Source organism: Phacochoerus africanus, chromosome 12, assembly GCF_016906955.1.
Source record: "Phacochoerus africanus isolate WHEZ1 chromosome 12, ROS_Pafr_v1, whole genome shotgun sequence".
NCBI classification, from domain to species: Eukaryota; Metazoa; Chordata; class Mammalia; order Artiodactyla; family Suidae; genus Phacochoerus; species Phacochoerus africanus.
This window is the reverse complement of record NC_062555.1, coordinates 28,595,917-28,697,765: the sequence shown is the minus strand read 5'-3', so window position 1 is coordinate 28,697,765 and position 101,849 is coordinate 28,595,917. Positions and strand designations below refer to the sequence as shown.

The 101,849-nt window shown below is 48.2% G+C and overlaps 1 protein-coding gene across 1 annotated transcript; it reads left to right on the top strand.

Moving 5' to 3' along the window:
- Positions 1-17,705: 17,705 nt before the first annotated feature.
- On the top strand, positions 17,706-67,577 carry KIF14 (kinesin family member 14). Its single transcript, XM_047755311.1, has 29 exons — positions 17,706-18,899; positions 20,033-20,287; positions 20,975-21,062; positions 24,202-24,300; positions 25,798-25,850; positions 27,174-27,204; positions 28,186-28,293; positions 30,167-30,283; positions 30,615-30,730; positions 32,330-32,502; positions 33,666-33,813; positions 34,093-34,156; positions 34,835-35,019; positions 38,338-38,440; positions 39,440-39,600; positions 41,385-41,532; positions 42,197-42,349; positions 43,665-43,791; positions 46,089-46,182; positions 47,087-47,219; positions 50,640-50,740; positions 55,662-55,756; positions 57,642-57,866; positions 58,038-58,219; positions 60,849-61,007; positions 61,564-61,686; positions 64,642-64,716; positions 65,757-65,895; positions 66,248-67,577. The coding sequence occupies exons 1-29, from the start codon at positions 17,815-17,817 to the stop codon at positions 66,616-66,618; spliced, it is 4,911 nt and encodes a 1,636-aa protein (XP_047611267.1). The 5' UTR covers positions 17,706-17,814; the 3' UTR covers positions 66,619-67,577.
- The last annotated feature ends 34,272 nt before the right edge of the window (positions 67,578-101,849 follow it).

Below are 101,849 nucleotides of genomic sequence, written 5' to 3'. Positions count from 1 at the left end.
TTGCCACCGTCCAGGAATGGGCCAGGGGACTGGAGACTCAAAAAGTTTAGGGAAATGGGCAGAAACGAGGCTAATGAGATTCAGTCTCACAAAGCTGGGAAGCCAGCTGTTAAAGCAGAATCTAAAGCGGAGCCTTCAGGGGGGAGAACGGCTGAAAATAACAAGGAAAGGGCCCTGGGGCAAGGTAATCACAGCTTCCAGGTCCGGATGTCAACGGGACCTCCATCCAGAGCAGAGGAGACCCTCGGTCCTCGCGGTAAAGGAACTTCTCACGTTTTGTGGAGGAGCCAGGGTGCGATCTTGGGCTCGCAGCTGCTCAGAAACCGAGCCTTGTGTAACAGAGAGTGGGAGACTTGAGAGGAAAGGGTGGCCTGTGGCTCGGGGAGGTGCTGCTGTATTTTTAATAAGGCATTTTCACCCCCTTCCCCAGCTGGGTGCAAGGAGAGTCCTTACACTTTGTCTCTGGCGTCAGGTGTCTCCACCATTCTGACGTGGTCCTTCTCTCTGTTGTGTATTTTTGCAGCAAACCTTTTAAATTCCTTGTAGGAAAGATGGAAGGATTGGCGCTGAGAAAAAGGGAAATGGCCTCATTTTGAAACTGGCATTGATGGAGCAGTTGGGATATAATAGTCTCAAAGCACAGAGCTGCCTGAGCAGGGCCAGCAAGAGCCCAGGCAGCGGAGGAAAGAGGCCGTTTACACTGCAGAATGTCATGGTCCCGTGATTGACTAGATTTTTTTTTCTTTTCTTTTTTTTTCTTTTTTTTTGTCTTTTGCTTTTTAGGGCCACACCTGCAGCATATGGAGGTTCTCAGGCTAGGGATCCAATCGGAGCTAGAGCTGCCCGTCTACACCACAGCCATAGCCATGCCAGATCCGAGCCGCGTCTGTGATCTACACCACAGCTCATGGCAATGCCAGATCTTTAACCCACCGAGAGAGGCCAGGGATCAAACTCGCAACCTCGCGGTTCCTGGTTGGATTCCTTTCTGCTGTGCCATGATGGGAACTCCCTGACCAGATACATTTGAACCCACACCCTAAGATCTTCCTCTCTCATTCCTGTATGCAGTGAGAGAGAGAGAGAGACAGACTCCTGACACCTGCACTGCTCTTTCGGGTGGCTCCTGAGCACAGAAAATGTGGCTGGTCCTGTAAGTGTGAAATATACACTTGGGTGTCTGAGAAAAGAACATAAAAATCTCTTGTTAATATTTTTATTTTTTTTCTTTTCAGGACCACACCCGTGGCACATGGAGGTTCCCAGGCTAGGGGTTGAATCAGAGGTGCAGCTGCTGGACTACGTTACAGCCACAGCAATGCCAGATGCTTAACCCGTTGAATGGGGCAGGGATTGAACATGAATCCCCATGAATACTAGTTGGGTTCATTTCCCATGAGCCACAACAGGAACTTGCAATGTTTTAATTAATTTATTTATTCTCTGGCCACACTCGAGGCATTTGAACATTCCCGGGCCAGGGATTGAACTAGAGCCACAGCAGCAAACTGGGCCACAGCAATGACAATGCTGGATCCTTTTTTTTTTTTTTTTTTTTGTCTTTTTCTTTTTAGGGCTGCACCTGTAGCATATGGAAGTTCCCAGGCTAGGGGTCCAATCAGAGCTGTAGCTACCAGCCTACACCACAGCCACAGCAACACCAGATCTGAGCCTTGTCTGCGACCTACGCTGCAGCTTGGGGCAATGGGGGATCCTTAGCTCACTGAGCGAGGACAGGGATTGAGCCCATGTCCTCATGGATAGTAGTCAGGTTCATTACCATGGAGCCACAGTGGGAACTCCTGGATCCTTAATCCACTGAGCCACCAGAGAAATCTCATTAATATTTTTAGGTTGTCCACTAACAGATGACTAGGCAAAGACAATGTGGTACATGTATACAGTAGATTACTACTCAGCCATAAAAAAGAATGAAATTTTTGCCGTTTGCAGCAAGATGGATGGACTTGAAGGGCGTAATGCTAAGTGAAACAGGTCGAACAGAGATAAACAAATATTGAATGATATCAGCTACATGGGGAATCTAAAAAATACAACAAGTTGGTGACTATAACAAAAAAGAAGCAGACCCATGACATAGAGGACAACCTAGTGGTTCCCAGTGGAGAGAGGGAACTGGAGAGAGAACAAGATGGGGTAAGAGACTAAGAGATACAAACTCTATGTAGGCATTCCCATCATGGCTCAGTGGAAACAAATCTGACTAGTATCCATGAGGATGCAGGTTCGATCCGTGGCCTTGCTCAGTGGGTTAAGGATCCGGTGTTGCCGTGAGCTGTGGTGTAGGTTGCAGATGCAGCTCCGGTCCTGTGTTGCTGTGGCTGTGGTGTAGGCCAGTAGCTTTACTCTGATTCGACCCCTAGCCTGGGAATCTCCATATGCCATGGGTGTGGACCTAAACACACACACACACACACACACACACACCGCACTATTTTTAAAATAAATAAGCTGCAAGGATTATATGGTTATACAGCACAGAATATAGTCAGTATTTTATAATAACTATAAATGGAGTGTGATCTTTGAATCACTATGTTGTACCTCTGAAATTTATATAATATTGTAAATCAACTACACCTCAATTTTAAAAATGTTATGTTACTATGTATTGAAATGGTATTTCTGAGATGTGTTAGATACAGTACGTTGTTAAATCGAATTGCCCTTTTCTTTTACTTTTTTTCTTTTTTTCCATCTTTTTAGGGCTGCGCCCACGGCATATGGAGGTTCCCAGGCTAGGGGTTGAATCAGAGCTGTAGATGCCGGTCTACACCACAGCCACAGCAATGCAGGATCTGAGCCTCATCTGCGGCCTACACCACAGCTCACGGATCCTTAACCCACTGAGTGAGGCCAGGGATTGAACCCGCAACCTCATGGTTCCTAGTCAGATTCGTTTCCGCTGTGCGACGGTGGGAACTCCTTCTTTAACTTTTCCTAATGTGGTCATTGCAAGATTGAAAGTTCACATGGGTGATCTTACCTTGGACAGCCCTGCTTTAGACTTTCAAAGAGTGCAACAGGCATCTAGAGCTGTGGTTTGCATGCCCCTTGTTACATTTAGAAGAATGTAACAACTCAGGGTGGCTCACTCATCACCCAGACGTTGATTTTCCTGTTCTTTCCTTTGAAGATCATCTCCGATTGCTCTGGCGTCACCATTGTCAACTGGAGTGGGTGTTTGGGGCCACTGAGAGGCTATGGTGCAGAAATGTCACAAATAGTATTGAAGACATGCAGCGGGGAGGAATGCAAGACAAAGCGGAGAAGACTAATTCTTTGGGAATTATTTCACATGAATTAAATTAGTCCGGTGAAGTCCATACAAACCCCTATCACGGTCCTCACAGAACACAGAAAATGCCAGCCTTCTTCATCTCTGTGCTGGGGGCACTGAGGGACACTAACGCGACAAACACTAGACCCTCTGTTGAGCCCCAGACCACTAGATATGGAAAAAAAAAAAATGCGGAGCTCTTTCTATGGTGGATTTATTTTATTCCTGAGTGAGTCAGAGAACAGACTGTGGTCTAAACCAAAAGAAAAAAAAAATGAAGCTTTCTGCAAACGGGTAGAGAGGCCTGTGGACGGGTGTGGAATTATTCATGGAGCTGCAAGGCTGGCAAGCCTGCCCTTTCTCCCACTAAAAAGGCTGATACGATGGATAATTCTTGCAGGCCAGGTGGCCTCTTCTTTGGCAGCTGCCCTTTTAAAACGACAAATAAGAGAAGCAGTCCCTTGGCACAGTGTTGTCTTATGATGTTTTTTAAATGAGAAAACTGATTTATTCAAACACCAACTAAAAAGTGATTATAAAAACAACTGAAGTTGTATCAGTTTAGACAATTCTAGATAATCCTAGTATTACGATTTACGCATAAAAACTATGTGATTATAAACGACTTTGGGGCTAAGATGGACAGCTGAGGGAATTCCTGTCATGACTCAGTGGTAACAAACCCGACTAGTAGCCATGAGGACGCGGGTTCGATCCCTGGCCTCGCTCAGTGGGTCAAGGATCTGGCATTGCTGTGAGCTGGCCTCGCTCAGTGGGTTAAGGATTCAGCGTTGCCATGAGCTGTGGTGTAGGTCACAGATGCAGCTTGGATCTGGCGTTGCTGTGGCTGTGGTGTATGCCGGCAGCCGTAGCTCCAATTGGACCCCTATCCTGGGAAACTCCATATGCCGAGGGTGTGGCCCTAAAAAATTTTAAAAAAATTTAAAAATTTTAAAAAAGGATTATGGACTTAATGTAATTGTTTCTTTTAAAATTCCTGGCAGTCGGAGTTCCCGTCGTGGCGCAGCGGTTAACGAATCCGACTAGGAACCATGAGGTTGTGGGTTCGGTCCCTGCCCTTGCTCAGTGGGTTAACGATCCGGCGTTGCCGTGAGCTGTGGTGTAGGTTGCGGACGCGGCTCGGATCCCGCGTTGCTGTGGCTCTGGCGTAGGCCAGTGGCTACAGCTCCGATTCGACCCCTAGCCTGGGAACCTCCATATGCCGCGGGAGCGGCCCAAGAAATAGCAACAACAACAACAAAAAAAAAAAAAAAGAGGAGAAGAATTTCAAACTGTGGGGTAGATTTGAAGCAGCTGGAGGGCTTAAAAAAATAAATAAATAAAATAAAAAAAATAAAATTCCTGGCAGTGTTGCTAAATATATATATATATATATTTTTTTGTCTTTTTGCCTTTTCTGGGGCCACTCCCGCAGCATATGGAGGTTCCCAGGCTAGGGGTCTAATCAGAGCTATAACCATCAGCCTACACCAGAGCCACAGCAATGCCGGATCTGAGCCACGTCTGCAACCTACACCGCAGCTCACGGCAACACTGGATCCTTCACCCACTGAGCAAGGCCAGGGATCGAACCTGCAACCTCATGGTTCCTAGTCGGATTCGTTAACCACTGTGCCATGACAGGAATTCCAGCTAAATGTATTTTTGATTATGTCACTGAGAGACCATAAAGATTTCCTTGGTGGCATTGAAAATTACCAGCCTATGATAGTACATGCTTCCAAGACTCTTGGTCTGACATGCATTTGAATGTAGAGATGAAATACAAAATATGGCAAATTTGTTTTATTTATTTATTTATTTTTGTCTTTTTGCCGTTTCTTGGGCTGCTCCCATGGCATATGGAGGTTCCTAGGCTAGGGGTCGAATCGGAGCTGTAGCTGCCATCCTACACCAAGAGTCACAGCAACACGGGATCCGAGCCACGTCTGCAACCTACACCACAGCTCATGGCAACACCAGATTCTTAACCCACTGAGCAAGGCCAGGGATCAAACCCCCAACCTCATGGTTCCTTGTTGGATTCGTTAACCACTGAGCCACAATGGGAACTCCCCAAATACGGCAAATTTGAAACCACCTGCATGTTTGTTTGACTGTTATGCTTTTCACAGAGGTATGGAAATGTGGGGACCAGAACTATAAAAACAGTTGTTCAACACAGTGGTACTGACTTCTGATCTGCCTCTGTGACCTAACAGGCCAATAATACCAGGCAGGTTATCCATCTGAAAATTGTTTCCCTCGTCTGTAAAAAACCAGCAGTAATCACCATAGTACCTACCTTATGGGGTTATGGATATCAAATGAGCTAATGTAAGCATCCTGCTTAAGGAAGGGACTCAGGGAGTTCCTGCTGTGGCGAGGTGGGTGAAGAATCCAACTTCATGGAGTTCCCATCATGGCTCAGCAGAAGTGAATCTGACTAGGAACCATGAGGTTGCGGGTTCGATCCCTAGCCTTGCTCAGTGGGTTAAGGATCCAGCATTGCCGTGAGCTGTGGTGTAGGTCAAAGTTGTGGCTCAGATCTGGCATCCTTGTGGCTGTTGTGTAGGCTGGCAGCTGTAGCTCCAATTGGATCTCTAGCTTGGGAACCTCCATATGCCGAGGGTGCCGCCCTAAAAAGCCAAAAAAAAAAAAAGAATCTAACTTCAGCACCTCCGGTTGCTATGATGACTCTGGTTTGACCCGGGTGCAGTAGTTAAAGGATCTGGCATTGCAGCAGTTGTGGCTTGGGTTTGATCGCTGGCTGGGAACTTCCATATGCCACGGGTGCAGCCATAACAAGTGTGGGGATTGTTGGTTTATTGGATAATTTAATGCAGTAATTAAGTGCTATGCAGGGAACTGCACAGGGAGATCTGCCTATGTCGTTTCTCCCCCCCCCCCCGCCCCCCCGTTAAACTGTGACCGAGCCCAGCTCTTACTTACTTCTCCTCTTTTGCTTGGACTTTAAAATTCATTTTCACAGTCCTGTTGCTCTTTTTCAGTTATGGACCAGCAAATGCAGCCAAGTGCAAATACCTACAAAGCCAGAAAATGCATGCTTATTTTAAAAAATTAAAAATCATGAAGTTGTAATGTATTTTTATCCTAAAAGACCATTCTTTAGCAAGTGTTGGTTATTTTTCTTGAAATCTTAACATAATTGAAGGTTTCAAATGCGTTTGCTTTGCTTCTGAACATTTTCTACATGTTTTCTTTTGGTTTGTCTCCCTCTGGTGGATTAAAAAAGTACTTTGATTTTCAGAATATGGATTATTTGGAATAGGATTGGCTCACATTAAGAGTTTATCTGGGAGCTCCCACTGTGGCTCAGTGGGCTAAGGACCTGACGTAGTCTCTGTGAGGAGGCTGGTTTGATCCCTGGCCTTGATCAGTGGATGAAGCTTGCTGTTGCTGCAAGCTATGGCACAGGTTGCAGATGCAGCTCAGATCCAGTGTTGCCATGGCCGTGGCGTAGGCCCCAGCTGCAGCTCTGATTCGACTCCAGCAACTTCCATATGCTTCAGTTGCAGTGGTTAAAAAAACACAGAGTTTATCTGTTGTCAGCCTGGTTCATGTTGTGGAACTTCTAGATGGGAATCTCTGCAGAGGTTCCGAATCAAGGAGGGCAGAAGTAGGATAAGACCCTGCTCCCCGATGCTAAGAAGTTCAGGCCAAGACACAGAGGTTTATTCAGAGAGTGACAAGTGGTTCTGAAACCAACAACACTTATGACTTAAACCTAGCCCGAACCGAGCTTGGGTTCTCTGAGGCCAGAACTAAACAAGGGCTTAAATGAACTTTTTTTCTTTATTTTTTTAGGGCCCCACCTGAGGCATACGGAGGTTCCCAGGCTAGGGGTTGAATCACAGTCACAGCCCCTGGCCTACACCACAGCCACGGCAATGCAAGATCTGAGCCACGTCTGCGACCTACACCACTGCTCATGGCAATGCCAGATCCTTAACTCACTGAGCCAGGCCAGAGATCAAACCCACATCCTCATGGATCCTAGTCGGTTTTGTTACGGCCGAGCCACGACGGGAACGCCCTCAAATGAATTTTTAATGTACCCTTGGCATATGTAATTCTCTGGCCAGGGATCAATCTACATGGCGACTGAGCAATGCTGGATCCTTTAGCCCACTGTGCCAGGCTGGGGAGTGAACCCATAATTTGGCAGTGATTTGAGTCACTGCAGTTGGTGGTTTTTTGTTTTTTGTTTTCCCGTCTTTTGTCTTTTTAGGGCCACACCCCCAGTATACGCAGGTTCCCATGCCAAGGGTCTAATCAGAGCTGTTGCTGCCGGCCTACGCCATAGCCATGGCCACACCAGATCCAAGCCGCTTCTGTGACCCACACCACAGCTCACGGCAATGCTGGATCTTTAACCCACTGAGCGAGGCCAGGGATTGAACCCGCAACCTCATGGTTCCTAGTTGGATTCATTTCCGATGCACCAAGACAGGAACTCCGAAGTTGGTTTCTCAATCCATTGCACCACAGTGGAAACTCCTTTAATGAACATTTTAAATGAAAATTTGCCGCGGGTGGCAAATGAGGCCACAAAGAAAAAAATTTTCCAGTAGGGCTACCTTAGATGATGGAGCCACAGGTGGTTCTGATTTAGTTGCCATTTCTGGAGGCCTTATGCTCCATGTAATGTGTGTGCAATTTTCATGTACATTAACTGTTATGATTCTCATGTATATTTGAATTAACTATATACAGTCAAAACATATCAATTTAAGTTTATATATAGTAATGTTTCACATGCCTTATCTCATTTAATTTTTTCTAGCTGTTTTTTTTTTAGTTAAAAAATTTTTGGGGAGTTCCCGTCGTGGCGCAGTGGTTAATGAATCCGACTAGGAACCATGAGGTTGCAGGTTTGGTCCCGGCCTTGCTCAGTGGGTTAAGGATCGGGCATTGCCGTGAGCTGTGGTGTAGGTTGCAGACGCGGCTCGGATCCAGCGTTGCTGTGGCTCTGGCGTAGGCCGGTGGCTACAGCTCCGATTCAACCCCTAGCCTGGGAACCTCCATATGCTGCGGGATCGGCCCAAGAAATAGCAACAACAACAACAATAACAACAACAAAAGACAAAAAAAAAAAAAAAAGAATGCACCTGCAGTGACTCAGGTCACTGTGGAGGTTTGGGTTCGATTCCTAGCCTGGTGCAATGGGTTAAATGATCTTACTTTAACCCATGGTGTTGCTGCAGCGGCTTAGATTCAGTCCCTGGCCTGGAAGCTTCTATATTCTGCTAGTGCGGCTAAAAAAAAGGGAAAAAAAAAAGTCAAGGGTCAGAGTGATCTCTGAGAGACAGCACTGAGTGATGGCTTGATGCGACATCTTAATTCTCTGCTCAGGAATTGAACCTGGGCAGCCTGCATGAAAACCAGGAATCTTAGCCACTAGAGCAGCTAGAAACTAGAAGCAGAATTACCCTGATTCTTGGCCCCTGTTGAAAGCAAGAGTGTTTCAAGGAGGCAAAGACTGTAAAAACAGGTATAAAGTTTATTGTTAGAATCACACGACAGCATGTGGGAGAGCACACAGAGAGGCAGTTTATCTAAGTCAGAAGCAAAGAAGCAATGCACACCCTAAAGAGGAGTGTGGGTGCAGCCCTGCCCCCGAGAGAGAAGCGCCCCAGAGAGGGGATGTAAATCACAGTTCTTCTGGGTCTTTGTTTTCTTTTGGCCAATTACCTTGTTTTATTTTTATTTTATTTTATTTTATTTTTTTGTCTTACCATTTCTTGGGCCGCTCCCTCGGCATATGCAAGTTCCCAGGCCAAGGGTCCAAACGGAGCTGTAGCTGCCAGCCTACACCAGAGCCACAGCAATGCAAGATCCGAGCCGCGTCTGCAACCTACACCACAGCTCACGGCAACGCCGGATCGTTAAGCCACTGAGCAAGGGCCGAACCCGCAACCTCATGGTTCCTAGTCGGATTCGTTAACCACTGTGCCACGACAGAAACTCCCTTGTTTTATTTCTCACACCTGTGTGGGCACAAGCTCCTCCCCAAAATGCTTGCGCACATTTTGGCAAAGATGGATTCCAGGGCAAAGGATGCCGGGAGGGTGTCAGGACTTATTATGGCCTGGCGCCCCCTCCCTTTTGACACCCTCGGGGTCTTTCTGCGCATGTGTGATTGGGGAGGCCTTCTTGACCCCAGGAGTGCTTGACCTGGTCATCTTATCTTTCTACTCCAGCAGAGCTCGGCTCCTGCCCTCACCTTTCTCCTCGACATGCCAGAGAGAAGCCAGGCCCAGTATACTTGGCCTAACAAGTGCCAGCTCTTCTCAGCCCAGGGACCCATCGGCCTCCTACCTCAAGAGAAGTAAGGAAATATGAGTGGCAAACACGTCTTATGACTTTAGAGTCCCAAAGGCAGTATTCTTTTAATGAATCAGATCTGAAAATGGGGCTGAATTATGGGACTTTTGAAACAGCTTCTCTATCAGCAGTGTTCCCTCTGTCTGAGCTGGAGAACAGGGCTCTGACACCACCAGCGTTTTGTGGGTGTTGGTGGGGGCATGTGGCTTGTCACAGACTCAAAGCCCCAAGGCTTGGGATGAATGAAATGAGATTCCTTCAGGCTGCTCACCCTTGAAATTTGTGTGGTCAAATCTGCATTTCCTAGATGCCTTTTCCTTGTCGTCCATCAAAAATGTAGAAAAGGAGTTCCCTTTGTGGCACAGCAGAAACGAATCCAACTAGGAACCATGAGGTTGCGGGTTCGATCCCTGGTTCCCCTCAGTGGGTTGAGGATCCAGTGTTGCCGTGAACTGTGGTGTAGGTCGCAGATACGGCTCAGATCCCACATGGTTGTGGCTGTGACATAGGCTGACAGCTGCAGCTCCAATTAGACCCCTAGTCTGGGAACCTCCATATGCCATGGGTAAGGCCCTTAAAAAACCCTAAAAAAAAAAAAGGACAAAAGACAAAAAACAAAACAAAAAACTCAAAACATAGAAGAGCTCAAGTTCTTAAAAAAAAAATTAATCGAATTAAAGCAAAATGGAGATTAGCTGTGCTTCCCCTGGAAGACGGTTTTTCTTGCTCCTGCCTGATTTTTAATAGCATCCAGTGAGTCCAGTACAAAAGGTCTGCCTGTTTTCATCTTGTTATTTCTATGGATTTAATCATAATCCTCAGCTTTTACAAAGTAAGATGTGTCATTATCATAACAGAGAGCCTGCAACATGCCTATCGAGGTTCTTCAGCCCTGGCCATGAACAGGGCTTTGCAGCATTTTGGAGAGTGCTTTTAGGAGCTTACATTTATGGATTGAAATCCTGTGCCTGGCTCTATGCTAATCACTCTACAAGCACTATCTAAATTAATCCTCATGCAGCTCTTTAGGGCAGGGAGCATCATTTTTATTTTTCTTTCTTTTTTTTTTTGGCTGCGCTGTGGCATGTGGAAATGTCCAGGCCAGGGATTGAACCCCAGCCACAGCAATGATCTAAGCCGCAGTAGTCACAACACCGGAACTGGTGGGGTTGGGTGGTGGTAGCAGCTGCAATTCCCAGATGAGGTCCCCAGATGAGGAGGAGGCTTCCCCTGATGGTTGACTGTGGGCAGGATTTGAAGAGAGAAGGGCCAGCGTGGTGTGATGAATAGAAAGACCCAAATCCCTCTTGTGTAACCTGGAGGCGGCTTCCCCCTTGCCCTTAATTCTGCAGAGTATTATCCTGGTGCCTGGAATTAAACTGCGAGTTTCTAACAGGGAGAGAAGAGGGAGTGTGGCTAGAGTCTCTGGCCCGGGCACAGGAGAGACAAAGGGACACAGACTCACTCTGCTCCACTTGGGCTCAGAGTCTTGGGGAGGAGGGGTCTGGCCTTTAGACCACACGATGTCTGGTTCTAGATACTTCATATTGTACCTTTAATGGGCAGTTAATTATTGTAATAGAATTTATTATTTTTGCTCTCTTTTTTCCTTTTTTCTGTCTTTTTAGGGCTGCACCCGAGGCATATGGAGGTTCCCAGGCTAGGAGCTGAATTGGAGCTGTAGCTGTGGCCTAGGCCACAGCCACAACAGCGCAGGATCCGAGGCATATCTGTGACCTACACCACAGCTCACAGCAACCAGGGATACTTAACCCACTCTTCGAGGCCAGGGATCAAACTTGTGTCCTCATGGATGCTAGTCAGATTTGATTCCCCTGAGCCACAATGGGAACTCCATTTTTTTCTCTCATTTTGTACCATTTAAAGCATTCTGTCATGATTGGCCATTGAGAGTGTTTCTACTTTGGGGCTTGCATGGTTTTTTGGTTTCTACTGAAATATTTTTTTAAGAATAAATGTTTGTCAGAGTTCCTGTCATGGCGCAGCGGAAATGAATCTGACTAGCACCCATGAGGTTGCGGTTTTGATCCCTGGCCTCACTCAGTGGGTTAAGGATCTGGCGTTGCGTGAGCTGTGGTGTAGGTGGCAGACGCGGCTCGGATCCCGCATTGCTGTGGCTCTGGCATAGGCCGGTGGCTACATCTTCGATTCAACATCCATATGCCACAGGTGCAGCCCTAAAAACACCAAAAGACAAAAAAAAAAAAAAAAAAGAATAAATGTTTGTCTTGCAGTTAGTAGGTCAGAGAAGAAAAGCATATTGCTTTCTAGAAGGGTTCGATATTTACTCAACAAATATTTATTAAGCTTCTTTTTGTATTTAAAAAAAATACGGAAGTATAGTTGACTTACAATGCTGTGTTAATTTCTGCTGTTCAGCGAGGTGATTCAGTATTCAGCATCTTTTATATATCAGGCCTTGTATGAGGTTGGGGGGGCACTGTGAGTGGGTGCGGTGGTCCCTGCCCTCAAAAAGTTACCAAGTCATGTCACTAGAAATGTGTCCTTTTTTTTTTTTTGCTTTTTTTTGCTTTTTAGGGCTGTACCCACGGCATGTGGAGGTTCCCAGGCTAGGGGTTGAATCAGAGCTGCAAGCTGCAGGCCTACACCACAGCCACAGCAATGCTGGCTCCTTAACCCACTGATGGAGGCCAGGGATTGAATCTGCATCCTCAATGATCCTGGTTGTGTTCATTAAATGCTGAGCCACAAAGGGGACTCCTAGAAATGTATACTTTGAATTTTGATGCAAAATCACCAGCTCCAAAACTAAAAAACATTTTTTTAACTTGTACCTAATTTTTTTTTAACATTTGCATTTAATGGCTGGGTTTTACATTCTCCTTTTATCTATTTTGTGATATGCAAATTCTTTATTGTGAAAAATTCCTTTGCCAATTTTTATATTTTCTTTATTTTCTTATTCTATTTATAAACTTATTTTCCTTGTAACACTGAAAAAGATCTTTGTCTTCTGCTATATTTATTTTTCTAGTTTACTGCATTTTTGTGTTAATTTGAACCATGCAGACATTTAAATTTTTTTCTGTATTTTATTTTATTTATTTATTTTCTGCATTTTGTCGATTTTTTCCTTTGCCATATTTTTATTTGCTTCTAGACGTGATCATTTTCCCATAGATCTGATATTGTAATTGTTTTTCTGATGGTTTCTCTATAACTTAATATTAACAAATTTTAGAATTTTTTTGAGTGAGTGTCAGCATGAGGACTTTATCATCCATTCAACTTTCTATGAAGTTGGAGTCAACTCTGGTTTCTCTTTTTTCTCCCACTGAATCATTTTCATCATCTGCACTTTTTGCTCCTTAAAAAATATATAGTTGCTTCATAATCTCTGCTTAAATAGATCTCTCTCACTGATCTGGTAATTTTTCAGCATGTATTTTTGTATTATTTTTTCCTGTTTCAAACTCTTATTGCAATATTTACAGAAACTGAGTTATATCTCACGACATGGGCTTTGGAATTCTAGTTACATCACTTCTGCTTGTCTGATTTTCCACAAGTTTAACTCTAAACCTCGTTCCCTTATCTGTAAACTGGGGATCATATTAACCTTTGCCTCGTAAGCTATTCATGATTAAGTGAAGAATTCTATAGAAGACACTTAGAACACTTCCCATCGCCAGGCTTTGCACGGGAGAGCCTAGGAAAGTGTGAATGTGGTTAACTTGGGGGGAAACAGCCATTTCCGCACTAGGAAGTCCTGGTTGTGAGGCGGACAGACTGTGCTCATTTTACACCGAAGCTGGACAGCGTTGTTGTCACTGTCCTCGCTCACACCCACCCAAGCGCCCCGCCCTGGGAAGCGAGTCCCCAGCCCAGGTGGGTGCGGCCGTTGCCTAGGAGACCGAGCGGCGGGTGGGTGGGAGCTCGGATCCGCGCGTCCGGCGAGCGCGCTTCCGGGAGTACGTGCGTGCGCGACGCCCGGCAGCCAATCAGAGGGCGGGGCGCGTATTCAAACCTTGGTTGTGCGGCCGAGGGGTGTGCGGAACGAAGACTGACAGGTAGGGGCCGCGGGAAGGGGGGGGGCTCCCCCAGCACGGAGGAGGGAGGGGGTCTGCGAGGAGGGGGCTGCGGCGCTGGGGCCGGCGCGTCGGTGCCGAGAGGGGGCAAGCGGCTCGGGAGTATGGGCTGGGCTGGCCCGCGGCCCCAGTGGGGCCGGTCCCCGGGGAAGGACCGGGGTCCCGGAGTGGGGCGGGGCCGGGCCTGGCCCTCGGCGTCGCTGACCCTTTCCCGCCCGAGGTGACAGCTGAGAACCCATCCGGTCTCTTGGCCACCCCGGCCCCCGAACAAAGAACCGTCCAGATCCTTTAAGCGGCTGTAAGTGGCAACCGTTTTGTTTGTTTTTGTTTGCTTTTTAGGGCCGCACCTGTGTCATATGGAAGTTCCCAGGCTAGGGGTTGAATCCGAGCTGCAGCTGCCGGCCTACACCACAGCCACAGCAACGCCAGATCCTTAAATCACTGAGCGAGACCAGAGATAGACCCCGCGTCGTTGGCTCCCTTACCATTGAGCCACAACAGGAACGCCAGCCTGCCGGTTTTCAGCCTAGTGCAAGGTCTGGAATCTCTTCTTGCCTTTATGTTTGCTTCCGTATTAGGAAGAGTCAAAAGGTTGACGGGAGATGCTTAGAGTCTGGCGAATTTAGAGATAATGATTGTGTGTGATTTTAGAACTCTGTAAGGCTTAAAAATGAGCCTCTATTATTTTGTTCCTCCAGAGCCATCATCTCTGGTATGAACTTTAAAAATACAACAGTCAGCTTCTGTGTTAGCAGGAAGAGTTTATGTGGGACCAGCAGGGAGGGAGCTGCAGTTCAGGAAGACCTTGCTGTGCAGAAAGGACAGACCAGTCCCAGAACAAAGAAGAGGGCTTCCCTGTCTGGGCATCTCCAAGCTGTTGTGGGTTCTGTTGGGACCACCTACAAGTCCCAGGAATGTTTTGTTTCCCAAGGTATATAAAAGTTATGTTTATGTTATACTGTAGCCTATTAAGTGTGCAATAGCATTGTGTCTTAAAAAAAAAAAACAATGTATATACCTTCATTTAAAATACTTTATTGGTGGGCGTTCCCATCGTGGTGCAGTGGAAAAGAATCCAACTAGGAACCATGAGGTTGCGGGTGCGATCCCTGGCCTTGCTCAGTGGGTTAAGGATCTGGTGTTGCCGTGAGCTGTGGTGTAGGCTGCAGACACGGCTCGGATCCTGCATTGCTGCAACTGTGGCGTAGGCTGGCAGCTGTAGTTCCGATTCAGCCCCAGCCTGGGAAACTGGGAACCTCCATATGCCATGGGTGCGGCCCTAAAAAGCAAAAAATAAAATAAAATACTTTATTGGTAAAAATGCTCCCCATCATCTGAGCCTTCAGGGAGTGGTCATAGTAACATCAAAGATCTTTGAACAGAGATACCATAGCAAGTAGAGTCTAATGAAAAAGTTTGCAATAGTGGGAAGATTACCAAAACCTGACACAGATATGAAGTGGGCAAATGCTATTGGAAAAATGGCACTGACTTGCTGATGTAGTGTTGCTACAAGGCTTCCATTTTAAAAAAACCAGTGTCTGGGAGGGGCAGCAAAGAACCTGAGACAGGTCTGCCTGTGTGGAGGGAACTGAATGATGGTCCTTGGAGGTGAGAAACAGCTGGTGGTGATGGCCTCTTTAGTGGCTGAGCTATGAATTTTCTCATTGGCTGGGCTGTTGCTAGGCAAAGAGGAAATCTTTCTTCCTCTTTGCCCTGGGATGTGAAGGAGGTTCTTCCAGCAGAGTCTGTCAAAAAAAAAAAAAAAAAAAAAAAAAGGCAAGGGGTAAAACACAAGAGCTCCTGTTCAGATCCCCCCAACTCTATCTTAAATGAGGTCTCCCTTATTTACTTTCACGATGAAGTAGTTTGATCAGGCGTCATTTTACAAGTTAGGATCGGGCATGGATGTGTACAGGCTTGTTTCCGTCTGTATAACCAGTTAGATGCAGAGTTGACGAGAAGCCAGACCTCTTCGCTGTCACTGCTCTTCTCTTTTCTCTGAAACATTAATGCTGGGTACATACAGTTGACACGTGTTTCCATAAACACTTGTTTACTTTATGGTCTAACTGCTAGAGGGCAGGCTGTCTGCTTAACTAATCTTGCGTAATTTTTCTCGACACAAGCAATTAATGTACAGTTCTTATCATAGATATTGTCTCTGGTGCTTATTTGGGGATAATCTGGCTGGTGGCACCTTGCAACTTCATCTCCACAAGGCCTTCTTGCATGTAATGTGTGATCAGTGGGTGTAAAAATGCATCACTCCCGTCTTTAATTTCAGTGCTAGAGTGTCAGTCCCCACCCTGCTCCCCAAGCTGGGGGGATGCTTAAAAAAAAATCTTTGCTGACATGTACTCTTTTCTAACTTTCACCATCTCAACCATTTTTAAGTGAACGCTCTTAAATATGTTCCTTTTGTTGTGCAGTCATCACCACCATGGGTCCCCATAAGTCTTGTCATCTTGTAAATCTGAAACTCTCCACCCCTTAAACCATAGCCCTCCCTTCCCCCAGCCCCCGGCATCAAACATGAGACTTTCTGTCTTGTTGACTTTAATCACTCAAAGTGCTTGATAGAAGAGAAGTCATGTATTGTTTGTCTTTTTGTGACCAGCTTATTTCCATTTAGCAGAATGTCCTGGAGGTTCATCCATATCGCAGCGTATTGCAGAATTTCGTTCCGTTTTAAGGCTGAATAATATTCCATTGTATGAATATACGACATTTTGGTCAATGGACGCTTGGGTCGCTTCTCCATTTTAGCTCTTGTGAATAATGTTGCTATGAACCTGGGTATACAATTATTTCTTAGAGACCCTTTTTTTCAATTCTTCGGGGTATATACCCCGAAGTGGAATTGCTAGTTCTTGTGGTGATTTTATTTATAATTTTTGGAGGAACGTTGACACTGTTTCCATAACAGCTGTACCATTTTACATTTCCACCAGCAGTAGACAACGGTATGAAATTCTTCACATCCTTGTCAACACTTGTTTTCTGTTTTTTTGGCAGCAGCCATCCTAATGGGCCTGATGTGGGATCTTATAGTTTTGATTTGCTTTTCCCTAATGATTAGTAATGTTGAGCTTTTTTTTTTTTTTTGCTTTTTTTAGGGCCGCACCTGCAGTATATGGAAGTTCCCTGGCTAGGGGTCGAATCAGAGCTGTAGCTGCTGGTCAACACCACAGCCAGATCTGAGCCACATCTTCGACCTACATCACAGCTCATGGCAACACCAGATCCTTAATCCACTGAGCGAGGCCAGGGATCAAACCCGCATCCCCATGGATCCTAGTTGGGTTCATTAACCGCTGAGCAATGAAGGGAACTCCCTTGAGCAACTTTTTGTGGGTTTTTTGGTCATTCTTATATCTTCCTTGACATCTTATGTCACCTGGCACACTTGGCCTCTTTTTTTTTTTTTTTTTGTCTTTTTAGGGCCCCACCCATGGCATATGGAGGTCCCCAGGCTAGGGGTTGAATTGGAGCTGTAGCCGCCAGCCTCCACCACAGCCACAGCAACATGGAATCCAAGCTGCATCTGCGACCTACAGCACAGCTCACGGCAACGCTGGATCCTTCACCCACTTATCGGGGCTAGGATCGAACCCGTGTCCTCATGGTTGCTAGTCGGGTTCATAAACCACTGAGCCACAATGGGAATTCCACATTTCGACTCTTAAAAGGGTTATTTGTGCATTCTTTCTCAACTTAGGAAGTGAAAATAGGGGTCTGGTCTTTGAAACCCATAGTATCCATCAGAGGGCCTGGCACCTCATGGGCGCCCAGTACCTATTTGTTGAGTAACAGCTCTAAGCTCTTTGCGGTCAGAGACTTGTCTGAAGCTGCTTGGGAACAATGTCTGAGCCAGAGGTCAGCATCTATTCTAATATATTCCTCTGAGACGTGACCATCACTCATACCTTTAAGACCTGCTGTAGTCTGTGCAATTTAAATTTATTTTATTTTATTTTAGCGGATACTTTTGGGAGCTGATGCATAAGAAATGGCTGGAGATCAAATGAATGTCCAAAGGAGAGCTTAAGGTTTCTTCAGCCACATTCCTTTTCAAAATAAGTTGCTGCCGCAATGTCGGTTTACACGGCACATAATACCCGAAGCGACAGCACCCTCCTCGGTGCTCCTTCCTCCAGGAGTTCGTCCCTGCGCGTCCTCACCGCCGGCAGCAGGCAGAAGCTGCATTCCACATCGGATGTGTCCAACTGTGAAAATGACGATCCGCTGTCGAGATCTACAAGTAAGATCAGAGACATAAATCGCACTTACGTTATTTCTGCCTGTAAAAAGGCCGAAGATCCGCCCCTCTCCCCTGACCCTGAGGGTAAACTGACGCTTCAGAGGAGAGTCACGAGGTGCAAAGAACCCGCTCCACTTGGCAGTGAGCTGGGGGACAGAGCAGAGAAAACGGCAGAAACGAGCCTGGCATTGTTGCAACGCACTCAGACGGACTCTTCGGAAAAGTGGAAAACAGCACAGAGTGTGGGAGGTGAGACAGAGAAAAACTGTGCTCCGCCAGGAGCCGGTGCAGATATAAAGACGGTAAATAATGATCAGAGCTTTTTCGCGGTGCCGTCTGCGCCTTTACCTGTAAACCCGAATGGCATTGACGGGAAGGCTGATGAAAAATACAAAGAAACGCTTTCCACCCGCAGAGGGGCAGGTGGAAACAGAGCCCTGAAGTCCTTGACTGATAGGGCACCCGTTGGCCCTCGGAGTCAGATGGCAGTTGCTGGATCGGGGTGCTTGGCAGCAAAACCTCTTCCCAGCAAGGTGGACGTCAGAGCCTCGGGACCAGGAAACTTACATCCCAGAAGTACTGGCCCAAATTCTGGGAAACTCTCAGATAAGTTGGGAAGTTTGGAAAAAAGAGCACCTTCGAAGTGTAACACAGAGCCCAGGCTGGCGCCAAAGCGTGGCGTCCCTCAGCCCGAGAGCCCAGCCGCGTGGGTCCTGAAAAGCAGGGTGCCTAGGCTTCAGGTTCAACACACGCCCCAAAGCCCTCTTCTCGCAAGTAAAAGGGAGAGGTTACAAGAAAGAACGTTCCTTCTTGAAGGAGAAACCACACTTCAGAAAACCTTTGCAGAAACAGACCCCTTAAAAGTGGAGAACTGTCAGGTGACTGTGGCCATCCGAGTCCGGCCTTTCAGCAAGAGGTATGTCACATCTTTTCATCTGGTGGCAGGTGGCAGGTCTAGTTCCCCTTCACCTGGACGTCTTCAAACGGGCTGGTGATGTGTCTATAGAGAGAGAACGCCTGGGTTTAGTTGGGGTATGTTAATCATTTTTATTTGATTTTTTAAAATTTTTATTTTGTCTTTTTGCCTTTTCTAGGGCCGCTCCCTCGGCATATGGAGGTTCCCAGGCTAGGGGTCTCATCGGAGCTGTAGCCGCCGGCCTACGTCACCGCCACAGCAACGCCAGATCCCAGCCACATCTGCAACCTATACCACAGCTCACCACAACACCAGATCCTTAACCCACGGATCGAGGCCGGGGATCGAACTTGCAACCTCATGGTTCCTAGTCGGATTCGTTAACCATTGAGTCATGACGGGAACTCCATTTGATTATTTTCGTTTTCTTGTGTTTTTAATTTTTATTTTATATTGCAGTCTAGTTGACTTACAATGTTGTGTTCATCTCAGGTGTACAGCACAGTGATTCAGTTACACATATAGCCACTCGTTTTCTGAGTCTTTCCCATACAGTTTATCATGGAATATTGAATAGTGTCCCCCGTGCGCTATAGAGGTCTGTATTTCATATGGTAGGTTGATTAGTTTTGACGATTGGCTGTAAAATTAAAACATTGAAATCACCATATTTTGCAAATTTAGATATCTCTAGTTAAACTGCTTTCATTTTTATTTATTTTTTGGTGCCTGTGTGTTTTGTGTCTTTTTAGGGCTGCACCCACGGCATAGGGAAGTTCCCTGGCTAGGGGTTGAATCGAACCCCTACACCAGAGCCACAGCAGCAAGGCCAGATCCGAGCCGCGTCTGCGACCCACACCACAACTCATGGCAACGCTGGATCCTCAACCCACTGCGCGAGGCCAGGGATCAAACTCTCATCCTCAGGGACACCATGTCGGGTTCTTAGCCTCTGAGCCACAGCGGGAACTCCTACACACTCTTTTTACCATATTCTTTCCTGGTTTATCATGGGAGGCTGAGTGCGGTCGTCCGTGTTGTGCAGTAGGCTTTGTCGTCAGCCCCTCTGTGTACAGCAGCTTCTGTCCGCTAACCCCCCTCTGCTCCCCCTTTCTGTGTGCCACTTTTTCAAGAGAGAAGAGTGCCGAAGAGCCCCAGGTGGTCTTCACGAACGGAAAGGAAGTAGCTGTGGAGCATCCGGGCAAGAGACAAGTGCACATTTTCACTTACGATCTCTCCTTCTGGTCGGTTGATGAGCGCCACCCCAGCTTCGCCAGCCAGGCGGCCGTGTACCAGGCGCTGGCAGCCCCGCTGCTGGAACAGGCCTTTGGCGGCTTCAACACCTGTCTCTTCGCTTATGGCCAGACTGGCTCTGGCAAGTCGTACACGTACGTTTCATTCTAGATACCGTGGTCCAGAGATGCAAACACTCTCTGGGACAGGCAGCAGCGTCTGAGAGAAAGAGGATAGCTTTGAGCCACTCAGCCCTGGGCTCAAGTCTCATCTGCTTTATATGCTAGTTCTGCAGACATGGCCCAGGTACTTAAAGTCTGAGCTTCCACTTCTGCACGAGACACCACCTACCTTGTAAGGATCCTGGGCCTCGTACTGTAAATTATGTGTCAGCCCAAGCCCGAGAGTCTTGGCAGTGTTACTGTGAGAATTCCAAGTCAGTCATCTCATGGACAGTCAGCTCGCAGTACCTGTCCTGGAAGGAAATAGGCAGATGTTAACAGCAGCTAAGAGTTACTGCGTTCTTACTATGTTCCAGGCACCGTGCTGACAGCTCTGCCTGTCCCTTTTTACAACCACTCTCAGAATCAGATGGTCCTTATTCACTTGCATTTTATGGAAGAGGAGATTGAGGTTGACTGGGATTAAGTATCTTGTCTGAGGTCACAGAGCTAATACGTAGCAAAATCAAGATTTTTCACTCAGGCACCAGAGCCAGGTTCTTAGGTACTAAGATGGGGTTTGTTTCGCTTGCTCTCCATTCTCTCCCCAACTCACTTCTCCAAAAGGAATTTTTAAAAACCTGATTAATTTCATTTTCCCCCCTTCAATGTCTCTTTCAGGATGATGGGATTTAATGAAGAGGCAGGAATAATTCCAAGATTTTGTGAAGACCTTTTTGCTCAAGTAGCCAAAAAACAAACCCAAGAGGTATGTTCTCAGAGCATCTGTAGGCCTTCATATTTGACTAGAAAACAGTCAAATTGAGTTATAATCAGTCTCAGGCCTCTAAGAAAGTACTCAGCACAAGATGTTCTGATTTCTCGTCCCCGTTCCTGCAGACAGTCGTGTGCGGTGTGGGTTCCAGATTCAGAGTTGGTCCCTCCTAGTGGACAGTGATGGAGAGGTGTTCTCTGCCGCCCTCCCCAGCCTCTTCTGGTTTATCACTTTCGAGGATATGCGGGGCTCCCAGTGCTGTGGTTACACCCATCAGGTGTGTCTGTAGCCGGGCAGGTGCACAGACTTCCCCAGAGACAGCAGGTGGCATTGTTAGGACAGCAGGAGCAGACAGGAGTGGCCTGCAGATTCAACCCAGATTTGGCGTCCCAGTCACACCCGCCCTGGCTCTCACCGCCACACCCCTTCCCCCAAGTTCAGCTGTTTGCCTAGAGACCAGTTTCCCCCAAATGTGCTTCATCATGAGAGTCGTCATGAGTGTGTCAGGGGGCGGGTGTGTGCACTTGCTTGCTTCTGGAGATTCTGGTTCAGTTGGTTTGGAGGAGAGCCTGGGAGTTTATAATTTTCATCCTTTTCCTCTAGTGATTCTTATGATAAAGGAAATTGGGAAAACGCATGTGGGAGCATGGAGCTGAAAGACCTGGTGCCTGTAGTTAAGAGGGTGTGATGGAGAAACGGCCATCACCAGCCAAGTAGTCAGGGAGATGCTGAATCAAGAAAACCCTTCGAGAGGAGAGAGCAGCCTGGGGACGTGGAAGATGGGAGGGGTCCTGGGAGGAGGGAGGGCTGAGCTGGCTCCTGAAGGAAACAGAACAGTTAGTAGCTTGTTGGAGGGGGCGCAGCACGAGCAGGGACTTCAAGAAAGTAGGATCCTCTGGGAACCTGTGCCCTGGGGAATTGCCAAGCGATAGAACTAAAGCGGAGGGACTTTGGCTCCCGAGCTTGCAGGGATCCAGGAGGCTGGCGGGGATTTTCAGCAGGAAGGAATAGGGTCATGTTTGCTCTCCCTCAAGGGCAAGACCCTTGCCTTCTGTCTGCTTCCATCATCCTTCCGGTGTGGTCCACGCGTACACAGGGCAAGCAGGTGCTTACCCGATTGAACTGAACCTTACCTAGACGGTAATATGAAAGGCAGAGACTTCTGTTGTTGAAATTGAAAAATTTTCTTTTTTGAGATAAAATTCACACAACATCAGCCCTTTTAAAATAGAAAACACAGTGGAGTTTCCGTCGTGGCACAGTGGGTAACGAATCTGACTAGGAACCATGAGGTTGCGGGTTCGATCCTTGGACTTGCTCAGTGGGTTAAGGATCTGGCACTGCCGTGAGCTGTGGTGTAGGTTGCAGACACGGCTCGGATCCTGCGTTGCTGTGGCTCTGGCATAGGCCAGTGGCGACAGCTCCGATTCGACCCCTAGCCTGGGAACCTCCATATGCCGTAGGAGTGGCCCAAGAAATGCTAAAAAGACCAAAAAAAAAAAAAAAAAAGAAAAGAAAAGAAAGAAAACACAGTGGCATTTAGTGCATTCGTAACGTTGTGCCACTGCTGCCACCTCTGTCTGGGTCCAGAAGATTTTCATCACCCCCAGAGGAGACCCTGCGCCATCAAGTAGTGGTGACCTGTTCCCCTCCCCTCAACCTCCACTCCTGTCTCTGTGGCTTTACCTATTTGGGACGTTTCCCGCGAAGGGAGTATCACGCAACAGAAGCTCACCAGCTTTCTGGCACATGGCTGTCTACACTCCACTCCTTCCTATGGCTAACATTCTGTTGTGTGGCCACAGCAGTTTTGCTCAGGCGTTCATCAGGTGATGGACATGCAGGCTTTTTCCGTGTTTCGGCAATTATAAACAGTGCTACTCTGAACATTGTACCCCCCCCCCCCTTTTTTTTTTGTCTTGTCTTTTCTAGGGTCGTACCCATGGCATATGGAGGTTCCCAGGCTAGGGGTCTAATCGGAGCTGTAGTTGCCACCTACACCACAGCCATAGCAACAGCTAGATCCTTAACCCACTGAGTGAGGCCAGGGATCCGAGCCGCAACCTCGTGGTTCCTAGTCGGATTCATTTCTGCTGCGCCACCACAGGAACTCCGGTACACCTTTTATTTGAGTAATTTTTAAATTTATCTATTTCTTTATTTATTTTGGTTTCTAGGGCCACACCTGCAGCCTATGGAAGTTCCCAGGCTAGGGGCTGAATCAAAGCTGCAGCTGCTGGCCTCCACCACAGCGACAGCAACGCCAGATCCAAGCTGCGTCTGCGACCTACACCACAGCTCCTGCCAATGTCGGATCCTTAACCTACCAAGAAAGACCAGGGATCGAACCTGCATCCTCATGGTTCCTAGTCAGGTTTGTAACCTGCTGAGCCACAACAGGAACTCCCTTCTCTTTGAATTTATTTGTGACTTTCTTCTGGGTAGATGGGTAGATAGTAATTCTCTGCTCAGCCTTTTGAGAAACCGCCCACTCTTCCACCAGCAGCTGAAGGGCTCGGGTTCCTCCACCTCCCTCATCGGCATTTGTTGTTCTCCATTCCCTGATTGGAGCCAACCTAGGGGATGCAAAGTGGTTTTGAGGAGTTCCCATCGTGGCTCAGCGGTTAGCGAACCCGACTAACATCCAGGAGGATGCGAGTTCAATCCCTGGCCTTGCTCCGTGGGTTAAGGATCCAGTGTTGCTGTGAGCTGTGGTGTAGATCACAGACGCGGCTCAGATCCCACGTCGCTGTGGCTGTGGTGTAGGCTGGCGGCTACAGCTCCAACTGGACCCCTAGCCTGGGAACCTCCATATGCTGCGGGTGAGGCCTTAAAGAGACAAAAAAAGACAAAAAACAAACAAACAAACAAAAACAAAGTGGTTTTGACTTGCACGTCCTTCCTGACTAATGATGCCAGACTCCTTTTCCTACACCTGTGGGCCATTTGTATGTCTTCTTTGGAGGAATATCTATTCAGGCCTTTGCCCCTTTTTTAATTGATTGCAGTGTTTCTTTTGTTGAATTATAAGAGTTCTTTATATATTCTGAATACTTGACCCTTATCAGATATGATTTATCAAAAGTGCAAGGATGTTTGCAAGAAGTCAGTGCTATGTTTCTGTTCCCGATAGGTCAGCTATCACCTTGAAATGAGCTACTTTGAAGTATACAATGAAAAAATTCATGACCTTCTCGTTTGTAAAGGTGAAAATGGGCAGCGAAAGCCAACAGTAAGATTAAAGATTTTATTATTTGTTTGCAATTTCTGTTTTTATCAGTGTATATAATTAGTTCTCAAGATGCTCTATGGGTTAAATTTTTACAAAAATGCTCTTATGTGGTAGCACGTGCTTGGGGTCTACAGTCTGATTACATTGCTATTTAGTAAATAAGTTGAACATTATTGTTAGTGGACATTAAAAGTTAACATATTCCAAGATTTAGTTGGACCTTTATGTCAGATACCAAATTGCTAAAAAGTCTGTAAAGCCAAAAAAGCAGTAAAAGTCCTAAAAACTATGTTATTACTTATTATAGAATATGTAATTTGCTGGATTATTTAGCAAATGGATATCTTATAGTTAATATTTTCTGTGAAATAGAAAGTTTCACAAAGGCATAGACTTTTTTTTAAAAAGCTGCTAGTGGAATTTAAAATTTAATTTTGAGGAGTTCCTGTTGTGGTGCAGCAGAAACTAATCCGACTGGGAACCATGAAGTGGCGGGTTCGATCCCTGGCCTCGCTCAGTGGGTTAAGGATCTGGTGTTGCCCTGAGCTGTGGTGTAGGTCGCAGACGCAGCTCAGATCTGGCGTGGCTGTGGCTGTGGTATAGGCCAGCTGTAGCTCTGATTTGACCCCTAGCCCGGGAACCTCCACATGCCATGTGTGCAGCTCTAAAAAGCAAAAAATAAATAAATAAAATTTAATTTTGAAAAGGACTGTGGCGCGCTAGAAACTAAAATCTAAAGAGGTCACTTGTCTTGCTCAAGGTCATGCGGTTTGCTTTGGGCAACATCGAGAAATTTAAAACTTGGCATTTCCTGCTATGACTTCTTTGTGTTTTAAAATTTCTACTGACAGAGTTTAAAATGCGTAATGTAAAACTGAAAAATGTTACCTGTCTGAAATTTACTGAACCTATTTCAGAAAGCTAGTTGAAAGCATATCATTGGAGTTCCCGTCGTGGATAACGAATCTGACTGGGAACCATGAGGTTGCGGGTTTGATCCCTGGCCTCGCTCAGTGGGTTAGGGATGTTGCCGTGATCGGCTCGGATCCCGTGTTGCTGTGGCTCTGGTGTAGGCGAGCAGCAATAGCTCCTATTGGACCCCTAGCCTGGGAACCTCCATATGCCATGGGAGTGGCCCTAGAAAAGGCAAAAAGACAAAAAACAAAAACAAAAACAAAAACAAAAAAACGAAAAACAAAAAAAGAAAGCATGTCACTAATAGGCTGGGCAAGACTTAGGAATCAAAAAACCAATAAGATATTTGATGCTGTCTCGTGCTGTGGAGTCCTGTGCGAGGGCGAGCACTTTGTGGTCTTGAGGCCGCTTCTTAATGCCTTAGAGATGGGCTTTTTGGTGAGAACTCACTTTTGTATTTATTTCTGGGCAAAGTAGAAATGAATCTCTTTACCTCAGACTCAAAATATAGAAAAGATGACTAGAAATTCTGTTTCCCCTGAAACTCCTGTCTTGCTCTTACTGCGGCTCTTTGCCCCACAGCTAAGAGTGCGGGAGCACCCGGCCTCTGGGCCCTACGTCGAGGGCCTGTCCACGTGAGTGGGGCTTGGAGGGGGGGACCTCGGGCTCTCTGGGGGGGTCTCTGGGTGACTGGTCTTCCACCCTGGATGTTATCCTCCTCTTTCCAGACAGTGTAGGCTGCTGGTTTGTGTATTTGCCTCTCTTGCCGCACCTGTGATGGGTCTGCGTAGAGGCGTAATTACACTGAATGGGAGATATTTGGCTTTTCTCCCTTTCCTCTGCTTCCCTGTTAAGTCAAGGCGTCGCTCTGGAGCTGCCTTTTTAAAATGTATTACTCTAAGCTGAAGAGGGGAGCCGTGCCGAGGTCACTGTTTAGAGTTAGCAGTATGCCGAGAGTCATTTGTGTGGCTTTTAACACTCCAGGTGCTTTCTCAAAGGAGAAGGAGACGACCAGGTATGGATTCGGGCCCATTTAGTCACTCTGGGGTTGTGCTGAGACGCATCCATGCCAGCCTAACTACGCCTGTGTACCTCTGCCTGTGCCAACCACACCCCTATATACCTATACCTGATCTTATACCTATATGTGTACCTATAAGTGTGCCTTAGTCTAACATACCCGTCTATATAGGTACATATACCTCTGTATGTACCTGTGTGTGTACCTCGGCCTAACCATACCCATCAATACAGGTACCTACACCTATGCCTTTGCCTGATTATACCCACCCATACAGGCACCTGCACCTATTCATATACCTGTATATGTACCTATATGTGAGCCTCGGCCTAACCACCCCTGTCTATATGGGTACGTATACCTACGCCTTTGTCTAATCATACCCACCTATACAGGTACCCGCACCTATTCATATACCTATATATATACCTGTGTGTGTACCTCGGTCTAACCACACCCATCAATACATGTGTACCTGTACCTATGCCTCTATCTATGCCTATGCCTGATCATACTCACCTGAACGGGTAACTGTACCTATTCATGTACCTACATATGTACCTATATGTGAGCCTCGGCCTAACCACACCTGTCTATACAGGTACACATACCTATGCCTCTGCCTATGCACAGGGGTTAACGTTTATCTTTTGGTCTCATGACCTAGACTTGGATGTTACAATGTTAAGTTGCTGAGGTGCTTCATTATATTAAGAAAAATCATACTTTAAAAAAATTCGGTAAAGTTAAAACATTTTATTTCCTACCTTTGAACGTGGAGAAAATGAAGGATTCTGTAGGAATCAGTATAATAATACCTATGAATTATTCCACCTGATCCTCAGAGAGTAATTATGTAGTTGAAGGGTGGTTGTTTTATAAGAACAAAAGTGCGATCATTGGTGAAATCAATTTTGTCTTTTTGCTTTTTTGGCAGGAATGTTGTCAGTTCTTACTCTGATATCCAGGTAAGGCTGATTGAATTTGTCTTCTTTCCACTTGATAGAAAGATTAGAATCATAAGTATTCATAAGAATATTTCCCCTGGCTTACTGTTTGCATAAATGAAAGGCTGATCTTGTTAGTTTGTAATGAACAGCTTTTGTTTGTGTAAGCAATAATCAAAAGAATCATTCTTTCAAGTTCCCATTGTGACTGGTATCTATGAGAATGCGTGTTTAATCCCTGGCCTCGCTTAGTGGGGGAAGGATCCAGTGGTGTCGTGAGCTGTGGGGTAGTTTGCAGATGAGGCTCAGATCTTGAGTTGCTGTGGCTGTGGTGTAGGTTGGTAGCTGCAGCTCCAGTTGGACTCTCAGCCTGGGAACTTCCATATTCTGTGGGTGTGGCCCTTAGAAAAAAAAAAAAGAATCTTCTGAACTAAGAATTTCAAATGGTCATCATGCAAGTTTAGAGTCGTAGATGTAGGCTTTTAAAGGTGTCATTTCCTGGGAGTTCCCTTTGTGGCTCAGTGGTTAACTGAGGAACTAGGAACCAGGGGGATGTGGGTTTGATCCCTGGCCTCGCTCAGTGGGTTAAGGATGTGGTGTTGCCCTGAGCTATGGTGGAGATCACAGATGTGGCTCGGATCCCCCATTGCTGTGGCTGTGGCTGTGGCCGTGCCTGTGGTGTAGCCCAGCAGCTGTAGCTCCAATTTGACCTCCAGCCTGGGAACTTCTGCATGATGATGGTGTGGCCCTAAAAAAAAACCCAAAAAATAAAAACCAAACATTAAATAAAGGTATCATTTCCTGATTCAAATTTTCGTGACAAAAAAAAAAAAGAAGACAGTGGGAATACATTTTACTAAAGAAACATTTATTAATAATCTTATTGTATAAACTGATTATGAATGTGCATATATAACCAAATGTGCTTACTTGACCTTATGCTTTAATTTGCTCTGGCGGCCGCGATCTGCAGGCCTGAACACCCCGCCTCCTTCTCCCTAGATTTGGCTGGAGCTGGGAAATAAACAGAAGGCGACTGCGGCCACTGGAATGAATGACAAAAGCTCACGCTCCCACACGGTTCTCACCCTGATGATGACCCAGACCAAGGTATTGTCTGTTGATTGGTTTCCTAGGCATATCCACGTTTCATGGTTTCCTTGTTTTCTTCTTTAAATCAAAGGTAAAAGTACTGTTGTATAAATAGACAACATTGTTGGACTCCAGGGCCTCTGCATAAGAACTCTGCATGACTTTTGGCATATATGGCCGTATGTTTTTCTCATTTTTTTTTTGTCTTTTGTCTTTGTTGTTGTTGTTGTTGTTGTTGTTGTTGCTATTTCTTGGGCTGCTCCCGCGGCATATGGAGGTTCCCAGGCTAGGGGTTGAATCGGAGCTGTAGCCTCCGGCCTACGCCAGAGCCACAGCAACGTGGGATCCGAGCCGTGTCTGCAACCTACACCACAGCTCATGGCAACGCCGGGTCGTTAACCCACTGAGCAAGGACAGGGACCGAATCCGCAACCTCATGGTTCCTAGTCGGATTCGTTAACCACTGCGCCACGACGGGAACTCCTTTCTCATGGTTTTAAAGAGCAATAACAGGAGTTCCCGGCGTGGCGCAGCGGTTAAGGATCTGGCGTTGCCGTGAGCGGTGGTGTAGGTTGCAGACAGGGCTCGGGTCCCACGTTGCTGTGGCTGTGGTGTAGGCCAGTGGCTACAGCTCTGATTTGACCCCTAGCCTGGGAACCTCCATATGCTGCAGGTACGGCCCTAAAAAACAAAAAGACAAAAAAAAAGCAATAACATGATTATTAATTTATTATGATATTGGCATTGTCATATCAATATATGAAAATATATTATCAATAATACATGATAGTTATATAGTATTTGACAAAACATATCAGAAATTAAAAGATTTTATTTAGTTTATTTATTTATTTTTGTCTTTTTGCCATTTCCAGGGCCGCTCCCACGGCATATGGAGGTTCCCAGGCTAGGGGTCGAATCGGAGCTGTAGCTGCTGGCCTACACCACAGCCACAGCAACACGGGATCCAAGCCACGTCTGCAACCTACACCACAGCTCATGGCAACGCCAGATCCTTAACCGACTGAACAAGGCCAGGGATTGAACCTGCAACTTCATGGTTCCTAGTTAGATTCGTTAACCACTGAGCCATGACGGGAACTCCCAGTGAAAGATTTTAAATAATTCAGCCATAGGTTCTATTACTACAATAAAATCCCTCTAAACACTTCGTTATATAATCCTTCAGTTTTTTTTATAATCACACTTAAATTTAGAAAATCTGCTACAGTATTATGCTGTTAAAATTATTTGTGGGTAGTTCCCATTGTGGCACAGCAGAAACAAATCTGACTAGTATCTGTGAGGATGCAGGTTTGATCCCTGGCCTTGCTCAGTGGGGTAAGGATCCGGCGTTGCCATGAGCTGTGGTGTAGGTTGTAGAGGCGGCTTGGATTCTGTGTTGTGTGGCTGTGGTGTAGGTCAGCAGCTGTAGCTCTGATTTGACTCCGAGCCTGGGAACTTCCATATGCTGCAGGTATGGCCCTTAAAAGCAAAAAAAAACAAAAAACAAACCTGAAAAATATTATTTTTCATAGCTACATAATATTCCTTTGGCTATTAGAATTCCTCCAAATTTTCTCTGCTGTTGGACCTTTATTTTGTTTTTAAATACTTTGCCCCTTTAATGCTGAGATAACACGTTTGTACAGTCAGCCTTTTCCTTTATAATTGAGTAGTCGTGGGGTTTTAGACCTTCAAAGCCATTTCTTCTATTTGGGCACAGGGCAAGCACTGCTCGGTGTGTTGTTATAAATTGTCACAGATTCAAGGAGGGATAGTTTCAGTGGTAAATGAGTGGTCTGTAATCTTGTCTAACATTCTGTCTTACAGACACTGATGGAAAGGCATAGAAGAACTTACAATTTTTTATTTCGGTATTTTGCTCCAGACAGAATTTGTGGAAGGGGAGGAGCTTGACCACAGGATCCGGAGCCGCATAAACCTGGTGGACCTGGCGGGCAGCGAGCGCTGCTGGGCGACTCAGAGCAGCGGGGAGCGGCTGAGGGTAAAGGGTGCCGTCCTCTCGGGGTGGAGGGGGCGGCGGGGGGAGCCTCATCCCAGGTGTTGTTTTAAGGAGGCCTCAGGCTGTGCTTATGTAACAGCAAGAACCGCCTTTCCTTGCACGGTAGAGACTGTGCTGCCGAGGCCGAAGGAGGGATCCACAGTTCCTGGTTATGATTGCTTTTTGAAGACAATGAGTGAATTTTGAGTCCTGAGAACATTGGTAGTTTGGGGAAGAAAGGAAGCACCCAGCAATTTTCTGAGGGAAGAAATACACTTTGCGAAATGAAGGGATTGCTGAGCAGTGACTGTGGAACGTTCCATCTTGTCCCCAGGAGGGCGTGAGCATTAACAAGTCCCTGCTGACCCTGGGCAAGGTGGTCTCCGCGCTGTCCGAGCAGGCCGGCGGGAAGAGGGCCTTCATTCCTTATCGAGAATCCGTCCTTACCTGGCAAGTGGCTTTTGCGCATAAAGAACTGTGTGAAAACACAGTGACTGCCGCAGGGGGAGGCGTGTAGATGGACTCCGGGTAATCCGGGGACAGTGGTGAGCTGTGGGGGTTCGGGAGCCAGGCTGCCCACCAGCTCTGGGACTTTGTGTAGGTCACTTAATAGCCCTGCAGCCTGTTTTCCTCATCTATAAAATGGGGATGATATCAATGCCTGTCTTTTGGGTTGTGGTGAGCGTTAAACAATGCAGGTAAACCTCTTAATGCACAGCGCGTGCTGAGTTGGTGTCAGCAACTCTTATTATGCTTACTGTTACTAGCACCTGCTGCTGGAGCCTAGAGGGTGTCCCCTAACGTATTAGTGTGTATATGAAGTGGAATCAGGTAGTGTCGTTTGCTGAGCACACACTGGCTCGTTCAAAAAGTGTTTTCACTAATGACTGTCTGTTTAATTTCCCATATATTACACTCAGATTACATAGTCAAGATTTAATATCCAGGGCTGTTCCCAGCATGGCTCAGCAGGAATGAACCCAGCTAGTATCCATGAGGTCGTGGGTTCAATCCCTGGCCACACTTAGTGGGTTAAGGATCCAGCATTGCCTTGAACTGCGGAGTAGGCTGAAGACGTGGCTCGGATCCTTTGTGGCTGTGGCTGTGGCATAGGCTGGTAGCTGCAGCTCCGATTCGACCCCTAGCCTGGGAACGTCCAAATGTTGCAGGTGCAGCCCTAAAAAGTGAAAAAAAAAAAATTGATATCCAATTCTGAGAATCTTGTGTCTCTACTTGATGGCGGTGTATCTTTTTATAATTGACTTACTGTAGTGCACTTGCCACCCCAAAACTTATAAGGCAAATCTATTTTTTTTATGCCTTTTGAAAACTAAGAATAACTTTTGGAAGTTAAGAATAATTCATTCTGCATAAAGAAAAATAGGCTTTTTAGTCTCTTACCATTTTACCTCTAAAATAAGGCCTTTGTCTCTATGGAAAACAATTTGTGCTTGCATGTTCAGCCATCATTTTCTGCACTTCTTGAACGGCATCTCTGAAGAGTTGTGGTTACCATGGAAATACAGAGATGTCCTAGAGCCTCTCATGGCCTGGTGTGGCTAGGAGGGTTTTACTAAATATTAGATGTTTCATTTTAAAATCTCCGCACAGACTGTCACTTCGCAAACAATGTAAAAAGTGTAAGAGGGGTGTTCCTGTTGTGGTGCAACAGAAAAGAATCCGACTAGGAACCCTGAGGTTGCGGGTTTGATCCCTGGCCTCGTTCAGTCAGTTAAGGATCTGACGTTGCCGTGAGCTGACGCAGCTTGGGTCCCGCATAGGCCGGCAGCTGTAGCTCCCATTCGACCCCTAGCCTGGGAACCCCCATATGCTGTGGGTGTGGCCCAGAAAAAAAAAAAAAAAAAAAGAAGCATAAGAGGAAATAAAGTGCTCACGAGATCTAAAAACAGCTGCAAATACCAAAGAATTCCAAAACTGTCTTTGGGTACAAAGTGTAACTCTGTACTATCTGTCCCATTGCTCTCCAGGTAATGGTTGTTACTGGGTCGTTGGAGGAGCAGAGTCTCATTGAGTCTTTTTTCCTTGAAGGCTGTTAAAGGAGAGTCTGAGTGGAAATTCCAAAACCTCGATGGTCGCCACCGTCAGCCCGGCCGCCAGCAGCGTGGAGGAGACGCTGAGCACGCTGAGGTACGCCGCCCAGGCCCGGACCATCGTCAACGTCGCCAAGGTCAACGAGGACATGAGCGCGAAGCTGATTCGAGGTGAAACGCGTCCCACAGATTTGAGAGTTGCTCTTCAGGAGTTGAGCCTCCGATGTTCACGTCGGTCGTGAAAGTCCGTGTACAGACCAAGAAAGTTAAAGACGCTGCCCCGGGCCGGAGTAGGAGAGCCCAGGCATTCTGCACGGATGCAGGAGGGAGGGGAAGGAGGGTGGGGACAGGGGTGAGAAAGAGGGGGAAAGCCAAAAAAGGCGTAGGGAACAGAGGGGGTGGCAGGGAACAGCAAGTGCCCAGGAAGATCACCTCGACCGGGTGGCATAGGCGTCACGCTGTGACGGTGATGGCCTTTCTTTCCCCTCCCAGGACCGCTCCTGCGTCGCTCTCTTTCTCAGCTCTCTCCTGCTTAGTCCACTGGGCTGGGGGCTGCGTGGTCCTGGGTTTCTGGCCCAGGCCTGGCTTCAGCTAAGCTTCCTCCTCCCGCCAGGGGTCTTGGTCTGTGCAGCCTCATCCCTCTCCTCTATACACGGGACCACTGGCATTAAAAATGAGTATGCTGGGGAGTTCCCATAGTGGCTTACCGGGTTAAGAACCCTACATCTCTATGAGGACGCAGGTTCGATCCCTGGCCTCGCTCAGTGGGTTAAGGACCTGGCGTTGCCGTGAGCTGTGGTGTAGGTCGCAGACTCGGCTTGGATCCTGGGTGGCTGTGGCTGCGGCTGTGGTGTAGGCCGGCAGCTGCAGCTCTGATTTGACCCCTAACCTGGGAACTTCCGTATGCTGCAGGTGTGGCCCTGTAAAACAAAAAAAGAATTTAGAAAAATATTCTGGATTCCAGCTTGAGCAATCTTTGCTCGTTCTCCAACAGGCCCTCAGGAGTAGGTTGGTCTGGGGTGGTTCTCGTTTACATCTGTCATCACAGGGTCATTGACAGTGTCCCCCCTCCTTCTCAGCAGGCCCCCCCTTTGGACACTGCATTATATGGCCATCCTGTTTATGAGGGAGGAAGAGTCACTAATGTGGGAGCAGTTTTTCAGGTTAAGGTTAGGTAGAGATTTAGGTAATGAAATGAAAATTTCTGCAAGTATGCTGTTTTACTTAGTAGTATTTAAAACTTCAAATAAAACAGAAGATTGGAGGATAATGTCTAGCTTGGAAACTACTATATGGCAATGTTATTAATCCTGCATCTTTTTACTTTTATTTAGAATTGAAAGCAGAAATTGAAAAGTTAAAAGCTGCTCGAAGAAACAGTCAAAATATTGACCCTGAGCGATATAGGCTCTGTCGGCAAGAAATAACATCTTTAAGGATGAAGCTACACCAACAGGAGAGGGACATGGCAGAAATGCAGAGGTGGGCTCTGGTTGCTACCTTAGATGCTCATCGCATGGCTGGAAAGATTGGACTGGCCTCGGGAGAGGGGCGTGGGGGGGGGGGTGGGAGGCGTGGGGGAGGGGAGGCTCCTGAGTCGGCCTGTACCTGCCCCCCCCCCATGAACAGAGAAGCTCCTCCCTAGACGGTCACATTTTGAATATTCCGAAGTGGTTTCCTGACCGGCATTGATTGCCTCTTGCTTTTCAATCTTATACACCCACATATTTTTCACTCTGTTATTTCGCTTGTCTTTGAAAGAATGTGGAAAGAAAAACTTGAACAAGCTGAACAAAGAAAACTTCAAGTCACAAAGGAGTTACAGGTAATATTTCAACTCTCGCAAAACTGGCTTGAAAATTTGCAAAGAAATATGCCGCTAAATATACGGATTGAATTTCTGAACTCCTCACTGCGTACTGACACTGTGCAAAGAAGCATCACCATAGAGGGAATTCGTATAAAGAAGTATTAGGACCCAGCGGGCGCTCGTGTGAGGTCACGGGGCAGGGGATGCGGTTGGAAGGACACGTTACGGTTAGTTCCTTAAGGGCTCGATTTCCAGGCCAAGGAATTTGGGGTTTATCCTGTAGGAAGTGGGAAACCGTTGAGACGTGTTTGACCAGGGAACTGGCATTTGAGACGTTTGAGTGTGAATTCAGTAGGATGCACTCGGCAGGGGACGTGAGAAGGACTGAAAACAGGAGGGCTGTTGACAGGGCGTCAGGAGGTGGAGGTGATGGCTGTGGTGCAGCAGGTGTGGCCTGTGACACTGGACGGGGTCCCGAGTGGGCTCAGGATGGTGACGGGCAGGGCCACCCAGGGCCATCAGGGCCAGGAGTTTAAGAAGGACGGTGGCCACACTCACAGGGAAGCTCGAGGAGCGGGTTTCTAAGAAACTGAATTTCCTGATTTTACTGTTGAACGGAGACCGTTGCTTTTCGGTGGATTTCACAGTTTCGTGCTTCTGGTTGAGGGTGAGCCTTTCTCTGACTCCTCCTAGAAAGCAGGGATCACGTTGCAAATGGACAACCGCTTGCCGAACCTGGTCAATCTCAGCGAGGACCCACAGCTGTCGGAGATCCTGTTATACGTGATCAAGGAGGGAGCGACCACGGTGGGGAAGGATAAGCCCGACTCGAGGCACGACATTCGCTTGTCGGGGGTGCTGATCGCCGACCATCACTGGTACGCTGCTCCCTTGGGTCTCCCATGCCGACACCCCTGCTCCCTGGGAGAAGCCGTCAGGGCTTGGCGGCCGGGAACACAGGCGTGCCCAGGGTTCTGTGACATGGGAACGGTGTCATAGGCTCTGTTTCTATTCTGTGCACTTGGTCTTTTGCCTGAGGGATAAGTTCTTTTCTTGGAGGTACGATCGCAGGCACGAAAGGAAACGACTCTCCTTCATCTGTGGCAGGATTTCCGGTTGGGTTGACAGACTTAAAAATTTTCTTCCGAGGAACTGAACGCAACTACATATGTTGTTGGGGTGATAGTAATTGCAAACTCTTTTAGCTCCCCAGCGTGTTTTCCAGATCTCCCCGTGTTGATCCTGCAAAGTATCCAACTGTGTGAGGTTACCCTTGGCTTTGCTCATAGGCGTGTCAGTCGTTTCTGGCCTTCGGCTCCCGCAGTCCTGCATCTCCTGGTACCAACAGGAAGGGCTTCTCCAGAGCAGGTTTCCTGGGTGATAAAGGGACAGGGCCCTCAGGGCAGTCCCTCGGAACCAGGTGGCCAGGCCTTTCTTTGTCCCGGTGGGTGGTTTGAGTGTGGTGATTTTCCACGCACCCTGTAACACTAATTCTCAAGTTTGGGAAGCACTCTTTTTTTTCTTTTTTTCTTTTTAGGGCCACACCCAAGGCATACAGAGGTTCCCAGGCTAGGGACTGAATTGGAGCTGTAGCCACTGGCCTACACCACAGCCACAACAACACAGGTTCCAAGCCGTGTCTGCGACCTACACCACAGCTCACGGCAACACTGGATCCTTAACCCACTGAGTGAGGCCAGGGATTGAACTTGGGTCTTCATGTATGCTAGTCAGATTCGTTTCCCCGAGCCACAGTGGGAATTCCTGGGAAGCCCTCTTCAGTTGTCAGTCTACGAGTAGGCTATAGGATATGGGCTTATCCCCTTTCGAGGTAATTTCAAACCATCTTCCAGGATGATTGTCAGGTCCCTGGCACTGGGGGTGGCTGTTACCCCACCTTCTCGTCAACACTTAGTACTGTCAGGTGGACGTGAGATGGCATCTCGCTGGGGATTCCATTTGCATTTTCCTGACTCATAATCTTCATATATTCATTGGCCACTTTTGTTTGCTTTTCTGTAACTTGCCTGTTCATGTCTTTTGTCCGTTTTTCAATTGTATTGTTTGTTTTCTTCTCCATAATTTCTTGGAGTTCTTTATATATTCTGGTTGCCAAGCTTTTGTGAGTCTTATGTGTGGCAACTGTTTTCCAGTGCTTGGCTGACCTTTTCACTCTGTTAGGTGCCTTTGGGTGGATCAGAGTTCTTAGTGTTGTGTATTCATTTATCTGTGTTTTCCTTTGTGGTTATCGGTTCTTGTGTCTTTTTGAAGAAACTCTTTCTACACGGAGGTCATGGAGATATTCTCCTAAATTATCTTCTAAATATTTTTTTCTTTTTTCTTTTTGTCTTTTTTTTCAGGGCCACACTTGTGGCATATGGAGGTTCCCAAGCTAGGGGCCTGGTCGGAGATACAGCTCCTGGCCTACACCACAGCCACCGCCACAAACATGCTGGATCCGAGCCTCATCCATGACCTACACCACAGCTTATGGCAACACGGGATCCCCAACACACTGAGCGAGGCCAGGGATCGAACCCACGACCTCATGGTTCCTAGTCGCATTTGTTTCTGCTGTGCCACCATGAGAACTCCCTCTTCTAAATGTTTTGAAATTTTGCTTTCAGATTGAAGTCCCCTACGTAGCAGGGATTTTTTTGTTTGGTGTGAAGTGGGATCTAAATTCATTTATCGTCCGTGTGAATAACTAATTCTACCAATACCATGTATTAAATAACATATGGGTTTTTTTTTGTGTGTGTGTGATCTACAGTGTTCACGCAAAAACTTTCCAGAAATACAGTGTGTTTTCTCACTAGCATTGCCCAGGCTTAGTTATTTGAGCTCCGCGATGTCTTTGAACCTGGCGTGGTGCTGCTCCTATTCCTTTGATCCTCTTACTCGCCTATTAATTGCTTTCTCTGTCTTAACCCAGTGTTGCAAATAAGTCCTGTCTTATTTACCCTTGTGCCAAAGATGCAGAACGTGCTCCCCAAAGCACTGAGAGTCAAGTTGGGGACCAGGAAGTCCCCACTTGCGGGCACTTGGGGTTTCCCTTTTAATACAGGCTCAGTGTTTGTCTTACTCCCTGCACCTTGAGCTTCATGAGGGCAGAGCATATAGAACTAGGAGAGAGAGGAGTTCCCGCCATGGCGCACTGGTTAACGAATCTGACCAGAAACCATGAGGTTGTGGGTTCGATCCCTGCCCTCGCTCAGTGGGTTAAGGATCTGGCGTTGCCGTGAGCTGTGGTGTAGGTTGCAGACGCGGCTCAGATCCTGCATTGCTGTGGCTCTGGCATAGGCTGGCAGCTACAGCTCCGATTTGACCCCTGGCCTGGGAACCTCCATATGCCGCGGGAGCGGCCCAAGAAATGGCAAAAAGACCAAAAAAAAAAAAAAAAAAGAACTAGGAGAGAGAAGTTGCTGTTTAAACCATTACCTGGTCAGGACAGGAGGCCAAGGGCCAGCTGTCCTTCTCAGGTGCTCGTCCCCAGGCACTCAAACACACTACTGCTCTTTCATTGCAGAGCTTGGTGCCTCCTCTAGAGCTAGAGGTGTTTGTTTAGGGCTCAGTTCACTGCAGTTTGCTCTTTATTTCTGTCTAATTAATCCAAAGACATTTGGACTTTGGAGTTTCTTTCCTGTTTTCTGTCTCCAAAGACTCAAAGGGATGCATGGCATTTACAGCTGATTTTCCGCAGCATCGTCTTATAGTCAGGGCCCAGTTAATCATGACCAAGGAGTATGCTTTAATCTCCATGCTTTTCCTTTTCCATGCTACCCGCTTTTCGTGAGAGGAAAATGTTCATTCCCGTATTAAAACTCATATGTAAAACTAGGCTGTAAGGGAAGTAAAAACAAAAACACTTAAAACTGTTCCATCCATAAGTAAGCCATTGTCAATATTTTAATATATTTTTCTTTCATGTTTGTCTATGTGTATTTTTTTTTTTAATTTGGGGGGACGTTTAAGTAGTTATAATCAAAAGGCCTATAATGAAAAATTTTCCCACCACTGGTGGATAGAATTTCTAGAGAAGTCAGGCTTTTTCACCAGAACTTCAAATTCGAATTGGGAGGAAAAGAGGAGAATCCTAAGTTGTTGTTGTCACAAACTGATAAGCACCTTCACGCCAAAGGAGTAACCTAAGGAGGACTGCCTGTGTTGCCTTTTTCTTGTGTCCCCCTTCGCAGTACCATCAACAATTGTGACGGGACAGTGACTGTCACCCCAGCCGGCGAAGCAAAGACCTACGTAAATGGAAAGCTGATCTCCCAGCCCACGGTACTGCATCATGTAAGTTGGCTGCTGCTGACAGGGCAGAAATTGTTGGACTTGGGGCAACCTTTTTTTTTTTTTTTTTATTTTTGGTCTTTTTGCCTTTTCTAGGGCTGCTCCTGTGGCACATGGAGGTGCCCAGGCTAAGGGTTCTAATCGGAGCTGTAGCCGCCGGCCTACACCACAGCCACAGCAACGCCAGATCCGAGCTGCGTCTGCGACCAACACCATAGCTCACGGCAACACCAGATCCTTAACCCACTGAGCCAGGCCAGGGATCGAACCTGCAACCTCATGGTTCCTAGTCGGATTCATTAACCACTGAGCCACGAGGGGAACGCCAACTTTTTTTTTTTTTTTTTGAGGGGCATTCATTTTTTTTTTTTTTTTTTGAGCTGGGTTCTCTGCTCTGAAGGCCAGTGGTGAACGAGATGAAGGACTTCCCGTTTTCAGCCTCCTCTTTCCCGTAACCTCCCTAATTGCCTCCTCTGTGCAAAGACCTGCGCCTGGGAAGCTGCCCAGCAGTATCGCCGTGTCCCTGAAGAGCTGGGCTGTGGAATCCAGGCTGGACGGGGTGGAAGCCCCGGCCCTGCTGTGAGCTGCGTGACCTTTAAAGAGTCACCAAGCCAGGGTGACCGTGTGTCAAGAGCATTTGAATAAGTGCGCTGGGAGAACAAGCATGCATCAGGGTGTCTCTCAGGAAGGGCCCAGGGAGGAGCAGATGGAAGAACCTGAGTCACAAAGAGTGAGCTGCTATTGTTACTGCTCCCCCTGCTCCATCCGCTCTCCTCATCCCTAGAACTGGGATGGAATGCGCATGCTCGTGAGAGGATGTGGCCACCAAGTGTGGTCACAGCTCTTGGCACACAGAGGCCTCCAATTAATGTTCGTTGCTGTGATTTTTCTGTTTATCATGCGTGGTACTAGGTTATAGTGAACTGTGGAGCATAAAGAATTGTCCCATGTAATTTGGGGTGCAGACTCACCTCAGGCCATACATTTTTTTGTGTGCTTTAGGGTGACCGGCTGATTCTTGGCGGAGACCATTATTTTAGATTTAACCACCCAGTAGAGGTCCAGAGAGGGGAACGGCCCTCCAGCAGACACGCGCTCATGAGCCAGGGGCCAAGAGACTTCGAATGTGCCAAAAACGACTTGCTCTCGGCCCAGAGATTACAGTAAGTACTGTGGCTGTGAAGTGGTAAGTGCCATGGATGTGGAGCAGAGGCCTGGGGAGAGCCTTCTCATCTCATCTCAGAACTTTCTCGTCTCCCCAGCTGAGCATCTGACCCACTAACCTGTAGCTCCCCATGTCCTCCCTCCGGGCCCTGGTCACCACCAGCTCTCTTTCTTTTTCGGTAAAATTGGGTGTGGAAATTTCTATATGTACAATTGTTTAAGCATTTTTTTGGTTTGTTTGTTTTTTTAGGGCTGCATGTGCAGCATATGGAAATTCCCAGGCAAGGGGTCGAATGAGAGCTACAGCCGCCAGCCTGTGCCACAGCCACAGCAATGCAGGGTCCAAGCCGTGTCTTCGACCTACACCACAGCTTGTGGCAATGCCAGATCCTCAGCCCACTGAGTGAAACTAGGGATCGAGCCCGCATCTTCATGGGTCCTAGTTGGGTTCATTTCTGCTGAGCCACGAGGGGAACTCCCAAGCGTTAACTTTTTTTTGAGAAGAAGCGTTAATTTTTTTTTTTCTATAATTATCACTCCTTCCCTCCCCATATTAAAAGGTCACAAAGTTAATTTAATGTTTTGACTTCTCAAAATGTCTAAGTGTTATCCCCAAACTGGCTCTGCCTCTTGGTGGGTGTGGAGCCAAAGGACAACCAAGCCAGGGCTGGGGCCGAGGGAACAGCAGTAAGGAGACCACCGGGGCCTTGCCCAAAGCCCGTCTCCCACAGCCAGACCCGGGAGGCTTTAAGCTGCAGGCTCATGCATATTCATGAAGGGCCTGGAAAGGGACAGAGTCCTCTCTTCAGCAGATTGATGTCACCAGAGTCAGAAAAGGTCACTGACCTCTCTCAGGTCCCTGCTGATCTGGAGGTTGGGGCTTCAGGCTAATCTTTACCGTGGAAACAAGCCAGAGTCCTTACCTCTGGTGGATGGTCTTTGCCGCTGTTACTTCTCGGCCTGATGGCGGGTGTTCTTTTGTTCCTTGAGATCAGTGTGACAGAGGCCCATTCAGGATCACCACGGCTTAGGAAAGGGGATTCTGTTATGTCCAGGGAACCACGCTGGTTCTCTGTCTTGGGGACCCTGGCTGCCCCCCACCCCCTGCCAGTCTGCTGACAAAATTAATATAGATGTTTCTAAAAAATATGGTATAATCTCTGCTTATCATGCTTTTAGAGTCATTTCAATGTGTTCCTAATCTGTGACCTAAATATGAATTGAAAGATATTGACGTTCAGTCCCTGGCCTAAGAACTTCCGCATGCTGTGGGCATGGCCAAAAAAAAAAAAAAAAATTTGTTCCCATCATGGCTCAGTGGAAACGAATCCATGAGAGCACAGGTTTGATCCTTTGCTCAGTGGGTTAAGGATCCAGTGTTGCTGTGAGCTGTGGTGTCAGTCACAGACAAGGCTTGGATCCTGCATTGTTGTGGCTGTGGTGTGGGCCGGCAGCTGCAGCTCTGATTTGACCCCTAGCCTGGGAACCTCCATATACAGTGGGTGCGGCCCTAAAAAGACAAAAAAAAAAAAAATTTGATTAAATATCAGGCCTCTCCAATTGTTACTAAGTTAGAAACAAGCAGCTTTTCATCCTTTTATATTTTCTTTGTGTAAATAGTTCTAAAGCTAATAAGAATTTAGGAACACCATTGGCAGAATGTCAAATTAAGTTTTGAGATTTGCACTTTTGTTTCCCTGGAAACATCTTACTACAGCTAGGAACTGTTGCAGTGTGTGAAAAGTTCTTGACCCTGAGCCTGTGCCTTCTTGCTGCTTTGTAGCCTTGAGGCCGAGATCAAAGAGGCGCAGCTGAAAGCCAAGGAGGAGATGATGCAAGGGATTCAGATTGTAAGAGAAATGGCTCAGCAAGAGCTCTCCTCTCAGAAAGCTGCGTACGAAAGCAAGATAAAAGTCCTAGAAGCAGAACTGGTAAGAAGCAGAGTTGTTCTCTCTCTCTGCACCCCGGGTGTCGGCTGGAAACCAGTGTCTCTGTGCAGGTGGGGGTGAGGGTAGGGGGTCAGAGGGGAGCAGAGGCTGCAGGTGGGGGTGGGGGGAGCAGGGCGGCCCCACCCTTGGCCCTGGCTCCCTGCGTTTGCTGGCAAAGCTGCCTCCCAGCAGCCCTTTTTTTTTTTTTTTTTTGGCCACACCTGCGGCATATGGAGGTTCCCAGGCTAGGGGTTGAATCAGAGCTTAGCTGACGGCCTACGCCACAGCCACAGCCACAGCCATGCAGGATCCGAGCCGTGTCTGTGACCTATACCACAGCTCATGGCAACAACAGATCCTTAACCCACTGAGCAAAGCCAGGGATCGAACCTGTGTCCTCATGGATGCTAGTCAGATTCCTTTCCGCTGAGCCACGACGGGAACTCCCAGCAGGGAACCTCTGAAAGGTGGGATCGGGGTCCTTTGGTTTAAGTTGGATTCGTCAGCCTGACTGAGGCTGAGAGGACCCAGGCCCCTGAGTCGCTTTTGAGTCACTTTCTTGGGCACTGATGTTTTTAAAAAGGGACTTTAGTACTTTTCGGGTATCAGTTGGGAAGAACCGCTCTGTGTTTGCTCCCTATTTATTTTGTATTATTGATCTTTACAGAAAGAAGAATCTCAGAGGAAGAAAATGCAGGAAATAAATAACCAAAAGGCTAATCACAAAATTGAGGAGTTAGAAAAGGCAAAGCAGCGTTTCGAGCAGGAAATATACGTGAACAAAAAGCGGCTAGAAATGGAGGCTTTGGCCACAAAACAGGTAATTTCCCTTGACAGCTGGCTTGAGCTGCCTTGAGGAAAAGGGGGTTCTTTTTAAAAGAACCAATGTTATATTGATGGGCGCCAACCGGCTCCAAGTCGGCCGGCCAGGAGGCTGTTCTTGCCTAGAAGCGTCTGTCCTCAGACCTGCCACCCACAGCATCTTGCAGACAGAGTTGTTAGTTCCAGCAGGTTCTAGCAGGCTCTCTCCCCGCATTCACAGCGATCCTGGGGTCGCTCCCACCCAGCGATGCAAAGGGAGGTGATACCAGGCAGGACACTTGGAGAGAAGGTGGCCTGGCTCTTGTACCCGTTATATCTGGGCTCTGGGGAGGAGCAGCAAGCAGCCACGTGCCCGTCTCAGTCCCCAGGGCCCTATGGCAGGACCTTGTCGCCTCGGGAGGGAAGGCACTGACCTCTGTCATCTCGCTGAGCACAGAGGCCTCTTTCAAGGGCAGCTCACATTAGCCAAGTTCACACGACCGATGTAGAAAACCCGGATGCGGTTGTGCTGATGCTGTCAGCGCTTGGCCGTTCCCTGTCTGTGTCCGTGGCTGTCCACGTGCTGGGCCCGCAGCAGCAGTAGCTCCTGGTGGCTCGCAGATCTCAGGCCCGTCCAGGACTGCAGGCGAGGACCTCTGAGGCCGCGCCTAGAATCCGTTCTGAGCAGCCTGCAGTGGGTTCTGATGGATACTGCGTTCATCTTGGCTTTGGTTTCTTGTGTCTTAAGGTTTTACTCTCAAATCGCAGTTTTCTTTCTTTTCCTGAGTTTATAGTTGGGGAGGGATTGGGGGCAGAAGTAAATACTCCCAGTAACCCCAAACTACTGGTACTGTAATCCGGTGATAATACACGAATTAGCCAGCTCTAGAACACAAGGGCTGGTCACAGAAACAGAACTATCCAAATCATGAAAAGTTATTACTAGTGGGTTGTTGTTATATGGCTTTTTTGTGTCAAATGCAGCTTTTTGGTGTCTTAACTTTAACTTTTTAATGTAGTCAACAAATGTGTAGGCTTTTTTGAGTAGTTTTTTCTTTTTTCTTTTTTTTTCCGGATGGTTTTTATGCTCCTGTCCATTGGAAGAAAAAGACCAATCTATGCCATCAAACATTCCTATGATTTTGTTGTGGAGGAAAAAAAAAATCATTTTATAACAATGCTTTATAAATCTTTTTCTAAAAGCCTCTTATGCTTCGTAAAACATGTGCAATGAAAGGAGAGTTATATAGTGTGTTACCATTATCAGCCTGACTTGAGAATTCCTCTCTTTGCATATTCTTGTGTTTGACTCTCTGCGGATGGATATCAATTAGGCGTTGGAAGACCACAGGATCCGCCATGCAAAAATCCTGGAAGCTTTAGAAATTGAGAAACAAAGAATTGCTAAGGAAGTCCAACTTCTACAGCAAAATCAGAGTAACAGGGATAAAACTTTGACAAGTGAGTATATGATGATCTTAGCAGGCACTTTCTACAGTTATGTGTGTTATTTCCTGTAATTACAAAATGTTAGTTATCTTTGTATATTCAAAATGTTTTATTCTAGGAGTTCCCTGGTGGTCAAGTGGTTAAGGATCTGGCCCTGTCACTGCTGTGGTGTGGGTTCAGTCCCTGGCCCGGGACTTCTGCATGGGCATGGCCAAAAGCAAAAGTTTTGTTCTAGATGTTGCTGACTTTTCTGGAACTAGATAAATTTGTACAAATGCTTATTTTTAGAAGATTGACTTTTTATTTTTTATTTTATTTATTTATTTATTTACTTATTTATTTATTTATTTATTCCATCTTTTTGCCATTTCTTGGGCCGCTCCCACGGCATATGGGATATTCCCGGGCTAGGGGTCTAATCGGAGCTGTAGCTGCCAGGCTATGCCAGAGCCACGGCAACGTGGGATCCTTAACCCACTGAGCAAGGGCAGGGATCGAACACGCAACCTCATGGTTCCTAGTCGGATTCATTAACCACTGTGCCACAACGGGAACTCCCAAGATTGACTTTTTAGAATATTTAGTTAGAATATAGCAAAATGGTAAACAAAATTCCAAGTATTATTTGAATGTGTATTGTTTTTTAAATGTCCTAATCTAATCCTTAACTCTTATTTTATTAGAATTAGTATCTAAATTGTGCTTAATCATTGGGTACTTCATTTTCTTTCTCGGAAGTTATTATTTGTGTGTGTGTGTGTGTGTGTGTGTGTGTGTGTGCATTTCTACATTCCTAGCTAGAACTTAGCATGTGTTTAATGTGAACTTTTTGTTTTTTTGGCCACCCGGCAGCTTATGGGGTTCCCAGGCCAGGGATCAGGCCTGAGCCACAGTTGTGACCTAAGCTGCAGCTGTGGCAACACTAGATCCTTAATCCACTGTGGGCCAGGGATCGAACCTGTGTCCCAGCAGCTCCTAAGATGCTTCTGATCCCATTGTGCCATAGCGGGAACGCCTGTAAACTTTTTTTTTTTTTAATTATAGAAAATCTCAAACTATGAAGGTAGAGAGATCACTACAATAAACGCTTACATGCTTATTATCCAGCTTCACCCGTCACCCCCACAGGTTGAGTTTCGTTCCAGCAGAGCTCAGTGCCCCGCCCCCAAGGACTGTTCCAGAGCCAGACTCAGCAGTCCTGTCATTCGATCTGTAAACACTTCACTCTGCAGCCCTAAGTTAGATCAGGACTCTTCTTTCTCTCTTTCTCATCACTCCCTGAAGCACAGCTCTGATATTATTATCATCCCTAAAAATGTTGGTAGTAATTTCTTGCTCTCATCAGCTATCCTGTCCATATTCAAATGTCCTCGATTATTTCATTTTTACATATATTGGGTTTGGAATTCCGGAAGTCGGGTTATTGACCTCTAGAATTTCCCAGGATCTGGGTTTTGCTGACTGTTTTCTAGGCTGTTCCTTATGTGGTTCCTCTGCCTCTTCCTGCAGAGTGCCTGCCATCCAAGCCCAGAGTTCTGTAATGTCTGTTTTTAAATTATGTCCAAACTATTAATGCTCTTTCTAGCCATTGAAAGGAATAACTACATTGTAATTTTTTAAAACTTTTTTGGGGGTTGGAGCCGCACACACCCATGGCTTGTGGAAGTTCCCAGGCCAGGCATCAACCAGAGCTGCTGTAGTAACAACACTGGCTCCTTACCCCACAGAACCTTAGAGAACTCCATAACTACGTTGTATTAATGCATCTCTTTATTCCTCTTAGGTCCTAAGACAGTGCTTTGCAATGAACACTTGATTTTTTAGGATCCATGTGAATAATAAATTTTGTCCTTCCAAAAAAAAAAATGTTTTTAATGGAATACTAGCTACAGGCTTGACTGACCAATTTAGGAAATGTTTATGATAAAGTCTTAAATTAGGAGCATGGGATTGTAGACGGAAATTGTTTTAAATGCCTTGGTATATGTCTATATCTCTGTGTATCTGTTTTTCAAATTTCAGGCAAAATTTAAAAGACTGGGGTTCTATGTACGTTAAGGCATACTTTACCCGATACTTTCAATCAATCAGCATCTCCCATGCCTGCACAGGCAAAGACCTCATTTTCTGTGAAGCTTCTTTTATTTCCCCAGTGAGGTTGAAGAGAAGCTGCTGAGCAATCACTCTACCTCCTGGGATGCGTAGTGGAAGCCGTCGGGCTGAAGTCGGTTTTTCCCCAGACTTGTCCTGCCGGGAGGTGTGTGTCATGCTCGGGTCTTTTCTGAACACTCTCTCTGTGCTTCTACTAGTTCAGCCAAACTGGAGCTGCATGAAGCTCTCCCTGATGATTCAGGAAGCCAATGCCATCAGCAACAAGTTAAAAAAGAATTACGTTTTTGGCAGGTGAGTACCTAGCTTATTGCTGAAGTCGTTCTCGTTGCCCTGCGTGTGACTTTCTGTTTTAGCATCTCCACGTGCCTGTCCTGGAACGGGCCAGTGTCAGTCCTCCAGGCACTTCAGGCTCCCCTCTCAGAGCTTGCTCTGGATGAAAAAGGCTTTCACAGTCAACATTCTAGAACATTTTATAAAAAGAGTAATTTTAGATGCTTTAGGAATTCATTAAAATTTCATTTGAGTTGAAAATGTATCTGTATTCCACATTTTAAAGGGATATGTGGAGTTCTCACCGTGGCTCAGTGGAAACACATCTAACTAGTATCCATGAGGATACAGCTTGATCTCTGACCTCGCTCAGTGGGTTAAGGATCTGGCATTGCCATGAGCTGTGGTGTAGCTCGCACATGTGGCTCAGATCTGGCGTTGCTGTGACTGTGCTGTAAGCCACGGCTACAGCTCCGATTGGACCTGTAGCCTGGGAACCTCTGTAATGCCACTTTTTAGGGTGTGGCCCTAAAAAGACCAAAAAATTTTAAAAAAAATAATAAAAGGGGTATGCAATATTAAAGAAAAATTTTTTGGCCGTGTCTGCAGCATATGGACGTTCTCACTCCAAGGATAGAACTTGTGCCCACTGAGTGACCTGAGCCACTGCAGTGACAACACCAGATCCTTAACCTGCTGCACCACAGGCAGACTCCTAGAGTTTTTAAAATTTAAAACATTTTTATATGAGAAGTTATTTTAACGTAGTACATAGTAGGCATGATTATAATAACAAAAATACCTAACTATGGAGAGATTTAGTCTGTGGATTGAATTTTTATGGGAGTTATTCTAATTAAGAAAATTCTTCTCAGTTATGTATGTTTTAGGATAAGCATTTTTCCCTTTGGTATTTTTCTTCCAGACATGAAGTAGGAGATAAAGGAAGCAGTTCTGACACTTGTATCCAGGTTCGAAACCTGCAACTAGGGATCTCCACTGTTTGGAGTCTAGAAAAGTTTGAATCTAAGCTTGCGGCAATGAAAGAACTTTATGAGGTTTGGAATTTTATTAAAATCTCTATAAACTTTTTGAGGTAAAAAAAATAAGGCAATCCACATTACCCAAAGCAAGCAGTATTAACAATTACATGCTTTTACTTTGCTTTTGCCTGTAGAAAGGATTGGATGGGTTTTAATATCGTTATAATGATGTAGAGAAATTTAGTGCTGAAATCTATTCAGCTATAATTGTGTGTTTTTAAAACTTGACATTTAAACTTAAGAAAGATTTGATGGACATAAGGCAGTTTGCATCGGTGCAGTCATCTTCATTGCCTGATAATGTGTGTTTTGGTTTTTTTTTTCCCCCTTTATTGGCTGCCCTGCAGCAAATAAAGTTCCCCGGCCAGTGATCAGATCCGAGCTTGCAATGGTGACCTATGCCCCAGCTGTGGCAACACTGGATCCTTTAACCCAGTGTGTTGGGCCAGGGACCACACCAGCATCCTGGTGCTGCAGAGATGCCGCCGCTGATCCCCTTGCACCCCAGCGGGAACTCCATCCACAATGTGCACTTGTACATAATTGCATTTACGTTTCCCCATTCCTATGCTTTTGTGTGCTTTCCGTTGTTCGCTGCTTTGAGTCCCAACTCTGCACATATTAGTTTTTAATGTCTCATTTCTTTGACTTCAGTTTTCTAAAATTATACCAAAAATAAGAAGTTTCTGTTATATTTTGCTCACTGACAGTTTGCTTGCCAGAAATATTGCCATTTACCAATGTCACTGGTTTGTTGTCATTTCCATTTTAATAACTAGTGAATCTGAGGATTTGATTTTTTGTTTCCTTATTAGCAAAGTGTGTGTTCATATTTTTGTCCTTAGAATTTTGTGGCAAGTGAAATGGGGGTGATAGGCTAATATCTGTAAGGATGGTTAACATACTTAGCTAATAAACCTTTATGTTATACTTATTGTCTACATTCCCCCCCACCCCGCACCTCCTCCTCCCCTGCACCCCCCCCGCCCCCCGTTATATTGACTTTTCCTTGGTTTCATTTTGTTATGCGGTCATTTTTAATTTTGCATATTTGAATCTATTAATCCGAAGATCTTCTTACTGAAACAGTGTCCACTTCTCTGCGCTTTCTTGTAATTTTATTTAAAGTGTTTATATCTTTGAGTCATAGAACACATGGCAGTGTACTGTGAGGAGTATGAACCTAAAGCTAGTTTCTCTCTGTGTGATTATCTTCTTATCCCTGAAACATTCAGAAACAGTTGCAGCACATATTAAATTGTTGCTACTGTGTGGAGTTCCCTCTGTGGCATAGCGGGTTAAGTACCTGGCATTGCTGCAGCTGTGGGATAGGGTGAAACTGCAGCTCATATTTGATCCCTGGCTCAGGAACCTCCGTATACCTTGGGTGTGGCCAAAAAAAAAAATTAAGATAAATAGGGAGCTCCCTTCGTGGCTTAGTGGTTGACAAACCCGACTGGGATCCATGAGGATGTGGGTTCGATCCCTGGCCTTGCTCAGTGGGTTAAAGATCCGGTGTTGCCGTGAGCTGTGGTGTAGGTCAAAGACGTGGCTTGGATCCCTCATTGTCATGGCTGTGGTGTAGGCCAGCAGCTGTAGCTGTGATTCGACCCCTAGCCTGGGAACTTCCATATGCTGCAGGTGCAGCTGTAAAAAAAAAAAAAAAAAAAATTTTAATTAAAATAAATAAATAAATAGTTGCTACTATTTGTCAATTATCTCACCTCTAAATAATGTAACTTTATATGGAATTATATTCTATACTCTTAGGTAATAACAATAATGAAGGTCTTTTTTGTTTGTTTGTTTGTTTTTGTTTTTTTTTATTACTCAATGAATTTATCACATCCGTAGTTGTGTAATGATCATCACAATCCAATTTCACAGGATTTCCATCCCACAACCCCAGCACATCCCCCCACCCCCCTGAAGGTCTTACATGTAAAAATGTACAAGATGCTGTCAGATTATAGCCTTAATGCATGAATTATTTAATAGAAAAATGAAAATCAGCCAAATAGTTAACTCAATCTAGAAAATTATAAACTAAAACAAAGGCGAGCAATTGAAGGGATCACGAAACAGAAAAGCAATAATTGATAAATCAGCATTAGTAAACTCAGGCTCTGGCTCTTTGAAAAGATGAACATGTGATTTTAGGAATGTGCATGGCATTTAAATAAAGATCACGAAAACATTTTAAAATTATGTTACATTTTTATGTAAAATTTTATGCTAAGTCTAATGATTTTCTAGAAAGAAAAGGTTTTTCTAGAAAAAGATAAATGATGCACGTTGTTTTAATGAATCACCAGGCAATCAATTGGAAAGTTTGTCAAAGAACTAGCCTGAAAAAAAAAAATAGAGAAAAACAGAGATGCTGATGCCAGTCAATTTCATAAGTAAGCACTTTTGAACCTTCAGAGAGCAGATAAATCCTATTCCATTTAAACTATTCTAGAGCATAGCAAAGAGTAGAGAATGTCAAAATTATGAGGTAGAATAACACACTAAAGTCAAAACAAACAAAAACTGAAAAGATGATTCAGAAGAGAACTACAAACCCATCTTGAAATGAACACAGCTGTAAAAATCCTGAATGAGCCATTAGTAAGTCAAACCCAAAGTTATATTTAAAGAGTCCTTATACCATGGTTAATAGAGATAATTCCAGGAATGCAGTGTATATTCATAATAGAAAAATACAAAGCCTGGATGGAATCACACCAAAGCACGAACAGTGTTTACCTCGAACTGAGGATTTTTTGGAGTGGTTTAAGTTTTTTCTTTGTGTTTATTTATACTAATAATTTCCAAATTTTCGACCATAACTGTGAATTGTTTTCATAATTAGAACAGCCAAAAATTGCACTGATGGCCTTTGATAATTCTTGCCTTGACCTATACATTAAAATCCAGTGGGTAATTACCTTATATCCTATTTTCGACTGTTTGTTGCCATAGTCTTTACCTATTTTTCCGTACGATTATACTGTTTCTGGATCAAAGTCTAGTGTTTTGCTAGGACTTTAACTGGCATTGCCTTAAATGTTTCAGTTAAATGTAGGTTATTATCCTGATCAATCTATTCAACCAGGAAGTGACTGAATTTTCATGTCAGATTATCCTTTTATTTCTCTCCTGAGGATTCTATCTTTTTTGCTTTTCCTGTGTCTTCTTCATCCAAAGTTTATTATTTTAAGGTGAGCTGATAATGTCTACTGCTTTTATTAGTAGATCTCTTTTACTGTAATTCTTAGTGTCCTGTAATCTTTTTAAGTTTTATCCAGGATACAGTTTTTCTTAGCTTTTTATCAAATAACCTGTACTTTGCTAATTTCATAAATGCAACAAAGTTTTAAGCATTTTGTTTTCTTAGTTGCCAGACATTTTTAACCCCTAATTATTAGAAACGTTATGTTTTATTTTTTGTAGAGTCACGGTGGTAACAGGAGTGACGACGCCTTTTGCGATCCCGAAGATGAATGGGAACCAGACATCACAAACGTTCCAGCCTCCTCGTTCTCCAGAAGGCGGTGAGGACCTTGCTGTTGCCGGCTTTCTTGTTCTGGGTGCACACAGGTGTCATTTCCTTTTTAGAAGAACTAGCCGTTGGCTTGATGGTGACCTGTGAACGGCTCCCAGTGTGTTACCGATCAAGTTACACTTAGAGCATTAAATTGCTTAGCACTCAGTTAGAACAGGGAAAAAAGTCCTCAGTGTGTTACCATGTACATTTTAAGAGCAACTTAGAATAGCATAAATCTGATTTCCTACAAAAATGAACAGGGTTTATTACGCTGAATTACCCTTTCTCAAAACCTCAGTGTGTTCTGAGATACTTTATTGTGGGTTATAGAGGCTGAAGTGCAGTCAGGTTCGTCTGAGCACCTCAGAACAGTAAACCATGCGACAGGGGCTTCCGTACGTGATGGATGTTGCTTATTCACCACCGCATGGAGGACTTGCGCAGTGAATAGATGCTTTTCAAGTAAAAACTGGTTCTGCTTAGACCGCAGATGCTTCGATTATAAAGAGGCACATGGTATAATAGAAAGGCCTTCGTCTTGGAACTAGTTTAGCCCCTTTGTTTGGTTTTTAAACCAGACTCCCGTGTCCTGAGGGTATGAAGAGAAATAAGAATACCCCATGTGTCAGAGGCCAGGCCTGGAGGACTCCAGGGCCAAGAGCCGGTGGTGGAGACCTGAGCTGGGGTGGGCAGGGGGCTGGCGAGGAGGGCAGGCTTTGTCCGCATTTGGGAGGCAGAATCCTGGGCCTCAGGGGCTGGTGAGGGGGTGACGGTGATGCAGGGCTGCAGGGTGGGCCCTGGTCTCAGCATGACCTGGGGGAGAGCACGGTCCCCGAGGTGAGAAGTGGAAGGAGGTTATTGTCGACTTGCTGAGTTTGTTACTCAAAGGTCTAAAGCTTCAAAGAAGGGATTCAGATGTTTTCAGGATGTAAAGTCTGGCATTTCACCCACAAAAGCATCATCGTCCTCGAGAGCGTGTGCTGACTGCATGCCAGGCAGGGGGTGGTCTGCCGTCCTCACCCCCATTTTACAGATGAGGTGACTGAGGATTTAAAGAGATTAAGTGACTTGTCCAGGGTCATGCAGCTGTTAGGAGGAGGAGCTGGTTCAGAGATCCTGAGCTTCCTGTCTGCTGTGCTGTGTGGCCTCTGTGTTGCACAGGCAAGAATAGCACCTTTCTGGTTAAGATTTGTTTTAATTTCATCACCTTCGGCCACAGCTCAGAATCTGTTGGGGTTCTAAACCTTTTTAGGCCTTTCTTGGTTTTGACCATGCTTATTATTATTTTTTATTATTATTTTGGCTGCACCTGGGGCATGTACAAGTTCCACAGGCAAGGATCGAACCTGTGCCACAGTAGTGACAACACCAGATCCTTAATCTGCTGAGCCACAAGGGAACTCCTGACCACGCACATTTTAAACTTTTTTTTTTTTCTCTTTTTAGGGCCACATTTGTGGCATGTGGAGGTTCACAGGCTAGGGGTCGAATCGGAGCTACAGCTGCCAGCCTATACCACAGCCACAGCAGCTCGGGATCTGACCAGCATCTGTGACCTACACCACGGTTCTCGGCAACGCGGGATCCTTAACCCACTGAGCGAGGCCAGGGATTGTAACTGTGTCCTCATGGATACTAGTCGGGTTTGTTACTGCTGAGGCGCAATGGGAACCCCAAACTCATTGATATTAAATTTAATTAAATTTAAATTTAGATATAATTAATATCCTCTAAGAGGTGGAACTACTTAATAACAACCTTTTCCCTTTGTTTACTGAAGTCTAACTGCTCAGCTAGAGTTAAGAAGTAGCCAAGATGTAACAAGCCAGACACTTAGATGTTCTGTACAGAACAGCCAGGTATTTCAGGCTGAGGGACATACAGAGCAGGTACTTTAGACAGATGCTGAGCTCCCTGTGTCTCCCTTACAGAGCAGTTATTAGGAAAAGTCACAGGTCCCACCTGACCTGGGTCCCTGTTGTGCCCCAAGTAGCAGAGGCCCAGGACGTGAGCCCTGGAGGCTTCCGTGTCCTTGTCTGTAAGGAGGGGCCCTGTCCTGGGACCAAGTGGTCTCTGGTGTGGACCGATGGAGAGCAGAGCTGTGAGGGGTGAGGCCAGGGGCCTGCAGCCCAGCTGCCTGGATGGCTGTGCAGTCAGCAGACGCTCTTCCTGCTGGGCGCTTGGCGAGCACAGAATGCTGTGAAGTCTTGGCGTGATTGCGATCCAGCACCAACAAGCAGCAACACGGAGACCACACAGCTCAGAAGGGACTCGAGCCCACCTCTAACTGAAATGGCACACCCTGAAGCCTAGGGTCTCGATGTCTCAGCGCAGAAGGAATTCGGCGGGAGGCAGAGTGTAGTTAACAAGTAGGTTTACTGAGAAAGACTCTCCTTAGACAGAGTGAGGTCTGTCTCAGGAGGTGAGCGGCCCTGAGGTACTGGGCGGTGAGTTTTTATGGGCTGGGTGATTATGGGAGGATTATTCCAGCTGTTTTGGAGACGGGGTGTGGTTTCCAGGAATTGGGCCTCTGCCCACTTTTTGGCCTTTTCTGGTCCTGTCTGGAACTGTCCTGGCACCTGTGTGTGGTCACAAAGATGCTGATGGGTTCCAGGGAGCGTGTACTGAGCTCAAGGTCACTGGAAGTCTTCTGCCAGCTTGGACCGTCATGTCCTCTGGGGCTCAGTCGTTCTTTAAAGGTCATGCCCTGCCCCATCCCTGTTTCAGCATCTTCAAGTGGTTTGTCTCGAGGACTTCACAGTAGAGTCGGCCTCTGGCGCTCAGACGAGCTCACTGGTCCTTAGGGCTTGGGACACCTCCACCAGCCTAGAGGGACAGCCTCCCGAAATGCAAACCAGACCTGCGGAGTCAGGAGCGTGTGATTTACAAACTGCTTTCGATTCGAAAATTACTGGTTTCTTGCTGCTTAGTATAAACAGATACGCACTCTGTGTGCTTAGGATTGTGGATCACAAAGGAGCATTAATTATTCACCTTAAAAATTTAGCCTATGGAAAGTCAGCGATCCACATCTTATATCCTGCTGACTTTTAGGTTCATTAGAGAGTCACTAGAAGTTTCCATTGTTACCGAAAAATCAAAACAACATTTTCTAAGATTTTGAAATCAGGCGTTTTCATTTGGCAGAGCTGTTTTTGAGAACTTCTATAATTTAAAGATACGGTTGGTTTTTTTTTTCAAAACATGACTAGCTCTTGGTCAGAAGCCTTACATGTGACGTTTCAGCCTTGTACGAATGTTGATGACAGACAGCATTGCAAACTCTGAGAGCGCCCGCAGGTAGTGGAGACGGACGGATTCTAAATCATGGAGCCGCTTCTGGGCAATGATATGCCACAGTTGTTCTGCAATGAAACAGACGGGTCAGGCTGCCTGTAAATTTTGATGTGTGCTGTCGACAGTTAAAAGCAAAATTTCCCCTGATGTTAAGTAAAAATTCTTTGAAAGGAAGGTGGCAAGCATTTTCTACTTGGAGTTGAAGCATTGTTTAACCGCAACAGAATGGACAGACTCAGCCCTCCTGGTTCAGACTTAGTGGGACCCCAGCATGTTCCCTTTCACTGAGTAAGAACACTGTAGCCTGGGAGAACTGGTGGTTTCTCTCCCTATTAACCAGGTATCATTCTGTGCTTTCCTGGTAGGAATTCATGGGCGGAGCTTATATTTGAAACATTTAGATGACCACAGATGGAATACTTGTTTCACAATCTTTTCAACAAATACTGTTTTTCTTGGCATCACCAACGGTAGTAGGGCCTCCTGTGAAGAAAGACTGCCAGGGGCCACAGGACCCGGATCTGGGCCACAGCTCGAGAGTGTCACCGACTCTCCGGGGCTGGAGTTGGGGTTTAGAGAACTGGCCCCCAAGTGGTGATATGGAAGCACAACAGCTAGATAGCCCATCCCACTCAAGGGCGTGTGTGTGTGTGTGTGGGGGGGGGGGGGCAACAAGTGCTTCCCCTCTAGGTTGGGGGGCGGGGAGGCGGGGGAGGAAGCTCGTGATGCAGAATCTCAGGCACCTCCTCCCTTTTGCTGTCTACACTTCTCAGCGCATACAAACCTTCACCCTGACCGGCTCCCTGTCTAGAACCCTCCTTGGGATACCGGCTCAGGGTCAAGCCACTTTCCCTTGGTTGGCACCCGCGGTGGGTCCCAGACAGTGGCCCTGCCCTCAGTTGGTTCCTCTATCACCAGCCTCCCTCGGCCTGGTGCCCCTTTCAGCCGCCCCAGCCTGCCTTCTGGCAACTCTGGCTCAGCCTGCAGTGTCCGTGCCAGGGGGTAGGGGGAAGGTGGGGTGGTGGGGGAAGTCCAGGCTCTCAGCCAAGTTCTTCCCCAGAGACCACCCCCCCGCCACTCTGAAGTCCTCTGTGCTCTCAGAAAGGCACGTTAGTGTAATTATTTGCCTTATTTCTCTCTTTCCTGTGGACCTGCAGCTCCATTCGCCCAGAAGCTGTGTTGTGTGTTTGACCGCAGTATCCAGAGCCTGTAAATCATAGGACAGTTGGCCCTGGAACAGCGTGGGTTTTCAGTAGTAAATGCTCGGTGGGGGCTGGGGGGGGCGCTGGTTCAATCTGAGGATCTGGAGGACACTCGTGTGCAGAGGTGACTGTACATGTTACACGTAGACTTCCAACTGTGCGCAGGGTCGGCATTCCAGCCCCTGAATTCGGGGGTCAGCTGTATGCTGTAAATATTTACTCCACTCAGTTAACCATAGGCTTAGAATAATACCTGTAAAGAGTGGACTTCTTGCTGAATGATCCAGATGAATTTAACCCGCAATGAAAGTGTGCCTGTGGAAGACATGCACGTGGATGTCCACTTCTTCAGAGAATTGAAAAGGCAGTGTCCTCCGCGGCGCGATGCCATTCGGCAGAGCTGCTCATCGGTGATTCCTCCGTTTCCAGGAGCAGGAGTCTGATGAAGAACCGGAGGGTCTCCGGCTGCCTGCAGGGCCTAGAGGCCCGCTCGGCCCAGGATCTGCGCTCTTCCCATCCAGCAGGTACTTGTCCGCAGATTTAGTCGAGTGCTGGGAGGGGCGCCAGTCTCTGCTCTCCCGCTGCCTCGTCTCCTGAAAACAGGAGGGTGGACGAGGGCTGCCCTGCATCTGAACTCTGCTCTCTGATGTCATTCAAAGCCTTTGGTGGAAGGTCTGCCTCAGATGTTGGCGCTGTGTGTACATTCACAAGTACGTGAGATATTCGTCCTTCAGGATAGAGTGGTGGGTGATGAGGGAGCCTGCCGGAAAGGGTGATGGCCATGCTGCATGCATTGATTCGAGTGGGGTTGCTTGGTGCACACGTTTGTACAAGTCCAGCTGTACACTCAAGATATGTACACTCTACGCCTATGTAAACGGAGTATTAAAATCGCCGTGCAGTGTAATACTATTTGATAAAGGTTTCCGTGGAGTGTCCATAAAAAAAGAATATCTCATCTTGACTTTAAAGACACTAAGTTTTTTTTCTTTTAGGAAGATAATTATTATCCTACTACTTTTAAAATCGAAGGTAAAACCAAACGTGCTGTAGGCTCTTTGTTTACCAGCAGAATAAAAGGTCATATATCTGTGGTTGCAACGTATTTATTCATTATAATTTAAGAGTAAGATGTTTTATAAAGGTATCTTTTCCAGATAACTGAACCTGTCTCTTCAAGGGTCATTTTTTTTTTTTTGAGGGGCCTTTTAAAAAACGAAAATATTAAGAGGAAGTTGGACAAACAAGAGGCCTCGTTTGCAGTTTTCAAAGGGGGAGCTGGAAATCCGCATGTGCCCTGGGTGTGAACCCCGCCTGGGTGGCTGTGTGTATGTTTGTGTGTGTGTGGGAGGGTGTGACAGGTGGGGTGAGATGCAGGGGTGGGGGTGGGGGCACGGTCCAGCTTTGGAAAGTCAAGCAAGTATCTGAACTTCTTACTTTCAGGGGCTGTGTTCTTTTTTTTTTTTTTTGTCTTTTTGTCTTTTTGTCTTTTCTAGGGCTGCTTCTGCAGCACATGGAGGTATCCAGGCTAGCAGTCCAATCGGAGCTGTAGCCACTGGCCTACACCAGAGCCACAGCAACACAGGATCCAAGCCGAGTCTGCGACCTACACCACAGCTCACGGCAACGCCGGATCCTTAACCCACTGAGCAAGAGCAGGGACGGAACCCGCAACCTCATGGTTCCTAGTCGGATTCGTTAACCACTGCGCCTCGACGGAAACATCATGAGATGTTCCTTTTAATGTTGCCTGCCCTGTTACTGCCTGCTTTTCCAGCTTATGAATTAATTAACCTATTTTACTTGTATTTATTGTGTTTATATTACTTTATTTTATGTAACTGCCATTGTTTTCACCAACTCACAGTTCCTTAGATGTTACCAAAAAGTGAAAAGGAGATTAAGGGAGTTCCCATCATGGCTCAGCGGGTTAAGAACCCGATTAGTATCCAGGAGGATGCAGGTTCTATCCCTGGGCTCACTCAGTGGGTTGAGGATCCGGCGTTGCTGTGAGCTGTGGTGTAGGTCACAGACGTGGCTCGGATCTGGTGTTGCTATGGCTGGAGTGTAGGCCAGCAGCTGCAGCTCTGATTCGACCCCTAACCTGGGAACTTCCATGTGCCGCAGGTGTAGCCCTTCAAAAGGAAAAGAGAAAAAAAAAAAAAGGAGATGAAGACAGTGGTACATGATATCCGCTGTTATCTGTATCCATAGTGACCAGCCTTTGGAGTGATGCTGTTGAGAGGGGGGTAACGACTCCCTCCGTGGCACATTCTCACTTTGGCACAGAGAAATGAGGGTGCACAGAAACAGGAGAGGCTCCTCAGGACTCGGGACCCGTGCTCTGTAATTGCTTGCACTGATGCATTTGCTGGGAAGTATTGAGGTGGCTGTTTTCTGTCGGCACAGGCGTCTTGGGGAACTCAAGCCACGTCTCCCCAGCGTCAGCAGAATCCTTCCTTCCTGGAGTTTGCAAAGAATTGATCGGTTCATCATTAGAGCTTCTGGGACAGAGTTATGATGAAGAAAACACCATGGCAGACAGCCTGATTCGTAATTTCCTTAAAATCCACGATGTGGTACTTGCAATTTCCAAGGCCCATGGGGAGCAGGACGAAGACGGCCCCTGTAATCGTAAGCAACCACAGCTTTACCCACTCATGGGAACCACTGTCTTCTGTGCTGCTTTGAGTGTCTGTCCCCGCAGGCCTGTGCTGAGTCTTCTCAGTGTTTTCATGGCGTTCATACGCGAGTTCTTTTATCCGGAGATGATGTCTTCTCATGACGTTTCTTCTTCTTTCTAAGTGTTCTCTGATCGAGCAAACCAGTACCTCGCTGTCCAGGTAGCAAGCGCTTTCGAACAGCTTGCGGTGCTGGTGACACACTGGCTGAGCGGCGTCCTGCCTGGCGCCGGCCCTGAGGGTCTGCCGGACGAGCTGAGACAGGAGGTGCGGAACCTGGGCGCCTGCCTACAGGTGTTTCTGCAGGTAAAGTGATCTCTGATTGGCCGTAGAGTTCGTTGGCTCCGGAAGTATCTGCTGACTTTCTCCTGTTCTCGTCTTGCCCAAAATTAGACCCATAGGATTTTCAGAGGCGCTTTCTGGGTTGAAATCCTGAGACTCTTGGTGTTTAATAACTGATTGATTGAACTGAGACTTTCCAGGGCTTTCTGTGTGCTGGGCACTAGCAGTTCCCGTGATCTACACATATTAGCACCTCTGGTCCTCCTGGCAACTCCGGATGTGGGCACAGATGTGGTCACCCTCCTACCAGTGAGGACAGGCTGAATGGGCAGGGTGACCATTAAGTCATGGACTTGACCCCAGGTGCTCCGGGCCACCCTGCCCCTCCACAGGGGTGCTGGGAAGAGGGCGGAGTCCCGTTCTGGTTGTGGGGGGTTCAGCTGGTGGTGGGTTAGGCACAACCCGCTGGCACAGCAGCGAGGAAGGTAATTTTGTTTCCCGGTACCTGTTTCCTTATGTCGGGTAAAAGGTTTGGCTGTGGGAAGAGGTAGATAAAAGTTGCTTTCTCTCATATCAGATCTGTAGGCGGCCGTGCTGGCTTCCTGGGAACCTCAGTTCCTTCCAGGACGTCCCTCGGCTGTGCCTGGAGCTGGTCCTGGGGGGGTACATTCATGTCCACTGTGGTGGGGCTCCGTGGGAGCTGGGTGCACAGGATGGAAGAAGGAAGAAGAAGGGCAGGGCCATGGGGGGGCCTTCTTTTAAGGGAAGTTTCTGGAAATTGCCGGGTAACATTTCCGCTTAAGTGTCTTTGGCCAGAACCTTGTCACATGACCACATGGAGCTACAGGTGTCATGGGAAATAAACTTGCACTCTGGAGGCTGTGTGCCAAGTGAGAAGTAGGGGGTTCTGGTTCTGTGGGAGAAGCAGGGGCTGATGCTAGAGACTCCCCGCCATCTGCCAGTCCCCAGATTTCCTCCAAGAGAACTCCCGTGTATATGGGGGAACCCAGGAGGAAGCCCAAAGGGTTGGGCTTCACTTTTAGAAATGAATTATTGGAGGTTTCCTGGTGGCACAGCAGGTTAAAGATTTGAGGTGGTCACTGCTGTGGCTCAAATAAATGCCATGGCATGGGTTTGATCCCTGGCCCAGGAAACTTCTGCCTGCCTTAGGCGTGGCCACACACACACACACACACACACAAAAACTCAAAAAAACAAACAACCCCCGACCCCCACAAAAACCCAAAAAGGAAAAATTAGGCTTTGTAGCAAAATGCTGTTGAATACTTGGACAGATCTGGAAGAACCCACCAGGGGACTCCCAGCTCTGCACTGTACCGGGCGCTTGGCCCGATCAGCATCCTGAGATGCTGGTCTGTCTAGTTGTCTTGACTGGTCTGTCTAGTTGTCTTGAAATCAGGTGTGTGGCTTTCATTGTCCACTGCTCTCCCCTAGGAGGTCTTCTCCCAAGACCCCGCCACCCAGTTCTCCCGTTTGCCTCTGGCGGTGACCCTGTGCTTCACTGCTGGTGCCTGTAGCGCCTGTGTTCCCATCATCACAGCCGCAATCGCTGCAGGTGGAGGGAGGGCCGTCTTCTCCCCCAGGCCTGCCCGGTGCTCGGTCTGGCACCTGCTATTGAATTAATTATGGACTCACAGGGATGAAGGGTCCCTTTGGAGATAGGTCACAAGGAAAGAGAGTGACAGTTATCAGGAGGTGTGGGCTGCAGGCAGGGGTGGGCCAGGGGGCAGAGCCAAGGCTCTTGGACATCACGGAGCCCCGAGGGGGAAGGGCAGGTGGAGTGGGCGGGGGGGCCACCTCGGCTCCGGCCCACGTGGGAGCAGGACGGCTGGGTCCCTCAGGCCACTGACTGACCCTGGAGGTGCTACAGGACAGTAAAAACCAAGCCAAAGCCACCGTCGGCATTTGGGAACCCCGTGTCTGTGTACAGACCGCAAGACTCTGTGAGTCCCCCGTGCCCGTCTGGAAGAGAAGGCAGCAGTTCCCACCTGGTGAGGCCGGTGTGACAGGGAGGCCTCAGGACTGGGCTGGAGCTTCCTGCTCCAGGAGGAGCACTCTGACGCAACTCGGGGCTGCGGCCTGCTGCCCCGTGAGGACTCGGGGACAGAGGGACGAGGTGACCTGGAAGGAGAAGCTTACTGGATTTAGGAACCAGACTTTGAGCATCCTCACGTGGCAGTGATGCAATTAGCGGGCGGGGAGCAGCACCCAGTGTCAGAGCAGCGGGCCGGAGTGGGAGGTGGGGGGTGGCCGGGAGAGGAACTGGATCCACCTGCCCCCTTCCCCCCCTCTTCCCTTCCCGGCCCTGATAGACGACGGCATCTCTGGTAGCATCTGGCAGCCTTGCAGCACAGGCAGAGTCCCGCCCCTTTGGGGCACCAGCCGTCTGTGCACACCTCTTAGCTGCCGGCTCGCCCTCCGCCTCCTATTAGCGCAGCGGCTCCTTGAGGGAAGGCTGTAGCTCAGTGGCTTCATCCCTGTCACTGTCACCATCATCTGGTTCTGGCCAGATCTGCGGTGCTCGTCACCCCGTCAGTGAACAAGCGCAGACCCCTGCCCTCGGGCTGGTCCTCTCGCCTTTACCCCCCTGCGGTCGCACGTGTCTGACCCTGGGCCCATCTCTCTCTCACAGGGATGCTCTTCAGATATTTCGTCCATGGTGACAGAGGCTCAAATGCAAGTGACACGGATGGTCCGGCGAGCTGTGGGGCACGTGGGGCAGTTGGCAGCCCTGGCCGGGGCAGAGCTGCGCCTCCTGGGGAGCAGCACCGGCGGGGTGGCCGGGCTCCAGGTACCGGGGAGAGACTCCTCTTGGGGGACGGCCAAGGCATCTGGCCGTGTCACGAGGCAGGATAAGTCTTGTTTATCACAGTGTCACCACTCGTACTAGTTTAGCAGGTTGAGAACTGCTAGAGCTTAACTCACCTGGAGGTTGGCATCCTCAGCGTACCTTCTGGTCTTTGATGGTTTCATCTGCCGTGGAGCTTTGCTCAGGCAGTCGTCAGTGAAGAATGCGCTTACATCTTCACGTAATTCTAGAAGATGTGTGCTGGCTTGCCTTAATTATTCATGCTACTGAAAACGGTATTATATTAAACTGTTTGTTCCAGCCACCGTGTCCTGCCTGAGATGATGAACGTCCTTTACCACGAGGAATACAAAAATTACCAACGTGCTAGTCTTAATTCTGGTTCTTATTCTACACCTGCTGGTTCTTACTTAGCTTTAGTTGAAGGCATAAACTTGGAATGTATTACAGTCCTACAATAAGCAGAAAATAAACCTTCATTGTTGGATAATTTTTAAAAAGTACAGAACTTGAATTTGCCCGGGAATGCTTCTTCTAGGATGACTTTGTGGCTGCTCTGTGCGATGGCGTGGGCTCAGGAATAACGAGTCTGCTAGATGCTGGACTTGAAAAAGCGAAAGAACTTCAGGATGAACTCCTAGGACAGAGTCCCCAGAATGAGGTAAGGAGAACAAAGGGATAGATACCCTTTAGCACCAGACAGCCCAGAAAGTTGCTTTTTAAAGACAGTCTAACCTGGTGAACGAGGCTTTTATAAAGTTGTGTAGTTTGTGTTGCGTTATTTGTACTGCCAAGGCAGGTGATATCATTTCAGGGTGATGTGTCCCGAGTCACCCTGAGGCACCGCAGCCCCTCTCGGGTGATATTTCGAGGGGTGCAGCCGTGGCCGCAGGCCAGGGTTCTGCGTTCACTGAGAGGACGGAGCGTGTCGGTGACACCTAGTGTCCACTCTCTGCTTCTGTTTTTCCTGCTTGTCTTTAGGGCTCGCTTTTCCCCTTAAGGATGGAAACTACCATTTATGGGTCCAATATCTTGAACAAGGGGCGTTCACATCAGTTGTTTCATGTCGAGATATGGGACCGAGGGTGATGTCAGCGGCTTCCTAGGACAGGCCCTCCCTCCCTCTCCCTGCCTCCCACCCGAGTTAATTCACACTGAAGCGTCAAAGCCGTGCTGTCCTGGAGGTCCGCCGTTGGTCGCTGGAGGATCTGTGTGTGTGACTCGTCTAGCGACTGTCCTCTAAGTCACTCAGTGCTCTGACCCTGTGTCTCCACCTGTCACGTGACACCACCTGTGTCACCGGTTGTGAGCCGCTTATTCTTCATGTCACTGGTGGAACAGTCCCTGAACGAGGCACTTTAGTTGGGGTGACCCCCACTCACCGCCTGTGGTGGAGCTGCTGCCAACCCCGTGCTTCCACTGAGCTGGGGCCCCGGCCAGGGTCCTACATGCTGCCTGCCTGGCCCCCAAACAGGCTGCTGCTGTAAGTTGTTTTCTCTATTGAGAGCTGACAGTAGTCAGGTGGGCGCTCTGGAGTAAAAGGTCAGATCTCCTGACCGTGGACTTCAGACTTGTCTTGTTGAACAGCTTGTTGATACCCCCCTGTGTCTGAGTCAGAGCCAAGGGGGCTCCTGGGGCCACGGATGCTCCCGTCACCCCCTGCACGGATGGAGACTCACCTGCTTAGTGATGGATCCGGGAAGGGCAGTCGAGGGGGGGACCGTCAGCACCCCCCTACCCAGGGCACTTTTTCCAGGAGGGCGTGGGAAGTGAGATTTCACCTTTGCTTTTAGCAAACCCTTTGCATGAACGTGTTCCTAGCTCCCTGAGCCGAGGGCGAGCTTTTCACGGGAGCTGGAGAGGGTCCTCTCCCTGCCTTCAGAGTGGCGGCACCTCGGCCTATCTCTGTGCAGCCTGTCTAGGAGCAGGGAGACCTGAGCCTGGCGTTGCTCTCCCATGTCCCACGTGGCTGAGCCTCGGTTGCTCAGGGGTGACCCCGCTGACTGCAGCGCACAGGCAATCCTAACCCTAGTCACTCGGCGGGCACCTTCCTCTCTCACTCTGTGGTTTGTTTTGTCCTGTTTTTAAAATAAACACATTCCGAAGGAACTCACATTGTCACCAAGTCGAGATCTGTGGGGCTGATTGTGACCAGCAGACACGAGCTGGTTTCAATTCCGTGGTGCAGCTCCAGGGCGTCCCTAACCCAGCCCTGCTGACACCTGCAGCCCAGCCTTGCCTGGCGCCGGCGGCCGTGTCCACACTTAGATGCTTTATGTATTGCTCTTTGCAAAGTAGAAGTTCTGCTGCCAGCAGCACAGAGGGTACAGAGGAAGTTCTTGGAAAGTGGAGCTGCAGTGTGTGTTGCGGGTTCGCTCAGCGAGTGGTGAAGCTGGTGCAGAACCAGCGTGGGTGCTACTTTGTGGAAATAAACAGCGAAAGGGTCAGGCCCATCTCGCATGAAATCGATGTGATCTGCTGTCCATGCAGACCTACACCCCGCATTTTCTTTCTGCAGAGCCTCAGCCGTGCGAGTTTTAGCTTATCCTACCTGTTCTTAGAAGTAGGTTAAAGAAAAACAACATATCTGAAGAAATATAAAGTAGGCTCACACACGAGGCACTGGAGCTATAATTTAAAGCCGGAGTTAGGGGGACAGAGGAGCAGAATTTGATGTCCTTTTTTTGCCACGAGGAGGAAATTGTGAGTTAGACCCCGGGAAGGGCTGTGTGGGTGATGCTGGTTAAAGGCGTCTGCAAGACGGCCTCCAGGGGGCAGCACTGAGCAGCACAGGCAGCGGGCTTAGCTGGGTTCCGCCCTGGGTCCCATACCGCAGAGTGAGGCCACCACTTACACAGGGCGGGGACAACTGAGAATCAGATAACAAAGCCACTGAAGCTGAAATGACTGACACACAGAGCCGCGCGCTGTCTGATCCCTCTTGTACTTAGAATCTAAAAACCTGTGCGCTCCCCGATGCAGGGCTGGGGGTGGAGGTGGGCGGGAAGGGAGGCGGGGCAAAGGCTATAAGGCGTACAAAGCACACCTTCCAGCTGTAAGGTAAATAGGTCTTGGGGATGCTGCCTCCGGTGTGATGACCGTAGGTAACAATACCGTGTTGTATGTTTGAAAGTTGTGAAGATGGTAGATCCTAAAAGTTCTCATCTCAGGAAAAACATTGGATGTTCCCCAGACCCTTGGTGGTCATTTGAAAGTGTTGCCACCTGAAGCCAGCGCAGGGGCACAGGTCCTTTCTCTCCGTCGGCCTGGTGTGGTGCATAGATAAAGACCCGAGCATGTGCTTCTTGCTTCATGTATTAGTTACCAAGGGAAGGTTTGGAAATTTCACTCCTATAAATATTAATAGACCAAAGCTATTCCTATAGCCAGCATCAGAGGGTATCCATATTTAATGTAGAAGCAATGTGTGATTTATTTCGAAAGAAATTCCACATGTATGATTACTCTAGCCGCTTCATTATAGGGTCGGTAGTAGAACTCCAGGCTCCTGACGGCTGGGTCAGAGCCCTCCTCCCGGCAGATCCCACAGCCTTCCAGGACTTTTCTACATCCAAACAATTATTTGTATTTTAAAGCACTTTCACATTCTCCGTAGGTTGCCAGGCAGATGGAAACTAACGCCTTAGGATTGATTGGCTCCTTTGAAAACCTCTGTGCCGAGTGGAAAACAGTAAGAGGAGCTTGACGCTGTTTTTATGTTCAGTTTCATTTAGTGTGTTTTATCACTGCATTTGGGTCCAGTGTGGGTTTTAGTTCATTTTTTGTTTTTAGCCAGTTGACTCCCCTAAGCTTGTTCAGTTGAAGCAAGTCCAGGAGCTTTCTTCCTCTTGGATGTTATAACTTAGTAGTTTTGGGATAGATAAATATTGTCTAGAAATTGATTAGTATGAATATATTTTATCTGTTTCTTATTGCTATTGGCTTAGTAGCTGTCTGCTTCTGCTTGAATAGTCAGCACAGGCTAAAAAAATGTGTTTAATAGTCAGTAGGCCCAAACTACAGGCAAGTTAGACAGCTTATGTTATTTTCCTGTCATAGCAAAATAGAAAAATATAAACTATAGAATCAGCGTGTTGAGAAATTTCTGCGGCTCGAAAATGTTTGTTTAAATGAAATAAATGGGAGATATAGAGTTGAACTCTTGAAAGTTAAATAGATTTATGTCTTATTCCAACTTTGGATAATACATGGTACTGTTGTTTCATTTCATTCTCATGTAAGAGGATGATTAGACTTTGATTTAAAGTTAATTAAAGGGAGTTCCCCTCATGGCTTGGCAGAAGCAATCCAACTAGGATCCATGAGGATGCAGGATTGATCCCTGGCCTCGCTCAGTGGGTTAAGGATCCGGCGTTGCCGTGGTGTAGGTCGCTGATGCGGCTCAAATCTGGTGTTGCTGTGGCTGTGGTGTAGGCCAGCAGCTGTAGCTCCGATTCAACCCCTAGCCTGGGAACTTCCATATGCTGCGGGTGCGGCCCTAAAAAAAGCAAATAAATAAATAAAATTAATTGAAGATTTTTATTTCTTTTGAAAACAGTAACTGTTAATATCGAACTTGGGTCTTGCTTGTGGACGTAAAGCCCTGGAGAGGAAATTAAACTCAATCTGTTTTTTGAAGATAAGATGCTGGCACTTAGAATCATTTTGACCAAACCTTTCCACCAGGTAGCCTATTATGTATTTTTAAAAATATGAACTTTATTCACACAGAAAAGTTGCCAAACTGAAGTACAGGAAGACGATTCTGGATGCCGAGACTTGAAGAAGATGGTTAATCTTGCCCCGGAATTCTTGAAGTTAAAATGTTGCTTAGAGCAAACTATTCAAATCATTATTTCTACACTGAAAGGTATACACTCCACATGGGATTCGTGGTTAATCCGAGTTTGGTAGTTTTTGCCCGTCTTTTCATTTCTAGTCTGATTCACTAACTAAAGTCTAATTAACACTCACTCCTTCACGGACTTCAACCACCCGGAGGAACTGGTGTGACTGAATTTCCACTTAATAAATATGAGTTCCTCCGCCTGAATCATTAGCTCCTCAAAGACAAGTTGCTTATTTAGCAGATGGAGTGAATAATCTTAGGTAGTTTGAAATTGTCTTGAACAGGGTCCCTTTAAAGCTGTCTCCAGTCACACAACGGTGGTAAATTCCTGATGGAAAATGACGCGGGTAACTAGCTGTCCCTTCTCGCACAGGGCGCCCGGCCGACGTCCCCCTCCTCAAGGACTGTGTTGAGAGTCTGCGCAGCTCGGCCCGGGGGCTGCGCGGTGACCAGAGCACCGGCTGCTCCGAGGGCCACGGGGAGCTGGAGTCTCGGGCGGCCTCGCTCCTCCTGGGGTTCGAACTGGTGGAAAGACCTGGTGTGTTGGAGCCCCGGGCAGCGTGTGGTCAAGACCCCAGAGCAGAAGGCCACGAGCAGCAGGGGAGCCGGCCTGGCCCCCGGAGGGACCGGGGTGTCCCGAAGCGAGTGTACGAGCTCCAGGGCCCAGTCCCGGGGGGCTCAGGGCAGGGAAGGCCCGGGGAGGATGTGCCAGCTGGTCCAGGAGGGCACTGGGGAGCAGTGTGAGCCCTGCCGGGCCGTCCAGTCTGCGGGGGCGCCTCCCGGGGATGGGCTTGCTGGCTTCGCGGAGCCCTCATTCCAGCGCCCAGTTAGAACCGTGTTTACCATGTTGGATCTTTGCAGCAACAGAGTGAGAGTAACTCAAAGCCAAGTGAGTGGTCCTTTCTCGCAGCGCCTTGCATTTTCAAGATGTATCTTTCACATCGACGTGCAGGCTCTGGTTGGTTCACAGCCTGTGTGTCAATGGTTTTAATGGTTATTGTGGTGATGGTAAGTTATTTTCCTGTGAGTGAAAACCTTTGCGCTTGTATCTTCTCTCCTCTGCCGATGGCTACGATGAGGTTTATGGTCAAATTGCCAAAACACGTTGAACTAGGGCAGCTCAGCTTGCCTTGTTGAATTGAAAGCTCTTTCCTTGAAGGATTAACTGGTTGCCGACCTGAGGAGTGTGTTCATGGCACAGTTTCCTGTTTCTTTCCAAATTATAAGTAGCTTCCTAAGTAGAGTAGGATTCATATTAATGACAGGGTTTGCTGGCATAATAGTTGACTTCCTTATCCATGGGGGTGGGGGGCTCCCTGTAGGGGCTGTGTGACTCTAATTTAAAACCAATTAAACATCGCCAGAATCACACTCAACTCTTGGATGGGGTTGGGAGCTCAGAGGCTGTACCTTTTCCTGCTGATCTTGTTTTGATGAAGGAGTAATGAGAGAGTTTGCTCACAATTATCAATCCTTATTACATCTCACAGCTCTAAAAACCTTCCTCTGACCATCAGGTAATGAAGACGATACCCTATTTGGGCATCTTCCATTAAGGAAATAGTTCGACATTTTTGACTGTAGGAATGTGTGTAAGTTGGAGAGAGACATGGTGATTCGGCTTGGGTGATAAGAGCAGTTCCTGGAGAATGGTTTTTTCATTTTATTTTTTATTTTATTTTATTTTTTGTCTTTTTAGTGGCATATGGAGGTTCCCAGGCTAGGGGTCGAATCAGGAGCTGTAGCCACCGGCCTACACCACAGCCACAGCAACGCAGGATCCTTAACCCACTGAGTGAGGCCAGGGATGGAACCTGCGTCCTCATGGATCCTAGTCGGGTTCGTCACTGCTGCGCCCTGATGGGAACTCCCTGGAGAATGATTTTTAAGTCACCTGGTCGTTCTTTTTGCCCTTTTCACTGTCAGATACACGGCACCCTTGGTGTGGCTGGTGGGCGTCGGCTGTTGGTGCCACGAATGAATTTGATGGTTTTCTTGTTAGGCAGAGCTTGTTCTGACTAAAGGACCAGTATTTATTCACAACATTAATGAACTGTGCTGTGTTTTCAGGTGCTTTGAGATGGTGCAGTATAACTCATTTGCTCTCCTTTTCTTTCTTTTGGTTTCTGACTTTTGAGCTTGGGTTCCTTCTGAGGTGCTATGTGTATCTGTTCACTGACGCTCTTTCAAGTGGCATTTTCGCTATCAAGTTTTACAGAGGGGACTTTTCCTGAAGACTGTACCTCTTTGAAGAACTCCCTAAAGTATTAGGATCACAGTTTTTATCTTCACGTTCAGTATTTAATCTTGACCTTCCGTTTTCCAAACTTATGCCTTCATTGGTCAGAAACCTTTTAGTGTCTTTGTAAATGTATTTATCTATATATTTATACTCTGGATTGTTACACAATTTTTGAATGGATGGTGAAACAGTATATTTGCTATTGAAATCACGTGTACTAATAAGAAATGTATAATAAAGAGAATGCCTTTAATAAGTCCTGCCTCGTGCTCTAAGGTCCAGCTCAGGTTGCTGGTAAAGCTAGTGCCTGCCCTCCTTTCCTTCACCAGTGACGAGACCCTCGTCACTGTGCCCACAGGGCCACCCTTGGGGGAGCGTCCGCCCTGGGCCAGCGGCCCTGTCTCAGGCTCAGAACCCGTGAACTCGCTCCATCACCCGCCTCGCTCATGCCCCAAACCCGCAGACCTTCCTCCATGGGGCCCGGCAGCCTGTCTTCTCCATTCCCACTGGCCAAGCTCTGTTCAGGCTCGGTTCCTGCCGAGAGGCCGCTGGCGCCCCATCTCACTCCCAGGGCCCCGTTCCCTCTGCCCGCCGCTGCCAGTCTCCAGGAAGCTCTTCTTAATCTGAGTCCATCTCCTTGAATCCTCCTCAAGAACTCCTGGGCTTTGCTTCCACCCACAGAGTGATGGGCAGATACAGAGCTCTGCGTCTCCTCCTGCAGGCAGGCCTCCAGGGGCATCTGTGCCTTCTGGCGTGCGGGTCTGGGCAGAAGTATCCCTCCTCCTGTCTGCCTCCTCAGGCCCTGCCATCTTTATGAGAATCTCTGGGTCACATTCACTGCACCCCCAGGCTGAGGTGGGCAGGGCCTGAGAGGCTGAGGATGCAGTGACGGAGGAGACAGCTCGGACCTCGGGAGGACGACAGGATGGTGGCTCAGCAACGGCGGTGTGGCCGGTGGCCTGACGGGACAGGTAGGTGGCACCCAGCCCGCACGCTGAGACCTGATGTGCAGGGTCGGGCCCGGTGGGGAGGGGTGGGGGTTGCTGAGCGTCGCAGCAGAGAGACCCCCATGTGCAAACCTGCAGCTGGCAGGGCTGGGGGCATGGCCGGCAGGCTGGGCGGGGGCCCAAGGCAGGGGCATCCTTGGAAAGACATCAGGTGGGCCTTGGACCCACAGTGGGGCCCTTGAAGGGTTCTGAGCCAGGAAGTGAGTTTGAATTTGGACGCTAAGAGGTGTGTCTCTGTAGGATAGAGCCAGCGTTGGAGGGGGCGGCTGGAATGGCTGGGGGGTGGTCACCAGGACACTGGGACTGGGGTCGTGGGTGTGGCTGGAGACAAGGCACCAGGTCCCAGCAACATTCAGGAGGGAACCTGGACCAGACTCGGTGGTGCCGCGGTGAAGGGAAGGCGGAGGAAAAGGAAGGAAAATACCGACACCCAGACCTGGGCAACCAGGCGGGACTGGGACCCTTTACCAGGAGAGGGGCTTGGGGAGGCGGGTCTGGGCACCACACACGGGGTGCCTGGAACCGCAGGAACTTGGTGTCTCACAATCTGGAGGCCTGAGGTCCCAGGTTGGGTGTCAGTGGGGCTGGACCTTCTGAGGCCGGGAGGGAGGATCCGGCCCGGCCTCTCTGCTGGGCTTGTGCGTGTCTGTCTCCAGATTTCTCACTTTTATCAGGACACTGGTCATATGCGGTGGGAACTCCTTCATCGTCTCCTTTCCACTTGATTATCTCTGCAAAGACCCTCTCTCCAAATCGGGCCACAGGCTCAGTGCTGGAGGTTAGAGTTTCAGCACATGGGGTGATGGGGAAACAGCTCAACCCAGAGAAGGAGCTGGAAGGCACTTAGTCTCAGGTCTGCTGATCTGGGTGATCTGGACACATCCAAGGGCTGCCAGGGGACAAGTTGAAAGTACAGGTCTGAAGTGTGAGAGGGTTTATTGGTCCCTTACATTTCCATACTGTGGTGTGTCTTCCCCCTTTTCCTATAAACCTTGTCCCTCCAATACACAGATAGGTTGCCTGGGGGCAGCTGAGTGCGTCATTTAATTCTCCCAGTGCCTTTAATGCATAGGCACAGGCAACCGCCCCCCTTTTACAGAAGGATGAACAAAAACTTAGGCAATTGGAACTGTTTGTCCAAAACCACACAGGAAGAGTTAGACCTCAGATAGAGGCTTATCAACTCCCAATATCACACTTCTTAATAAATCTTGGCAGATGGAGGGGTAGAGGGAGGAAGAAAGAGGCCGTTAGATGATGGACGGATGGACAGACGGAAGGGTGGGTAGACAGGTAGGTGGATGAATGGATGGATAATGACCTGTGCCACAGCTTGTAGCAATGCTGTCATCTTTTTTTTCTTTTTTGGTCTTTTTAGGGCCGCACCTGAGGCATACGGAGGTTCCCAGGCTAGGGGTCCAATCGGAGCTGTAGCCGACGGCCTACACCACAGCCACAGCAATAAGGAAATCCGAGCCACGTCTGTGACCTACACCACCGCTCACGGCAACGCCAGATCTTAACCCACTGAGCGAGGCCAGGGATCGAACCCGCGTCCTCATGAATCCTAGTCGGATTCGTTTCCGATGGATGAGCTATGACAGGAAGTCCCCTGCAACACTGTATCCCTAACCCACTGAGCCACGAGGGGAACTCCCAATATTTTAAAATTTAATAGAAGGAAGATCCTCGTGCAATTTCCTGTAACAATTTTTTTCATTTAAAAAATTTTTATTGACGTATTGTTGATTGACAAGGTTGTGATTGTTTCTGCTGTACAGCAAAGTGATTCGGTTACACATGTACACACATCCATCCTGGTTCAGATTCTTTTCCCATATAGGTTCTCACAGGATGTTGTGCTAGGCATCAGGTCCCTGCTGACAAGGACAGTATTCCACATCAACAGGGGGCATACGCCAGTCCCAAGCCCCCAGGCCATCCCTCCCCTCTGCCTTTCCCCTTTGGGAACCATTTTAACATGAAATTTCGCTCTCTTCTGCAAAGTATAGGTCACATCTGTGTGTCTTTGGTTTCATCTAAGACTCTAGAAAGATGCTTTTTTTGTTTTGTTTGTCTTCTTAGGGCTGCGCCCGAGGCATATGGAGGTTCCCAGGCTAGGGGTCTAATCAGAGCTGTAGCTGCCAGCCTGCGCCACAGCCACAGCATGTGAGCTGCATCTGCGACCTACACCACAGCTCATGGCAATGCCGGATCCTTAACCTACCAAGGGAGGCCAGGGATCGAACCCGCAACCTCTGGTTACTAGTTGGATTGTTTCTGCTGCACCACGAGGGGAACTCCAAGATGCATGTTAATTGCAGACAAACAATCTTAAGGCGGAAGTGGTTAAGCCCCAGTTTTCTGCCCCCGTGTGCATCTGCCCACCACCCCCAACACAAGCCCTTTGAGACTGGTGGGAAGGGAGGGAGCCCCCGAGGAGAAGAGGCTATGCCCACTCAGACTCGTGCTCCCTGGTGGGCGCCTTGGCTGGGGCTGAACTTCACAGCCTGCTCCCCACCACCCTTCACCCCTCCATCACCCAGGGGGCCGGGCCTTCCTGAAAAGCATCGCTCTCATATTTCAGCCACGTGGGCCTCGGCCCCATAATCCATTAGCATGACATGCCACCGGGTCGGGGCCTGCGGACCAGGCCATCCGCCCTGAGCTGGGAGAAACAGGAGTTCAGGTCAGGACAACAACACAGTTTTCTGGTGGGATTGATGCGGCCGTGAACGGTACTTTATGATCGAGCGTTTACCTCTGATTTAGAAAGTAATTTAACGTGGGTGACAGCCCAGGTGCGGGCTAAGAGAGGTCGTCGCGGTGTATGTCTGCAGCCCTTGGAAGATGTATTTCGGGAATAAATGACTGTTCTTGATGCGTGCACTTCATTTTGCAATATGTCACGGGGGCACCAGGGAACTGGCCTGCGAGGAAAGTTTTGCACATAAAGCAAAACGGGCTGATTCTGCCGCCTGCCAGGTAAATAAATGTGAGGTGAGCGTGGCCCCTGGGAGGCTCCGGCGGTCACCTTGCACCTCGGCTGCTGGAGCCTCGTCCCTGGGCCGTGCCCTTGACCTGCCCTTTAGATAACAAAGCAGCGGTTGCAGCGCATAGATTGTTAGCAATTTCTGCAAGACTGGCCTTGAGGGGAACAGGAGGAACAAGGAGCAGAGTCCAGCGACCAGGGGCCAAGAGGTAGCTCAGGAAACTGAGGACCCAGATCGGGGACAGGTAGCCACTTTGTTGCTCAGGAGAGAAGAGGCTGTGTTTTATCCCCCTGAACAGCTTCTGACTGAACATGGCAAGACTTTTCTGAGAACTATATTCAGTATCCTGTGAGAAACCATAACAGAAAAGAATATATATTAAAAAAAAAAAAAAAGAAAAAGTATGGGAGTTCCCGTCGTGGCTCAGCGGGTTAAGAACCCGACTAGTATCCATGAGGATGTGGGTTCGATCCCTGGCCTCGCTCAGCGGGTTAAGGATCCAGCGTTGCTGTGAGCTGTGATGTAGGTCACAGATGTGGCTTGGATCCTCCGTGGCTGTGGCTGTGGTACAGGCTGGCAGCTGCAGCTCCAATTCCACCCCAAGTTCCAAGTCTGGGAACTTCCATATGCCATGGGTGAGGCCTTAAAAAAAAAAAAAAAAATGTATAACTGAACCACTTCATCATATAGCAGAAAGTAACACAACATTCTAAGTCAACTCTACTGCAATAAAATTATAAACTAAAAAAAAAAAAAAAAAACCCAACAATTTTCTGGTGACTCTAGTTGTCCACAATGTCATTAAATATAAAAGCAGTGATCAGTACTTATGAAATATTCATCCACTATGTCACATAATCCTTATAACAGGTAATATTATTATATGAGAAAGTTGGGAAAGTAAAGCACAGAAAGGTTGAGTGACTTTCCCAAGGTCACACAGCTGGTACCTGCTGACCACAGCTATGTGGATCCAGACAGTCTCTGATCCCTGAGATAGGCTGAAAGGTGGCTGAACATCAGCATCACCTGGGGAGACTTGAAAACAATTAACCCCGGAGACTCAAGTCCCAGAGATTTTTAATTACTTTTTTCCTTTTTTTGCGGGGGGGGGGGGTCACACCTGCAGCATATGGAATTTCCTGGGCCAGGGACTGAATCCAAGTCACAGCTCTGACCTATGCCACAGCTGTGGCAATGCCAGATCCGTTAACCCACTGCACCATAATGGGAACTCCAAAAAAAAATTTATTTTTTGTCTTTTTAGGGCCGCACCTGCAGCATATGGAGGTTCCCAGGCTAAAGGTCTAATTGGAGCTGTAGCTGCTGGCCTACACCACAGCCACAGAACGCCAGATCGGAGCTGAGTCTTCGACCTACACCACAACTCATGGCAATGCCAGATCCTTGACCACTGAGCGAGGCCAGAGATTGAACCCACAACCTCATGGTTCCTAGTCAGATTCATTTTTGCTGTGCCACGATGGGAACTTTTTTTAATTTTTTTTTTTACTTTTTAGGGCTGCACCTGTGGCATATGGAAGTTCCCAAGCTGGGGCTTGAATCAGAGCTGTTGCTGTGAGCTGTGGTGTAGGTCACAGACAGGGCTCAAATCTGGCACGGCTGTGGCCATGGTGTAGGCTGGCAGCTGTAGCTCTGGCTTGACCCCTAGCCTGGGAACCGCCCTGTGCTGCAGGTGCGGCCCTGAAAAGCAAAAAAAAAAAAAAAAAAAAAAGGCAGACTGTGTCCATGTCTCCTCACCAGAGTCAGTTAATCTCACCACCTGCTATATGAGGAGAGTCAGGTGCACGGCTCCCACCCCAAGGGGCTGTGGTTTGGACCGTGCACCCTGGCAGGGGCCTCCCTGGGGAGCTGGAGAGGCCACATTGTAAGATTCGGAGGAAACGCTGCATCTAAGTTTGACCCAGGGACCTTCCAGTGACCTGCACCCCTCCTGAGTCATGGCTCGGTTTCTGCCTGCTTCCATCGCGGTTGAAACGGTAACTGCTTTCCACGCACAGTGGGTCCCAGCCCCCAGGCAGGAGCCTTGGGCACTTCTGATGTGAACCAAAGCAGGCAAAATTCAAAAGAACAATTGTCACCTTTTGGATTTTAAAAATCTAAAACCAGACGGGCCGCTTTGAACAAGTTTCATAACCTCCAGGCTCCCACCTGCTGCATAATGACTCGAGAAGTCAGCACCTTTCTGATCTTGCAGAACAAACGAAAGCGCCCACACACTTGACTTGCTTTAGCCTCCTTGCTCCCATGAGCAAGTGGTCCCCCTCCCACCTGCTGCCGCAGACGAGCACCTGACCGATGGGGACAAGAGTGGTCAAACTCCTGGGCTGGGGGCAGACGGCGGAGTGTTCCCACTGCCCTTTCAGTTGCAAGATACACCTTCAACTCCTACCCCTTGGCGTCTGCTGAGCTGCAGACCTGCTCCCTGGCCTTGGTCTTTGTCCTGCCACGAGCCGGGCTCCTACAGCCCCTCCTTAAGAGGAATGCTTTTCCACTCATTTGCTTTATTTATTTATTTTGTATTTTGTCTTTTTAGGGCTGCACCTGCGGCATATGGGGGTTCCCAGGCTCAGGGTCCAATCGGAGCTACAGCTGCCGGCCTCCACCACAGCCACAGCAATGCAGGATCCTTAACCCACCGAGCGAGGCCAGGGATGGAACCCGAAACCTCATGGTTCCTAGTCTGATTTGTTTCCGCTGCGCCATGACTGGAACTCCGTCATTTGCTTTCTTTGTTTGGCCACACCTATGGCATGCTGAAGTTGCTGGGCCAGGGATCGAACTCCCCCCACAGCAGTAGCCGTACTGGATCCCTAACCGCCAGGACACTGGGGGACTCCCATCCACTCATTTGCTTGTGATCATTGTAAGGACTGTTCCAGGTTTATAGGACTTACTTCCAGGAAGGTCTAAAACCTTGATCGTGGAGTTCCCTGATGGCCTAGAGGATCTGACCTTGTCACTGCTGTTGTGAGGTTTGGATCCCTGGTGCAGGAAATTCCATGTGCCAGGGGCATGGCCAAAAACCAAAAGCAAACCAAACCCTTGATGGTGGGACTCTTACAAATGCACCGATACTTAAGCATTTGGGGGCTTGTCAAATTTCTTTTCTTCTTTTTTTTTTTTTTTTTTGTCTTTTTAGGACCATACCCTCGGCATATGGAGGTTCCCAGGCGAGGGGTTGAATTGGAGCTGTAGCCACTGGCCTACGCCACATCCACAGCCACGCCAGATCCGAGCCGCATCTGTGACACCACAGCTCACGGCAACACTGGATCCTCAACCCACTGAGCGAGGCCAGGGATCGAACCTGCGTCCTCATGGATGCTAGTCAGATTTGTTTCGGCTGAGCCACGGCAGGAACTCCAAGACTTTGTCAGATTTCATCTATCTTATACTCATGGCCCAATGCTCAGTAAATACTGCTGGGAAATCCATACACAGTGTCACATCTAATTAAAGTTCACGGGCTCTTTCCAAGAAACACCAGCAGTGTGCGAAGCTACCACGTTGCTGGTGACACCTGGATACATTTGGACCTTGCCGGTCATGTGATCAGTCGCCTGGGATAGCCATGAGGCAGAGCACTTCCCAAAGTTCATGCCCTCCTTGTCATGTGCTTGGAAGTTTCTAGTTTAGCCTCTTTGCCTCCAAAGTCCAGTGCAATTATCAGAAAGTTCACTGGATTCCATAACAGGAACAGTTCATGCTTCTTGTTTGGTTGTGTTTGCTTTGCCTTTCGTGACAGAAGGATGGAGACGAAGCCCGATAACATTAGGGCTGTTGACTCAGCAGACAGGAGGCTGGCGTCCCCGTGAATGCTTTCCTCGCCTCACCCTCCAGGAGAAGTTGAAGGATTGAGGCTGACACTTTTTAATCTCCCAGCCCCCAAACGTAATCCTGGTAATAACTGTTGGAAAATGCACACACTCTGACGTAACAGGTTTTTTTCACTCATTGGGTCTTTTCTAAATCCTCGCAGCAGGAATGGTCTCCTTTAAAGTTCCCGGTGATTTATGCAAAGAGACTTGGCTCCTGGCTGTCCCTCGAGCCATAAGCACATGGCTTTATAAGAGCATCTGGGGAAAAGATCTTTCTGGGGGTTTTTGGCAGCAGAGAAGCCCTTTCCATGAAAGCACACACACCACGGGAACTGGAGAACTGCAGAGGTTTGCCTTTGCTTTTTTGTCTCTAAAGCTGACTTCAGAACAGATTTGTGCAGAGAAAAGGCAGGGCCTGGCTAAGGGGGCAGCTCTGGGGGTGTCCCCAGCGCTGTTCCTGGTGTGGCCGCCAGTTTCCTCCCTGAGATGTCCCACTCCTGCAGTGGCACCTTGAGAAATGGCCCCTCCGCTTCCCAAGTTCAAAAACGACAGCACCTTGGCTGGTGATGGCTTCTGAAGAGAGGCCGTGTCCTCGTGCAGGGTGACCACGAGGTGGGGGACGGCTCCCCAAATATCTAAGTGGCCTCCCCGGGTGCTGGCCTTTCCACTATCGGTCAGGCCTTTGGGTCTGGATTCAGGCCAAGCGCTCAAGCGAAGAGACCCAGGCATCCAGAACAGGGTTTTATTTTATTTTATCTCATTTGATGGACTCCAACAATTTGTAAGTTGTCAAGTTTTGCGCAGAATCCAAAGGTCAACAATTAGATGCCCAGGTCCAGGGCAAAGTCCAAGCTTTGTTCCATTTGGTCGTGTTCCATCGTTATCCTCCTTAGCGGGGACCCCTTCCTGCCCCCAGCACCTGGGATAGGGTGCCCCCCAACCCCCAGCCACTAGCCTTCAAATTTCTGCTTTCAAGTTTCTCGGAGTGCTGGTGTGTGCTGTGCGGTCTCATCAGCATCCAGAAGCAGTGGATGTGGGAGGCAGCCCTGGGAGGCTCAGCAGAGGCTCCTGAGGCCACGCCCACAGACCTGGAGAGGCGGGGCCAGGGGGCAAAAAGAAAAGCAGGTTGGGAAGACAGTCATCAAAAACCGCTGAGTGGTGTTCCCATCGTCGTGGCGCAGTGGTTAATGAATCCGACCAGGAACCACGAGGTTGCAGGTTCGATCCCTGGCCTCACTCAGCGGGTTAAGGACCCAGTGTTGCTGTGAGTTGTGGTGTAGGCTGCAGACGCAGCTCGGATCCCGCGTTGCTGTGGCTGTGGTGTAGGCTGGAGACTACATCTGTGATTCGACCCCTAGCCTGGGAACCTCCATATGCTGCAGGAAGCAGCTCTAGAAAAGTCAAAAAGACAAAAACAAAACAAAAAAAACCGCTGAGCCCTTACACGTGGAATCTTAACAATGAACTTCTTTGCAGAACAGATACTGTCCCACAGACTTGGAAAAACTTATGGCTTCCAGGAGTTCCTGTCTTGGCTCAGGGGAAACGAATCTGACTAGCATCGATGAGGACACAGGTTCCATCCGTGGCCTTGCTCAGTGGTTTAAGGATCCAGCATTGCCATGAGCTGTGGTGTAGGCCTCAGACGCGGCTGGGATCCCGCAGTGCTGTGGCTGTGGTGTGGGCCAGTGGCTACAGCTCCGATTAGATCCCTAGCCTGGGAACCTCCATATGCCACCAATGCGGCCCTAAAAAAAGGCAAAAAAGACAAAAAAAAAAATATATATATATATATAGAGAGAGAGAGAGTAACACAAAATAAAAAAATGTAAAAATGTAAAAAAAAAAATGCTGAACCACAACAGAGAACTCCCCAATAGGTTTTAATAGCATGTTATTAGGTTACTGGGTTAATAGGATGTTATTTGGTGCCTTTTGGACTTGGAACTGGGTGAAACGTTACCTCTTCCGGAAACAGATTAGTTGAAAAGCATCATTAGTGACATTGTGAGTGGTTTTGTCCCGGAGCCAAACGCAGTGATCACACAGGAGGGGCCGCAGGGCAGGGCAGGGTGGCGCTGAGAAAGCTCAACTCTGCCTGCCTTCTTGTCCCTCTGGACTCGGGTTCTGGTGTCACCAATCATTTGATCTTCTTCCATCACAACCTGCCCTGTTCCCACCCGCGTTTCTAAGAGGGATGTGGTGCGAGGGTTTGTAAGAGGGAGCCAGATTCTTTTTTGGGGGGGGACCGAAGTCGTGAGGGACACCCCCTCGGAGCCCCATATCTGTTATCACCGGAACGTGAGGTCCGAAGCTGAGAGACCCTGTGGCCCTTGGAGGGCGGCTCAGAGTCTCAGTTAAACCCCAGCTTGCTTCCTGCCCAGGCCAGGCTCAAACAACCCTGGCATCCTCAAACCTCAGGAAAAATTGCAATTACTAGGATTTTTATTCTACTCAAGCACTGGGAGAAACAAGCTTGTCAGCGTGTGAAATAGTTTACAAAACGGTATATTAAATACACTCAGCTTTGGAGTTCCCGTTGTGGCGCAGGGGGTTAAGAACCTGAATGCAGCGGCTCAGGTCACTGCAGGGGTGCAGGTTCCATCTCACGTACATTCCTCATCCAGCACAAGGAGGCCTCTGAAAGTCACTGGGCGATGACAAGGAGGAAAGCTGGAGGCGGGTAACAGCTCTTTTGGTGACTTGCACTGAGCAGTATGTATTTCCTGGTTGGAACAGGTAGAAAGGCAAAAAATATCAGTAGATGCTTTAAACGCCACCAGGGAGTTAGATGGACCAATGCAGAAGCAGCAGCTACAGGCACATGTGAGTCGAAGAGTAACCTGGGGGCTCCCTGCTCGGGTGTGGGGACCCCACCCTCATGCTTCGTCTCCACCGCCACCCCCATTCTGTGGTTGGAGTGTCATCACCCAAGTCAAGCCTGGTTCACTCAGCTGAGTCAAGGTCAGAGCCAGGATCTTGGAAGTAGGCGTGTAGGATGGTGGACATCATTGGGGTTCATGAAACACCCCCCCTGCCCGGGACGCGGACCTGACCTGCTGCATTTTAAGGCCCTTGGAGAAAAGCCTTTCTCCTTGGGACTCAGCTTTAGGGGAAACCTCAGAAGAAGAAAGAGAAAATCAACTCCCTTTAAGTTTCTCTGATTTTATAAAGACTCTCCCGGAGGGTGTGAATTAATTATAAGGCTGGTGGGCTTTATTCAGCTGTGAGAGCTGTGAGTTAAAGTGACAGCAACGTGGGACGTCTTTCTTGTTCAGAAAAAGCCATGTTTATGGCTTCAAAAGGATGGCCTTGGAGCCCTACTGGTCCAATTGGACCTACTGCACAACCAAAAACCCTCAGGTTACGTGGCTTACACAACAGCCCAGTCTTCTCCCAGGGTCACAGTCCGGTGTGGGGGGAGGGGCTCTGCTCCACGCAGTCAGTCAGGGATCCAAGCTCCCCACTTATGGGTGCCTCACCCTCCTTTAAGTGCTTGGAGCCCCTTCCTTTCAGCAAGTGGAGGGGACCAGGTAAGGAGGGTCCATCTGGGAGATTTTGTTTATCTATGTATTTATGCATTTATGTATTTATTTGTATTTTACGGCTGCACCTGCGGCATATGGAGGTTCCCAGGCTAGGGGTCCAATTGGACCTACAGCTGCTGGCCTACACCACGGCCACAGCAATGCCAGATCTGAGCGACATCTATAACCTACACCACAGCTCACAGCAACACCGGATCCTTAACCCACTGAGCGAGGCCAGGGATCGAACCCACAACCTCTTGGTTCCTAATCGGATTTGTTTCTGCTGCGCCACAATGGAAAACTCCTCTTTCTTTTAATTTTAATATTTATTTTTAATATATTCATCTATCTCTTAATTTTTGTTTCTTTTTTATTATTATTATGGTTGATTTACAATGTTCTGTGGATTTTCTTTTTACCCAAACAAACGAATAAAAAAACCATTTCGTCCTTCAAACTAGTTTATTATTTTGTATGATTCAACCTAAATAGTCTATTATTTTGTATGATTCCTACTGAGGAAAGAAAAGATCCATTTGAGGGCCAAGAAGTCAGTATAATTAGCGGGCGTGCTGGTGAAAGGCGGGTCATGGATTTGCCAAATTAACATCTGGACTAAGGAACAAAGGGAAGTCAGCCCCCGGATGCAGTGCCCACATTGGCCACTGGATGGCAGCATCTCACAGGGCTCTGCCCACCGGGACGTGGGGCTCCCTGGTCTGGGACTTGAAGACTGAACTTCCAAATAACTAAAGTTGAAAGGAGCAGTAAAAAAATGTCAACAGCTTTTTGTTCTTAACATCGTGAAAAGAAATATCTCTCAACTCTCTCAAAAAGTTCTCCTGTGACATTTTATATCTATTCTGTGTACCTCGAGGCCAGCAGGAACCAGGCAGCTGCTATATTTTAGGATCGCTGTGTGTGCCACACGCACCTTGGGGGTTTCCTGAGCTCTGGACGTAAATGCCCTTTGCCCTTTGCCCTCACTTCTGCCCTCTGGGTCCTGGACCCACCTGGGAGCTGGTCTCCATCAGGGCTGCTGATAGGAATCCTCATTTTTTCCCTAGTGAAACAAAACTGAAATAAAAGAAAAGAAAAGAAAAGAAAAGAAAAGGCTGGGACAGTCACACGGAGATGCCCAGAGATGCTGAAAGTCAGTGGGGACGTCCTGGCAGTTTCTGTCCTTGAGGTGAGGATAAAGCTGCTCAGCCTGGAATGGAAGCCAGGGAAGGGTTTGAGGCTGTTTGGTATCTGTACGGATTTTCCAGGGAGCTGAGTATTGCGTGGGGATCCAGGAGACACAGCTGGGGATGGCACCTGAGAAGAAAACCTCCCTGCGGACGGTAAATCTCAGAAGCTGCCATGTATTAAGATGTTTTGGTGAGATCATCAGGTCCTAAGGGCTCCCTGAGTGTGATCTCATTTATTCCCCACACGAGCTGCGCGTGAAAGATGCTATTATTGCTGTTATTGCTTATCTCCAGGCAGCGAAGGGCTGGGAGCTTGTCGTGGCCCCGCAGCTGGTAAGGGGTAGGCGCAGGACTGAGCGTGGCTTCATCTGACTCCAAATCCATTTAAAAACCGTCAAAAGCCCTTGCTTTTCTTTCTTTCTTCCTTCCTTCCTTCCTTCCTTCCTTCCTTCCTTCCTTCCTCTCTTTCTTTCTTTCTTTCTTTCTTTCTTTCTTTCTTTCTTTCTTTCTTTCTTTCTTTCTTTCTTTCTCTCTCTCTCTCTCTCTCTCTCTCTCTCTCTCTTTCTTTCTTTCTTTCTTTCTTTCTTTCTTTCTTTCTTTCTTTCTTTCTTTCTTTTTGTCTTTTTAGGGCCGCACCTGTGGCATATGTAGGTTCCCAGGCTAGGAGTCGAGTCAGAGCTACAGCTGCCAGCCTACACCACAGCCACAGCAACACAGGACCCAAGCCACGTCTGCAACCTACACCACAGCTCATGGCAACACTGGATCCTTAACCCGCTGAGCGAGGCCAGGGATCGAACCCAAAACCTCATGGTTCCTAGTCAGATTCTTTTCGGCTGAACTAGGACAGGAACTCTAGCCCTTGCTCTTCTACATGTCACATCCGATTCCCCCATTAAACTCTAGCCTCTGTGTTTGCCGCCGGCCTCTCAGTTCTGCCCTCCTCCCCCAGTAAAGCGGGACTTCTGTGCTCACCCCAGAATCTAGCTCATGTTCAAGAAATCTTGATCCACAGTCTGAAGATGAAAAGCAATGGGAAAAAGAAAAGAAAAGAAAAGAAAAGCAATGGAATTGGGGATGTCTCCCCGCCCCAGGGAGTGGTGGGGACCCTGGCCTGGGATTAAGACTCCCCATCACGGTCACGGGCACGACCGCTTAAGCCTTCCAGGACCTCCTGGTCCTCTGATGCCCAAGACCCGCAAGGCAGTGAACAGGTTCCGGGGTGATGCCCCCCACTCCTCCGGCCCTGCCAGCCACGTTCCTGACACTTCCCTGCTTCAGTGACACCAGGTCACCGTTTCCCCTGGGATCTTCTCATGTCACATTTGTGTTGTCGATGGAGCATCTCCCTGACGAGATGGCGGGCCCTTCAGGGTGGCCCTGATGGCGTCTGTGTCACCCGTCCCACAAACCCAGAGGGGGCCTGGCCCACAGCAGGTGCTCCAGGGAGGTTGGGTAAACTGGGAGCTGACAGTGATCCTGGTTCCCAAAAGCCTAGTGATCTAGAAAGTTTTCTCCCCTTATTTGTTCATTGCTCTTTCTTTCTTTCCTCCTTCCTTCCTTCCTTCCTTCCTTCCTTCCTTCCTTCCTTCCTTCCTTCCTTCCTTCCTTTCTTTCTTTCTTTCTTTCTTTCTTTCTTTCTTTCTTTCTTTCTTTCTTTCTTTCTTTCTTTCTTTCTTTCTTTCTTTCTTTTTTGGCTGCCCCGAGGCATATGGAGTTTCTGGGCTAGGGGTCAGATCCAAACTGCAGTTGCAGCCTATGCTATAGCTGCAGCAACAGCAGATCCTTAACCCACTGTGCCCGGTAAGGAATCGAACCTGAGTCCCAGCACTCCCAAGATATCGCCAATCCCATTGCACCACAGTGGGAACTACTTTTCTTTTTTCTTTTCTTTTCCTTTCCTTTTCTTCCCTCCTCTCTTTTTGGCTGTGCCCGCAGCATGTGGAAGTTCCTGGGTCAGGGATCGAACCCACACCATGGCGATGACCCGCTGAGCCACCAGGGAACTCCTTGTTCATTTCTTCATATGCGTCATGTAATGCTGAAAATACTGCATCACATTTTTATTACTCTTAAGAAATCAACACAACCAAGGACACTGAAAACACTGAAATCAGGACCGTGGGGAGACAGGGGCACTGTCCGCAGCGGGGGGGCCACATCCAGTGGGAAGTCAGATCTTTGACCAGGTCAGCCAGGAGGGGTTTGGCCAACAGCTCTGCTTTTTCTCAGGTAGAATTATTTCCACAGAGCTTTCAACATCTGCCCTTTCCCCTAAGTTCTGTTTAAACTTTCCCTCTAAGTCTCAGCTCTAACGAGAAGCAGCTTTTGGTGTTTCAGCACTAGTCCTGGGGCCTCTCTTCACTGCTGGCAGGTTTTATGTGTGCCTGTGTGATGGGAAAAAGCCCCCTGAGAGCCTGGGAACAGCATCAATGTTGCTACGATATGGGCTCTGGGTCCCACCTAAGGACGGGTGAGCGCTTGAGTGGGAAGCCCATCAGAGAGGTGAGGGTCAGGCTGGCAATTTCGCTGGTGCTCTGGTTGGACATTGGTCTTTGTTCTGTCCTATTAGGCGATGGTGTCGCCTGGGGGAGATGAGGTTGCAGCAAACAACACGGCCCATAAAATACATTTACGACGCCTGCAGTGGCAGGGCCTGTCGGCTGCTGTGGTTTCGGGGGGCAGGAGCAGCTCTGCGCCCAGCCCCGGGGGGCCACCTCTGCATATCCCCACAGGGACCGTGTGGCCAGTGGAATCTCCTTCGGGGCGAACGCCACCTCCTGCATTTTGTCCATCGGCGTCCGCATCTCCCACTCCCCATCTCCTTTGCTTTCAAAGACAGGAAGAAACCAACTCCAGGTGGATGCTCTGCCTTTCTGTCCACTGTAAACCCATCCCTCTTCTCCGTGATCTTCAATATTTGGGGGCTAATTCTCCCAAGGAAATTCACGCTGCCTTTTAAGGTTGCTGTTACAGAGCGCTGTGTGCAGAAACCCGGCCCCCTGCGTTGCTAAGTTAGGCAACCTCAAGAGATTTGCTCATGAAACAAGGGGCAGCTTTTCAGTTTCTGCCAGCAGCTTCCCATCTTCCAACGTCCCCGCTTCTTGGTGAAATGTCCCTGTCGCCAGAGCCCCGTCCAGCATCACCAGGGGACAACGGCTCTCCTGCCGAGGGCGTGGGACCCGCTTTATCTCCAGCCTCCACGCATCACGTCTCTGAATTCCCAAAGCTTTCGGACTCACATTTGATACGCCTGTATAAATCAACGCCTATAAACCATTCACTTGAGGACCTAGAGTGGGTATTTTTTTATGACCTAAAGGACAGTAAAAGCCACCTCCATGCAGGGCAGCCCCAGGCTCTGTGATTGAGTTATTAAGCTCTTGTTGGATCTATCCCTGTCTTGGGGTCAGCACCTCGGGACTGTGCAGCCTTTAATTGCTCTAGTAGGAATGGGGCACAGTGTTCCCACTGGGGTGCAACGCGGTCAGTGGTGTCTCTGCAATAGCAGGACACAGGTTTGATCCCCGGCCTGGTACAGTGGGTTGAGGATCGGCATTGCCATGAGCTGTGGTGTAGGTTGCAGATGCGGCTCCGGTCTGGTGTGGCTGTGGCTGTGGTGTAGGCCGTCGGCTATAGCTCCGATTCCACGTCTAGCCTGGCAACTTCCATATGCTGCAGGTGCAGTCATAAAAAAGCAATAAATAAATAAATAAATAAATACATTTCTGGGAACAGGTTAAACATGCAGAATTATGTAGCTATATGGAAACCAAAAATTACTAACAAATAAAGTACTAGCTTATAGCCATCTCATGGTCATTTTGGAAATGGGTCCATTTCTTTTTTTTTTGGCTGCGCCCCAGGCATATGGAATTTCCCAGGCTGGGGATCAAACCCACGCCTCAGCAGTGACCCAGGCCACTGCAGTGACAACACTGAGTCCTAAACCCCTTAATTCCATTTTTAAGAATCTGTTATCTAGAAATCATAATAGTTCATAGTAATAATACTTCAATAGCAATAGTAATAATAACCTAGTTGAGATCCTTCTGGTACTTTCTGACACTACCATTCCAGTATTTTATTATATGCTATCTTTTTGTTTTTATGTCTGCACCTGCGGCATATGGAGGTTCCTAGGCTAGAATTGGAGCTGCACCTGCCAGCCTCCACCACAGCCTCAGCAACTTGGGATTTGAGCCTCATCTGTGATCTGCACCACAGCTCACGGCAATGTAGGATCCTTAACCCACTGAGCAAGGTCAGGGATCAAACCTGGGTCCTCATGGATACTAGACAGGTTCTTAAACCCACTGAGCCACAATGGGAACTCCTGTGATAAATACCCATGTCTATACCTGTATTCTTGTATACTCGTGTGTGATTACTTCTGCAGGGCCGGCAGAGACATAGTCATAATAATAATAGCAACAATAATACTCCATAGCAATAGTCATAATAATAATACTGCACGGTAATAGTAATAATAATAATACTTCAGAGCAATAGTCATCATAATAATACTTCATGCTTCATAATATTAACAGTAATAATGATAATACTTCTTAGGGTGATTGGATCCAAAGAGCCGATTTTGTTGGGTGTCTGGCACCCAGCGTACGCTCATGGAACAGTGACAGTTGGTGACCACAGCTGCTGGTGGGTGCCCCGTGTGAGCTGTGACAAGCTGTCCTCGGCAGGGCCAGCAGAGACAGGGGACGAAGCTCCTCCTCCCATTTGGGAGCGTCCAGAGCTGCAGCTGTTATGATGTATTCCTGGTGAGTACAACCCAAGCTGCCACGGTTGGTTCTTAATCCTCTGTGCCACAGCGGGAACTCCTCTGTGAGTAACTTTTTTTTTTTTTGTCTTTTGATTTTTTAGGGCTGCACCCATGGCATATGGAGGTTTCCAGGCTAGGGGTCTAATCAGAGCTATAGCTGCCAGCCTACACCAGAGCCACAGCAAAGCGGGATCTGAGCCGCATCTGCGACCTGCACCACAGCTCAAGGCAACGCCAGATCCTTAACCCACTGAGCAAAGCCACGAATCGAACCTGCATCCTCATGGATGCTAGTCAGATTCATTTCTGCTGAACCACGACGGGAATGCCTGTGAGTAACTTTTTAACCTGGAAACGTATGCATTTCCCCTGGTGGTTCAGTTCAACTTATCAAAAGTAAGGAGGCTCCAGTGACCACAGTGACTTTCAAGGCAAAGACCTAATTCAAACGCCTTGGAAAACAGCAGCAGACCCCTGAGTGATGGGGTTTAGAGGCGGTCCTTGCCATCACAGTCTGCTTTCCTTAAGTTTCAATATTCATAATAAAGCTGATTCTGTAATGCTCCTGAAGGGCCCTTCCTGGACTCAGCGTCAAGGAGATTCCAGGCTGAGGGTGAGGCTCAGAGAGGGACCTGGGGCTGGAGGCTGGTTGGGGGCGGGGCCTGGGGCTGGAGGCTGGTTGGGGGCGGGGCCTGGAGCTGGAGGCTGGTGGGGGGCGGGGCCTGGGGCTGGAGGCTGGTTGGGGGCGGGGCCTGGGGCTGGAGGCTGGGCGGGGCTTGGGGCTGACTTCGGGAGGTCCCCTCCCTCCCCCGCTCAGTGGCAGCCGGGCTCCGGGGGGTCATAGCCGTGCCCTCTCCCTCTCCCAGTGCCCGGGGCTCCCAGGCAGCCTTTCAAGCACCTCTTTTCCACGGAATTTCTGTAAATCATTTGCTCAGAGGCCAAGATGCCGTGGAAGAGGCCGGCTCCTGTTGTGCTTGCTGTGGCTCCGAATATCATCTTAGCGGTGGCTGGTCCCTGCGCCCCAGGGACAGGGGTGCATGGTAACAGGGCCTCTGAGTTTGGGGAGAGGCCGAGGGCTTGTCAGCAGGGGTGGAGGGGGGATGCAGAGCGCCTCTTCTTTTTCTCAGCGTTTTTTTTTTTCCCCCACCCCTTTTTTGGCTGCCCCGCAGCATATGGAGTTCCTGGGCCAGGGATCAGATCTGAGCCACTGTTGCCACCCATCCCAAAGTAGCGGCAGCGCTGGATCCTTTAACCCACTGTGCTGGGCCACCGATCGAACCCGAGTCTTGGCTCTGCTGACACAGCCGATCCACTGCACCACATTGGGAACTCCTGAACCATTTTGTAAAGGTGACTGACAGGTGAGCTGTGCCTACTTTTGGAGGACACCCCCCCCCCCGGAAAGTGGAGGGAGTTGCCAGGTGTCACTTGACATCTGAGTGAATCGTACCTGGAGCATCATTTACACGGGGCCCCTGATGGCCTATCACCCAGCAGCAGCGAGTACATGAGCAGGTCAGGGACACAGGGACTCAGAGGCTGCCCTCTCTCAGATCCCCACAGGCTCACTCCTGGCCTTCTGAATGATTTAAGCGGAAGGAGAAGCTTGGAGCAAGAGCCTGAACAGAGCTCCACTTTTGCCCGGGGGGGGGGGGCGCAGGTGGCTGGGCACCCGGCAGACTGAGGACAGCAGCACTTCCGGCCCAACAGCAGTTGCTACACCCATTTCACAGATGAGGAAAACAGAGGCTCATGGGGGCTGAGAGTGGAGGAGCTAAAATAAGACCTGAACCTACCTTTGCGTCCTTGTGCTATTTCCTTTTTATTCCAGCACATCAATACCTTTTTCTTTTCAAAACTGAGGGGATGACTCTTGACAACCTACAAGGCCTCTTTGGGGTCTTGTATCCTGTAAGCTTAGGATTCCGAACAATGAAACCTGGCTTTTCCCACCCAGGCGACTGACCAGGTCAGCGTGGTCTCAGGGCTGTGGCCGGCCAGGTGGACGTGTTCACGCTGAGAAAGTGAGGACACCTTGACGTCAGAAATAGGAAGAAAAGATTTCATGTTGTTTTTTATGATGGCAAGTAAATGGTGGGGACGATCCACGGAGTTTTAAAGACACTTAGAGGAGTTCCCAACGTGGCTCAGAGGTAATGAACCCGACTAGGATCCATGAGGACGCAGGCTGGATCCCTGGCCTCGCTCAGTGGGTTAAGGATCCGGCGTTGCCATGAGCTGTGGTGTAGGTTGCAGACGTGGCTCGGATCCCGTGTTGCTGTGGCTTGCAGCTATAGCTCCGATTCGACCCCTAACCTGGGAACCTCCATATGCTGCAGGTGCGGCCCTAAAAGAAAGACACACACACACACACACACAAAGACACTTGAGCTCTCAATCCTTTTTCGAGCAGCTTCAGGATAGGAACGAAACTAAGAAATCTAGACAGGTTGGAAGAAATCCATGCAGATTTTCCTGCTGCTGACACAGGACATTCCTGAAGGCACCTCCAACCTCTCACAGTCCTGAGGCTCCTCTACATGGAACTGGGGGGTGTTTTTTCTGAGAGATTGTTGAGAAACCCATAAACCCACCTGCATATTAAAACAGGATCAGGAGGAGTTCCTGTTGTGGCTCAGTGGAAATGAATCTGACTAGTAACCATGCGGTTGCAGGTTCCATCCCTGGCCTTGCTCAGTGGGCTAAGGGGCCGGCATTGCCGTGAGCTGTGGTGTAGGTTGCAGACACAGCTCAGATCCCACATTGCTGTGGCTGTGGTGTAGGTTGCAGACACAGCTCAGATCCCACATTGCTGTGGCTGTGGTGTAGGCGGGCAGCTGTAGCTCCGATTCGACCCTCTAGCCTGGGAACCTCCATACGCTGTAGGTGCGGCCCTAAAAATAAAAATAAAATAAAATAAAATAAAATAAATGGATCACAGCAACTATTTTCCCTGGGACAAAGCTCAGTTTTAAATAGACATTTTTCGACTTCAAAACCCAGCCCAAGAAGCTTCCCGTTTGTTTGAAATGCCAAGTGCGGATTCCTGAAGTCAACACGATGGAGGCGTGCTGTCTTAAACGTGTGCTGTTTATTTTTTCTCCATCATCGGGTCCGTCCGAGGGGCCCTGCCATGCCCCATGTCACACAAAAGCAAACACAGTCACGATGCCCTCATGACCAGGCTGAGATCAGACAACTGACTGGCTACGCTTCTGTGCCCCCTTTGCTATAAAAAAACGTGACCCTAAATCTTAACCAGCTTTGGCATGAAAGGCCTCACAATCATGACACAGCAACACAGGACGTGTTCTATACAATCCGATTGTTTCAATACCTTCTACCATCCATTCTCGTTTGAGCTGCTCTGTCTGTGAGGTGGTGAAGAAGTCAAATGGCAAAATCCACTCTTTGGTGTTTTAGGCCCAATATTCATTTACTCAGCCTGCATGGCAGGATACAACCAAATGCAGTGGAGCCCTCTTTTATAATCCTGGTGTTTGATGTTAGAACAATCCCCGCCTGGCGGTGTAATTGCAATCACAGACCTTTTCCATATGTATTACTCTTACCCAAATGAGGCCTGAATAAGATCTACATCTAAATATCTGATCAATCATCCCGATGCCCCCCTGACTTGGAACTAGACTGCTCTGTACCAAGGAGTAAACACTCAACTAATACTAACCAGAGTTTCTGCCTGCTGTGGCGCACTGGGATTGATGGCGCCTTGGGAGCAATGGGATACAGCAGGTTCGATCCCGGCCCAGCACAGTGGGTTAGGTGCCCAGCGTGGCTGCAGGGGCGGCTTAGGTTGAAATGGCAGCTCAGATCTAACTCCATACGCCCTGGGGAGGCCCTGAAAGAACAAAAAACAAGTATTGGCGATCCTGTTGTGGCTCAGCGGTAGTGAACCCGACTAGTATCCATGAGGTTGCGGGTTCGATCCCTGGCCTTGCTCAGTGGGTTAAGGATCCAGCGTTGCTGTGAGCCATGTGGTAGGTTGCAGACGCAGCTCGGATCCTGCATTGCCATGGCTGTGGCAATGTACACCTGTGATTGGACCCCTAGCCTGGGAACTTCCATATGCCATGGGTGCAGCCTAAAAAAAAACCCAAACAAACACGTACTAACCTGGAACAGAAAGAAAGCTTCTATTTGGGCTCTTGATTATCCAAAGAATGCACTAAAGATTTTTGGTAAGAGCAGTGAAACATGCCCAGTATATTAGACAAAGCAGCGCTGGTACCATGGGGTCTGTGAGGCTTGACTCCCCCGCAGAGAGCACCCATCCGGAGAGGCTCCCATGCCCTTTTGTCCTTCCTGAGAACCCCTCGGGGTTATTTTTTTTGGAGGCTGCATTGACAAAACGTCTACCCATGTATCTTTTCCTTTGGAGACAGCGGCGTTTATTCTTTTCAGCAAGTGTTTAGAGGAAAGTGTGGATGCTTATTAATCTGTTTCTTGTCTTCGAACGTGCGTTCGCGTGATTGGGGGCAAAACCGCGTATCTGACAGGTCTCAATGTCATCAACGTGGCAGGAGAGATTGTTACACTGAACAGATCTGTTTGCCGCTGTTATTCTTGGTAATTACCTTCATTAAGCGAAAGCATGTGTCAATCAACTTTGAACTTTAAACACACCAGTAATTTGCAGGAAAAAGGCATTTCTATTTCCTACAGGCACATGTGTGCTTGAAGATGAGTATGCAAGGAGTAAGTCTATAAGATGCTGTATTAGAAAAATATTTCTATAGCTTTCTAAATATATCATTTCACCCTGGTTTGCATTTGATAACTTTAAATATAAAGTGCATGACCATGCCAAAGAATTATGTCATCAGAATAGGTTTAATAAATAGCTAACTCTTGCACTAGTGAGAACAGATTGTTTTTATTTTATTTTATTTTATTTCATTTCATTTTATTTTTAGGGCCGCACCCTCCACATGTAGAAGTTCCTGGGCTAGGGTTCCAATTGATGCTGCATCTGCCAGCCTATTCCACAGCCACAGCAACGCAGGATTTGAGCCTCATCTGTGACCTACACCACAGCTCAGGACAACACTGGATCCTGAACCCACTGAATGAAGCCAGGGATGGAACCCTCCTCCTCATGGATACTAGCTGTTGGTTACCGCTGAGCCACAACGGGAACTCCAACAGATCGCTTTTAAATGAAGAAAGCTCCTCCCTGAATTTCTGCAATTAAAGAATACATTTACATTAATTTTAACAACCACTGGTCCCTCGGGACGGCAATTTGAACACACGTTCACTCCGCTGCTCCATCCAGTTGGGAAGCCACAGACGGTGAGTTAAGACTTTCTGGATTTGATGAGACCTCCCCTGGGTCAGGCTCTGTGGCCAAAGCAGAGAACATGCAGAGAAAGGACCCTCAACTTTAACAGTCTAGGCACCGACAGTTGTCACTGATGCCCTCTCCCCCGTGTGACATCCGCCCCTGTCCACTTAGTCGTCCGCCTCCCTGCCACGTGCCCAGAGTCTCAGGCTAATGGGATGGTTAAGGGGCCAGAGGAGGGTCTGGGAAGGAAAGATGAAAAAAGCGCCGCAGATCCCTTTCCTGCTTCTGCATCGGCCGGTTACGGCCACCAGGGGGCGATCAGGGACAGAGAGAGGATGAGGCAGGGCGGGGGCGGGAGCTCGAGTTCGCGTCAGCAACCTTGCCTCACCCTCCAGGGGCTGGGAGCCCTGACCCAGGTCCAAAGAGGATGCCTGGGCTGCGGGGACCCTCCCTACCAGGGTCGGGGTCGGAGGGACCAGACGGCTCTCAACCCATCCTCACCCAGCCCCTCCCGCTCCCCTCCCCAGGCGAGAGCTACCTGGTTCCTCATCCCCTCCCCTCCTGCTCCTCCGCCGCCACCTCTGGCCAGGCCCTTGCCCTGCTGTCCCCTCTCCGTCTTTTGTCAAAGTCACCCCCACAGACCCACTCTGCACCTTCAGAAATCGCAGCCCCTGCCTGTGCCCCGCCGTTCACCACAGCATCACTCAAGCCTGGGGCTGCGGGTGGCTCACTCCAGCAGGTGTTTGTGCAGCTGTGTGCGTGTGCATCCCAAGTGCCCCAGTTCCTTGAGCAACTCGGGGAACAGTGTCCAGTAAATCCTGTTTGTATTTATTGATTTACTTCCTTGCTTTTAGGGCCTCACGGGCAGCGTATGGCAGTTCCCAGGCTAGGGGTCGAATCTGATCTACATCTTCCAGCCGACACCACAGCAACACAGGATCCCAGCCGCATTTGTGATCTATACCATAGCTTACTGCGATGCCGGATCCTTAACCCACTGAGCAAGACCAGGGATTGAACCCGCTGGATACTATGGATACCAGTCAGGTTTGTTTCCGTTGAGCCACGACAGGCACTCCAGTAAATCCCTTGAATAAATGAGCATTTCCACATTCCCAGGATCCAGCAGGACGGGGTGGGCTTCATCAGAGGGCCTCTCCTGAGGCTTTGACATTTCTGATAGGGTCAGAGATGGGGGCCATGAATGCATGTGGGCATGACCCACCACCTGGCACAGGGGTCTGATGGGCCCCCAGGAGGAAGGCTTCACCCACCATCCCTAGATGCAGACCCTTCGATGAGCTCCCGGCGGGCACCCTGGAGGTGGTGACCCTCTGAGCTTCATCCTCTTCCTGGCTCCGACCTTGTGAGGTACTCTGAGGAGGCGCTGCTCCCTCAGACCTCTCAGAGGGCCTCTGGGAGGGGGCCTGGCCAGAAAAGAATTGGTGAAGGCACCCCCTGCTCGTGGAAAACCCCTAACTTCCAGGAGAACTTGGAGGTGAGTAACTGAGGTAGATCAGGAGGCTTCTGGAGAGATGCGAGAAAGCTTGACTCTGGGGAGCAGACCTGGAGAGGGGAGGTTGCACATGGGGACATTTGGGGGAGAAGGTCCTCCTGGCCCTTGTGTGGGACTGCATGTAGGGGGCTGGGTGGCTGGGGGTGGGGTGTCACTTGGGACTGGAGTTGACCCTGGACTTCAGGGGAGGGTCTTTAACACCAAAGCCCCCAGGAGTTCCCTGGTGGCCTAGTGGTTAAGGAGCTGGTGTTGCCACTGCTGTGGCTCAGGTTCGATCCCTGGCCCAGGAACCTCTTCGTGACACAGGCATGGCCACCCTCCCCAAACCCCCACACCCCTTACCTTCTCCATAAAGACAGAAACTTCACAAGTTGCTGGAATTCACAGATTTAACCTGGGCAAGTCAGTGGTTTCAGGTGTGTTTGCAGAGTTTTGCAACCATCACTATGGTCTAGTTGATTTTATTCTTATTTAAAACAATATTTTTATGGCCACACCTGCAGCATATTGAAGTTCCCAGGCCAGGGATCCATTGTGAGCCGTAGCTGCCATCTACGCTGTAGCTGCGGCAATGCTGGATCCTTTTAACCCACTGCACTGGGTGGGGGATCCAAGTGGCGCCTCTGAAGTGACCTGAGCCACTGCTGTCGATTCCTAACCCTCTGCACACAAAGGGAACTCCAACTAAGGTCCATTTTAGAACATATATATGTGTATCTTTATTTATTTATTTGTTTATTTATTTATTTTTACCCCAGAAGAATTGTAGGCATCAGGGGTCACTCTCCATTCTTTCTTGCCCCCAGCTCCTAGCAAGCTCTCATCTCCTTACTGTGTCTCTAGATTTTCCTCCTCGGGGCGCTTCATGTAAATGAGATCTTATAACTCGTAAATGAGATCTTATAACTCGTGGGCTTTTTTATAACTGACTTCTCTGACTTTGCAGAGGTCTGCAAGGCTCCAAATTGTAGCCTGGATCAGTACTTCGCTTTTTTTTTTTTTGTCTTTTTAGGGCCACACCCGCGGCATATGTAAGTTCCCAGGCTAGGGGTCCAATCAGAGCTGCAGCTGCTGGCCTACACCACAGCCACAGCAACTTGGGATCTGAGCCACATCTGCGACCTACACCACAGCTCATGGCAACGCAGGATCCTTAACCCACTGAGAGAGGCCAGGGATCGAACCCACATCCTCATGGCTACCAGTTGGGTTCGTTACTGCCGAGCCACGATGGGAACTCCCAATCCTTCACTCTTTTTCAGGGATGAATACTATTCCAGCATATAGTTATACCACCTTTTGCTTATCCACTCATCCGTTGCTAGACATTCAGATTATGAATAACGCTGCTATCCACATCCAAGTTTCTGTGCGGATATGTAGTTTTATTTCTCTTCGGTCTCTATCTGGGAGTGGAATTGCTGGGCCATGGGATAGCTCCATGTTGAATCTTGAACAGAAAACACCGAGGTTTTGCAAAGCAGGGAAACACACGTGTTTGCAGCAAAGCAAGAAGAAATGCTATGGACTTCCAGCAAGCCCTCCTTTTCATGCAGACCTTGTCCTTGAAGCTGATCCCTGCAGCCTGAAGCCTCCAGGGTGAGGGGGGGGGGAGTGTCCAGGAGCTCGTGAAAGAGAGAGGAGGGTGCCGCCAGGGCAAGGAGAAAAGTACCGGAGGAGAAAGACAGAAGACCGGGTGCGAAAACAGAGGGAAGGGTGGGTCAAGCTGCCTTTTAGAGGCCGCCCACGCCTAAGCCTAAGCCTGATTAATGTATTTGTATCCTGTGTTTTCTGCGTAATTCCCACAAGTGCTTAAGGGGGTATGTGTGTCTGAGCTCCGCATGGAAGGCTGAGCATCCTGCCGTCAGCTGCCCCGCTTGGTGGGATGACTCATGTTCCGTCATAGGAGACAGTGACTCAGCTCCCCTATGGCAGTGCTCATACCTGGACACGCAGGGGCACCCCCTGGGGACTTTAAATGCCTGGACCCTGATGGCCCCGGGGCCATGCTGAGCCCGGGTGCAGGTGTTCTTTACAGGCTCCCCAAGGACTTTTTTTTTTGTTTTGTCTTTTTAGGGCCCCACCCAGGGCATGTGGAAGTTCCCAGGCTAGGGGTCGAATCAGAGCTACAGCTGCCAGCCTACACCACAGCCACAGCAATGCAGGATCCGAGCCGTGTCTGCGACCTATGCTGCAGCTCACCACAATGCAGGATCCTTAACCCAGTGAGCGAGGCCAGGGATGGAACCTGTGTCCTCATGGATGCTAGTCAGATTCCTTCCCACCGAGCCACGGTGGGAACTCCTCCCCAGGGACTTTTTATATACAGCCAGGGTGAGGACCCATCCATGTAGAGATGGGAACTCAACAAACATTCTTAAGAAAAGCCATGCAGAACTTTCCAGAAGCTCTTCAGATCCCCAGTTATTGGTACTTCTAATAAGTGCTAGAGAATAAGAGATTCTCTCTGGGGTATTTTCTTTTTTGTCTTTTTAGGGCCACACCCACGTCATATGGAGGTTCCCAGCAGGCTAAGAGTCCGATAGGAGCTGAAGCCACTGGCCTACACAGCAACGCTGTATCGGAGCCACATCTGCGGCCTACAGCACAGGTCAGGGCACTGCCGCATCCTTAACCCTTCGAGTGAGGTCAGGGATCAAACTTGGAACCTCATAGTTCCTAGTCGGGTTCCTTAACCACTGAGCCACAGACCAAAACTCCCTGTCTGCCGGATTAATTGGCCTCCTACTGTCTCTCTGGGCCAGAAGCGGCTCTATCTGGGGACCGTGATGCTCGGGACTCAGGAGAATCTGGGAGGAAGGAAACGCATCGGGTGGGGCCGAAGTGGGTGCATCAGAAACACACGGCCTCTCTGAGGATCTGGAGCCCAGAGCGCGCTCCTGCCTCATATTTGGGGGGAGGCTCCTCCCACTTTCCTCCCTACAGGCTCCGGGCACCTTCCCAGCGCCTGGTAAGAACCAGGCTGGTGCCCTGAGCTCTGCGGCTCCATCTCCGCGAGCCTCTGGTCTGTGCCCAGACTTCTCCAGAACAGGTAACACAAAAGAGCCAGCTCAGCATATCCAGTCTGATGTGGCTCCCTTGCAGTTTGGGGAATGGCAGGGTTTTACGCTGGTGCAAGCAGATTCTCTAAAAGAAGTAATTTTCTGTCCAGGAGAGCCACAGGACACAGGCTCAGCAGTAAATTCACAGCCTTTACAAGAGGATGAAAAGTGAGATTCTTATGGAAAGTACTAATTGCATATAAGCAACACCAGCCTCTGTGCGTTAAGGGTGTGCAGCCCTGATTCGACCACAATCTCTCTCTCTCTCTCTATCTCTGGTTCTCTCAACTTTGGAAAATGCCTAGTGGCAGGTCTACATGGCATGAAATAAACCGGCAGTAGTGTAGACAGACACATTTTGACATAACACACGTTGGTCTCCCATTTTTATATCTTTTGTGTACCTTTTATTTTATTTTATTTATTTTTTGGCTGCACCTGTGGTATATGGACGTTCCCAGGCCAGGGATGGAATCCAAGCTGCAGCTGTGACCTACACCACAGCTGTGGCCATGCTGGATCCTTACCCCACCGTGTGATAGCAGGAGCTCCTGTATATCTTTATTTTATTTGTGTGTGTGTGTGTGTGTGTGTGTGTCTTTTTAGGGCTGCACCTGCAGCATACAAAGTTCCCAGGCTAGGGGTCCATTTGGAGCTGTAGCTGCTGGCCTACACCACACCCACAGCAACACAGGATCCTTAACCCACTGAGCGAGGCCAGGGATGGAACCTGTGTCCTCATGTATTCTAGTCGGGTTCATTAGCCATGCTTAGCCATGAGGGGAGCTCCCTTTTTTTACGTTTTTAAAAATTAGAGTATAGTCGATTTACAATATTGTGCCAATTTATACCTTTAATTAATTAACTAAAATGGCTGCACCCAAGGCATATGGAAGTTCCCAAGGCAGGGATTGGGCCTGAGCCACAGCTGCTGTAACACTGGATCCTTTAACCCGCTTCGCTGGATGGAGATTAAACCTCCGCCTCTTCAGCCACCTGAGCTGCTGCAGTTGGATTCTTAACCCACTGTACCACAATGGGAAGTCCTTTACCTTTTATTTATTTAATTTGATTTTATTTTTGTCTTTTTAGGGCTGCACCTGTGACGTATGGAAGTTCCCAGGCTAGGGGTCTAATTGGAGCTATAGCCACCAGCCTACACCACAGCCACAGCAATGCCAGATCCAAGCCACATCTGCAGTCTACACAGCAGCTCATGGCAACGCTGGGTTCTTAAGCCACTGAGAGAGGCCAGGGATCAAACCGGCGTCTTCATGGATGCTAGTCGGGTTCTTCACCTGTTGAGCCACAATGGGAACTCCCCCATACCTTTAGTTTAAATGAGATACATTTCTATTTAATTCTAGATAATTTGGAAAGATATGGACTAAAGAAAAAACAGTCACCCATCATCCCATTCCTTGGGGGAAAGTCAGTATTTTTTCATCTTCTCGTGTGGGAGTATTTTTAAAATTTTAAACTTTTTCTCGTGGTTATAAAAGCACAACATCATCACAGAAATTTTGGAAAATGCAGAAAACTAAAGAAGCAGAGAGAGGAATAGCTCAGAATATAGAAAGACTTGTTGGTAAAGTGTGTTTCACCATCACACACACTGAAAACAAAAGCCCAGCTGGTTGAGAAACCCCAGATAGAAAAGTCACAGACTAGAAACATCCTGAGCCTGCAAAGAGCGACTTTGAAATTGATCAGCCTTGCTGCCCAAAGCCCAGGCGACTCCTAAATGGGCGGGTGACCGTGAGCTGAGAGGTTCAGGTGAGACGAGAAGGGTGAAGGTTTGTACATGTGCATGTGTGTACGTGTGTGTGATTGCATGTGTGTGCATGTGTGATCACCTGTGTGTGCATGCATGTTGGGGGGGCGTGTGTATGTGTGATTCCATGTCTACCTCCATCTGGGTGAGGCGCCCCCTCTATGAGCGTCCACGGCCATTGACTGGTGGTCAGGTGGCTTCTGTGTCTGAGCCAACGACCAGGTCTGGCTGCTTGGCACCCCCTCCCGGCACCTGGCACAGGTCCTGGTGCCCCTGGGGACACGATAAATCTTTGTTGGCTGAACAGGTGAGTGTTGCTCTCAGGTGAGTCCTTGAAGAATAGAATGCCGAGTTACTAGTTTGCTTTTTTTAAGTAAGGAAACCAGAGGTGGAGAGATAAAGAGAAGAAGGACTAGAACTCAGGAGATTCTAGCTGCTTGAGGTGTGCTTGCATCTTGGACCTGCCAACTTCTGCTCTGCAGGAGGTGACCGGAACTCCAAAAGCCTGTGGAGCCAGCAACACAGACTTGGGCAGCTGCCCAAAGAGATGGCGAAGATCAGGCAGCAAATGCTCTTCTGGCAAAATGTCTGGCAAGAATAAAATGCATTGAACCCAAAGATGTGAAATGGCAGGATGGGGGCTGCATGCCTGGCTGAGTCTGCACAGGGTGTGTGTCAAGGGCTAGACCTGAGGAAGAGCCACACTGCTGGTGTGTGGAGCTGGTAAAGCATATGAGCCAAGCTAAGCATAAACAGAACCACAGAAAGTGTGTGTGTGTGTGTGTGTGTGTGAGAGAGAGAGAGAGAGAGAGAGAGTGTGTGTGTGGAGTGAAGGGCTGATAAGGGAAAAGCCATTTATCAAATCATGGGTAAATTCTCAGTTATTTTTGAGAATGCTATATATTGCAACATATTTGTATTATGACTGGCCCTTGTCACCATCTCCCACAGTCTCACAGTGGTCCCTAGCCCAGGATATTCTCTGTTAAAACTGTAAAAATGATCTCTAAGCACACGATGGTATTTCGTTGCTAAACTCATTGTCTTATTTAATTTTCAATGACGAATGAAGTAGCAAAATTGTTTCGTTATTACTCTGATTCTATATTTGCTAGGTACCTGATGTGCAATAAAAGCATAGAACAGCAAACATTCCCAGCTTGACCTTTTAGCATTAAGGTGCTGCATTCTAAAATTAGTAGTGTCGGGGTTCCCACCGTGGCTCAGCAGTGGGTGAACCTGACTAGCACCAATGAGGACGCGGGTTCGATCCCTGGTCTCGCTCAGTGGGTCGAGGATCTGGCGTTGCCGTTGAGCTGTAGTGTAGGTCACAGAAGTGGCTCAGATCCCTCATTGCTGTGGCTCTGGTGTAGGCTGGTGGCTACAGCTCCCATTGGACCCCTAGCCTGGGAACCTCCATATGCCACGGGTGCAGCCCTAGAAAAGGCAAAAAAAGGTGCACCTTAAAAATCAGTGCATATTTTGACATTAGCATGATCCAGCAGGCATAGAAATTCTTCCTTATTCCTCTGCAAACTTGAAAAAAAAAATGAATGCTCCAAGTGAAGAATTATGTTGTAGACTCATTTCATCTGAGCAGGAAAGAAAAAAAAAAGTCTCTTTCATAGGAATGTTTTGCATTTTTGTAGAAATAAGCTTCGTCCTTTGTTTGAGGAGAACAATAGCCTAGCCCACATGCAAGGGTGATTTATCTCTTGCTAAACCACCCCATTTATGACGGCGAAAAGACAGCTATCATTAACCTTAGGTGTTGATGATTTAGGATTCATGGGGATGAGTTAGAGACACAATAGCTGGTCCCACCCCTGAGTTTGTGGAGAGAAGCAGAATGCTTATGAACCATCTTCACCAGGAAAGAGGTCCCCATGTGTTGCCACTGAGGGGGCCTGGCTTTCTGTCCCTTCTCTCTGAAGTTGAAGTCAGAATTGTTTTTAGGAAAAATGGATCTATAGTCCTGCTGAAGTATTTTCCAAGGTCCTGGGATCAAGTTTATTTGTCAATCCATCATGTACCGAACAGTGTTACCTTCCGGGGACGTGATTCCTGTATCACTTAGTGATGGATTCCTGATTAATTGATTTGGGCTGCTGTTCTTGGATTTTAAAAACTTGCATTCCTCAAGAGCAAAACCTGCTTCATAATACCTTCAATAAATTTTCAGCACAGAAGGACAGCTCAGGCTCGGTTCTCCGTTACAGGGGGATGTTGTTGGGCATTCTAAAGCACATAAGAATGTGGTGGCCCCCCAAAATGTATCGGATTAAAACCTACGAATAAAAAATGAAGTGTTTCCCAACAGGAGACTCTGCAGTTGTTCTTGGCTTTAGAGACACAGACCAATACCACTCATTTGGGGTAAGATCCGGTCTCAGTGTGGCAGGCATTGTTCATTCACTTTAAAAGCTCTTTTACAAATGTTTATCTTAGCAGCGCACACCCTCACGATATTAGCTCTGCTTAAAATCCATTCAGAGAATTGATTTTTTTTTTTTTTAAAGAAACATCCACACAGTGAGATGGTCTCTTGCCTCTTATCAAGCCCGTTAAAGAAACCAGAACTTCCTCCTTGCAAAGAAGCCCCCTTCCTATTGTGCAGGACAGGACACATCTCTGCCTCCAGAAAACTCAACTCACTTTCAAATCTAATTATCTGATTTGGTCAAGCTTGAGTGCCAGTGCCCCTGCCAGCCCCAGCCTGCACGGTGATCATACCTCTAGCTCCCCTATTTAGTAACCAGAGGAGGCTAAAAAAAAAAAAGCGATCAAATCAAAATAGAACTCTCTCTTGGATGAGATGTTATCCAAGTGGCAATATTATAATCTAGTCTTGACATGAACCGCTGACGTTTCACTGGGACCATTGTCTTAAGGATAATTTTCAATTGCTATTCGACTGGAATTTCAGAGCTCATGATTTAGGTGCCGCGTTTCAGTAGAACGCGGTAAATAAATCAAAGACCCTGAATTCCCTTAATAGCTGTTATGGTTTGACCTCTTCTTGTTTTAAAGAAATTGCTGGAAATTTGACCAAACGCGGGGGGAATGGCTCTAATTGAACTTGGCCATCTCTGTAAGGGGGGGGGGAGAGGGAAATCACTGTATTGAGACACGGGCGTTTCCCACCACCACGCCCCCCCCCCCCATTTTCAGGTGAAATGTGTGCGTCCTGGGAGCTGGAACATCTGTTTTGTGCTTTTGTTCCTCTTCGCTGCGTTTCAATTGGATTTCCTCCCGCATGTCCCAGGCCTGTCACCGCAGCCAGGCTCTGTTAACCATGGCCACCGGCCCCACATTAAGGACGAGGTTCAGGGCTAAGCTAATAAGTTGCCTGCCTCTCTGACTGATCACAGGGGATGTTCTCAGCGGCCACTCAGCCTGGGCTCCGCTGGGAGGGTGCCCTTCATTGTCCGCACCTCTGCGGGGGCCTGGCGGGGGGGAATGGGTGTGTCCCCCCAGCCCCATGCCTGGGATCACATGTGAGGAGACAGAGTCCCTTCTCTGGGGTTGTGCCTGTGCCCCCACCATCGGAGGCAGAGGAACCCAGGGTCACCGGTGAACCTGCTGGGTCTTCCCCGCAGGAACTCCTGGTGTCACACATGTGGGACCGTTCCCGTCTCGCTTCCTCTGTCCTGAAACAAAGAAAAGGAACCACCACTGAATACAATGGAAAGGCAGCTATGACTTGTAGAGTGAAACAGGACTTGAGTGTTCTGAATCGTGCCTGTGAAATGGCATAAAATCAGGAGCGGGAGGAGTTCCCATTGTGGTGCAGCAGAAACGAATCCGGCTAGGCCCCATGAGGTTGCGGGTTCAATCCCTGGCATTGTTCAGTGGGTCAAGGATCTGGCGTTGCCATGAGCTGTGGTGTAGATCGCAGATGTGGCTCAGACCTGGCGTGGCGGTGGCTGAGGCTGGCAGCTATACCTCCGATTAGAACCCCAGCCTGGAAACCTTCATATGCCACGGGTATGGCCCTAAAAAGAAAAAAAATAATAAAAATAAAAATAAATAAAATAAAATAAAATAATGAGTGGGAAAAGGTCTATACATAATTTTTTATTGTCGTTGATTTACTGAGTGGTGAGCATGTAGCCCACATCCAGGCTGTGGGCTGCAGATGGGGTGGAAAGGAGACAGACAGGTGGTGGGAAAAGATGCTCATTGAGGCTGCTCCCCAACTCAACAGCCTCCATGTGACACGTGTTCCAGGCTGACTGTATAAAAGGGGATGTCTGGGAGTTCCCGCTGTGGCCCAGTGGGTTAAGGCACCAGCGCTGCTGTAGCTGTGGCCTAAGTCGAAGCTCCAGCTCAGACTGATCCCTATCCTTGGCCAGGGAACATCCCGACTCTGCTGGTGTGGCTGAAAAAGAAGGAAAAGGAAAGGGGGGTAGGAGGAAACGTCCAGATTCAGGGGTACATGAAAAGCACTGAACAACTTACAGAATGGGAGAAAATAGTTTCAAATGATGCAACCGACAAGGGCTTAATCTCTAGAATATATAAACAACTTATACAACCCAACAGCAAAAAAGACAATCAATCAATGGAAAAATGGGCAAAAGACCTGAATAGACATTTCTCCAAAGAAGATATACAGATGGCCAACAAACACATGAAAAAATGCTCAACATCGCTGGTTATAAGAGAAATGCAAATCAAAACTACCATGAGATATCACCTCACACCAGTCAGAATGGCCATCATTAATAA

Excerpts from the sequence above, each read along its gene's own strand:
- KIF14 (XM_047755311.1), top strand. The coding sequence starts at position 17,815 with ATGTCGGTTTACACGGCACATAATACCCGAAGCGACAGCACCCTCCTC. Across the intron at positions 30,731-32,329 it reads CGAGAATCCGTCCTTACCTG|GCTGTTAAAGGAGAGTCTGA; the intron begins GCAAGTGGCTTT and ends TTTTCCTTGAAG. Across the intron at positions 41,533-42,196 it reads AAGTCCTAGAAGCAGAACTG|AAAGAAGAATCTCAGAGGAA; the intron begins GTAAGAAGCAGA and ends TGATCTTTACAG.